Genomic DNA, 122301 nt, shown 5'->3' on the forward strand with positions numbered 1-122301 from the left:
CACCCAGGTAACCCAGCCAGGTGTGGCGACGACTTACGCACGAGCAACCCCTAGAACCATTACACGGATGTTGATGTTACTGGTTTCCTGTTTCTTTGTGTTGTTGTTCGCTGACTCTCACAGAGAGCAGATGCATATTCTTTTCTGTCCCACGTAGCTAGAAATAAACGTAGCGATGTAGCACATATTTCTTGACCTTCTGCTGTTTGGATACTCTGCATAATGGGAACGTGCCTGAAGCCTCATCAAAGGCTTAGGTCGTTAATCACTGCCGGAGCAGAGGTCATTGGATTCCAAAGATAGTATGTCATGGGGGAGAGCTGTTTCAGCTTGGTCGTAAGGAACCTCCGACAGGGAGAAAAATAGAGGAAAAGACACAGCTGACGATCAGCTGAGGGAAGGCATATGCAAACCCAGAGCTTTTTCCAGGCACGATCATCTACCCTTGCAAAGCAACTAAGTTACATCACTGGTCCTCTACTTGGCTTTGAATATTAAAATGCAAATCCCATCTCTTCTATGACCACTGTTGGAGGAAGAGGAGTGGGGGGGGAGTACACCGCCCCCAGCAGCGCAATCCTGGTGGGGTGCCATTGCGGCTGCCCCCAATCCTGTGCTGGTCACCATGCCCCCGCAGGCAGCACACCACACCCCCAGGACGCGTGCCACGCCCCTGTGGCGGCGCACCACGCCCCCAGGATGTGCGCCATGCCCCCGGGACACGTGCCAGTCCTGCCCCGCCTGTTCTCCGCCCCCCCGGTGCCGGAGCATGAAGCTCCGCCACTGTCTATGACTCGTTTTAATTGCCTAGAGAAACCCTTTCTCGGATCACTTTTCTCCACTGAAAAATGGGTATTCAAAAATCTTCTTCATAGGACTGCATGAAGGACCATTGCTAAATGTTGGGAGACATTCTGCACAGAAACATGTGTATACCTTTAAGAAGTTTCTGGGTTAATTGGTTGCAGCTGGCCGTGGCTACAAAAGGAAAAAGCAGTGTTTTGTAGCCTGCCTACAGGAATAACACCCCCCGGAGTTTCTGTTTGTTGTTTTGTAATAAAGTCTTCGTTTTAGTTTTGGTTTTACACCTATGTCTCCTGGAGTCACAGTCTGTCCTCTGCCACCAGTTGAAAATCCCCCTCCAATAGGTTATGGGCCCAGTCCTGAGTGGGCAGAGACAGAGTGTGAAAAGAAGAAGAAGAAGAGTTTGGATTTGATATCCCGCCTTTCACTCCCTTTAAGGAGTCTCAAAGCGGCTAACATTCTCCTTTCCCTTCCTCCCCCACAACAAACACTCTGTGAGGTGAGTGGGGCTGAGAGACTTCACAGAAGTGTGACTGGCCCAAGGTCCCCCAGCAGCTGCATGTGGAGGAGTGGGGAAGCGAACCCGGTTCCCCAGATTACGAGACTACCGCTCTTAACCACTACACCACACTGGCTCTCAGAACCCAGTGACTGGAAGCAACTCAGCTGGCTGTGTGAAGGCATCGGCAGGGAGTGTCTGTTTGAGACCAGGAGCCGAACATTTCTTCAAGCCACGTGTGAGTAAAGTGGAAAGCTGAAAGCTGGGTGGAGCCATGGCTGGACTTGGAACTGGAGCTCAAGGGGGAGCTTCCTATTTTCCAGTAGAGAAACTGGGAGAGTCCAATTATATGTCATGGAGTTTACAGATGCAGGCGTTTTAAAAGAAAGAACAATGTTGGACTGTTATTGTTAACCCTCCTGTAAAAGAGGAGGATGAAGAAGTAGATGAAGCAGACCAAAGGCTGGAGGACAAAGCCCATGCCAATTTAATTTTGAGTTTAGAGAAGCTTCAATTATCTCATGTGCGAGACCTTGAAACAGCAAGTGAGATTTGGAAAGCACTGAGAGCGATACATATTAGAGACACTGCTGGCAGCAAAATTACTCTAATGAGAGCTCTGTACCGAGCCAGACTAAGTGAGGGTGAATGTGTTTCAAAACACCTTCAAAGAATGTGTGATTTATTTTCACAGTTAAATGAACTTGGGGAACATTTTTCTGAACAGAGAAAGGTTTATATTGTGCTGTCTTCACTTCCTGAGTCATGGGACAATTTAGTGATGACCTTGGAGGCAATTCCAGAAAGCCAATTAACAATGCATTTCTTAATTGGGCGTTTGCTTGATGAGGAGAAAAGACGCCATGAGAGGAAGGCCACAACCCCTCACCGTAACTCCAGAAATGGGAGGCAGTCCAGTAAAAGATATGCAACCTAAAGAGGTTGTTGAGGAAGCAGCTTTCATAGTCAGAAGATGCTATCGTTGTGGGTCAACTAAGCATTTAGTACGTCAGTGCACTGTGTCTGTGGGAGAAAACACAGCGTTTGCTGGGAAGCGAGGAGACAGGAAGAATAGAGTCCAGTATGTTTCTGCATCAGTTCGAGGCACCAGTCATGACGTTGGACAGGACTGGATTTTAGACTCGGCAGCGACAAACATTTTTGTTAAGTCTGCACAAACCCTTGTAGAAAAGCAGCCTTGTAAATCTGTAAATGTAGTACTAACAGTTACAGATAGGTAGCCGTGTTGGTCTGCCATAGTCAAAACAAAAAATTCCTTCCAGTAGCACCTTAAAGACCAACTAAGTTAGTTCTAGGTATGAGCTTTCGTGTGGGAAAAAGCTCATACCTAGAACTAACTTAGTTGGTCTTTAAGGTGCTACTGGAAGGAATTTTTTGTAGTACTAACAGTGCATGAGTCAGCTGGAAAGGGTAGTGTGAATATTAACTGTTTAAGTACCAAGTTTACCAATGTTTTATGTGTACCAAGTTTAGAAAATAATTTGCTTTCAGTTACACTAGAAAAATTGGCAGTAAAGATGCACTCTGGCCAAGGGTTGCCCAAGAAGAGCCACTCACCGTAACCCCTGAAAATCCAGTCAAATGCGGATTGCTCTCCACGGCCACTGAACTCTTCGGCTTGATTCACCAGGGCCTCCTTCACAGCATCGTATCCACACAAGACCACAACACGGCGGGGCCCTAAGTGGATGGTGTAGACAGGACCATATTTCTCATGAATCTGTGAAAAGAGGGGGAGGGCATTGTGTGAAATCAGATGGACAGATGGAGCAAACAGGTTGGTTTTCAGGAAGACAAGCAAGATTAAAAACTGGCTATCCTCCCTAGCATTAGCTGACCCAGAGCTATTTTTCTAGAAAAAGAGGTGCATACCCTTCAACATTTCTCTGATGGAAATAGGGACATCCCATTCCATAATGATAATTTTACTATTTATACCCCACACATCTTACTGGGTTGCCCCAGCCACTCTGGGCAGCTTCCAACATATATAAACACATAATACATAATGTTTATCTGCTAGCCAGTGGTGGGAATATTGCTTTGTTAATTGTTTGAGTATTACTAATGTTGTTTCTTACCGTTCTAGAGGCTGGTGTGTTGTTGTTTTTCCACAAACTGTCTCTTACACGAAATGTTAGCTCATAATGTGATCCCCCCCTTCCCCTGCCATGGCATTACATATGTGCATATATATTTCTTTAATCCAAGTTGCTTGGACACTCATGCCCAAATACCTCTCTTTGGTGGGAAGTCTCCATTTTCACCTACCAGGTAGAGCAGGTTCTGCTGGGTGTGAGATTTCTAATTAATTCTTAAGAAGAGAATAGCTGGATTTCTTTGGGCAGTGCATTATTCATTTCTTGGTTAAGTTTGCCTGCAACTTTTCCTTTAAGGAGCCCAAGGCTGTAACTGAGCGTGGTGTGAACCATGTGAAATAATAAGCCAGGCTGAAAGAACTCCCAAAAGGAGGTTCAGTGCTGGGCAGTCTCCTTCCGTCAGCGGCTCCCTTGGTCTGGGCCACATGTGCCGACTTCAGAGATGATGAAAAGGAAGGGAGGTGTGCCACAGCCGGATGAAACTGCTGGTGTTGCAGTGAAGCATTTTCCTGGACATACATGTAGCTGCTGCAATAAATCTCTAAAGCCATTCATGGGGGAGAAATTAGGGTTCGGTCTGTGTGATAATGCAAACAGTCCTCATTCCCACTTTCTTCCCCGTCCTCTCCCCCATGCTTTTTAACATCTATATGAAGCCGCTGGGAGAGATCATCAGGGGGTTTGGGCTGGGTGTTCATCAGTATGCAGATGACACCCAGCTCTACCTCTTTTTCAAATCAGAACCAGTGAAGGCGGTGAAGGTCCTGTGTGAGTGCCTGGAGGCGGTTGGAGGATGGATGGCGGCTAATGGATTGAGGTTGAATCCTGACAGGGCAGAAGGACTGTTTTGGGGGGACAGGAGGCGGGCTGGTGTGGAGGACTCCCTGGTCCTGAATGGGGTAACTGTGCCCCTGAAGGACCAGGTGCGCAGCCTGGGAGTCATTTTGGACTCACAGCTGTCCATGGAGGCACAGGTCAATTCTGTATCCAGGGCAGCTGTCTACCAACTCCACCTGGTACGCAGGCTGAGACCCTACCTGCCCGCGGACTGTCTCACCAGAGTGGTGCATGCTCTAGTTTACTCCCGCTTGGACTACTGCCATGCGCTCTACGTGGGGCTCCCTTTGAAGGTGACTCGGAAACTACAACTAATCCAGAATGCAGAAGCTAGACTGGTGACTGGGAGCGGCCGCCGAGACCACATAACACCGGTCTTGAAAGACCTACACTGGCTCCCAGTACGTTTCCGAGCACAATTCAAAGTGCTGGTGTTGACCTTTAAAGCCCTAAACAGCCTCAAAGGCCCAGTATACCTGAAGGAGCGTCTCCACCCCCATCGTTCTGCACGGACGCTGAGGTCCAGCGCCGAGGGCCTTCTGGCAGTTCCCTCATTGCGAGAAGCAAAGCTACAGGGAACCAGGCAGAGGGCCTTCTCGGTAGTGGCACCCACCCTGTGGAACGCCCTCCCATCAGATGTCAAAGTGATAAATAACTACCTGACATTCAGAAGACATCTTAAGGCAGCCCTGTTCAAGGAAGTTTTTAATTGTATTTTAGTGTATTTTTGGTTTTTATGGAAGCCGCCCAGAGTGGCTGGGGAAACCCAGCCAGATGGGCCGGGTACAAATAATAAATTATTATTATTATTATTTCTTAAACAGAGCTGCCCCTTCAAAATTGAAACTACTTTGAGTCGGATGATGCAGTCCTCCCCCCCACCCCCAAGAAAATGTGAGCATAACTGCATATATTAGGGGAACGTGTGCATGGAAATGTTTATAGGATTGAAAATAACATTGGAAAATCCTCACTATCTGGAAGAATTGCTAAGGGAAAATGTTTATTTAAAAGAAATGCATACTAAAATGCTGACTAATTTTCTTGAGGACTTTCCTTAAAAAGAACCACCAACTGATGTGGAAATGAGACATGAGAAAGCCTAAGATTATGGTCAAGAAACAGTGGGATTGTCTAAATGAATATTTACAAAACCAGGGCTCAGTTACCCAAATTTGGTTGTGTTTAGACTAATCTTGTGAAAAATATAAAGAATGTACAGTGGCACCTCGGGTTACATACGCTTCAGGTTACATACGCTTCAGGTTACATACGCTTCAGGTTACACACTCCGCTAACCCAGAAATAGTGCTTCAGGTTAAGAACTTTCCTTCAGGATAAAGACAGAAATCGGGCTCCAGCAGCGTGGCGGCAGCAGGACGCCCCATTAGCTAAAGTGGTGCTTCAGGTTAAGAACAGTTTCAGATTAAGAATGGACCTCCGGAACGAATTAAGTACTTAACCTGAGGTACCACTGTAAAGTGAAAAATTAAGGAAAACCTATAGGAAGGATATGAAGAACAGAAGTTATGGTGACTGAAGTATAAAAGACGTGTGGCGTAAACAGTGGAAGTCTTTTCAAAACATTTTAATTAAGGTTGATATCTTGCAAGATGGAAATATATAGCTGTATGCAAGCATAGGTCCTTCCACTTAGGCAGAAATATAAAGAGAGAGAGAATAAGAAGCTGGATAAATTGATGGAAGGAGAATTATGAGGAGATGATGACTCAAGTGGGAGAGAGAGAGAGAGAGAGAGAGAGAGAGAGAGAGAAGGATGAGTGGGTAGGTAGATAGATGGGAGTGACCTTCATTCATCAGCAATATATAAAAATGATTTTATAATAACAATTCAGAGAATAGGAAACTGTGCTCTGACACATTGTAGAAAGTTACCTTCATGAATGAACGGTACATATCACTTGTGTTGACTTGGAGCAGGTTCCCGATGAAGGGGAGGGGAGTTGGTCCAGGCGGCATCTGGCTTTTGCGGTGCATCTGCCGCCATGTTGAGAGGACCATCAGGCAAGAGAGGCAGATGACCAGGAAAAGGGTTGCTGCTCCGAGGGGATCCATGGGGAGGTTGTGGGTGGCCTGTGGAGCTCTGCAGGTAATGTGTTGCTGACCAGCTGGGGAGAGAAAATACCTGCGCAGTCCGAGCTGAGCCTGTTACATACCTTTGGAAGAACCTCCTCCTTGAAATTGTGCAACCTGTTTACTCTCTGCTCAGGGTCTTCTTTCAAGTCAAGAGAAGACCTACCAGAGCAAAGTTCAGATGGACAGATAGTGGAGACAGGGAGTTGTCTGCCCAAGTCTGCACCCCCAAGGGAGCTTCAAGGAGTCCCAGAGTCAAACACAATTCTCTCACCACGTTTCTCAGAAGTCTGTATCTTTTGACCTGGTCTCTGCTGGTGTAAGACTAAGAGGAGTGTAGCAGAGGGAAAGGGTTGCTGCTCCGAGGGGATCCATGGGGAGGTTGCGGGTGGCCTGTGGAGCTCCGAGTAGCCGGGAAGAGAAAGTGCCCACGTAGCTGAAACTGAGGCTCTTATATAAATTTTGCTGAAGGATCACCCCCCCCCCCTTTGGAGTTATTCCATCTCTCTCTCCAGCCTCTCTATCCAGTTTGGAGGGGGGTGTAGAGTTTGTGTTCTGGGCATTGGGCAATCAGGACAGATTAGAGAATTTGCTGGCTTACCAGCTACCTCGCTGCCTGGCTACCTACCTGTCTGAGCTGAGACAGCTGGCTTGTGCTGGTCCCGGGGGGGGGGGTTACTGTGCAGTGTGGTCCAAGTCCGGTCCTGGGTTGAGGGTCTGGAGGCTGTCTGTCAAGGGCGAAGCGGGGTCCAAGGCAAGGAGTCGGGCGTGGTCAGGAACTCAGGAGAGCAGGTCAGGGTGCCAGCAGGAACAGGTTACCAACGATGTTGCTCCCGCAACCAGGGACTGGGCTGGCCGGCCTTTATCTCCTCTGAGGCATCGGGCGGCCCCGGTCCACAGGTGAATTGCCTCTCCTGGCCTGAAGGCGAGCACTCCCCCTGTGAGAATTTAGTTCCCTCCGCCTCTCTGCCCTGGGCCTCTACAGCTCAGGAGAGGCTGGAGGGTTACTGGACCCAGAGGCAACCTCACCTTCCCCTGACAGGGCTGGGAGAGGAGCACCTGCAGGCAATGGGTCCTCCATCACCTCTGGAGCCAGAGCGGATTCAGCTGGTGTCTGCGCCTGAGGATCCGGCACAGGTGCGGGCCCTTCAGGTTCAAGCCCCTGCCCCGGCTCAGCCGGCCCTGGAGGCGGGGACTCCTGTGCAGGCTGGGATTCTTCAGGTTCAGCCTCTGAATCAGATTCCCAGGCCATCACATGGCTTTGGAGGTGGGGTGGAGGACTCCCAGACTGCTTGTGTTGGAAGACTTCAACACCCATGCCAAGGCTTCAGGGCTGCCATGGCGACCATGAGAATGTGCAATGCATTCTCTCAGCAGCCCAATGCATGTGGTAGTCTACATTCTGGACCTAGTTTTCTCAACTGGGCATGAAGAGTGTGATCTGAAAGTGAGGGCTCTAGACCTCAGTCCCTTGTCATGGTCAGTTCATTTCCCATTGAGATTTCGGCTTTCATGACCCTTCATCTTCCGCAGAGGCAAGAGACCTATGAGGATGGTTCTGGGGGAGTTTCTGACTGATCTGACTGGTAGTGAAACAAGAGGAAAGATTAGTCTTGGGGCTTTCTCAATTTGAGGTGTAGCATGGAAATGACCTCTCACAGGCTATCTATTGGTTGCAAGAAAAACTTGCAATATGCTAAACCTGTGACACGAGGTTTAGCTTATTTATGACAAAAGTATTTTGAGAAGGGAGCAATGTGAAATAAGTACTACCTTGGCAGATATTTTAAAGATGCAACACTGATGGTTTTCTCAAAAACAAGGCAAAAATCAAAAACCTGGGATGAAAGATGAGTTATTTGCTTTCTATAGTCAATTTTATAATTCATAAAAAAAATCCATCTTGGGAAGATATCTTAGATTTATTGGATAATTTGAATCTTAAAGAAATATTCTCAAACAGAAATGGATCCAGTGACAGCAGAACCCATGGATTATATCTGTGCTGGCCCCGGGGGGGGGGGTTACAGAGAGGCGTGGTCAGAGTTCGGTCCTGGGTCGAGGGTCTGGAGACTGTCCACCAAGGGCGAAGCAGGGTCCAAAGTAAGAAGCTGGGCGTAGTCGGGAACTCTGGAAAAACAGGTCTGGGTGCTGGCAGAAACAGGTTTCCAACGATGTTGCTCCCGCAACCTGGGACTGGGCTGACTGGCCTTTATCTCCTCTGAGGTATAGGACAGCCCCGGCCCACAGGTGACTCGCCTCTCCTGGCCTGGAGGCGAGCAGTCCTCCTGAGAGAACATAGTTCCCTCCGCCTCTCTGCCCTGAGCCTCTGCAGCTCCGGAGAGGCTGGAGGGTTACTGGACCCAGAGGCAAACTCACCTTCCCCTGATGGGCAATGGGTCCTCCATCACCTCCGGAGCCAGAGTGGATGCATCTGGTGTCTGCTCCTGAGGATCCGGCACAGGTGCGGGCCCTTCAGATTCAAGCCCCTGCCCTGGCTCAGACGGCCCTGGAGGCGGGGACTCCTGTGCAGGGTTGGGATTCTTCAGGTTCAGCTTCTGAATCAGATTCCCAGGCCATCACAATATCCAGAAAGCTAAGAAGAATGAGTTTCCAGGAATGGAGGGCTTTTTGGATTAAGCATTCTAGGAAGAACTAGTCCCATTTTTGAAGGAGCTGTTTTATTATCTTTCACAAAAAGAAATTCCAAGTTTGAAAGAGTCAAAAATTGTCTTAGTACCAAAAGAGAGGAAGAATCGAGCAAATACAGATTCATACAGATTCTTTCGTCCTTCAGAGAGGAACGGTGCACATGTTATGAATATGTGGGATGGTGATAAAACCAGCCAGCCTGGGAAAGATGTTGATCTCTTCAGACAGGATGGGAGATTTGAAGTGGAAGTTCTGCAGGGTGTTGGTGATGAAAAGGAAGAGTTGCATCCAGGTCAGCCGCTCCCACAAACAATAGTGTTTCCCTAGGAAACAGAAGGACGCAACTGGGGCTGTGGGTTAAACCACAGAGCCTAGGACTTGCCGATTAGAAGGTCGGCGGTTCGAACCCCCACAACGGGGTGAGCTCCCATTGCTCGGTCCCTGATCCTGCCAACCTAGCAGTTCGAAAGCACATCATAGTGCAAGTAGATAAATAGGTACCGCTCTGGCAGGAAGGTAAACGGTGTTTCCGTGCGCTGCTCTGGTTCGCCAGAAGTGGCTCAGTCATACTGGCCACATGACCCGGCAGCTGTACGCCGGCTCCCTCGGCCAGTAAAGCGAGATGAGCGCCGCAAGAGTCGTCTGCGACTGGACCTAACAGTCAGGGGTCCCTTTACCTTTACCTTTAGGAAACAGGAAGAATGCCAAGATGGGCTTTAGGGTGCTGCTATAGCCTGCTTGGGTGTGCTTGGGCCAAGGCCCCTGGATACAACAAGACCGTTGGTATTTTGGTGTGCATGGCTGGCAAAGAGATTTCTCTGCGGTAGGCAAAAAAGATGACGTTTGGACAGACAGGGTAAATTGGGGGTACATCTGCAGCAGCAACACTTTCTGGCTAATTCTTAACTGCTTCCTGTTTCCAGGGGAAACTACTCTTTAGCACTCAATCAGAACAAACAGCAATGTGGGTTCCCCCTGGATTGTCTATTGCTTAACAGTGGGTTTCTCTTGGGAGCTGTCCAGAGTGGCTGGGGCAACCCAGCCAGGTGGGCAGAATACAAATAATAAAATTATTGTTCTTATTTTTCTTATTATTTCCTCTTGGAATGGAGCAGGACAAGGGGGAAATCTGTGCTGGTCCCAGGGGGGTTACTGTGCAGCGTGGTCCGAGTCCGGTCCTGGGTTGAGGGTCTGGAGGCTGTCTCTCAAGGGCAAGGCGGGGTCCAAGGCAAGGAGCCAGGCATGGTCAGGAACTCTGGAGGAGCAGGTCAGGATCCAGGCAGGAACAGGTTTCCAACAATGTTGCTCCCGCAACCTGGGACTGGGCTGACTGGCCTTTATCTCCTCTGAGGCCTGGGGTGGTCCTGGCCCACAGGTGACTCGCCTCTCCTGACCTGGAGGCGAGGAACTCCTCCTGCAGGAACTTAGTTCCCTCCGCCTCTCTGCCCTGAGCCTCTGCAGCTCAGGAGAGGCTGGAGGGTTACCAGACCCAGAGGCAACCTCACCTTCCCCTGACAGGGCTGGGAGAGGAGCACCTGCAGGCAATGGGTCCTCCATCACCCCCGGAGCCAGAGCAGATTCAGCTGGTGTCTGCACCTGAGGATCTGGCACAGGTGAGGACCCTTCAGGTTCAAGCCCCAGCCCCGGCTCAGCTGGCCCTGGAGGCGGGGACTCCTGTGCAGGCTGGGACTCCTCAGGTTCAGCCTCTGAATCGGATTCCCAGGCCGTCACAAAATCCCTCAGACCTCTGCTTTCTAGGCACAACACAAGTCTGCTTACCTTAATGGTCAGGCGATGTTGCAGCCCCGGTCATGTCCGCGATCTGGCACTGGCCTGGGGTTGGATTGCAGCCTGCTTGCAAATCAGCCAATGGCAGGCAGGTTTAGGCTCAGCCAACAGGCATCACTTGGCTCCACTCCCAGGGGGATAAACAGAGGTCTGCGAAGACTTCCTCCCCAGTTCTTCAATGGATCTCCTACTCTGCCTCCATTATTCATGTGTTTTTTGCCTTCATGTTAGACCTTGCTATGGACTTTATTGGCTGCCATATTCAGAACCAGGCCAGAATTTTTCCACTTGGCAAATTGGCTCCAGTTTTGTGGTTTTTGCCTTCCTCGTAGCAATAGTCACAACTTGGCTGGTCTTGGCTGGAGGGGAGGTTGTAGCCTCTGCCTGCCCCTCCTTGGTTATGGGTATCCTGTTAAAGGGATATGCAAGGAGTTGCTTCTGTCTGGGTGCGCAGGCAGGGAATAGGTACCCCTATTTGATGTAGGTCATACCACACCCACACACCCCAGATGTGATTTACCCTTAGATGCACTCCCAGCAAACGGTCTGGAGTGGAAAATTGGGCTACACCCAATGCCTATGCCAAACCATTCACAGCTGTAATTAATAAAGTTGTGGCCGATTTGAAGCCAATTTATGTTGCGTGGTGAGTTCCTGCCTCCCCCCCCCCCAGTGGAAATAAAGACACATGGCACAAATATTTAGGTTAATGGGCAAAAAATGGCCACAACTTTATTGGTTACAGGAATGAGCGGTATTGGCTTAGGTATTGGTCCTAACCGACTACAGTGGTGCCCCGCAAGACGAATGCCTCGCAAGACGGAAAACCCGCTAGACGAAAGGGTTTTCCGTTTTGGAGGTGCTTCGCAAAACAAATTTCCTATGGGCTTGCTTCGCAAGACGAAAATGTCTTGCGAGTTCCTGCGGGGTTTTTTCCCTTCCCCCCCTTTTTCTAAGCCGCTAAGCCGCCTATCAGCTGATCCGCTAAGCTGCTAAGCCGCTAAGCCGCTTATCAGCTGATCAGCTAAGCCGCTAAGCCGCTTATCAGCTGATCCGCTAAGCCGCTTATCAGCTGATCCGCTAAGCCGCTAAGCCGCTAATAGTGCTAATCCGCTAATCCGCTAATGGGCTTGCTTCGCAAGACGAAAAAACCGCAAGACGAAGAGACTCGCGGAATGGATTCTTTTCGTCTTGCGAGGCACCACTGTATCTGGCTTCAGCCCGATTGCTTGAAGACCGGCAAGGGTTAACCACCAGTAGGGGGAGTCCTTTTGATGCACATCAACTAGGAACTCCCCCGGGGTCACCGATTGGGGGCGTGCCTTAGGCCTTCACCTCCATAGGCTTTGGATGGGGCCATGCCCCCCGAAATCCTTTATCGGACTACCCTTCAATATACAGGTCAGGTGAGGGCGCTACCTCCCCTCTTCCATCTACAGAGCAATCCCAATGCCTAACCGCCAATGCCGAGGAAGTTGTGACGATTTGCTACGAGGTAGGCGAAAAACCCAAGTGGCTGGTGCCAATTTGCCAAGTGCAAAAAAAATCCTACCAGGCCCCTTAATGGCGACCAACCGAGGTCCATAGCAAGGTCAAAAGTAAAACCTAAAGGGTGGGAGGGTGGGAAACCCGATGAGCTGAGGCGGCAAAAGATCCCTGGCCATGCCAGTGTGATATCGTGCAAGCCATGCCCCCCCCAGGTCAGCCAATTGGCTGCATCTCCTGCAAGAAAATAATCCTCTCGAGTTCGGAAGTGGTTTTGTTGTCTTGTCTGGTTATTTATCACTTAGGCTGTGATGTAGCCACAGGGCCTTGGCACACAAGTGGAAGTGGGGGTGAGTCCCATGTTGAGCTATTATTTGCTGTAAACACACACACACAAATGGACTCACCAAAAGAGAATGGCATAAAAGCCTCATTCTTCTTGAACTGCCCGTTCTCATCCAGGAAGTGCTAAGGGTCAAATCTTTCTGATTTTGCAAAATGTTTGGGGTATCTCAGCACAGATCTCAGTGCAAGGAAGACTTCAATTCCCTGAACAAGAGAGGGAGAGGAATGAGAAGAGAAAGGGACAAATGGAAGATTCCTCTGGGTGGGAAGAAATCAGTATGAAATTTAGAGTAGCAAATTACCTTCCACTAATCCTGGTTGTCTTTGTCCATGGAGTTTTCTTGGCAGGGATACTGGAGTGGCTTGCCAGTTCCTGCTCCAGGAACCTAGATAGCATCTTAAAAAGCAGAGACATCACCTTGCCAACAAAGGTCCGTATAGTTCAAGCTCTGGTGTTCCCAGTAGTGATGTAGGGAAGTGAGAGCTGGACCATAAAGAAGGCTGATCGCCAAAGAATTGATGCTTTTGAATTATGGTGCTGGAGGAGACTCTTGAGAGTCCCATGGACTGCAAGAAGATCCAACCTCTCCATTCTGAAGGAAATCAGCCCTGAGTGCTCACTGGAAGGGCAGATCCTGAAGCTCAGGCTCCAAGACTTTGGCCACCTCATGAGAAGAGAAGACTCCCTGGAAAAGACCCTGATGTTGGGAAAGATGGAGGGCCCAAGGAGAAGGGGACGACAGAGGACGAGATGGTTGGACAGTGTTCTCAAAGCTACCAGCATGAGTTTGACCATACGACTAAAAAACAACAACAACAACAAAGAGGGGTGGATCTATACACAGGGGGGAAAACATGATACTACAAATAAGTCAGAAATTAAATAATTATAACAAAAGGGAAAAAATATTATGTAAAAAAAATGCATAGAATTTTTTTGTTTGCTCTCTGGCGCCATCTGGCGTTTCATGTTTATAACACATTCAAAGTGTTGGGGGCGGGTTGGGTTTTTTGGACTAATGTAGCCGAGTCCCAGATGTCCTCAAAGCATCTGACGTGAAGACAAGATTGGACCAGCCAAACTGTCTAGAACACTGCTTAAAATGGCAGGTGGCATTTTAATCATGGTACAGCCCAACTCCCTATTCATCCCATCCTTCCTGAGTCAGTCTCGGTGGAGCAAGACCAGGATTTACCGTATTTTCCGTGTATAACACCCCCCCATGTATAAGACGCCCCCTGTTTGGGGGACTCCAAATTAAGAAAATGTGGGGCGTCTTATACCTGTGTATAAGATGCCCCCAATTTTTAACATAATTTTAAAAGAAAAAAAATCTAGTCTTATACATGGAAAAATACAGTGGTACCTCGGGTTACAGATGCTTCAGATTACAGACTCCGCTAACCCAGAAATAGTACCTCGGGTTAAGAACTTTGCTTCAGGATGAGAACAGAAATTGCGCGGCAGTGGCGCGGCAGCAGCGGGAGGCCCCATTAGCTAAAGTGGTACATCAGGTGAAGAACGGACTTCCGAAATGAATTAAGTTCTTAACGCAAGGTACTACTGTATGGTATTTGCTTATTTTTAACAAAAGCAAAAGCAACTTCCTTGTGCATTTTGTTGGTAGATACCTGCCTTGTGGGAAACAAAGCGTCGACAACCTTGCCAGAAAAGCCCCTTTTAGTCAGCCAGAGCTTTTTATCTCCAGCCCTGTCTAGTCCCATAGGCCTCCACCAAGGAAGAGCCTGTATGGATCAGCCTTGGGCATCTAAAGATGAAGACTGTAGGTCTCAACCAATGCCCCAGGCCACCATCCCCATCTTGGTAACCACCTGGCAGAGATGAGCACCCCAAGCAAACAGACTGCAAGCTGACACCAGGGTCCGTCCCTGCAGCTTGCTCCCTCCATTAACTGGAGAGGGATGAAGGGAAATGGATATTGGAATGGAAGCAGAAGCTGCTGAGGAGACCAGGAGTGAGAACCCAGTGCAGGATTTATGTATAAGCTAAACAAGCTATAGCTTAGGGCCCCACTCTCTTGGGGGCTCCCAAAAAATTTAAAGGGGAAAAAACTGGATGTACATTTCCAAAATGTAAGATAAAAAACAAATAAAATAAAACCTACATACAGAAACAGTTTTGTGTTGTGTGGGCTCCTGTGATGTAAGTCATGGGCCCTGCCTGCTAGGCTGCCCCCTAAAATATCACTGGTTTGCTCATTTGCGTGGTGAGTCCCCCCCCCAGTGGAAATAAAGACACATGACACAATTATTAAGGTTAATGGGCTAAATAAGGCCACAACTTTATTGGTTACAGGTGATGAGTGGCATTGGCTTAGGCATTGGTCCTAACCGACTATATCTGGCTTCAGCCCTTCCACTTGACAGGTTAACCACCAGTTGGGGGAGTCCTGCTGATGCACATCAACTAGGAACTCCCCCAGGGTCACCACTAGGGGGCGTGCCTTAGGCCCTCCCCTCCCCAGGCTTCAGACAGGGCCACGCCCCCCAGAATCCTTTATCGGACTACCCTTCAATATGCAGCTCAGGTGAGGGCACTACCTCCCCTCTTCCATCTACAGAGCAATACCAATGCCTAACCGCCAATACCAAGAAAGTTGTGACGATTTGCTACGAGGTAGGCGAAAACCAAGTGGCTGGTGCCAATTTGCCAAGTGGAAAAATTCCTACCAGGCCCCTCAACGGCGACCAACCAAGGTCCATAGCAAGGTCAAGGAACGAAAACCTTAAAGGGTGGGAGGGTGGGAAAAGCAGGAACAGTTGACGGGCGGCAAAGAGGGAGATCCCTGGCTGCGTCCTGGTTTAAATAGGGCAGGCCACTCCCCCAGAGCCAGCCAATTGGCTGGCCAGGGGGTGACACGGCCGGTGATTGCCCCAGTCGCATGGGGGCTTGGCTCCAGCCTCCGCGCTTGTGGTGGGGCCGTGACGCCCGCAATCCCCCCTCCTCTGCAGGGCGGAAGTGGCTTTCTATATATAGGGTGCCTACATTCTGCATGGACTGATTGCATGGCAACATGTGCAAATGGTTTTAGATACCTGTTAGGCCCATAAATTACCATATAGCATATACCGTATTTTTCGTCCCATAGGACGCTCCGTCCCATAGGATGCACCTAGTTTTTTGGGGGGGAAATAAAGGAAATTTTTTCCCCTTTATTTCCCCCCCAAAAGCAGGTCGGGGAAACCGAACCAGGTCGAGGAACAGCGGGATGGCGGCGCTGCGCCTCCCTGCTGTCCCCCGAGCTTGTGGGGCTGGCCGATGTCTGCCCGGCGCGAGGGGCGCTCTGCTTCAGGGTGCCCTGCCCACCGGGCGGCAGGCTGCTATCCGCAGCGTGGGGAGCCCTGCGGGGAACTCCTGCAGGGCTGCCTAGGCTGCGGATGTGTTCCCGAAGCACCGGGCGCTCTGCTTTCAGCGCGCCCGGCGCTCCGGGAAGCAAACTACTATCCGCAGCCTAGAAAGCCCTGCGGGAACTCCCGCAGGGCTGCCTAGGCTGCGGATGTCTTCCTGAAGCCTGGAGAGCGAGAGGGGTTGGTGCACACCGACCCCTCTCGCTCTCCAAGCTTCAGCAAAAGCCTGCATTCGCCCCATAGGACGCACCCAGATTTCCCCTTCATTTTTGGAGGGGAAAAAGTGCGTCCTATAGGGCGAAAAATACGGTATTCAGCTCAAAGAAAACAGCGGCAATTTGTTGTTGACAAAGGACAGCTGGACATATAAAAGGCCCCATTCCCTTCAGTAGCTCCTCATCAAACCTAAATCCGGCCCTGTAAGAACCACAACCGCCAGATCAGGTTGGCACCTGACACCATCAGGCCCTATAGCCATCCTCACCTGAGGTGCCAGGATATCCCCTGTGATCGGAGGAGGAAGAGGAAGAGGAAGAATGGACGCTTGTGCATTTAGCCAAAGCTACTCCTGAACATTTTAACATCAGCCAAAGATTACTCGGTTGCATCAAGTCAAAAAACAAACTGTTTGTCCTCGTATTCAAACCGCTGGCCAAAAACCACAGAGCAGATAACATTGGAGGCGGTGTGGCTGAGGTAGAAGGTCGGATCAAATGGGTGCCCTGCGGAGGTGGAAAATGGGGACAACATCACCCAAGATGCCAGGATGCACCCTATGGTCAAAGGAGAAAGAATATGCCTAATGGACATTGGTGCATTTAGCTAAAAAGGCTCCTGAATGTTTTAACAGCAGCCAGAAATATGCAAACGAAGCTTCTCCAGCTAGATGAAGCCATATAAACTGGAATGTGTCTAGAGGAGGGCAACCAAAATGGTCCAAGGCCTGGAAACGATGCCTTATGAGGAACGGCTAAGGGAGCTGGGCATGTTTAGCCTGGAGAAGAGGAGGTGAAGGGGTGATATGATAGCCATGTTCAAATATATAAAAGGAGGTCACCTAGAGGAGGGAGAAAGGTTGTTTTCTGCTGCTCCAGAGAAGCGGACACGGAGCAATGGTTCCAAACTACAAGGAAGAAGATTCCACCTAAACATTAGGAAGAACTTCCTGACAGTAAGAGCTGTTTGACAGTGGCATTTGCTGCCAAGGAGTGTGGTGGAGTCTCCTTCTTTGGAGGTCTTTAAGCAGAGGCTTGACAACCATATGTCAGGAGTGCTCTGATGGTGTTTCCTGCTTGGCAGGGGGTTGGACTCGATGGACTTGTGGTCTCTTCCAACTCTAGGATTCTATGATTCTATGAAACCTCTGCACATGGGCAGGAACTTACCATGCCATGGGAGCCAGTGCAGAACTCCCGCCAGCCCCATATTTCTACTGTTTAAAGGGAATACTAGAAAGCTTGGGGGTTTTCTTGAAATTCTCCTCAATTCTATTTTTAAAAATTTGAGACTATTTGGGACTATTTGTCAAAGAAAGGAAAGAAGAAAAAAATAGTTTACATTTAAAGAATACACTCTTATTTAATATTAAACTGTCAAGGCGTAGGCAGAAAACACAGAGGGTTATATCCACCCTCATGTGCAAACTGTGCAAAAAATGAAACTCTATATAGTGAATTTCGAGAGATCCTTAAGACAATGACTTGGAAAGCTGTGGTAAAAGAGAGGCAGCTTTAACTTTTCAATAGCTGAGGGGAAAGTCTAAGGAAACGAGGAAAAGGAACAAGGCCATCTTGCAGTTTCACCCAGCAAGGCAATTCCAAGCCATCCTCTGAGGAACCTTCCAAATTCCTCAGGGACTTATGAGGCGTGTGAAGTAATTAATTTATTTCAGAACAAGGCGTGTGTAGTAATTAATTTATTTCAGATGGTAGCTGTTTAGAAGGGCCATCGGGAAGGGCTTACTCCAGGGGGGAGAAAGAGGGCAGGAGAACCTTTTGAATCGTCATGAAAGAAAGGAAGGAAGGAAGAGGCATGTACCTAAAGGCAGCCATTTTGAGCCTGGCATTAATTTAGCCTCTTCATGGCGGGAGAGAAGGAAAAGGCGGGAGAATGCCTCTGCTAGAGGACGGCTCCATTGCCTCTGCTCAGTTTGCTCACATCCCTTGTCTGGTCTGAGGAGAAAGAAAAATGGGTCTTATTTCTCCACAGAAACGACCCATTTGGTTCCTCACCAGATGTCTCACCCCTCAAGTCCCTGAGGGAAGAGGGAATGGAGGCAGACAAGCCGGAGGTTTCTGGGGGAAGGAGCTCAGAAAACCACAATCTGACACCCAAAACGCAGAGGTTACACTACACACATCCACAAAAACCAGACCCACTTTAAAGTTTTTGTGAAAAATCACAGGCGGCAGTGATAAACCCTTTGCAGATCTGGAACGCAAAGAGCAGGCATAGGCAAACTCAGCTCTCCAGATCTTTTGGGACTACAACTCCCATGATCCGTAGCTAACAGGACCCGTGGTCAGGGATGATGGGAATTGTAGTCCCAAAACATCTGGAGGGCCAAGTTTGCCTATGTCTGGCAAAGAGGGAGGAGATACTTTGCCACCCATGATGGGCTCTGGTTTTATGTGCCACAACCCTCCTGAGGCATCAGCACAACCACAAGCCTTGTCCTGTGTCAAACTGGTCTTGTGAATGCCCAGGCAGAGCCCCCCCCTCTTTTACACACATATACATAGCAAAATGGAGACTGGCCAACTAGGGCAGCCGTTCACCTCAGAAAGGACAGGCAGCTTGTTCTTTTCTCTCTCTGTGCGTGAAGAAAGGTGCAAAAATGGTGGCTGCACCTTGCCTGTTACCCTCCTTCTGCCTTGCCCAGCCCCATGGGTGCCTTTTGCGGTTTCCCCATACCCCCCCCAACTTTAAAACAAGTTTCCCTTCATTGGGTATGACAGAGATGGGTGCAAAAATGGCGGCCACACCTCATCCAATAGCAGCCTTCTCATGCCTGACTTGGCCTTGGGTTTGGGGGGGATTCCTGCCCTTTTGGCTGCCACCAACACATGCTCACTTGTTTTATTTCGGAGAGGCAGCGACGTGTCATTATTAGCACGGGTTAGGGTTAGAATGGCAGCCCATGTGTGCATTCGTAGCTCAATTTCTCTGCCGTTGTTTTCTCATAATCTCATAATAATAATAATAATAATAATAATAATAATAGTTGTTGTTGTTTAGTCGTGTCCGCCTCTTTGTGACCCCCTGGACCAGAGCACGCCAGGCACTCCTGTCTTCCACTGCCTCCCGCAGTTTGGTCAAACTCATGTTTGTAGCTTCGAGAACACTGTCCCACCATCTCGTCCTCTGTCGTCCCCTTCTCCTTGTGCCCTCCATCTTTCCCAGCATCAGGGTCTTTCCCAGGGAGTCTTCTCTTCTCCTGAGGTGGCCAAAGTCTTGGAGCCTCAGCTTCAGGATCTGTCCTTCCAGGGAGCACTCAGGGCTGATTTCCATCAGAATGGAGAGGTTGGATCTTCTTGCAGTCCATGGGACTCTCAAGAGTCTCCTCCAGCACCAGAATTCAAACGCATCCATTCTTCAGCAATCAGCCTTCTTTATGGTCCAGCTCTCACTTCCATACATCACTACAGTGGTGCCTCGCAAGACGAAAATAATTCGTTCCGCGAGTCTCTTCGTCTAGCGGTTTTTTCGTCTTGCGAAGCACCCCTATTAGCGGCTTAGTGGATTAGCACTATTAGCGGCTTAGCGGCTTAGCGGCTTAGAAAAAGGGGGGGAAAGGGAAAAAACTTGCAAGACTCGCAAGACGTTTTCGTCTTGCAAAGCAAGCCCATAGGGAAATTCGTCTTGTGAAGCACCTCGAAAAACGGAAAACCCTTTCGTCTAGCGAGTTTTTCGTCTTGCGAGGCATTCGTCTTGCGGGGCACCACTGTACTTGGAAAACCATAGCTTTAACTATACGGACCTTTGTTGGCAAGGTGATATCTCTGCTTTTTAAGATGCTGTCTAGGTTTGTCTCATTATTATTAGCAGCCTGAAAATGTATGTGTGTGTTGTGCAGTCCCCTGTTGACTTTGGATGTGTTGTTGTACCAGTATCGTCAGTTCTGAGGTTAGGACTGCAGCCTGTGTCTGTGCATAGCTGTCAACGTTTCCCTCTTTTAAAGGGAAATTCCCTTATACCGAATAGGATTCCTCGCAAGAAAAGGGAAGAGTTGACAGCTATCTGTCTGTGTGTGTTGCTGAATGCTTTTGTCATCTCAGCATTATCATCCTAGCAGAGCATGATCTTCATTCCACATGGTGGGAAGAAGATGGCGCACAATAAATGTGTGCGTTGCTGTTGAATGCTTCTTGTTTTCTTTGCAAAGCGGGAATACAGGGAGGGAACCAGAACAGGAGGGCATGCAGGGAAGCAACAGGGGCAGCAGGGACCAGCTTTCAGAACCAAGCTAAGACACTTTTCAGTTCAGTTAGGTACTAAATATTTGTAGAAGTGCAATTCTTAAATGTTCCTAATATATTTGCAAGGGGAAAATATGTGGCAGGGGAAGGGAGAACAGCTTGGCCATGTCCCCTTGACCCCCTTGGCCGTGCCCCTGAGACCATGTTCCCATGATCTCCTAGCTGCTCTATCAGGTCTGAGGGATACCAGACACCACGGGTTGACTCTGAATAAATGCCATGGGGTGCCTGTAAAGGTAAAGGGACCCCTGACTATTAGGTCCAGTCGTGGCCAACTCTGGCGTTGCGACGCTCATCTCGCTTTATTGGCCGAGGGAGCCGGCGTACAGCATCCAGGTCATGTGGCCAGCATGACTAAGCCACTTCTGGCGAACCGGAGCAGCGCACGGAAACGTCGTTTACCTTCCCGACGGAGTGGTACCTATTTATCTACTTGCACTTTGACATGCTTTCGAACTGCTAGGTTGGCAGGAGCAGGGACCAAGCAACGGGAGCTCACCCCATCACGGGGATTCGAACCGCCGACCTTCTGATTGGCAAGTCCTAGGCTCTGTGGTTTAACCCACAGTGCCACCCGCGTCCCACCGGGTGCCTGTGGGGGGAAATATTCTCCAGGTGACATGCCTCTTCTCCATTGCACATGTAATATAGAGAAACCCTTGCCGCTGTGAGAGATTGCTGAGCCAGCCAGGAACCATTTCTGACAGCCTGATGAGTCCCAGGGAGCCATGCATTGTGTCTCAAGTGGGGTTTCAGCCATGGTGGTTGGCAGCAGGTGGTGCAACAGCTAACACTGGACTGCAAATCTCCAAGTAATGTGCTCTTAGGGCTCTAAGGAGGCACCCCATCCTGTGCTTATCACACCCTTTGTGTTCTGCTACTTTGCATTCTTCCACTGAAACCTGTGCTGTCCATTTTACTATCCGCTATGACAAAATCTAAGGGACGTGGGTGGCGCTGTGGTCTAAATCACTAAGCCTTGGCCTGAAGGTCAGCGGTTCGAATCCCCATGACGGGGTGAGCTTCCGTTGCTCGGTCCCTGCTCCTGCCCACCTAGCAGTTCGAAAGCACGTCAAAGTGCAAGTAGATAAATAGGTAGCACTCCAGCGGGAAGGTATACCACTTGCTTCCATTTCTGGTGGAATTCTCTAACATCCCCGTTCTCCTTTAAGCTATCCAAACAAACTCAACTTGGCCAGCGCAAGATGCCTCTGGGGCAAAGTTAATTGCTTTCCAACAGAGAAGGAGTAAAATGATAATTGATTTGGACTGATTATGTAAACGAGCCAAAGGACATAGGAGGGTAATAACATTGGCACTACACTATTGTGTCTTTTAGGTCCCCCTCCCCCAAAAAGGACTGGGACTCTCTTATGCCAACACCCACACACCGTATTTGTGCTCCAGTCTGAAGGAAACATTTATAAATTAAATCCATATTCTCTTGTTGATAAAACACATTTTATTCTATGTTTAACCATCAGCAATATAGCATAAAAACAATAATGGGAAGCATTATCTAGCTTGGTATAGTATTTTTCATTCTATCTTTCTAGAACCTCTATTACAACGCAGTACGTATTTATTAACGATGGGAAAATTTAAAATTCAGAGGAAAATCAATCTGATATTTTTTTTCAAGTGGATTCAGTCTCAGAGAATTTGCTTGAGAACTTCCTCCCCCCCCCCCCCAGCCACTCACTGGTCTACACTCTAGCTTGTTTCAATTCCAATGCTTTTTGTCTAAATATGCCTTAAACACCCTTTGAACCCAGTAATTAAAAAAGACTGTCCCCACTTCTTCAAGAAGTCTTGTGTAGATCCAGTGGCGTAGCGTGGGTTATCAGCACCCGGGGCAAGGCAAGTAATTTGCGCCCCCTAACCCGTGGATTTGCGCCCCCTAACTCGTGGATTTCCCTAACCCCCAGATGTTGCGCCCGGTGCGGCCGGCCCCCCCTGCACCCCCCACGCTACGCCACTGTGTAGATCATGGATTCTAATCTCTACTAATGCTTGAGATATCAGAATCAAAGACCGGGGAGAAGAGTCGGTGGAAGAAGATTGGAAGAAATTTAAAGTTTACTTACAGAAACATTGTAAAATTAAGGAATGTTGGAAGGATGCTGGAATGAAGTTATGTGGTTTTAGCAGAAATGTTATAAAGGACTAAGTAAAAATGGATTGTTAATTGGTGAAAGAAGAGAATGTAAAATTACAGTATATTAAGATAAATTATTAGGATAAAAACAAAGATGGAAAGGATTTGCTGAAATATCTAACTGAACTAGAATACAAAAAAGGGAGGTGTGAGGAGGTCAAGGAAACAAGCAAATGAAAGATAAGTTATGGGAAGGTTTGATTTGTTTTTTTAATTCTTTGTATTTTTCTGTTTTCTTTTCTTTCTTTCTTTTGTTTGTTTTTACTTATTGTGATGTATTGTCTTGTTTTTTTGCTTAATTTGGTGTTTTCTCTTTTTTCCTTTTGTAACCTTTAAAACTTTAATAAATATTATTTTTTAAAAAGAGAGATATCAGAATCAACTGGGGTATTTATTCTTTCATTCTGGATCCCCCCTGGCATTAGAGAGCGGCTGTGTAGAACCATGAGATGGAAATGACCTCTCCTGGTTAATGACTGATTGACGGTTGCTCGTGCAAGAGAGAAAGCTTTGCAGAGGCATTTGACATGCAAGTGAACATTCTGGTCAAGGCTGTTTGTGTATTTGCTAACAGGCCTTGCCAAAGGCAACCTCAGAACCACCCCAGCAGGGATGGATGACAGAGAAACACTTTGAAACAGAAGGAGGCGGGCTCTGGTCAACGGTGACCTCTCACATATTTCTGGGTGTGTTTCCAATGAAAACAAGAGAGTCTGTGAAGATTTCAAAAGCTAGGTAAAGGGACCCCTGACCATTAGGTCCAGTCGTGGCCGACTCTGGGGTTGCAGTGCTCATCTCGCTTTATTGGCCGAGGGAGCCGGCGTATAGCTTCCGGGTCATGTGGCCAGCATGACTAAGCTGCTTCTGGCAAATCAGAGCAGCGCATGGAAACGCCGTTTACCTTCCCACCAGAGCAGGACCTATTTATCTACTTGTGCTTTGATGTACTTTCGAACTGCTAGGTTGGCAGGAGCAGGGACCAAGCAACGGGAGCTCACCCCGTTGCGGGGATTCGAACTGCCGACCTTCTGATCAGCAAGCCCTAGGCTCTGTGGTTTAACCCACAGCGCCACCTGTGTCCCTTTTTTCAAAAGCTAGGTGGCTGTTATTTAAACAGGAGATTTTGCAGCATTTGAACCAAAAAGTGTGCTCCACCATCACACAGAGCAAATCTATTCCTGACCTGGGACGCACCTTTAAGGCAAACAGGCATTTATGGACTAATTCTCAATTTTACCATCTGCGTGGTATGAGTTCTGCTGTTGTTGCCATCCACCTTAGACAAGCTGTGACCCAGTAGTAGGGACCTGTCCCACCAGTTGAAGACCAATGCCATAGAGCAGTCTTGCTCAACCTGGTGCCTTCAAGCTGTTTTGGACTATAACTCACTGTAGTCTGAAGCAGCTGGAGGGCACCAGGTTGCAGAAGGCTGCCATGTTGGGGTGCCAGGTAGCTCTTTGATTGCTTGTGACTCTTTGTGATCCAAGACCTGTCTACTTCCCTCCATTGAGTACCATCTGGAGATGTTCAGTAGGCTGACTCTGGCCACAAGGTGGCCATTAAAGACATAGAATCTAGGAGATTTGGACAGAAACAGCATTAGGACAATATTAGCATAACCTTGGGGAACGTCACTGGGCAGTTCTGGTTGCTTCACCTCAAAAACAATATGGCAGAATCGGAAAAAGGTTAGAAGAGGACAACCAAAACAATCAAGGAGCAACTTCCCTATGAAGAAAGGCTGCAGCACTTGGGACTTTGTAGTTTAGAGAAGTAAGAGGCATCATGATAAAAGTTTCTAAAATTATGCATGACAAGGACATCCATTGAAGCTGAATGTTGGAAGATTCAGGACAGAGAAAATAAAGTCCTTCTTCATGCATAGAATCATAGAATCCTAGAATCATAGAGTTGGAAGAGACCACAAGGGCCATCGAGTCCAACCCTCTGCCAAGCAGGAAACACCATCAGAGCACTCCTGACAGATGGTTGTCAAGCCTCTGCTTAAAGACCTCCAAAGAAGCCTGGCAGAATCCGAGACCAGGGAGAAGAGTTGGTGGAAGAAGATTGGAAGAAATTTAAAATCTCCTTCAGAAATATTGTAAAATTTTTGAATGTTGATGACATTGAAATGAAGGGGTTCTAGTAATAAGGTAAAATGTAAGATTGGAGTGATATTAGATGAAAACTTGAAGCTATAATATGAGGAAAAATAATTAAGGATAAACTAACAGGATATGAATTTGCTGAACCAATTTTTAAATGGAATACAAAAAAGGGAGGCGTGAGGAAGTCAGGAAAATAAGTTAACTAAAGATGAGAAATTAAAAAAGAGGGATTTTTGTTTCTTATTTTTGTTTCTTTTTTATGTTAAATGTTTGTATTTTTGTATTTTTGTGTTTTTGTATTTTTCTTGTGTCTTTTCTATTTGTTGTTTTATAACCTCGTTATTGTTAAAACTTAATAAAATATTATTTTAAAAAAATTGAAAAATTAAAGACCTCCAAAGAAGGAGACTCCACCACACTCCTTGGCAGCAAATTCCACTGTCGAACAGCTCTTACTGTCAGGAAGTTCTTCCTAATGTTTAGGTGGAATCTTCTTTCTTGTAGTTTGGATCCATTGCTCCGTGTCCGCTTCTCTGGAGCAGCAGAAAACAACCTTTCTCCCTCCTCTATGTGACATCCTTTTATATATTTGAACATGGCTATCATATCACCCCTTAACCTCCTCTTCTCCAGGCTAAACATGCCCAGCTCCCTTAGCCGTTCCGCATTTCAGAGTTAAACTATGGAACTCTCTCCCACAGGAGGAAGTGATGTCCACCAATTTACACGGCTTTAAAAGAGGATTGGACACATTAATGGAAGAGGAGAGGGCTATCAGTGACTACTAGCCATGATGTCTATGCTGTATCTCCATCGTCAGAGCATAGCTGTCAAGCGTCCCTTATTTGGTGGGACGGTCCCTTATCCCAGCGCCATGTCCCACTGCTGTCCCTTATTGATGATGTCCCTTAAATTTCCTGGGTTTCAAAGGAAGCAGCTCCTCTCCCTCCCTCCCTGCCGGCCAGGGAGGAGGGAGGCTCCAACTGTGTTGCTTGGCTGCGTTGCTCACCCAATAAGGAGTCTAAGAACGACTGGGGGGTGGAGCTTGCATGCCTTGTGCCAATCAAATCGGCCGTGTTGCCTGGGGACTCGCCTTTGCTCAGCGCTTCCCAGCGGAGAGGTGACGGTGGTTTTCCTTGCTGCGTCCCCTTTGCCGGGTTGCTGCGCTGTGGGAACCACCGCTTGAGGCTTCGTTTGGCTGCTGGTTGACTAAAATCCCTTATTTTGGCTGCTGATTCCTTATTTTCAAGGCTGCTGGTCCCTTATTTTCAAATCTGTAAGTTGACAGCTATGTGTCAGAGGCACTAATGCTTCTAAAGATGAGTTGCTGGAAATCTCAGGAGGGGAAAATACTGTTGCCCTCATGTCAAACTCCCAGGCTTCCCACAGCCATCTAGCTGGCCACTGTTAGAACAGGATGCTAGGCTAGATAGGCCGGTGACCTGATCCAGCAGCTCCTGATTGTGTACTTATGTTTTTGATTCGATTCGATAATCTTTATTGTCATTGTCCCATACAGAACAACGAAATTGAAAAATCTACATAAGACATTCAAAACACAACAAGCCTGCTATCCCAGCTATCCCAACCTGGTTAGCCCCCTAAAAACTCTGATAACCTATTTTTTGGTCAGAATTGCCCCACTGGGTCAAACTAAGCAAATCCATCTATCCCAATCTTTTGTTCCCAGAAGCTCACAACAGAGCAGGGCAGGAGACAGGAAAGTCACATAGCCCAGACAATTCACAGGCTTAAAAATATGACTAAACAATGGGGTGTGTTTCTGCCTAGTTCTAGAGCAGCTTAGGGCGAAATGAAAACGTACAAGACCCATGATGAACAGGTGAACCCAATATGCATCTTCTCCCCTCCCTCCCTCCCTCCCTCCCCACCCACCCCAGGCAATGGCTTGCCAAATTTGGGATCAACGAGGCACCAAGCACAGCTCATATGTTGGGGGGATGTTCCCAAAGCCACTCAGTTTGGGGGAGAGGTCAATGTCCTTTGCAGGCACAAGGGATTTCAGAGAGAAGCTTTGCAAGATGGTGGTGAAATAGAGGAAGAGCTCCATGCGGGCCATGGCTTCCCCCAGGCAGACGCGCTTCCCTGTGGGGAGAGAGAGAAAAAGGAACCCGAACAAGTCATAATTTGCTTGGCCAAGGGGGGCACACACAGGAATCATCCCATTGTATCTTCACAACAGTGCTGCTGGCTCGGATAAGCTATAAGGGAGCTGACTAGCCAAAGACCACTTTTAGTAAGCAGTAAAAAGCAAACAAGGACAAAGACCTACCTGAAGAAAATGGCACAAAAGCATCGTTCTTCTTAAAGCGTCCTTTCTCATCCAGGAAGTGCCCAGGGTTGAACTTCTGGGGGTTGCTGAAATATTTAGGATCCCGTAAGACTGAGCCTAATAAGGGGAAGACATCGGTGCCCTGGAAAGACATGAGACAGAGGTGCATATTGAAATGGAACTGACAGGGACAGCGAGGGCCTCATAAACAGATATGGCTCACCCCTTCATCCCCCCTTTTCTCATAGGGTTGTTCCCTTTTAACTTAGCTCCCCTCTTGTCTCACCTTGGGGAGGTGGTACCCCCGGAACCGAGTGTCTCGCATCACAGTGTGTGGCACTCCCATGGGGACAATGTCTGTCAGCCTCTGGATCTCATGGATGACGGCGTCTGTGTAGGGCATGTTCATCCTGTCTTCGCTGGCAGGGATGCGGTTGAGGCCAATGATGTGGTCAATTTCCTGGTGGACCTTCTCTGTGGAGACATCGAGAAACACCTTCTAGGACAGCAACCAGGGGAAGTGAAAACATGGCCTTCCGAACACATCAGTGTGTGAAGAAGCGCATTATGGATGCGAGTGGAACGGCCCTGGAATTAGCTGCCTTCCGGAGCTTAGAATTGGAAGCTGTTTATCATGTAGAGCCATAAAACCTTGAACTGAAAACAAGTGGACTTAGTGCGTTCAACCTTTTTTAATGCCTGACAGTTCCTCATCATTGTTCAGTTCCTATGGGCCTGGAAGAAGCTGGTATAAAACGATGCCTGGAAGATCCAGCAGTCGTAAGTTACTGCTGTCTCCCTGGGACATTGCGGCAGAGAGCACAGATGGCTCCGAAGTAGGGAGTAATTGCTTCAGTCCTCCTGAGCAGAAGAGTTAGCTAGAGGGAAGCCTTTCAGAGATGGCCACTTCCATATCCCCTCACTCATATGCAGTGGCTACTTTTTCTCTTTGTCCACAGCAGTCACGAAATTCAAAGACGCCTGCTTCTTGGGAGAAAAGCAATGACAAACCTAGACAGCATCTTAAAAAGCAGAGACATCACCTTGCCAACAAAGGTCCGTATAGTTCAAGCTATGGTTTTCCCAGTAGTGATGTATGGAAGTGAGAGCTGGACCATAAAGAAGGCTAATCGCCGAAGAATGGATGCTTTTGAATTATGGTACTCTTGAGAGTCCCATGGACTTAGGGGTTAATATGACTGCCAAGAATGTGAATCTGTTTAAGGATAATTATGAAAAATGTTGGATTGAAGTGAAAAAGGACTTAGAAATATGGTCAAATTTGAAGCTATCATTGTTAGGCAGAATTGCTGTGATAAAAATGAATGTATTGCCAAGGATGTTGTTCTTGTTTCAAACATTGCAAATCATAGACAAGACGGATTGTTTCAAGAAGTGGCAGAGAGATATTTCCAGATTTGTCTGGCAGGGCAAGAAGCCTAGAATAAAATTTAAGATATTAACTGATGCTAAAGAAAGAGGTGGATTTGCCCTGCCAGACCTTAAACTTTACTATGAATCAGCTGCTTTTTGCTGGCTGAAAGAATGGCTGCTTCTTGAAAACTCAGATGTGCTGGATTTAGAAGATTTCAACAATGTATTTGGTTGGCATGCATATTTGTGGTATGATAAGCTAAAAGCACATAAAGCATTCAAAAACCATATTGTTAGGAAAGCATTGTTTAATGTTTGGATAAGATATAAGGACTTGTTAGAAAATAAAACCCCAAGATGGTTGTCACCAATGGAAGCGAAGGCACAGAAAAAACTCAATATGGAGGCCAAATGGCCGAAATATTGGGAAATTTTGGAACAAGATGGAGACAGGGTAAAATTGCAGAGTTTTGAAAAATTAAAAAACAAAGTGAGAGATTGGCTTCATTATTACCAAATAATGGAGGCATATAATTTGGATTAAAAAGTTGGCTTCCAGGTGGAAAAATCAAAATTGGAAACAGAATTGTTAGATCCCAAAATTAAGAATTTGTCAAGAATGTATAATTTGCTGCTGAAATGGAACACTCAGGATGAAACGGTGAAATCTGCTATGATTAAATGGGCACAAGATGTTGGACATAACATAATGATGGCTGACTGGGAACAGTTATGGACCACAGGTATGAAATTTACGGCATGTAATGCCCTAAGAGAGAATTTAATGAAAATGATTTACAGGTGGTACATGAGACCAGTCAAGCTTGCAAAAATTTACCATTTGCCCGAAAATAAATGTTGGAAATGTAATGAGACTAAAGGTACATTCTTTCACCTTTGGTGGACGTGCCCAAGGATTAAGACATTCTGGGAGCTGATTTATAATGAAATGAAAAAGGTATTTAAATATACCTTTCTGAAAAACCAGAGGCCTTTCTCCTGGGCATGGTCGGCCAATTGGTGCCAAAGAAGGACAGAACTTTTTTTATGTATGCAACAACAGCAGCAAGAACACTCATCGCAAAGTATTGGAAGACACAAGATTTACCCACCCGGGAAGAATGGCAGATGAAGTTGATGGACTATATGGAATTGGCGGAAATGACTGGCAGAATCCGAGACCAGGAAGAAGAGTCGGTGGAAGAAGATTGGAAAAAATTTAAAGGTTATTTACAGAAATATTGTAAAATTAATGAGCTTTAGAAAAATGGTGGAATGAAGTTATATGGCTTTGGCAGAAATGTTATAAGGAACTAGGTACAGATAGACTGTTAATGTATTAAAGGGGAAAAACAAGGTTAGAATATGTTAAGATTAATTACAGGACAGAAAACAGAGGAAGATGGAAAGGAGTTGCTGAAACAGTTAATTGAAGTGGAATACAAAAAGGGAGGCGTGAGGAAGTCAATGAAACAAGTGAATGAAAGATAAGCTTGAAAATATTGGAAGTGTTTTTAATTGTTCTTGTTTTGTTAATTCAATGTTTTATGTAGTGTTTTTGTTTCTGTTTTTGTATTGTATTATATTGATTTGTTTAATTCTTTTTCTTTCTTTTTGTAATCTTTAAACTCTTAATAAATATTACTTTAAAAAAAAGAGAGAGTCCCATGGACTGCAAGGAGATCCAACCTCTCCATTCTGAAGGAAATCAGCCCTGAGTGCTCACTGGAAGGACAGATCCTGAAGCTGAGGCTCCAAGACTTTGGCCACCTCATGAGAAGAGAAGACTCCCTGGGAAAGACCCTGATGCTGGGAAAGATGGAGGGCACAAGGAGAAGGGGACGGCAGAGGACGAGATGGTGGGACAGTGTTCTCGAAGCTACCAGCATGAGTTTGACCAAACTGCGGGAGGCAGTGGAAGACAGGCGTGCATGGCATGCTCTGGTCCAGGGGGTCACGAAGAGTCGGACATGACTAAACAACAACTTTTTCTCCTCTCCTCTTTATGGGTCAAAACTGAGGTGAGCAGCCGTAATTGAATCACTCCTCAACTAACCATGTGAAGGGGGCAGGAATCAAGTTGTCTCCAGTTGAACTTTAATGTGGCAATCAATAAAATCAATAAATCTCTGTAGAGAAAGGAAGGAGTGTGAGCACTTCCACCCTGAAGGTCTGTAAGGATGGAAGGGGAGCTCTTTCACTACAATATGCACCTGGCCTCTTCTCCATCTCACATTCAGATATTTTTGTTTTGCCCTCCAATTCTTCTCCTCTTCTCTTTCTTAGGGCTCACTTAGATCTAATGTTAAACACGTAATTAGGAAGCCCACCTTGCTTCTTCTTTTATTTACTTTTTTCAGAGAAGGCGTGCAAAGGCCAGCTTTCATTGGGACCACAACAGAGAGAGAGAGAGAGCAGGTTTTGCCAGTGGTGTCTGGTGCCCCTTGGGATTGTTTGGGTGGAAGACAGACAACCCAACAGCAGGTGGTGCCAGAGTCAATGACAGGCAGAGCCGACTAACCCAGCCTTGCCCCCATTTTTCGTCCTCCCTGCTGAGCTCTGCAATGAGGAAAATTGAGGCTGGGGAGGAAGAGAAAGCTGGCAGGTAAGTTCCACTCATTGGACTGGACATGTGGGAGAAGGCAGGCAAGTGGGGCTGCCCAAGGGGGCACGGGATTAGCTGTTCCCTACTTCACTGTGATCCCGATGAAAGCCCCCCCCCCCACTATTAAACTCTGGAGGAAAGTCCCCATTGACAGCAGCTGAAGCTTGCCATCCATGATGAAAAGCAGAGTGAGGCAGCACTTTTCATGTGCTGCAGTCTCTCTCTCTCTCTTTCTCTCTCTCTCTCTCTCCCTCACCTGTCAGCCATCCTCATGATGCTTTTAGCACTGATGCGGGTGGCGCTGTGGGTTAAACCACAGAGCCTAGGACTTGCTGGTCAGAAGATCAGCGGTTCGAATCCCTGCGACGGGGTGAGCTCTCGTTGCTCGATCCCTGCTCCTGCCAACCTAGCAGTTCGAAAGCACATCAAAGTGCAAGTAGATAAATAGGTACTGCTCCGGCGGGAAGGTTAACGGCGTTTCCGTGCACTGCTCTGGTTCGCCAGAAGTGGCTTAGTCCTGCTGGCCACATGACCCGGAAGCTGTACACCGGCTCCCTCGGCCAATAAAGTGAGATGAGCGCCACAACCCCAGAGTCGGTCACGACTGGACCTAATGGTCAGGGGTCCCTTTACCTTTACCTTTTACTAGATGGGTGCCTCTGGTCTCCTGGTTCTTCTGATTTTGATACAGCTGCTGATGCATATTAGGTGCCATCATTAATCGTCTTATCAATGGTAAATGATAATGCTACCTAAGCTTAATGGGTCGTATTTGGCTACAGACCTGGATTGCTATACTTTCAGGTAATGATTTAACCCTAAACCAGCCTTTACCAACTTGGTGGCTCTATATATTTCGAACTACAATTGTTGTGCCGACTGGGTCTGATGGGTGTTGTAGCCAAAAATACCTGAAGAGCCCCAGGCAGATGAAAAAAGGTAAAGGACCCCTGACAGTTAAGTCCAGTCACAGACGACTCTGGGGTTGCAGCGCTCATCTCACTTTACAGGCTGAGGGAGCCGGCGTTTGTCTGCAGACAGTTTTTCCAGGTCATGTGGCCAGCAGGACTAAGCCGCTTCTGGCGCAATGGAACACCAAAACCAGAGCAGTGCTTGGAAACGCCGTTTACCTTCCTGCCACAGCGGTACCTATTTATCTACTTGCACTTTGACGTGCTTTTGAACTGCTAGGTTGGCAGGAGCTGGGACGGAGCAATGGGAGCTCATCCTATCGCGGGGATTCAAACCGCCGACCTTCTGATCGGCAAGCCCAAGAGGCTCAGTGGTTTAGACCACAGCGCCACCCACGTCTGATGGGCGTTGGTAGCCCAAAATACCTGAAGAGCCCCAGGCAGATGAAGGAAGAAGAAGAGTTTGGATTTGATATCCCGCTTTATCACTACCCGAAGGGGTCTCAAAGCAGCTAACAATCTCCTTTCCCTTCCTCTCCCACAACAAACACTCTGTGAGATGTGGGGGCTGAGAGACTTCAAAGAAGTGTGACTGGCCCAAGGTCACCCAGCAGCTGCATGTGGAGGAGCGGGGAATTGAACCCGGTTCACCAGATTACGAGTCTACTGCTCTTAACCACTACACCACACCACTACATCAGCACTTGCTTGACATCTGCCAGTCCCAGATGTCATCCTCCATACCTTCCACTTCTGGGTGTTTCATCAAGAAGAGGAATCCGTATCTCAGAGTGGAGCTGACTGTCTCTGTCCCAGCAAAGAACAGGTTGAGGGTGGTGAGGACCAGATTCTTCAGGTTGAATTCACTGGAAGGGTTCCCTTTTTCCTTTGAAGGAACAAAGAAATTAGCGTATGTGTGTGCATGTGCGTGAAGGTGCACCGTGTACGCAAGCATGGCCATTGGTGGGAAGAATGGTTTGATGGTTCAAATGTATGCTTTGACTCTGTTCAGGGCCGGATTTAGGTTTGATGAGGCCCTAAGCTACTGAAGGTAATGGGGCCCTTTATATGTCCAGCTTGTCAACAACAAATTGTTGCTGTTTTTTGTGTTGAATATACTCTATATGGTAATTTATGGACCTAATAGGTCTCTAAAGCCATTTGCACATAACAAAATACAGGTTAAGTACTTAATTTAATTGAAAATACAGGTTAAGTACCTCAGGTTAAGTACTTAATTCGTTCCCAAGGTCCGTTCTTAACCTGAAACTGTTCTTAACCTGAAGCACCACTTTAGCTAATAGGGCCTCGAGCTGCCGCTGCGCCACGATTTCTGTTCTCATCCTGCAGCAAAATTCTTAACCCGAGGTACTATTTCTGGGTTAGCGGAGTCTGTAACCTGAAGCATATGTAACCGGAAGCATATGTAACCCGAGGTACCACTGTATATATTTTATCAAAGTCATTGTTGAACTGAAATACAATTAAGGAGAAGCATATTAATAGTGAAATACAATTAAGAAGAAGTATATTAATAGTGAAATAATTATTAAGCTCTAACCGTATGTAGGTTTTTTTTTTTTTTAATCTTATATTTTGGAAATGTACATCCAGTGTTGTTTTTTCCTTTAATTTTTTTGGGGGGGGCCCAAGAGAGTGGGAAGAGAAGAGAGTGGGCCCTAAGCTATAGCTTATTTAGCTTATACGTAAATCCAGCACTGACTCTGCTAATGCCTCTTGCTTGTCTGGACAGATAGGGAGGGGTGGGGGTGTTACAGAAACTGTCATGCAAAGGTCACATTCAAATTCATTGCTCAGCCCACTTTTCCTCTGGCTCCATGCACCGCTGCCGTGGGAAAATGGCCCTAGGGTCAAAATGGCCCACCGCTCACTGGGTGTGACCTTGGGGGGCCAGTCACAGCCTCTCAGCCCAGCCTACCTCGCAGGAGTGTTGTAAAAGTAAAATGGGGAGGAGGTGAGCCCTGTGTAGCTCCTGGAGGCCTTTAGAGGAAAATGTGACAAGGAAATGTCATAAAGGATAGAGAAAGAAATAACCTTTTTGCTGCAGTCCATTTATGCCCCACACCCAAGCTCTTCCTGAGGTTTCCAGGATGGTTGCCACTTTCCTTAAAATCTCTGGTTGCCAAGCTTTCATAAGGGTAAGGGGTAAAGGGACCCCTGACCATTAGGTCCAGTCGTGGCTGACTCTGGGGTTGCGGCGCTCATCTCGCTTTATTGGCCGAGGGAGCCGGCGTACAACTTCCAGGTCATGTGGCCAGCATGACTAAGCCGCTTCTGGCGAACCAGAGAAGCACGGAAATGCTGTTTACCTTCCCGCCAGAGTGGTACCTATTTATCTACTTACACTTTGAGGTGCTTTCGAACTGCTAGGTGGGCAGGAGCAGGGACCGAGCAACGGGAGCTCACCCCGCCACAGGGATTCAAACCGCCGGCCTTCTGATTGGCAAGTCCTAGGCTCTGTGTTTTAACCAACAGCACCACCTGCGTCCCTTCTATCTTGGCATATACCACGCATAATTGGACAAATTTCTGCTATGTCTCCTCTGAGCTGTCTCCCCCCCCCCCACTGGAAAACCTGATATTGTAGCCTTTCCTCATAGGGAAAAATGCACCAAGCCACCCCCAAGCATTTCGGTTCCCTTTCAGCGCACGTTTCTGAGTGAGGAGAGCTGCACACACAACCAGGATTCCAAGTATTGCTGCCCCTATCCTGACAGGGGGTGGGGGCTTCCCTTCCAGTTTCAAATAATATGGTCCAGTTTGGTTCTCTTCCCTTCTCCCGTGGCTGCCGCTGAATGGGGGATCCATTCTGGTACCTTCTCCATCTGGATAAGGAAGCAGTCAATGAAATCCCGCGGGTTGTTGGGATCGAGTGTCGCTTGGTTCGTTTTGATTCTCTCTGCAATGAAATCCTTGAGCTCCTCAATTAGGTAGTAGATGCGGTTGTGTCTCCCGGGCAAGTATTGCATGACGCAGGAATACATGTCATAGAGCTGGAAGGGAAAAGCAGCTGTTGTTGCTGTATTCTGAGATCATGCACCCAAGGAACACAGCTTGTACATTGAGAGGAATAAAGAGCAGAGACTCTTGCCCAGAGATGGAAAGACGGTAAGATTCCCACTGAGGAGGACTGGCAGAAACTACTGGACCATGCAGAGATGGCAAGATTAACTGGGAAGATCAGAAATCAGGAGGATCAAAGCTTCAATAAAGAATGGGACAAATTTGCATTATATTTGAAAGACCACTGTAGATACTTGAACTCTTGGGCAGGTTTTAAATAACTTGCAATGACTTTGGATACAATGGAGGACAGCAAACTAAATGGACTTATTAGGTAAAAGTAAAGGGACCCCTGAACATTAGGTCCAGTTGTGACCGACTCTGGGGTTGCGGCGCTCATCTCGCTTTATTGGCTCATCTCGCTTTATTGGCCGAGGGAGCCGGCGTACAGCTTCCGGGTCATGTGGCCAGCAGGACTAAGCCGCTTCTGGCAAACCAGAGCAGCACAAGGAAACGCCGTTTACCTTCCCGCCAGAGCGGTACCTATTTATCTACTTGCACTTTGACGTGCTTTTGAACTGCTAGGTGGGCAGGAGCAGGGACCGAGCAACAGGAGCTCACCCTGTCGTGGGGATTTGAACCGCTGACCTTCTGAGCGGCAAGCCCTAGGCTCTGTGGTTTAACCCACAGCGCCACCCGCATCCATATAATGGACTTATTATATGCAGTAAAAAAAAAAATTACTTGAAGAACCCACGGAAGGGAGGGGGGAAGTTCTGAGTTTCAGAAGAATCTTGTGCTGTTTTTACCATATGTGTTCATGTTTGGGAATGGTGTTGTAAAATCAAATTTAAAAATATTATAAAAGAAATTAATACAGAGCAGAGACTCCCAGAGAAGGGGTCTGTCGCCTCTTCCCATTGTCGTCTTGAGAAGCTGAGGTTCCATTTTTTGAATGCTTCCCCCTTGCAGAAAGAGAGACAGATGGACTCCCTTCCAGATCTTTTCATTACCTGTGCCCAAGGAGTACTCATCTCGATGAAGCTCTCGTTGATCATGCGCAACAAGGAGAGAAAAACCTTGTCGTCGTATTCAAAGCGACTGCCAAAGACAACGGAACTGATGACATTGGAGACTGTGCGGCTTAGGAAGAAGGTGGGATCAAAGGGCAGTCCTGAAAAGCACAAAACCAAGGCTCATTGGTGATGGCACCCTTTCCCTATTTTCCTCTCCACAAGCCTCTGGCAGAAGCAGCACTGTGGAAGGAGTTGGGCGAGGCCAACACTAACCTTTAAAGGTAAAGGTAAAGGGACCCCTGACCATGAGGTCGTGGCCAACTCTGGGGTTGTGGCGCTCATCTCGCTTTACTGGCTTCCGGGTCATGTGGCCAGCATGACAAAGCCACTTCTGCCAAGCCAGAGCAGCGCACGGAAACGCCGTTTACCTTCCCGCCGGAGCGGTACCTATTCATCTACTTGCACTTTGACATGCTTTCGAACTGCTAGGTTGGCAGGAGCAGGGACTGAGCAACGGGAGCTCACCCCATCGCGGGGATTCGAACCACCGACCTTCTGATCAGCAAGTCCTAGGCTCTGTGGTTTAACCCACAGTGCCGCCTGCGTCCCAACACTAACCTTTAGTTTTCCTAAACTCCTCCAGCAGGTACTGGGCCTCCTCCTGGATCCGCTCCTCAATGGAGCGTTTCCCCATCCCAAAATTCCTCAGGGTGGTGAGGGAGAAGCGACGCAGCTGCCTCCACCGTTCCCCGTTGGCCAAAGCAACTCCTGGAAATGAAGGCAGTGACTTTCATTAGGGCAGCCGTGGTTGATACAAAATCTTATCTCCTGCCCTCCACATTTAGGCCTGAACAAGGCAGGCACATATTACAACTCAGCTCCTTGACTCACAAGCCCAGGAGAGGTTTTGTCTGGCAGGAAATTTAAGAAATTCTGGTCGCAATTTACATCAACGATAACCCATCTGTGCCTGCCCCCAATAAGCTCCCTCACCTTAGAGCAGACCTCACTGACTGTAGTTCAAAACAGCTTTCTCTAGTTGAGAAAGGCTGTCTCCAACTAGAGATGGGAAAATCTCTGGTTTCATATTTCCACTTTCATATTTTCCCAAACTTAAGTTTGATCCTCCACATTCCCATGCCAGTTTGAAATTCTTCTTTTTAAAGCCTTCATGAATATTAATCAACATGCAAGTGTGTTATTCTCCTAGTATATACATTTTTTTTGCAACCAATTCCCCCTAATATAAAGGATCTTTGAATCTACCCTGGTGGACGCTACCCTAGCGGACACATTTTGGTAGGCGCTGCTTGTTTGGAGAATTGCCCTACAAAATTTGGAGAGCTGCAAATTCTGAAGGATGGCCGTGTTTTGGTTTCTGTATTGTTTCAAAAAGGTCAGATACAACCAGTTCACCTTTAAATATGAATTTCTGCTCTGTTCCTACCTGCAAAACAGACTCTCCTTTACCAGTCATAAGAGTTTCTCCATGTTGTATTGGCAGAACCCACCAGATCTACTCAACTCACCAAAGCCATTGAAGTTGCGGTCAATAGAAGCCAGCTCCCCCCGGCCACTGAACTCCTCAGCTTGGTCCACCAGAGCTTCCTTCACTGCCTCATGTCCACACAGGACCACAACTCTCCGTGGCCCAAGGTACACCGTGAACACGGGACCATATTTTTTCTGCAGCTGAGGAAGAAAGCATAGTTAAGAAGACAACGAGGAAACAGGCAAAGCAGGGAATGAAAGAAGGTTGTAAAAGCCTTCGATCCGTCTAGGCTAACCTGGTGCCCTCCAGGTGTTTTGGACTACAATTCCCATCAGCCCTAGCTACCATAACCATGCTGGCTGGGGCTGATGGGAATTGTAGTCCAAAACATCTGGAGGGCACCAGGCTGGCATATATATTGCATGGGAAAAGTGGATAGACATACACACACCATGCAATTAATTCTATAACATGCTGTCATTCAAAGAGGTTCGTTAGTAAGAGATTCAGAACAGAGAGAGAGAGAAAGTCCTACTTCACACAACATAGAGTTAAGTGGTGATGGTTGTAGACCCTTATGGTGGTAGATACTTAGTTGGGTGGCTGTAAGTAGAAATAAAATAAATTCATGCCGGGTGGGTATTTGGCATAGCTGTCAACCTTACCCTTTCTTTAAGGGAAATGCCTTTATTCCGAATAGGATTCCTCGCAAGAAAAGGGAAAAGTTGACAGCTATGGTATTTGGTCAGTGGGTATCTGCTCATAAAAGGTGATATGGAGCTTCCATTTTCAGAGGCAACATATCTCTGAATTGCCTTTGTGGAGCAAAAAGTGGGGTTGATGTTGCCTGCAGGCCCCTCTGGGGTCTTTCCAGAGAGTTGTGCTCAGTCACAGATGCAGTGCTGAGCAGACCACTGGTCTCACCTGGCTGGAGTCATAAGAGCTACCTTGTGGAAGGTGGAACATGCGCTCATACCTGTTCCCTGGCTCCACTTGGGCAGTTCGAAACACAAGAATTCTTGAAAACTAAGCCTTCAGCCCCAGCCCAGCCATACTTTCTCCCCTTATTTCCTCCCAAGCTTCTGATGGCAAAGAGAGCACAACTCACCGCCAGAAAGGACTTAAAGGGCTCGCTGGTTTTGATTTGCAGCAAGTTGCCGATGAAAGGCAAAGGCGTTGGCCCAGGGGGCAACTTGCCTTCCTTGTGCATCCTCTTCCATGCTGAGATGAGGAGCAAGCAGGAGACACAGATGGCCAGGAAGATGCTCAGTGCCCCTGCAAGCTCCATGGCCAAGTGGCTGAGAATTCAGCTGAAGGCCAGCCCATTATATGCCCGTGCCCTGTAAGTGAAACCAGCTAGCCTGGCCTCCTGGACTTCCTTGCAGAGCAGGAAAACAAGATTGGGTTTCAATATAGCATTCATTGTGTGGGGAAGGTAGAGGATGGACGGATTCCTCTCTGAGTTCAAAATGAGCATTTGGGGCACGTGGAAAATTTCTTGGCTAAACTGAAGAAGGCATTTTTTAAAAAAACACTGCATAGCTTCCCACCTTTCTACTGTATCTTACAGAAGCAGGCCGATTTAGGATCAGAGTTCAAAATCTGCAGAAATCAATGACACAGCCTTGCTGCTAATATTTATCAGGAAAGTTCCTTTGAGCATCCAGGAGATCTGTTGTTGTTGTTGTTGTTTGTTGTTGTTTAGTCATTTAGTCGTGTCTGATTCTTCGTGACCCCATGGACCAGAGCACGCCAGGCACTCCTGTCTTCCACTGCCTCCCGCAGTTTGGTCAAACTCATGCTGGTAGCTTTGAGAACACTGTCCCACCATCTCGTCCTCAGTCGTCCCCTTCTCCTTGGGCCCTCCATCTTTCCCAGCATCAGGGTCTTTTCCAGGGAGTCTTCTCTTCTCGTGAGGTGGCCAAAGTCTTGGAGCCTCAGCTTCACGATCTGTCCTTCCAGTGAGCACTCAGGGCTGATTTCCTCAAGAATGGATAGGTTTAATCTTCTTGCAGTCCATGGGACTCTCAAGAGTCTCCTCCAGCACCAGAATTCAAAAGCATCCATTCTTCGGCGATCAGCCTTCTTTATGGTTCAGCTCTCACTTCCATACATCACTACTGGGAAAACCATGGCTTGAACTATACGGACCTTTGCTGGCAAGGTGATGTCTCTGCTTTTTAGGATGCTATCTAGCTTTGTCATTGCTTTTCTCCCAAGAAGCAGGTGTCTTTTAATTTCGTGACTGCTGTCACCAGGAGATCTGTATATGCTTATCATTATTATTATCTACAGCAGGAGTGCCAACTTGAATAAAATATTGGGGGGCCCAGGTAAGTCCCGCCCCACATAACTGATCACAAATGCATGCACACCATTCGAATGGAAATGCCCATCAATGTTTTTTGGGGGGAGGGCTCAAATATTTTATTGGGGGCCAAAGGGACCTTGGCCCCCTAGGAGTTAACTCCTATGATCTACAGTCTCTGCTTGTATACTGGGTTAGAGAGATCATTGCTCCACCATGTGGAGCCCATTGTGGAGCCCATTGCTAGGTCCCAGAAGCAGCCTCCAGTTAAAAGTTCTATTCTGAAAGATATTTGTTTGAGATCATGGGGAGAACTATCACCTGCCCAGGCAGGGCCATAGCTCAGTGGCAGGTCACCTGCCCCACATGCAGAAGGTGCTGGGTTCAATCTCTGATAGCATCTCATAGCCAGGCTAGGAAAGAAGGTTTCAGCTGTGATTCCTGCATTGCATAGGGTTTGGCTAGATGACCCTTGGGGTCCCTTCTGTGAGCTGCCTTGCATGCAGAAGGCCATAAGACCAGGTCCAATCCCTGGCATATCCAGATAGAGCTGTAAGAGAGTCTCTGTCTCAAACTCTGGAGAGCCATTCCCAGTCAGTGCAGACTATGACAAACTGGGTAGACCAGTGTTCTGACTCAGTGGAATACAGTTTGCTATGTTCCGGCTGGCAAACTGGGGCCGGCTCCAGAGGGTGACAAGTTGAGCATTTGCCGAAGCCACCAACGGTGTCTGACAGCGCTGCCTTTCCCCTTGTGCACAGAAAACCCCGAAACATCATAGGCACAACAGGAGGTTATTCTCTATCTGTCCTTCCCACCTCTGCATGGTTTAGAGGCCACTGCGAAGGCCCTGCCTGAAGATTCTCCACCTCATCCCATAGGGTGCAGAAACAAACTCTGGGTGGAATAAACTGTTTTGGGCCAGGTGGCCTGCCTTTGTACAAGACTTTGGAGTCTTGTCTCATCCAGGGCGATTTCAACAAGGCACTACTTAGAAAATGAGACCCATTCAAAAGTTCATGTGATGCGAGGGCTCCAGCTGCCCAAAGAACGACAAAGCACTTCCTTGGGAAGTGATTTACAGTGAGTTGGGGAAAAATGTTTAAAATTGCTTTCCCAAAAAGACCAAAGTCCTTCCTATGGGGAATAATCTAGACAGAAATCCCTAGGGGTCAGAAAAGCCTGATTATGTAGGCAGCAACAGCGACCCATGTTTTGTTAGCCCCAAATGGAAAGTGAGCGAGGTCCCTCGTAAACAAGATTGGCAACTTAAGATGTTAGAATTTGCAGAACTTGCAGGTTTAACATATAGAATAAGAGAGCAAGAAGAACGTATATTTAAAGAAGAGTGGAAAATATTCATTGAATATGTGGGGAACAAATATACGCAGCTGAAAACGCTGGCAGTGTTAAGATAAATTCAACAGTGTAAGTGATAATTGATTGTTGTAAAAGTGGAAATCTGATCTGAATGGTTAAGGTAAAATATGCAGGAACAGAGGATATGCAAAACGACCCACAGAAGGAGAAGAAGGGAAGTCAGTGGTTAGCTTAAAGTTTGTAAAATGTTTATTTCGAAATGTGAAATTGAAATCTTTAATAAAAAGCATTTTTAAAAAGGAATGACGAGGCACTTCATAGAATCCTAGAATCCTAGAATCCTAGAATTGGAAGAGAGCACAAGGGCCATCGAGTCCAACCCCCTGCCAAGCAGGAAACACCATCAGAGCACTCCTGACATATGGTTGTCAAGCCTCTGCTTAAAGACCTCCAAAGAAGGAGACTCCACCACACTCCTTGGCAGCAAATTCCACTGTCGAACAGCTCTTACTGTCAGGAAGTTCTTCCTAATGTTTAGGTGGAATCTTCTTTCTTTCCATGCTTTATCATCAGCTGGGAAAAGGTTCTGCTGCGTGGAACTCATGGCTACCTCAAAATCAATCATGGGTGTTGTCAACTCTCAACTCAATGACCTTCAGCCAACTGCCCTGGGTCAAGAATGCTTGACGATTGCTTCATTTAAAACCTTAGCAAACAGGAAAGCATTTTACAAACACCAAAATCAATGAGAGATTGGGAAGTGCTCTGCGAGCATGTGGACCAACAGGAGCAGGCGGGGAGGTGGGGGCTGAGCTTTGCATCAGCAGTTATGTAAAGCGAGATTGGGTTGCAGCTGGCGTTATGCAATCCCCTGCAAGAGAATAACTCTCCATTTGGGAGCCTGACTCTGCACTTTGAGTGCGTTTGTTTACCCACCAATCACTCAAACCCTTGTGAACAGAGGTGAGGCAGCGAGAACGCAAACTGATTCTCCATACCTCAAGCATGTATGGCCCCAGCTGACTAATATTTATCAAGGCATGAGAAGACCTGAGATGCCTCTGAGAGGCAGCGCAATGTACACAACCAGCAGCAGGTCATTCCCCCCAACACAACACACTTTTGACAGGCTTTTGTGTTACAGAAATGACAGGGACACCCACCTCTTTAAAGTTGTTACAATGTTGCAAATATTATACCTGAATGTATCCTTTTGACTTGACATCTCAGGGAAGATACAGTGGTACCTCGGGTTAAGAACTTAATTCGTTCCGGAGGTCCGTGCTTAACCTGAAACTGTTCTTAACCTGTGGTTCCACTTTAGCTAATGGGGCCTCCCGCTGCCACCGCGCCGCCGGAGCATGATTTCTGTTCTCATCCTGAAGCAAAGTTCTTAACCCGAGGTAATATTTCTGGGTTAGCGGTGTCTGTAACCTGAAGCATATGTAACCTGAAGCGTATGTAACCAAAGGTTCCACTGTACCTAGCTTTATAAATTCGTAGAAAATCCATACTTTAACCGTTTCTCCTCTTTCCAACACCATTTTAACCCTTAAAGAAAGGTGAATTTGGGCTCCACCTCCCTCCATGAACCAAGAAGCAGGAAGCAGAAACAGGGCATCCCGCCATAATTCCCCAAGCATGAGAGCACATGCATGGCCCCCCACCCAGGGAGTGACCAAGGGGGCAACACTAGACATCCGCAGAGGCAGTTGAGCAAGTCAGGTGTTCGGAAAGCCCATCTCCAGACCAGTCCCGAGGGCAAGGAGATGTCAAGAGTTTTATTGTTCTTTCGGTGATCGTCTTAGGAAAGGTGTCTGATCAAGTGACCTAATGTTGAACTTGTGTAATCTTTGTGTGCCCCTCCCCATTTGTGACATGCTAGTGCTGTAGTGATGATGTATCAATGCTGCTGCTCAAAGTGTATTCAGGGGGAAAGAGGGAAGTTTTGAAAGAGGATGTCACCCTGTGTTCAGGGTTCTTACTCCTGTGGGGACCTGTCGCACAACGATAAAGATTGTGGTCTACTGACCGCTGTTTTGCTCCAAATTACTTGGCTGGATAGTGATGTATGGAAGTGAGAGCTGGACCATAAAGAAGGCTGATCACCAAAGAATGGATGCTTTTGAATTCTGGTGCTGGAGGAGACTCTTGAGAGTCCCATGGACTGCAAGAAGATCAAACCTCTCCATTCCTAAGGAAATCAGCCCTGAGTGCTCACTGGAAGGACAGATCCTGAAGCTGAGGCTCCAAGACTTTGGCCACCTCAGGAGAAGAGAAGACTCCCTGGAAAAGACCCTGATGTTGGGAAAGATGGAGGGCACAAGGAGAAGGGGACGGCAGAGGACGAGATGGTGGGACAGTGTTATCGAAGCTACCAGCCTGAGTTTGACCAAACCGCGGGAGGCAGTGGAAGACAGGAGTGCCTGGCGTGCTCTGGTCCAGGGGGTCACAAAGAGTCGGACACGACTAAACGACTAAACAACAACTTGGCGTTATTTTACTGACTGCATGGACCTGCAGGGGACTTGCACCCCGATGAGCTGGGCTGTTGAGTAGGCTCTCACCCCAGAATTCTTTTCCCTTAACAGAGGTATTCTGTATCAGTCTTGGTACTTTACTCCCTCTCCCACCACTGCAGCAAATCCCCCACCCCCACCAATTTTGGCTCAGCATATCTGAACGATGTAAGTGCCCCACATCGTACCTCTCTGTCCGGTGTGCAAGTTCCTTAATAATTATGACCCGCAAGAAAGACCCAATGGTGTGTCCCCCCCCCCCCGTAAACGTAATATCCTTGTATTTTTTAATATTCAAAAACCACCCAATTGTACTGCTGATGGTCTGGGCCTTTGGTTCTAACCATTGTTCACACTTTCTGTTTTCAGCTGCAGAGTAATGGTGGCAGCCCAGTGCGAGTTACACAACCAGGCACCCAGTGTTTGCCAAATTCATTGTGCCTAATCATACCATGACAGTTCCCTGAGAAGCCAGAAGGAGCAAGCAAAGGAAAAAAGAGAGAGAATCTGTAAAGGACAAAAGGCTGTGAAAAGGCAGGATTAGCCTTTGGGGAATTCACCCTGAGCACCACGGGTAACGCTAAACCTCTCAAAGGGCTGGTCCAAACCAGTTCTTCATTATGTCCTTGAAAAAGGAGCTGCTTAAGCAGGTTGCGTAAGAAAAACATTCTGCGGCTTGGACAATACGTGCTGCCCAAATTGTCATGGGCTTCAGCATTGTGAGAGCAACAAAATCCATGTGTGCAAAGGCTGAAGATATCTGGCAAGGACCAGGGAACTGTTGTGCACAACTTGCCAGGAGGCTGAGGCTGGGATGTGGGGACAGAAGCCGCTTAGATTTGGCTCAGTAACATCGAAACTGGGGAAAGGAACACAGGAGGCCTTATTCTGAGCCAGACTGGCTCAGTATTCTCTGGACACAAATTGGCAGCGGTTCTCCCAGGATTTCAGGAAGGGGAAATTAACAGCCATATCTGGTGGTGCTGCCAGTATAGAACGTGGGACCTTCTGCTCTACCCCTGAGCCACAGCTTATCCCAAAAGGGAAGAAAGGGCTGTCTCAAAAATATCTGTGGCTAGGACCAATAGAGAGCACAGTCCAAGACCAAACCCTGGCTCTGGGTGGGGAAAGTGGCAGCTGTTCCAAAAGTCATAAATAAATCTTCGACACCTCCCTTTCCATGGAGGTGCAAATTGCAGCTATAACAAAGACGGCATTTTTCCATCTCCGCCAAGCTAAGCAGTTGGCTCCTTACCTCTCTCGCCCTGACCTAGCCACTGTGATCCACGCGGCGGTCACCTCCAGACTGGATTATTGTAACTCGCTCTACGTGGGGCTGCCCTTGAGACTGACCCAGAAACTCCAGCGGGTGCAGAATGCTGCAGCGAGACTCCTTACAGGGTCCTCGCTGCGAGATCACATTCACCCGGTGCTATACCAGCTGCACTGGCTCCCGGTGGAGTACAGGGTCAGGTTTAAGGTGCTGGTTTAAAGCCCTATACGGCCTAGGACCCTCGTACCTACAGGACCGCCTCTCCTGGTATGTCCTACAGAGAAACTTACGGTCTTCAAATAAAAACATCTTGAAGGTCCCAGGCCACAGAGATGTTAGGCTGGCCTCAACTAGAGCCAGGGCTTTTTCGGCTGTGGCTCCGATCTGGTGGAACACTCTGTCACAAGAGACTAGGGCCCTGCGAGACTTGACATCTTTCCGCAGGGCCTGCAAGACAGAGTTGTTCCACAATAATTTATAATAATTTATTATTATTTATTTATTTATTTATTTATTATTATTATTATTATTAATAATAATAATAATAATAATAATAATAATAATAATAATAATAATAATAATTTATTTATTTATTACTGTCCAGAGACCCAACAAATCACTATAAAGCAATACGCAATTCATATAGCCTACCTCCAGGTTAAACAAGCATTTTGTTCAAAATCACTGGTTCTTGCAACAACCGATAAAAACTTTGCCACTGCTAATGTTCTAGTGTTTGTCCGGTCTTCAAATAGGAACTCGACATATTGAGCCTCTGATTGCCCGATTCCTCAGTAGCAAACTGACAACTTTTCTAAATGAACATAATATACCATCTGAAGCCCAGGCAGCCTTTCGTGAGAACATCAGACCACTGTCTAATGCTGTCCTTCCTAGCTGAGAAGTATACCAGGCCTCTACAGGGTAAACTCTTTGTGGCTTTCATGGATCTGAAATCAGTGTTTGATTCCATCCCCAAATCTCAGCTATGGTCCAAATTAAATCTGATTTTGCAGGACAAATGACTACTCTTTCTTATAAAAGCCCTGTACAATGGAACGAAACTGCAGGTCTGATGCGGTCGGCAGGGACAGTTATTGAACAGCATCAAGGTGACTAGGGGGGTGAGACAGGGATGATAGGAATGAGAAGGACCCCCTTGTTGTTATATGTGTATGGTGCGGCCATCATCTCACATCCCAGACCAGGTTTGAAATATATGCTGAGGAAGTTTTCTGGTTACTGTTCTGGAAATGGTTTATCCATTAATTATGAAAAATCTAAAATTTTAGTATTCAAAATCATAAATAGTTCAATCTTTACTAGCAAATCCTGTCAGTATCCTCATTGGATACTGCTGGCTTTTGCCAAAAATAAATTACCGTATTTTTCGCTCTATAAGACGCACCAGACCACAAGACGCACCTAGTTTTTGGAGGAGGAAAACAAGAAAAAAAATATTCTGAATCTCAGAAGCCAGAACAGCAAGAGGGTTCGCTGCGCGTTGAAAGCAGCAATCCCTCTTGCTGTTCTGGCTTCTGGGATAGCTGCGCAGCCTGCATTTGCTCCATAAGGCGCGCACACATTTCCCCTTACTTTTTAGGAGGGAAAAAGTGAGTCTTATAGAGCAAAAAATACGGTAATTAAGGTTCAGCCTAAGCAGGAGACTTGAAAAGGCTGAAACCGGAAAAGGCAGAGCCTCTGAAATTTGGTGATGAGCCTATCTGGTCCAGAGTGAGCCAGTTCCTTTCTGAACCTCAATTAAAGTGGAGTTTTTTGGCTATTGGGGAGTGGTCAGTTCTACAGATATAGCAGAGGATCTTGTCAATGACAAGCCTCATTTTGATAAACCTTGGGCTCATCCACACTTAACCTGTTGCCCAGTGCTTTCTCCACACAGGTCCGTGCTTTTTATGCCCAGGACGCAGCAAGGGAAAGTTTGGACAAGCCCTTAGAAGTGTAAGGCAGGAGATAAAGAATAGCCTGAGCATAAGTTTACTTCGAAGCCAGTTTTCCATCTTCCTACAGGCAGAAGTGTTAGCTGACCTCAGGAAATAACAGAGAAACTCAGGATTTTGGGGTAGCAGCGACAGAAGAGTTTAGAATCAGCCCTGAAACAAAAGGTACCAACAAAAGGTACCAACTGTATTCTGCTCTGGTCAGACCCCACCTGGAGTACTGTGTCCAGTTCTGGGCACCACAGTTCAAGAAGGACACTGACAAACTGGAACGGGTCCAGAGGAGGGCAACCAAAATGGTCAAAGGCCTGGAAACGATGCCTTATGAGGAACGGCTAAGGGAGCTGGGCATGTTTAGCCTGGAGAAGAGGAGGTGAAGGGGTGATATGATAGCCATGTTCAAATATATAAAAGGATGTCACATAGAGGAGGGAGAAAGGTTGTTTTCTGCTGCTCCAGAGAAGCGGACACGGAGCAATGGTTCCAAACTACAAGAAAGAAGATTCCACCTAAACATTAGGAAGAACTTCCTGACAGGAAGAGCTGTTCGACAGTGGAATTTGCTGCCAAGGAGTGTGGTGGAGTCTCCTTCTTTGGAGGTCTTTAAGCAGAGGCTTGACAACCATATGTCAGGAGTACTCTGATGGTGTTTCCTGCTTGGCAGGGGGTTGGACTCGATGGCCCTTGTGGTCTCTTCCAACTCTATGATTCTATGATTCTATGATTCTATGATTCTAAGTTCACAATCTTTCCCAGGTCTTATTTGCTTATTTTCGGTTTGCAGACATTTTTTAAATGACACTGCGAATGCAAATAGCAATCTGGATATCTGGCATACCCAGCGTGCAGGCACCGTGTGTGTGTGTGTGTGTGTGTGTGTGTGTGTGTGTGTGTGTTTTCTTAGAGATCTGACTTATAAAGTAACCCAGTGTTGCTATAAACCCATATTGTGGTAGGTGGAGGTGGAAGAAAGATGATTACATCATAGTTGTTATTTCAATTTATTTCTCGCCCAGGGCAGCAAGCACATCAATATTTTCTTTTAAGCATTCTAAAAACAATCCCCACGACAGGGTGAGCTCCCGTTGCTCAGTCCCAGCTCCTGCCAACCTAGCAGTTCGAAAGCACTTCAAAGTGCAAGTAGATAAATAGGTACCGCTCCAGCGGGAAGGTAAACAGCGTTTCTGTGCGCTGCTCTGGCTCACCAGAAGCGGCTTAGTCATGCTGGCCACATGACCCGGAAGCTGTACGCCGGCTCCCTCGGCCAGTAAAGCAAGCTTCCTTCCAATCTGAGAAAGACATCTCTCTGCTGTGCACTTCGGGATAGGGCTGGGCAGCCGTTCGGCCTTGGAGCCAAATCTGCTGTGATTCTGACGGCTCCAACCCTGAGAGGCCAAAGAGGGCGAGCTGGGCTTGCCAGCCGGCCTCCTGGCCCCTCTGCCTGTTGACACTCCCATCATCCCTGACCACTCATCCCACTAGCTAGGGATGATGGGAGTTGTAGTCCAACAACAACCGGGGACTCAGGTTTGAGAAATATTGGTGTACTCTGATGGTCAGTGGCTGTCCAGGGTTTTAGCCTTTCCCATCTTGGCCCTACCTGGAGATGGCAGGGATGGAAGCCAAGGCCTTCTGCATGCCAAGCAGGTGCTCCAAATAACAGGGGAAGAGCCCACCGCTCCTTTGCATGGAGAAGGTCCCAGGTTCAGTCCTGGGCAATAAATCCTCTGCTTGAAACCATGGAGAGCTGCTGCTGCCAGCCAGTGTAGCCAACACTGAACTAGATGGACCAATGATCTGGCTCCATAGAGGGCAGCACCTTATAATCTTACGGTCCACTCTGCAGGTCACTGGGACTTGTGGGCCTGTCTCCCTACGTGTCCTCAATCTGCAATTCCCAGTGCAATCCCAGGCAAGCGGGAAAGGACCAAAGAGGCAGAAGTCACAGCGATGGGCAAAAAAGAAAACTCGGCCAACCCCAGCCAGCAACGTTGGGCAGGGAAGCAGTTGATAGGTTGGGAACATTGGGAAACAAATCCCTGGATCTTTGTGGCTTCGCTGCCTTGGGCTGCAACCGGGAAATGAATGGTTGGAGATCCTGAAGCTGTAAGGAATGCACTTCTGAGCATGTGCAGAGTGCTTTCTTTGGGTAACACTGGACAACCACCAGCCACTTCCACCCCTCTGGATTTAGGAGGCCCATTGAGCTTGTGCTTCCTACCAGACTTTAGCCCTGGTGGCATCTAATAATAATAATAATAATAATAATAATAATAATAATAATAAATATTTTTATTTATACCCCGCCCTCCCCAGACAGAGCCAGGCTCAGGGCGGCTAACACCAGTAAAAATACAGTAAAAACATAATAGGAAAATGTCAGGGGCTCAGGAGCAGAGGCACAGGAGAGGGAGGAAATGGAGAGCGAGGGGGAGGAATCCGAGGGGAGCGTAGGCAGTGACAGTGGTCAGAGGGATTCCATGAGCCTCTCCAGCGAATCGGAAGATTCACAGAAGGGAGCGCCGATGGCCAGGGCAAGGGGGGTGCCAAGGGGGAAACCCCAGAAGGAAGGGGCCAGCGGGGACTCCCAGAGCAGCAGCTGGAAATCAGGACCAGCTTCCCCACCAGAGCGTAGTGGGGGGGAGGAGTCCCAGGCATCGGGACCAGTCTTCTCACCACCAGCGAGAGGAGATGAGTCAGGATTGGCCACGCCTCCATCGGAGAGCGGGGAAACGGTCAAGAGGAAAGTTACTGGCTGGGCGCGCGCGCCAAGTTCAAATGTACAGGCGAGCGGCACAGCAGGTAGCCCGGATAGGGAGCCAGGTCCTAAAGCCCGCCGGAAGGAGGGGCAAGACTCAGGGGGGTCAGCGTCAGAAGAGTCCAGAAAGGAGGAAACCCCAGGGGGCAGAAGGACCCAGAGGAGGAAAGAACAATGGAAGAGGTGGAGTAAGGCTAGAGTCTTAAACTGGTGTCTAGGAGGCGGAGACTCAGATGGAGCTTCGCCGGTCTAGCTTCTAAGACGTAGAGTTGCACGCTGCGGTTTGGAAAAGGAAACAAATCTTCAATAAAGACTTTTATACGTTATTACTGGCTAGCGTTGGTCCTCTGTGAGCTGGGACCTGGAGGCAACTCTGACAGAAAAGAAAAAAAAACCACAATTTAAAATACAGGTTAAAATGCAGCTGTCTTGCAGGCCCTGTGGAAAGATGTCAAGTCCTGCAGGGCCCTGGTCTCTTGTGACAGAGCGTTCCACCATGTCGGGGCCAGTACTGAAAAGGCCCTGGCCCTTGTTGAGACCAATCTAACAACCTTGTGACCTGGGACCTCCAAAATGTTGCTATTTGTGGACCTTAAGGTCCTCCATTGGAACATACAGTGGTGCCTTGGTCCCTTTACCTAAGTCCATAAAGAATGCTGTATTATTTTACTGCTGTTAGCCACTCTGAGCCCAGCTTTGGCTGGGAGGGCAGAATATAAATTATTATTATTATTATTATTATTATTATTATTATTATTATTATTATTATTTTATTCAAAGAAGTGTCGCAACAACCAGATTTACGAATCTGAACCATTTGCTTCTCCTTCCAGATCCAGCCTACAAGAGCCTTCAATCATCTCCTGCCTCCGAACCCAGAAGCTCCCCAGACTCCCCACCATATGGAACAGGACGGTGATGATCCTCAGCGCCATCTTGCTGCTGCTGCTGCTGCTGTTCCTGGCCAGATCCTTCCACCTCATGCTCACGTACAGTGGGCCACCACCTACTTAGAAGGCAGGGAGTGCAGGTGCAGCGTGGACTCTTCATAATGCATGGAGAGAAGAAAGTTGTCTCTGGGAGTTCCACAGGCTCTTCCTCCAGCGGGTTCCAGAATCTGTTCCCGCAGTGCAGTGCCCGGCTGCATCTGCTCAGAGATGGGCTGTAGCACCTGGTGAAAGGAGAGAGGAACACCCCCCCCCCGCAAGTGTTCATTTATTAGTTGTTAACACAAATATTCACTGTTAGGCCTATGCTCCTCCGTTCATTTAACTGTTCTTAAAAATGATGGAACTTGTTTCCGACTACGCATGCCTCATACATTTGCGGCACATTCCCTTCCTCCTAAGAATCCTCCTAAGAACTACAGTTCCCAGCACCCTTGACAAACGGCTATACCCAGGATTCCTGTGTTTGGGTGTGCTTTAAATGTATGATGTTCACACCGCCTTTGTTCCACTCGGCACAGAGTCACAGAAGTCAAGGAACCTAGGTTAGCCATCCCCATTAAGTTCAGTGTGTCTGCGTACATCACCCTGAGGCTAGGAGTTCCGTAGATCGCAGGCGGCTGCATTTTGAAACGCAGGACCTTAGGTGGTAATTCTGGCAACCTCTGCTCTTTGATTGCTGTGTTCCACCAAGCCACATTCCCTCGCTAGAAGTGGCAACATCTGGAATTCCGGGTGGCCTTTTCTGCAGAACATGAACAAGAACACATTTAGAAATGGGTATTTTGAAGGAAATGATTTTGAGAGGAAAATGCACTTTAAAATATTATTAAAAGGCAGTTTTTTAAAAGATCATGGCATCACACAGAAAGGAGGCAGAACCGACTTCTAGGTGAATCCACACAAAAACTTCACGAACCATTAATATAAGGTTACCAGATTTTTTTCAATGAATCAGGGGACGCTTTTCAACTTCAATGGATTTTGTCAGGGGAGTGATTTGTAAACCCGGGGACTGTCCCCAGGAAACAGGGACACCTGGTAACCTTACATTAATAACGTTTTATCACCCATTTATTTGTTTGCAAGCAGCCTTGTACCACTTTGTAAGGGAGGTGGGGGCAAATAATTTTGCCTGCCCTAGTGTCAATGCTCCCTGTTAACGGAGAAATCTGAGGGCTCCCTTGGACAAAAAACAAGGACACCAGCTAGGAATACCAGAGCAAAGCAGCAGCCAGTAGGCTTAGTCTTTATTGAAGACTGTCGCGACAGGACTCCCACCTGCCACCAGGTGGAACAAGATGGAAGCCCCAACAAAAGAGCCCCCAAACTTTTATTAGCTGCTAATCCCCATGTTACACCCCTCCAAACTACATCACTCATACATCATGAAAGGGGAGGTCTGGTGGCAGTAATCTGAGCATCCTGGACCCTGCCCCATGGTTCCCCTTGCCCTCCACCAAACACCCATCAAGTGTAACAAAAGAGATATTTACATTTCCCTGTTTCCCAGCCAAGTTAATCACACCCTTTTGTCTTCATCTGGGTTTGTTCTTTCTGGAATGGCTACCTGTCTGGCACTCAGGTATCAGGAGGCCAGGGATTACCACTCAGGAATTTCTGAAGTTTCCCTAGTGAGCCAGTACACAGATACATTTGTTTTGCGTTTTGCGCCTTTTTTGGGGGGGGCGTTTTGCAGCCTAGTCGGGCCCGTGCCCCCCTCCCGGTGCCCCCCCCCCGCCATAAAAGCAAGCAGGCCGCGGCTTTGCTGGAGCCCTGCGCCACCCGCCTGGGTCGGAAGGAGCACTGGGCAGGCAGCGTTGGGGAGCGATGCCCCCCCCCAAATGCAAGCTTGTAATAGGAATTTTATGGTCTTAGATATATGGTAATGTTCATAAGTGTACCAACCAAGCACATACATAGATCAGCACAGGAAGGCCAACCTGGAACCGTTTTGATTCCTAAACTGGCCAAATCTTTTCTCTGCAAGGTCAAAAAACGGAAAAGCCTCCCCGTTGTCTTTTCCTTCACAAATCCTGTCTTAAGGGTATGTCAGTGTTTGAATAGGGTGTGAGCCCAGGAACTAAGTATTTATCATTACAAAAGGCTGGCCAGGCTACCCAGGAAATCCAATTAAGTAACCTGCCAGACCGGAGATAAACAAGGACAAGAGAAAAACAACATTTAATTTTCTGTGATGTATGTAGGATGTTTCTGGGGGTGGTCTTGATCTACAGGGTGGCAATTTCAAAAGCCTTTATAAGGCCTTGCACACCATTTTTCTGGGTCCTCCTCCTTTCCTGCGTGAGAGGGGAGCACCCTGTTGCAACAGATCAATAAAGATCAGGCTTACTAGCTGCTTTGCTTCTCAATATTCTCTGGTTGGCCTCTGTTATTTTTCTCCTACCAATAGGGAACCTATGTAAGGACTCTATATGGGCTCTTGGATACCCCATAAGGGAAAAGGGCAATTTTTGTTTACAACACAAGCAGCCCGCGGCTGCGGCCCAGCTGGGGCCCACGCCACCGCTGGCCATCACAAAAAGCTGGTAGGCTGACCTAGCAGCCTACTCAGGGGCCAGGATGCCCACTCAGGCTGGCAGCACCCTTGGCGAGCAGCTGCCGGTGGAGGAGCCGGCTCCCCACCCCCTGCTGCCAGGGAAAAGCTCCAAAAAGGCCGCAACATGTCTAACCAAGCATGCTAAAATGCGGCCTAGCCTGGTGGAGGGGCAAATCCCCCCCCCCCGCCCCCCGGCAAAAGGAAAGAAAGCCAGTTACTTACCTCAGTCCAGCTGCCTGGACACGATCCTGATCCTGGAAGGAAGAACGGCAAAAGAGGCTTGAGCCAGGAGTCAGCCTCTTTTCTTTCTTTTCTTTTTTAAAAAATAATATTTATTAACAATTTAAACACTACAAACAATAAAAAAATACAATACAACACAAAAACACTACACAACACCAACACATTTAAACTAACAAAACAAAAATTTAAAACACATCAAATAGTTTCAGTATCATATCTTTCATTCACTTCTTTCCGCGACCTCCGCACACCTCCCTTTTTGTATTCCACTTCTATTAACTGTTTCAGCAATTCCTTTCCATCTTTCTCTGTTTTCTATCCTATAATTATCTTAACACATTCTAACCTTATTTTTTCCTTTGATACTCTATTAATCTATTTATACTTAATTCCTTACAGCCTCCTTTCTTTTTGGCCGCCCCCGGGCCGGCCGTCCATTGTCCTCCCTGGCCGAGGGCGGGTCAAAGGCCAGTTCAAGCAGCATAGCTGTCAACTTACAGATTTGAAAATAAGGGACCGGCAGCCTTGAAAATAAGGGACCAGCAGCCTTGAAAATAATGGACCAGCAGCCTTGAAAATAAGGGACCAGCAGCCAAAATAAGGGACCTGCAGCCTCACCTGTTCCAGGCACTCCAGTGTTCCTGTCCTCCTGCAGTCTGGTCAAACTCATGCTGGTAGCTTCAAGAACACTGTTCAACCATCTTTGTAACCAGAGGTTCAACTGAATAGAATCTGAATCACATGCACCACAAGGCCTATGCAGCCTCAACTTAAGATGGCTCCCCAGCCTGGCTTTGCACTGCAAAGTTTGCAGCAGCACGTGCAACAAACTGGCGTCCATCATTCAAAAACCTCCTCAGCTTGCATTAACTAGCCACACACACACACAGCCTCCTCCCCTCGCCACGAGGTCGCCACTCATTTTAGTCAACCAGCTCCTTTCTTTCCCCCCATAAGTCAATCGAAGGAGCCTCCAAAACAAATTCAAAAGCCCCCCTCCCACGAGATCTCCTTTCCTTTCTCCCCCACCATGTGGCCCCGCTCCAGACAGACCTTTTCACCAGCAAGGGTGAGTGGGCTGTCAATGACGTATCCATCCAATTCCGATCCGAGCACTCAGCACAGGTATGTTCAACTTCTGAGCCCCTCTGAGCAAAAGGCAGAAAGCCCAGCCAGCAGCCAAACGAAGCCTCAAGCGGTGGTTCCCACAGCGCAGAAACCCAGCAAAGGGGATGCAGCAAGGAAAACCACCATCACCTCTCCGCTGGGAAGCGCTGAGCAAAGGCGAGTCCCCAGGCAACGCGGCCGATTCGATCGGCACAAGGCATGCAAGCTCCACCCCCCAGTCGTTCTTAGACTCCTTATTGGGTGAGCAATGCAGCCAAGCAACACAGCTGGAGCCTCCCTCCTCCCTGGTAGGGAGGGAGGGAGGGAGAGGAGCTGCTTCCTTTGAAACCCGGGAAATTTAAGGGACATCATCAAAAAGGGACAGCAATGGGACACAGTGCTGGGATAAAGGACTTTCCCACCAAATAAGGGACGGTTGGCAGCTATGCCAAGCAGGTGGGTGGCACCTGCCCAGGTGAGCCTCGCTCGGTGCTGCAAACCCCGCCCACCTGTGGGGAAGGGAAAACGGATATTCCTGCAACATCCCCACTGGCATTTTGCATGGCTCCTCTTCAGTTGCTACAAAGACAAGTGTCAGACAATCTGCTTCATCTGGAATCCTTCAACAGGCGATACCATCAGATGGTGAGGAGTGGGGCCATCGGTCCACAGCTCCGGCCCACGGTGCAAGAGGTCAACCAGCGCTGGGACGACCTGCAGGCTCGGACGGCTGCCATTTGCAAGAGGCTGAAGGTGGGTCCTGGTGGGCGCTGGACCTTGGAGGTCCACAGTCACCTTGAGGTCCACATTCCCTCCGGGATAACTGAAATATACTCAGAGTCGAGTGTGGATTTCATTCTCTTTATTCAGCTCATAGTGGTGAGGAGGAATGGAAGTTCCCCCAGAATGTCTGCTTTATATACATTATTTACACAATGGGCCCCACGTGATTGGCTAATTCAGGGATTCTCCTGTAGGCCAATCAGGCTGCAGATTCACTTCTACCTGGAGTTGGATTGGGCGGCTCCTGCGGACCAATCAGACTGCTGCATTCTGGATCCTATTGTTCTAGGACCAATCAGACGGCTGCATTCTGGAGCCTATTGTTCTAGGACCAATCAGACTGCTGCATTCTGGATCCTATTGTTCTAGGACCAATCAGACTGCTGCATTTTGGATCCTATTCAACTTAGTACATAACAATAACCTTTCGAGGGCCGCATGCCAGTGGTCTGTGGAGCAGCGAACCTGAATTTTAACTTTATACACTGGGCTGGTTCAGGAACACAGGAAGCTGCCAGATCTTTGCTCCATCTAACTCAGTACTGTGTACACTGACTGGCAGCGACTCTGCAGGATTTTAGGCAGCCCTGTCTGGAGACGCCACGGACTGGACCTTCCACTTACAAAGCAGACACCCAACTGCTGAGCTAAGGCTCTCCTATGCACATTCACAAACACCTGTCTCTCCTCCCTGTATTGCCAGAACTCAACGATATATTATTCCACCCAAGGAAATCAGGACCAATGAGGGCTATGTCTTGGGAAGGGTCCTGGGGGCAACATAGAGAGGTCTCGAGGGCCACATTCAAACCCTGGGATTGTGGCTCTTCAAAGGTGGCCACAGATGCGGCCTAGGACCCCCATACCTACGGGACCGCCTCTCCTGGTATGTCCCACAGATGACCTTACGGTCTTCAGATAAAAACATCTTGGAGGTCCTGGGCCACAGGGAGGTTAGGCTGGCCTCAACCAGAGCCAGGGCCTTTTCGGCTGTGGCCCCGATCTGGTGGAACGCTCTGTCACAAGAAACTAGGGCCCTGTGGGACTTGACATCTTTCCGCAGGGCCTGCAAGACAGAGCTGTTCTGCCTGCCTTTGGTATGGACTCAGTCTGACCCTTATGTTTCCCTCCCCTTATGGTTTTGATCTATGGGCTACTATTAAAATGAGGCTGCATTTTAAGTGGCATTTAAACCTGTATTTTAAATTGTGTGTGTGTGTGTCCCCCCCATTATGTTTATATTGTAATTTTACTGGTACAAGCCGCCCTGAGCACGGCTCTGGCCGGGGTGGGCGGGGTATAAATATTATTATTATTATTATTATTATTATTATTATTATTATTATTATTACCCAGTGCTGTGGATCATGCATCATACGATTCCACAGGGATAACCTAGGCCATTTTTAAATAGCTGCTTCAGGGCAGATGTTTCTCCTACAATATTGTCCAGGTATCTCTTAGCTCTGTGAATAAAGGGCGGTGTTTGATATGTTCTTTTCCTTCCTTCCCACTGCCAGCATTTTGTGAACCAGTGGGAAAAGTTTGAGCTGGAGAAAGAGACCACCCAGGTGTGCCTGGTGGAGCTGGACCTCCGACTCACGGACGTGGAGCACTTTTCCGGAGGGGCGTTGCTGGAGAAAATGATACAGCTGCAGGTAGGGAAAAAGCTGAGGAAGGGGCCCATGGGGGGGGGGGATCAAGAGTTTGCACTCTTGCACTCTTTTCCCACAAGGCTACACGTTTCTCCAGGGATTCACCGAGTGCTTCTGGAGTCTGGTATCTCAGCTCAGAACCTGGCATCTTAAGCAGGTTGGCATTTGCTGAGGAAATCGTTTCTGGACACCTCAATGTTCTTGCAAAAATAATAATACATGGATAGTGTCCAGCAAAAGCTCAGAGATTTATCTTATTTCGTAATAACTTCAGTGTTTGTTTTTTTAAGGGCTGGTACTCGCCATGGGACGCGGGTGGCGCTGTGGGTTAAACCACAGAGCCTAGGACTTGCCGATAAGAAGGTCGGCGGTTCGAATTCCCGCGACGGGGTGAGCTCCCGTTGCTCGGTCCCTGCTCCTGCCAACCTAGCAGTTCGAAAGTACGTCAAAGTGCAAGTAGATAAATAGGTACCGCTCCGGCGGGAAGGTAAACGGCGTTTCCGTGCGCTGCTCTGGTTCACCAGAAGCGGCTTAGTCCTGCTGGCCACATGACCCGGAAACTGTACGCTGGCTCCCTCGGCCAGTAAAGCGAGATGAGCGCCACAACCCCAGAGTCGTCTGCGACTGGACCTAATGTCAGGGGTCCCTTTACTAAAAACAGTTAGAAATATTTTCTCAGCCACCAATTTCAGGGTTGCCAGGAGCAGTTAAGTCAGTATTGTTACCCAGTCTCCTGGCAGCAGGTAGGTCATCTACAGGGGCAGAGGAGGGGAGTGCGGTGGGGGTGGTCCGCCCTGGGTGTTTTCGCTGAGTGGATGACATTTGGCACGCCGCCTACCTGGGACTCCCAAGCCTACCCCAAGCTGTCAGGGGAAGGGGGGGGGAGCTCTACCAATTTGCTGGCGGCATTCTCCCCTCCCCCCTTCGTTTTGACACCTGGGAAAGGCTTGGGAGTCATGGGTGGGTGGCTCGCTGAATGTCCACCATCACGCTGCTCCGTGGACCCGAGCGGCTATCTCGTGCATATCAGGGCACACGCCACCAAGCCCAGACAGGGGAGAGGGGCCATATGGGCCACTTGGAACGGGCCTCCGATTCCAAAGGGGGCTTCGGTCAGCATATTCACAATGCTAGGAAAGCGTTTTTAAATGTAAATACTTAAAATAATCCTTTCCCCTATGTATTTTTAAAAAGCACTATTGTATATCTCTTCCCAGTAGTGATGTATGGAAGTGAGAGCTGGACCATAAAGAAGGCTGATCGCCAAAGAATGGATGCTTTTGAATTCTGGTGCTGGAGGAGACTCTTGAGAGTCCCATTCTTGAGAGTCTCCATTCTGAAGGAAATCAGCCCTGAGTGCTCACTGGAAGGACAGATCCTGAAGCTGAGGCTCCAATGCTTTGGCCACCTCATGAGAAGAGAAGACTCCCTGGAAAAGACCCTGATGTTGGGAAAGATGGAGGGCACAAGGAGAAGGGGATGACAGAGGACGAGATGGTGGGACAGTGTTCTCAAAGCTACCAGCATGAGTTTGACCAAACTGCAGGAGGCAGTGGAAGACAGGAGTGCCTGGCGTGCTCTGGTCCAGGGGGTCACGAAGAGGCAGACACGACTAAACGACTAAACAACAACAACAACATTTCTTTGGGTAGGCGGGATGCTTGTGCGATTGTATCAAGCTCTATGCCCAAATAGGTCCTGGTTGTGACTGGACCCTCAGTTTTATCATTCGCCAAAGGGACACCAAGCTCCCCGGCCAAGGATGTAAATGCTTGTAGCAACGCTATGCAGTCGGGCGGGTTACTTGCCACGAGAATAATGTCATCCGAATAATGCCCCACCCCTTTGGAACCTGTTCTAAAGCAAAGGGCCCAATCCAGGAATGTGCTAAAGGTCTCAGGCTACTGAGCAACCCATGGGCATGACTTTATGAAATACGCCCCCTAGAATTTAAAACCCAGCCAATGGAAGTCTTCCAGATGAACTGGGAGGAGACGAAAGGCTGACTCAATGTCACACTTTGCTAGTAGGACTCCCCTGCCAAATCCCCAAATAAACTTTACCGCTTGATCGAAGGAGGCATACTTCACAGAACAGAGTTCCTGAGGTATTGCATCATTAATTGACACCCCCCCCCCCCAGTGTAGGACAGGTTGTGAATCATGTGGAATTCGCCCGTGGCCTTCTTGGGCACAATACCTAATGGCGAAATGTGTAAACCCTCAAAAGGAGGCTCCATGAAGGGGCCAGCTACCCTCCCAGCGGCAATTTCCTTAAATATTTTCTTTTTTGCAATTTCTGGCATGTCCTTTACTGAACTCTGATTAGGGGGGTTACCGGAGCTGGGTGTGAATGACACAGGGATTCTAAAGCCGAGGTGAAACCCGTCCCACAGATATCTGGTGGCTTTCCTGTTTAGATCAAGGAGGACTTTCAATGACTGAAGTTTAATTGGTGAGAGGGCCAGACCAAGGTTAGTATTAATACCGGTTTCCGGCCACACCCTGGGAGGGACTGGGGGCACTACGGTTACCCTGGTGGAAGTGCCCCCTGCCGCCCCGAAAGGGCTGCTTACCTTTGAAACAAGTTGAATGACTGGCAGAATCCGAGACCAGGGAGAAGAGTTGGTGGAAGAAGATTGGAAGAAATTTAAAATCTACTTACAGAAACATTGTAAAATTTTTGAATGTTGATGACATTGAAATGAAATGAAGGGGTTCTAGCAATAAGGTAAAAGATTATGTAAGAATGGATTGATATTAGATGAAAGCTCGAAGTTAATGAATTTACTGAACCAATTTTTAAGTGGAATACAAAAAAGGGAGGCGTGAGGAAGTCAGGAAAATAAGTTAACTAAAGAGAAGATAAAAAGAGGGATTTTTGTTTTTCTGTTTTTCTTTTTTTTCTATGTTAATTGTTTGTATTTTTTGTATTTCTGTATTTCTGTGTTTTTGTATTTTTTCTTGTCTTTTTTCTATTGATTGTCTTATAATCTTTTTATTGTGAAAATTTAATTTTAAAAAATATCATTGAGGGGAAAAAAAGAAACAAGTTGTGGCCGGATGGTTGCCCAGGCATTTCTCACACCCATGCAGGTACTTACAGCTTGGTCGCAAACACGTCCCTTTGTTATACTCCCAGCATTGCCGACGCCTTTTTGGCTTGACCTTCCCAGATTTATTGAATGCTTCAATGGTTGGTAGTCAGGATTGTATTCCAGACACTCCACCTAGCATTTTGGAGCAATCGGGTACATGTGCCTCCAGTCTGAGTAGTGCGAAGCTGGGCAGCAGTACAGACAGTCGCCCTAACACACGCTCCCAGTCATCATGTAACAAAAAGTCTATGCCAAGGTCCACAGGTGGTGGGACCTCTTTCACTAGACCTAATCGCTCTGCTCCACAGCGGCAGGTTATAGATGTTCCTAGTATAGTCCAGCTGTTGTATGTTGTGCTTTAGTTAGCAGGCCACATTTTTTATACCCCTGTGTTGTTCCTTGTATTAGTGAAGAAAGCTGGAAACTGCAAGCTGAAAACAAATGTTTATTTAGCTGTAGCATAGAATACGTTAACCATGAGCAACCTCAGATTCTGGCTGCTTCCCTCTCTACTCCAGCCAGGCCTCTCTCCAATCCTTGTTCCTTCCAGCCCCTCCACTCAAAGGAGGCTTTTAGTCTTGCAATCGCCCTCAAAAAATAAAGTTTCATAACAACTTTGGAAGCAATAAGCAATTCTCAGGAGAGTCCAAAGGCGGACAACGTGACTATTGCCTAGAAACCACTAGATAAAAAATTTAAAGTCGATTGGCATGGAAATTGTTTACCCACATCACGAAGAATGTGCACACAAACTCTCGTGCTCCTGGAACAAATATTCACAATCCTGATAACCAGGAAATAGATGATTAACTTTTGGCATAGGTTTATTGGGATTAAAGCTCTCAACAGGTTGGCCTTGTGGAGTTACATAATGCAGAAGGTGGGACCAAATCCAGCCTGGATTCAGTATCTAGAACCCTGTCAAAATGGGACAGTTGTCTGCACTGGGACAGACTGGTAGTGACCTCCATCATGGACCTGGCCAGCATTGTAACTCTCCTTCTTGTCATCTGCCTGACTTGGCTCCTCATTTCGGCAGCAGTGAGGAGCGTATCGAGCCATGGGAAGCTGCCCCCCGGACCCATGCCGCTCCCTGTGATTGGAAATTTCCTGCAGATCAAGTCATCAGAAACTTTGAAATCCCTCCTCAGGGTGAGTTGACGGCCTCTGGGAACCAGGGGCAGAAGGCGCAGTTAGTTTTGGTTCTCTGCTTCTCAACCTTAAATTCAGTTCTCAGTATTTCTGGAGAAATTTGCAAACTATTTTTTTTAAAAAAAGAAATCTTCATGGAAATTTACCAGCCTTTTAGTGCAAATGTCTCCTTATATACACATCCCCCCTCGCATGCCCTTTTGACTAATGTGCACATTTTTTCAAGTGATTTCCCTGAATATTTCCATTTGCATGCACCCTTTCCTGTGGTGTCTTCATTTGTCATTGTCTGGCTGGAGATCTGCATTGCAGAACCTGGATCCGTGTGCTTCAGTTTGTGCATGGTTTGGGAAAGTGAACGGTTGGTAGATTAGCTTTCCAATGAAAGCGGAACCAGATTTCTCCCCTGGCCCTTCTAGGAACAGAGCAGCAAGAGCAGCACCCAGGAGTCAAAGGGGAATTCAAATAATTGAGATGCACAGAGGCCTCAGTTTGCCTCCATCTCTCTCCTCTTCCATCTCCACCCTCTCTCTTGCACAGGAATATGCTCAAAATACAGTGCTTCCCCAACTAAGCGTTTCTGTGTCTTCTTTGTGGCTTTCTGGATATTCCTGTCTCTCTGCCTCTCACCAAAACACCTTCCTCCATCTCTCTCCTTGTATCCCTGCCTGCCTGCCTCTAGTTGGGTAGATTAGATGACGGTTGCCCTGTCCGTCCAAAAGCTTTTATAAAGAGAGACACCTTTGATGAAACCTGCCTCCCCTTCTTTTCATACACAAGGGAAGTAGATAGCAAATTTCTCCCACCCGTTTCCAAACAGATCTGTGGACAGCCTACAACGACCCATTAATGTTTTAAGATGATGTAAAATGACACTATAACCTCAATGCTATGTTTATTATTTTTTTGCAGACTGTATTATTATTTTTTTTAAAAAAAGGAGAGTTGACACACTTGGCAATCTTTTGCTTCTGTTTTCTTTGGATCCATATGTTCACCCGTTTGCCTGATGCCAATTTAGTTAAATAACACAAAAAAACCCTGTTAGGACTCACCCACTCTTACCTTTGCGCTGCCTTTTCTTGGCACAGGTCTGTTTTTGAAAGCTCCCTGTTTGAACACTTTCCCTAGTTTGCCCTGGTGCTTTCCCCATGAAAGCCTGCTCTTTACTACGGAATCGAGCAAACTGCAATCCTCAAAAGAACCCAAATTGCTGTTTGTTCCGATTCAGCGTTAAAGAGCAGGTTTTCCTGGGGAAAGTGGAGGTGCCAAAAGAGCGTTACTGCGAGTAGAAGTAACACTAGTAATTCCACTTGCCTACCTTTGCAAGGTTGTTGTGAGGACCAAATGTTGAGGTGCACTTTCAGCACTCAGCAAGCTAAGCATCATTCTTGCTAACTTCCGAAAGCATTTTTCTTTTTTTTTTAAACAACTTAACAGCAATCCTACATGTTCTCTTTCACAACTCTCCCCTTCTTTTTAAATTTTCCAACCTGTTTTGCATCCTGGTAGGCAGCATTTACCTATACAGCATTTAACTATAAGGTCCGTATAGTTAAAGCTATGGTTTTCGCAGTCGTGATATATGGAAGTGAGAGCTGGACCATCAAGAAGGCTGATCACCGAAGAATGGATGCTTTTGAATTCTGGTGCTGGAGGAGACTCTTGAGAGTCCCATGGGCTGCAAGAAGATCAAACTTCTCCATTCTGAAGGAAATCAGCCCTGAGTGCTCACTGGAAGGACAGATCCTGAAGCTGAGGCTCCAAGACTTTGGCCACCTCCTGAGAAGAGAAGACTCCCTGGAAAAGACCCTGATGTTGGGAAAGATGGAGGGGACAACAGAGGACGAGATGGTGGGACAGTGTTCTTGAAGCTACCAGCATGAGTTTGACTAAACTGCGGGAGGCAGTGGAAGACAGGAGTGCCTGGCGTGCTCTGGTCCAGGGGGTCACGAAGAGTCGGACACGACTCTTGGTTTTTTCTTTTTTCTTTTTATTCTTATATGTTAACTGCTTGTTTTTATTGTATTCTGATGTTTTTTGTACGCTTATATTACTTTGTGTTTTTCTTTATGTAACCTTTTTCTTTGATAAAATATATATATAAAAAAACAAAAAACAAAAAAACAAACAAGTGTTTCTGTCAGGGCTCCCTCTAGGTCCCAGCTCACAGAGGACCAACGCCCGGCTGATATTATGTACAAAAGTCTTTATTGAAGTATAATTTCCATTTTAAAGCCAGAGCGTGCAACCCTACGTCTAGACTCTAGATAGGCGAAGTCCCCTCTGAGTCACTCCCCCTTCCGCACCAGTTTAAGATCCTAGCCCGGCTCCACCTCCTGCGCTGTTCCTTCCTCCTCTGGGTCCTTCTGCCCCCTGGGGTTTCCTCCCTCCTGGACTCTTCTGACGCTGACCCCCCTGGGTCTTGCCCTTCCTTCCGGCGGGCTTTAGGACCTGGCTCCCTATCCGGGCTACCTGCTGTGCCGCTCGCCTGTACATTTGAACTTGGCGCGCGCGCCCAGCCGGTGACTTTCCTCCTGACCGTTTCCCCGCTCTCCAATGGAGGCGTGGCCAATCCTGACTCATCTCCTCCCTCTGGTGGTGGGAAGACTGGTCCCGATGCCTGGGATTCCTCCCCCCCACTACCCTCTGGTGGGGACGCTGGTCCTGATTTCCAACTGCTGCTCAGGGAGTCCCCGCTGGCCCCTTCCTTCTGGGGTTTCCCCCTTGCCCTGGCCATCGGCGCTCCTCTCTGTGAATCTTCCGATTCGCTGGAGAGACTCGTGGACTCTCTCTGACCACTGTCACTGCCTACACCCCCCTCGTATTCCTCCTCCTCACTCTCCATTTGCTCCTTCTCCTGTGTCTCTGCTCCTGAACCCCTGACAGTTTCTTTCTTTCCCTGCCAGCAAATGGTTAATAAACGCTAGCCTCTGATTGGCCATGGTTCCAGGAGGGAGCGTTTAAAAGGAGAGGATTTGAAGAGAGACAGGAGAGTTGAGAGGGTTGGTTGAGGTGGGTTGGAATTGAGGTTGGGAGATAGAGTAGGAGACGGGTTGAGCTTGGCTTTAACCATTAGCCTTTGAGAAAGAACTGCGCATTACAGTGGAAATTGTTAAGTAACACCCCCCCCTTTTGATTCTCAGCTATTTTTCCCTTGGTGATGAAATACTGGTGTGTCAACACAGTGAGGCATTTCCTTCAGGTGTTGCTGGCATCATATTTCATAAACATACTCATTTATTTAAATATTTGTACTCTTACTTAACTCTTTTCCAGGTCCCTTCTGCAGATCTTCTTCATATTCTTTAATGCTAGAGAGCAAATCTCAAGAAAACTCCATCCTAACAATATTTTTATTCCTTCTGGACAGTTCAGCCAAATTTCCATAGTTGAAGCTAGAGTCTATACAGTGTTTCAGGATGCATTTCAAGATTCCTCCAAATCCAAAGGCCCCCAAAACTTCAATCTTCTCCAAATCCAAGTCCATGTCCCAAAAGTCAATTAATCCCTGGATAGAGGGGTCTTTCCAACTTTCCTTCTTCAGTCCAAGCCGGAATCCAATCCTCAAAGTCTGACTTTTTCTAGATTCAATCATAAAAGGCCTCAATTTAGAGTCCTCAATTTGCTTCTGTAAAACTAAGGATCCCACTTGTGTTCTTTTAGGTTCAAAAACAACAACTTTCTCCTTTTCCTCCACCATTTGTTCTGCCAAAGTAGGTTCCTGTGCCAGGTCCTGAATTATTTCTGTGTTGGTACTCGCTTTTTGTCTCAAATTAGTCACTTTCTGTTCCAAATTATCAATTTTAAAAGTCATGTCATCCGTCATGTCATCCATCTTTTTATGAAGCTCTTCCAGCGAATGGCTTATCTTACATAATGCAGTCACAATAACTTCTCCTATCAACATTTTGAATTGTCCAAGGTCGATCTCTGGTTCTCAGAATCCTTATCTTGCAGCTGGAGATCTCCCAGTTACACTCCTATAACGGTTTCAAAAGCTCCCTCTAGAGGGAAACAGTCTCCACTTGTATCAGTTCTTTCAAGCACAACTCAAGCAATAAACATAGTTTCGATTTTCAGTTACTTTTCCTCCATTTTAAATGCAGAAGAGAACAATGGAAACAGTATCTTACTCTTATTTTAGCTGGCTGTCAAATCCATTCTGTCAATGAACTTTCCCCAAACATCATCTGGCAGCCCATTCCCAGGTTCAGAGCTGTGGTAATTTGATTTTCCCCTCACTCCTGCAGGCTTACTAAGTTCAAAATTGTCCCCCTCTTCACCTGCTTCCAAGGGGGGTTTTGTATTTTTAACCGATGGAGATTCAATCCTTTGTCAAAAGCTTTCAAAGACTTTAGCTTGTAACATCTTTGCTTCAGTCTATTTACAAAAGCGGAAAGCGGACTTCCTGTTTATGACCTTCCCGCTTCGACGCCAAATTAAAGTATTTAAAGATCCAATTTTCCGTTCTACTCACGGGTAGTTGTTTAAAATCCAATTGTCCACAGGAAAAAGTCAGCGCTCTCCAGCAACAGCAATGCGGCTTCACTCAGTGAAAGAAGCAGTCGATTCAAAGCACCGCCCCACTCACCCCACGTCACTCCGGATCCCCTAAACAGGGTTTCCCTGCGAGTAGGGGAGGCACAAAAGGTGCCAGCTGAATCCCAAGTTCACAAGCTTCTCCCGCTTGTGATTTCAATGGGTCTCCACCTTCGCGGTGGTGGTCAGACCCTGTTTTTCACGGAGTAAGTTCCTCCCGATCGGAGGAGCTCAGCCATTGCCGGAGGCGCCAACCCAGAAGTCCGGAACCCCAGGGGACATCTAGTCCAACCCCCTGCAGTGCAGAAATCGCAGCTAGAGAACCCCTGGCAGACGGCCATCAGAAGCCTGTTGGAAAATCTCCAGGGAAGGAGAGATCACCAGCTTCCAAGGGAGTCCATTCCACCGTCAAACAGCTCTGACCCTCAGAAAGTTCTTCCTAATTAAGAAAAACATTTTAACTAATGCAAATCTTGTACTAATCGATTCCTTCCTTTTCTCCCAGATTTTCAACTTTGACTCAATACCACTCCAAGTTTTTTTAAAAAATTATATTCAAATATTTTCTTCACATTTTTTGTTATCCTTACCCCTAAACATTTCACCATCTGATTTGCTATAGGAATACCCAATAATTTAGAGGCTTCTAGTTGAATTTTAGGTTTCACATTTAAACACATCATTGACGATTTATTAAAATTAACTTTTAACCCAGCCACCTGATACGGGGGGGGGGGGCATGTCTTCTTCACCTTCTTCTTCGCTACAATATATCCATTTATTTCCAATTGTCAATGTCAAAAGGGACTAAAATCTATAAAATTCATAGAAACTCAACGTGCCAATTTGCTCAATTTCTCTAGGACTCCATGACACCTCCCCTGTCCTCCATAATCCCTCAAGCAAGGTGTCAAAACCCTAATCCTGTCAAATCACTCTGCCAAGCCTTTCCTCCGGGCAATGCCAGTACATGGACCATTGTCTTCTCATCACCGGTACTCAGGATGTGCTTATCTGCGCATATCTCCAGCTCTGCATATTCCCCCCTCCCTCCTCCATATGTTAATCCTGTGTAACCCAACCTCTTCTTAATGTATTTATGATGTAATCCGTGTAACACAACCTCTCTTAATGTATTCATGATGTAACTGGGATGTATTTTGCACTGTATTCTGGGACATGGAGGGAAGTTTCAAAAGTTCATGTCACCCCTTTCTCGGGGTTCAATCTCGCCTTGAACCTGTTGCGCAATAAACTTGGATCTTCTGCTGCTTGCTCCTGTCTCCGGCTGAGCTCATTTTCCTCTGCAGGGACCCGCGGACTTATAGTCCGACGAGCTGGGTGGCAGAGCAGCCTCGCACCCAGATTTTACCATAACACGCCTGAGGGGGGGGCGGTTCACTGTTTGTGTTTTGGTGGTTGGTGGCGGAGGAAGGGGGTGCCCTCCTCTGCACGCCTTCCGGCTTGTCAAGATCCTTCTTAAACTGTGGTGCCCCAAACTGGACATAGGACTTCAGGTGGGCTCTGAACAAGGTGGAATAAAGCAGTACTATGACTTCCCTCCATCTGGACACTAAACAGCCAGGGAGGACCACCGGAGAGATACCCCTGAGTCTTGGGTAGTTGGTGGCCTTCCCGGGCGTGTTTCCAACAAATATAAGGGGGGTGGAGCCAATAGTAAGCATGCAGTCGGCTACGGAGCTTAACCCACCAAATAACTATGAGTTCCCTTGATCTGGAGGCTAAACTTCTGTGGATGAAGCCTAGAATTGCATTTTCAGCCTAGAATCACGTTTTAGAGCCTTCTGGGTCAGAGCCGTTTCAAAAGACAACATTAAAACCATTTCTGTCCACACTCCACAAGAGGGTTTAGTCAGAAATGACACTTAACCTCGCAGAACTGTCCCACGAGCATCTTGACACTTGCAGAGCCAGTCTGTGTGAGACGTACCAGTCTCAAAATTTTATCCAAACAGGAATGGAAACTTGCTTTCATGCATTTTGTCCCCTTGCTTGATAAAGTGCATTTTGGTGGCAGGTAGACGCCCTCTGAGCATGTGCCGAAAGCCTCCTGCCTGGCACCTCTCTCCTTCCCACAAAATAAGAGTCTGAGGGAATTCAGTGAACAGATTTGAACACAGAGATGAATGTATTAGGGTGTGGCGTAGCTAATTGGTATATGACCCCAATTAGCCGTAGCTTAATCAAACTGCAGCCCGGCACACTTCCCTCTAGCTGCGCCTCTTTGCTGCTCCGATCTTCCATTCGCCACGATTGCAGAGTAAAACACAGCGTGCTGTTGCTCCTCGGTGTTTAGAAGATCAAACATACCCAGACATTAGTGTGTCTATTTGTCAGTCTTTATTCAAGCAGTAAAACAATAAAACAGAACTCTCTTGGTTTTCCCGGGACTCCGAGCACTCATGGCTGCTTCTGTCTCCTTCGGAAGCAGAGACAAAACAGGCAGTGGAATCAAACCACTCCCTCTAGTCACGCCTCAGGAATGGAGAGACGTCATCCAGAACTCCTTAACCCTGTGAGTTCTGAAACCATCCACACCCCCTCTTCTATCCAGTCCTGAGGTGACTTGGGTATTTACCTTTGCAGACCTCTGTGAGATCAGTCCCTTTCCCAATGCCTTGCGCCTCTTCCTGGCATTCCTGTCAGGCACCTGTGGAACCTCCTCACAACTCCCAGGCTCGCCCTGTGCGAAACCAACCCACGCATTAGTGACCTGAAACCTCTCAGGTGGAATTCCCTTCGTGGCGCGACTGGACCGCCTGGGCACAAACTCAGGTACTTCCTCTGACTCACTGTGGTCAGCAGGTGTGTCCTCACCATCACTATCCTCCCCCTCTGACTTAACGCGTCTTCGGGCCTTTTGTACTTTGCTAACAGGAGACGAAGGCTCACTCTTGGGCTCTCTTTTAACAACCTGTGGAGATGCCCAATCCTGTTCTTGACCCTGGTCAGCGACCTGGTCCTCAACAGGTTCAGCTTCTGCCTCTCCTTCCCCCTCAGAATCAGACAGACATTCTGAGAGAACGTCACGCCTTGCAGGAGTCTTTGACCAACCATCCTGCTCACAGAACTCAGCATGTTTACTGACCAGAAGCTTGGTCTGATCACCTTCTGGATATGCAAACCTCCATCTCTTTGTAGCTGGCTCATACCCACAGAAGATCATTTTCTGGAACTTAGGTCCACCTGGCTTTTGTAGTGCCTTTGGCACTGGCACTGAGGCCTGTGACCCAAACACACGGAAGAAACGAATCTGAGGTTTCCTTCCGTGAAGCATGAAGAATGGGGTGTCACCTACCACTGAATTGTAGGACCGGTTCAAGGTGAAATTCACAGTCCGAACTCCCTCCCCCCAAAAGCTTGGAGGTAACCCAGAGTCTGACAGCAAAACCTGTGTAGCCTTAATCAGAGCTTCACTTCTGAGCTCTGCCACCCCCCTCTCTTGAGGAGAAGTCACCTTGTGATGTATCCCTTTCTGGCGAAAGAACGTCTGCAGAGCAGACCCAGTAAACTGTGCGCATCGGTCACACTTGACCCCCTGCACCTTGGTGGAGAACCTTAGTTCCACCTCCGCAACCCAATCTTTAATCAGTTGCGCTGCATCCTCCTTGCATTTCAAAACATGGGCCCAGGAATTCTGCGTATGGTCATCTGAAATTGTCAGCAGAAACCTGGCTCCTCCCAGACTTGGCTTTGCCATGGGTCCAAACAGGTCTATGTGCACAAGCTCAAAAGGTTTTGTGGTTACCCTGTCCACCCTGGGATAACTGCACCCTTTTACCTTTGCCCTTCTGCATGCCCTACAATTTAGGGATTTCCCACATTCTTCTATCCTGCAACCCTTAGTGCACTCCGGTAGCATCTGGATTTCTTCAAGAGAACCATGTGCTGTCTTCTTGTGCCACGCACACGCACATGAAACATGAGTAGGAACTGTAGCACGCATAGCTTGTGCCCTCTCAGCATTCCCCTCACCCCTCAGAGGCGTTTTAAGAACAAAGAGATCGTTCTGCCCCTTTGCAACACTGACCAGTTGCTTCCCTCCTTTGGAGATTGTACAAACATTGTTTTCAAAGCAAACCTTATACCCCTCCTGTAACAAAGAAGGAACAGATAAGAGACAACATTTCATCCCAGGTACCACGTAAACTTGTAACTCCGCCTGCAAAACAGAAAAATAAACATTTGCAACGTTAGACAAAGGTTTTTTCGTTCCATTAGCAAACTGAACAGTTTTCCCAGCTGGAACTGCCCTGCAATTCCACATCTCGACAGCAGCGGTCTCTGGAATAAGATTCCGGTTAGCTCCAGAGTCTATTACAAAACACATTTCATTGTCTCTCTTAGAGCTGTCTTCAAACATTGCGAGAGAAGCCGTCAGTTGATAAGCATCATCATTGTCTACAGCACGTACTCCTTGTGGCTTCCCACGCCTGGCCCCCTTGCCGGGCTGGTTTCCACGGAAACCTGGCTGATTCCCATGAGAAGCGACCTTGACAACATCCTGCCCCGTCTCCCTGCTTCGGTGGGGGCAAGAGCGACATAGATGTTCAGTTGAATTGCAAACAAAACAGCGTCGAATGGAAAAACACTGCCCAGGGCTCCTTTCAGCCAGCCTGGCCCCCCTTCTTCCGGAAGAGCTCTCTGTGCCAGCCCTGCCCTCTCTGAAACTGCATTCCACTCCGTCACTCACAGTGGAAAACTTTTCAAACTTGCCTTTGGAATTCTTCGCCCCCCCCGACTTGCCCATCTGGAACTGGGGCTTCAGCCATCTCTGGGCTCTTTATTACTTCTCCAGGGCTCTGGCCTCCTGCTGAGCTTTCACACAAAGCCCTCAGCACCTCCCAGGCAGCCCTTGCTGACTTGACGCCCTCCAAGTGAGGCTTCAGCGATGCGTGTACGCATGCTTTCAACATGCAAAGCTCTCTTTGCATTCTCTGCTGGCTATCTTCTGGCAACGCAGCCTGAAAGCCTGCAGCATCTGTCCCAGCAGCACCTGGATTGAGGGGTACTGGCTCCCTCTGGCTTGGATTCCATATCCCTGTAGCCAAAAACCAACCCCTCACTCTTCTGGACCAGGTTGCCCATCCTTGTAAAGTGAGCTTTTCGAACGGAATTTCCTCAAAGACCTGGCTGTCTGCCATTTTCTTCCCGGGGCCCCAGCTTACTCACGTAACCAGTCAGCTTTCCGGCACCCGGCTTTCAGCTTCTGTGCAGCTCCTGTTCAGCTGCTTCCAGCCAGCTGCTCTGCCTCAGAACGCAGACAGGACCTCAGCTTTCTGTAGCGTCTTGGCCTCCTGGCTTCAAACACACACCGGCACAACGTCGCAACAGCTTCAAAGCAGTAATTAGCGACCCATAACCTATTAGGGCGTGGCGTAGCTAATTGGTATGGAATGGAGAGACGTCATCCAGAACTCCTTAACCCTGTGAGTTCTGAAACCATCGACAGAATGTTCAAACCGCCCTGTTGGATCAGACCAAGGCCCAGCCTGTTTCCAGCATTTATGCTGTCGGCTTTTGTAAGAGTGCCAATGAATTGTAAGAAAAAGAAAGAGTGGATTAAAGACTGTTCTGTTTTTTAAATTTTAAAAAGTAGCCTTTGGCCTTTCTCCTGTACAGCTGCGTGAAAAATATGGCCCAGTGTTCACCGTCTACTTTGGAAATCGCCCGATTGTGGTCCTCTGTGGACATGAAGCTGTGAAGGAGGCCCTGATAGACAAGGCAGAAGAATTTAGCGGAAGGAAAACCAACCCCACGCTGCAAAGGACCTTTGATGGTTATGGTGAGGAGGAGGAACCCAGGGTGGTCCGACTTGCAACACAGGAGTCTTGTGTCTGCTGTTTCCTGGCTGCTATTCAATCCCTCTCCCCTTTCTCCTCCCTATACCTGCAGGGGTGGCATTTTCTGAGGGAGAGCGCTGGAAGCAGCTGCGACGCTTCTCCCTCACCGTCTTGAGGAATTTTGGCATGGGGAAAAAAACAATTGAGGATCGGATCCGAGAGGAAGCTCAGTTCCTGCTGGAGGAATTTCATAAGACCAACCGTGAGTAGGCCAAGTGAAGGGCAGGGAAGAGGAGGTCAGCCCCACCAGGCTGGGCAGAAACACGAGCTCCGAAGCCCAGAAAGGCTGGGGAAGGGAAGTCTTTTTGTCCCAAAGGCAATGACAATTTCTGGGCTCAAGAAAGATAATAGGCAGGGAGGAAAGAGCACTTACATTGCCCCCCAAATAACGGATAAGGAGAGATAAAGGGGGACACGGGTGGCGCTGTGGGTTAAACCACAGAGCCTAGGACTTGCCGATCAGAAGGTTGGCAGTTCGAATCCCCGCAACTGGATGAGCTCCCGTTGCTCTGACCCTGCTCCAGCCAACCTAGCAATTCGAAAGAACGTCAAAGTGCAAGTAGATAAATAGGTACCGCTCCGGCGGGAAGGTAAACGGCGTTTCCGTGCGCTGCTCTGGTTCACCAGAAGCTGCTTACTCCTGCTGGCCACATGACCCAGAAGCTGTACACCGGCTCCCTTGGCTGGTAAAGCGAGATGAGCGCCGCAACCCCAGAGTTGGTCACGACGTTTACCTTACCGCCGGAGCGGTACCTATTTATCTACTTGCACTTTTGACGTGCTTTCAAACTGCTAGGTTGGCAGGAGCAGGGACCGAGCAACGGGAGCTCACCCCGTCACGGGGATTCGAACCGCCAACCTTCTGATCGGCAAGTCCTAGGCTCTGTGGTTTAACCCACAGCGCCACCTGCATCCCTAACATGCATAATACTATTATCCAATAAAAGTAGAGTTCGGAATAGTCCTCTGTGGCAAATATGTAATGAAACATGGTTGGGAGGCCCAGAGCCAAAGCACAAATTGTTTAAAAGGCCTGGGTGAATAAAAAGGCGTTCACCAGATGCAGCAAAAGAGAGACCATAATGATAGCACTGAGCGAGCTCTCTGGGAAGGCTGCTCCATAGCCAGAGAAGGTCTTCATTCTAGTAGCCTGGTCAGCAATAGGTATCTTAAGTTCTGGGTAGGGACTGCAGATGATCTTTTGAGAAGAGTTTGGGAGAGGACTTTGCAGGTGTTTCACAGTTCCTCACACTTCCCAAAGTATCTTGGCCCCTTCAGCACAATGCGTCTTCCTTCTTTTCCTCTGCCCTGGCATTGCAGAGAAGCCTTTCGACCCCACCTTCACCCTCAGCCGCGCCGTCTCCAACGTTATCTGCTCCATCGTCTTTGGCGACCGCTTTGACTACAAAGACAAGGATTTCCAGTCCCTGATGCAGATGATGAATGACAGCTTCCGGGAGATGAGCACCGCCTGGTCTCAGGTACCCAGTCTCAAAGCAGACAGAGCACGAATCCATTTCCCAATCAGACACCCTCCTGATATTGTTGGAATGGAGCTCCCATCATCTTAATCATCCCTGAGCATTGGCCTTGCGGGCTGTGCTCTGTGCCTGATGGGATTTGGAGTCTAAGCTCATGTGGAGAGCAGAAGGGCACCAGGCTGGACAAGGGTCTGAAAGCCAGCCGTAGTTTATAACAGCTACTTAACATCTAGTGGGGCCTCCTTGGCTTGCAAGGATGTTCTCATGACCCTCAGGAGGCATTCCTGGTCAGCTGCCGGTGCCTTTTCTTTCTTCTTGCAGTTCTATGACATGTATGCCAGCATTCTGAAGTACTTTCCAGGGCCACACACCAAGATCTATGACCTTCTGGAAGACATGAGAGCCTACATTGCCAAGAGAGTGAAGAAGAACAAGGAGACCCTTGACCTCAATGCCCCTCGTGACTTCATTGACTGCTTCCTCATCCAGATGGAAAAGGTACCCTGTTGGCATATGACATGAGGTGGGATTTCCACAGGGAGCTGTAGGGTTCACACAAGGATCACTAAGTTGCGCATCACTTACAAAGAGATGCGCTCTCTGGTCTGCCACAGGGGCTCTGCAGATTCTGCTGCTTGCTAGCACACCTTGCTGATAATACACTCTGCAAATGCTTCATGATCAGGTGTGCCACCGTTTCAGTCGCTGGTGAACCTAGAGTGTGCAGGTGATGGTTACAGGTGATGAGTGGTATTGGCTTAGGCATTGGTCCTAACCGACTATATCTGACTTCAGCCCGTCCGCTAGAAGTCCAGGAAGGGTTAACCACCAGTTGGGGGAGTCCTTCTGAGGCACATCAACTAGGAACTCTCACGGGGTCACCGCTAGGGGGCGTGCCTTAGGCCCTCATCTCCCCAGGCTTCGGACAGGGCCACGCCCCCCGGAATCCTTTATCGGACCACCCGTCAATATGCAGGGCAGGTGATGGCGTTACCTCCCCTCTTCCATCTACAGAGCAATACCAATGCCTAACCGCCAATACCAAGAAAGTTGTGACGATTTGCTACGAGGTAGGCGAAAACCAAGTGGCTGGTGCCAATTTGCCAGGTGGAAAAATTCCTACCAGGCCACTCAATGGCGACCAACCACGGTCCATAGCAAGGTCAAAAACCTTATAGGGCGGTAGGGTGGGAAAAGCAGGAACAGCTGACGGGCGGCAAAGAGGGAGATCCCTGGCCGTGTCCTGGTTTAAATAGGGCAGGCCACACCTCCAGAGCCAGCCGATTTGGCTGGCCAGGAGGTGAAGCGGTGAGGAACACCCCCCCAATTGCGCGGGGGCTGGGTTCCAGCCACCGTGCACGTGGTGGAGCCATGGAGCCGCAACTCCAGTTCGTGTGACAGACCTCAGCAACTCAGCATTTTGGCTAATCTACTTTATTTACATATAAACACACACGGAGCACTGCAACATGACTCCCTCTCTCTCTAGCATCAGACAGGAAAGAGAAAAAGAACAAAGGACAATAGTCCCACTTCACGGAACACAGTAACACAAACATCCTGTCTCTGTCACTTCCCACCCTGTGGAGTCGAAACATATACCGTCATGTGATAGACAACAATCCCATGACTGCAATCACGGAGCAGGAATTCTAACATACAGAAGACCTTTTTGGTAGTCACACCCACCCCGTGAAAAGCCCTCCTGGAAAAGGTCAAAGAGTTCCACAGCTATATAATTTTTCACAGACATCTGGAGGCAGCCCTAGTTTGAGAAGCTTTCACTGGTTGTTGTTGGTTTTCCGTATTTTTGTTGGAAGCCACCCAGAGCGGCTGGGGCAACCCAGTCCGATGATTGGGGCATACGAAATTTATCACCATTATCATTAATGATCTGATGGGGTGACATGTGTCCAGCTTGCCTAGTTTCTCTTCACCCCCATCAGACAGAGGCAGCAGCCCTGAAGCCAACTCCCCCTTCTTCTCACCCACACGGGGGAATCCTGATGACATTGGCTTCCTGTTTGTCTTCAGGAGAAAGGCAACCCGTCCAGCGAATTCAACACCAAGAACCTAGAACTCACCACACTCAATTTGTTCTTTGCTGGGACGGAGACCGTCAGCTCCACCCTGAGATACGGGTTTCTGTTTCTGATGAAACACCCGGAAGTGCAAGGTACGGAAGTGAACCAGCACACTGCCGCCATGCTGATTAAAGCCCAACCTAGCCTGTTGGGGGGTGGGGAGTGAGTAAGTAAGGGGTGAGATACGGCAGAGGTGTGTAAAGTTAGGCTTGGTGTGGAGAAAGTGGGTAGGAACAGTTCTAACCCAACAGAGCCATCCAGTGAAGCTGAATGTTGGGAGATACACAGTAATGAACTATGGAACTCACCAACACAAGATATTCCATCTGAGTTGAATTAATTATTGAATTGAATTGAATTTTATTATTACAGTTACAGATCAGTTCCGGCTCACTTACAATATCAGGAAAATCATGAAACACAACAGGAATTCATTGAATTGCAATTGGGTATAACAGAGACAATTCATATATAGGGGCAGTTAAAAATATATATTAAATCTTGATCACTAAAATATAACCTAAAATTGTCATTTAAAACCTTAATCATTTTGGTAGTACAGCTTGTTCCCTAAGTTTTATAGCAATCGCACAGAATTTGGCCACCTTAGCTGATCTCTAGGTCCTTGTCCTCTACCAGGAGATCTAGACATTGAAGTTCAGACCCATTTGGAGATTTTTGTATACTGTAACAGGAGTGATAAATACCGAGCGTGTATCCCCGTAGAAATGGCAGCGTAACAAGACATGAGAGACAGTTTCTACCTCCATCAATCCGCAGGGGCAGACTCGTTCCACGTAAGGTTTGCCCTCGAATCTGCCCTGCAATAAGGCAAATGGCAGCACGTTGAATCTAGCGAGGGTAAATGACCGTCTGTATTTGGGTATTTGTAATTTTGACAAATAATTTGCTGGGGTAAATCCTCTCCCATTATCTTTTATTGCTGGGTGTTTATTCATCTCCCTCACGTGGCAGAATTTGTAATTTTTTTTACACCTGTCTTGTTTTAATTTGCGTAAGCTGCCTTCAGTCTGGAGAAATAAAGAAACATTTAGCTAGGTTCAAGCTGAAAACTGAACTGCGTTTTGGTGCTAGAAATCTTAAGTATAGTCATACCTGGGGTTAGATGTGCTTCAGGTTGAGTGGAGCGCGTTACTTCCGGGTTTCGCCGCTCACGCATGCGCAGATACTCCAAATGACATCACGTGCATGCGCGGAAGCAGCAAAACACGACGGGGCATCCAGAGGTACCACTGTAAACGGATAGCTCAGGCAGTGGACTATGAAACTCGGGGTCATGGATTCAAGCCTCATGTTGGGCCAAAGATTCCTGCATTACAGCGGGTTGGGCTAGATGACCCTTGTGGTCCCTTCCGACTCTGATTCTCTGACGCTTCTCTGATCTAAATTCATTGGACAGCAAAAATGCACCAGGAGATTGACCAAGTGATTGGCCAGAACCGTGCCCCCAACATTGAAGACCGGAGCCAGATGCCTTACGTGGACGCTGTCATCCACGAAGTGCAGAGGGTCAGTGACCTCATCCCCATGAACGTGGCCCACTCTGTGATGCGCGACACGGAATTCAGAGGCTACATCATCCCTAAGGTATCAGTTGTGGGGCAGAGGGAATTAAAAGTGTCTGGGACACAACAAAATGGGTTGTTGTTGTTTAAAAGAGATTAGCAACATTCACAGATGTGTGCCTTGCCACCAACATCTGCCCACAACAGTTGGGTCTTCATCCGACACAGAATCAACCTGTCGGAGGCAGGATGAGGTGATGTTGGCTCCTGTTATTGGCGGGTATTTGGCAAAGGAAAAGGACCGGACGCACTCCAGGAGAGTCTTAAAGATTTGCCAATCCGTTAAGCAGCCTTCACCAAGCTGGTGCCCTCTAGATGTCTCGCATGGCCATGCTGGCTGGGATTGACCAGAGTTGCATTTCAAAACATCTAGAGGGAACCAGGTTGGCAAAAGCTGCAAACATAGCACTTAAAAACAACAACAACACAACAGCCAATCCTCAAAGGATGACCAGGGCCCAGCTGGTAAAGTCTCAGCTAGTTTATAGGGTGCATGGGGACTATAGCGGTCAACTTACAGATTTGAAAATAAGGGACCAGCAGCCTCAAAAATAAGGGATCAGCAGCCAAAATAAGGGATTTTCAGAGCACAGCTATGTTCAACTTCTGAGCCCCTCCCAGCCAAAGGCAGAAAGCCCAGCCAGCAGCCAAGCAACACAGTTGGAGCCTCCCTCCTCCCTGGTCAGCAGGGAGGGAGAGAGGGAGAGGAGCTGCTTCCTTTGAATCCCGGGAAATTTAAGGGACATCATCAATAAGGGACAGCAGTGGGACACTGCGCTGGGATAAGAGACTTTCCTGCCAAATAAGGGACGGTTGACAGCTATGATGGGGACACATCTGTCCTCCAACACCTGGCCTCACCCTCCAGACATGCCGCTTGAAGCAGCTGGCTCACTCTGCCTAATGGCAAGACTGAACCTCCTCTTGGCTTAAACTACCGCCAGAGGTGGAATGCCTCCCTGACCCCAGACGGATGCCCACAGTGATGCTTCTGTAGAGTGGGGGGACGTGGACCTGTAGATCAACTGACCGTTTGACCAGATTGCATGAGATTTCTGTGGGTCAGTTACGCATGTGGTGCCTTCACATTCAGGCAGGGCACTCTGTAGACGTCACAGGGAGGAGTTGGCCGGTGGTCGAATGTGGCTGGCAATCCACCAGTTGAGAGAAGGGGTGGAGAGCTTCTCTCTCTCGACTTTGCTGAATCTTTGCAATTCTGACCTCAATATTCTCTCCCTCTTTTTCCCAGGGGACAGAAATCTACCCTATGCTCCACACTGTCCTGTTCGACCCCAAGAAGTTTAAAAGCCCATTTGCTTTCAACCCAGAGAACTTCCTGGATGAGAATGGGCGCTTCAAGAAGAACGACGCTTTCATGCCATTCTCCTCAGGTAGATGATGATGATGATGATGATGATGATGATGATAAATTTATTATTTATACCCCGCCCATCTGGCTGGGTTTCCCCAGCCACTCTGGGTGGCTTCCAACAGAATATTAAAATATCTATTAAACATTAAAAGCTTCTCTAAAGAGGGCTGCCTTCAAATGTCTTCTAAAAGTCTGGTAGTTGTTTTCCTCTTTGACATCTGGTGGGAGGGTGTTCCACAGGGCAGGTGCCACTACCGAAAATGCCCTCTGCCTGGTTCCCTGTAACTTGGCTTCTCGCAGCGAGGGAACCGCCAGAAGGCCCTCTCCATTCACATGGATTTCAGCTGTTCCATTAACACCCCAAGGACGCTGGACTTGCCCTAAACCTGGCCTCTAACCCCAAAGCCCATGTCTACCCTCCCTGCTGATTCCTCTCCCTTTCGCCTTGCAGGGAAACGGGTGTGTCTGGGTGAAACGCTGGCCCGAATGGAGCTCTTCCTTTTTTTCACCACCACCCTGCAGAGATTCCGGCTGAAGCCCCTTGTGGACCCCAAGGACATTGACACAACCCCCCAGGAGTGCGGCTTTGCCACCATCCCGCCCTTCTACAAGCTTTGCATCGTCCCGCATTGAGTGGAGACCAAATCTTTCCTCCCCTGCCTCTGTGCTCTTGCACAAGCTGGTCTCTCTGGCTGCTCAGGGAGAGGGGAGCGGTCTTCTTCCCCTTCCTGGCCCTCGCCCAAGGGCTTTTGTAAGGGGCGGCTTCAAGATTTTGCTCTCATTCCTACCTGTGGACTGGGCTTCCTTCGGCTGGGTCTATGCCTCTCTGCGTTTATCATTCTTCTTTCCCCATTGCTGCCCTTCCCATCCTCTCCTCTGCTGAGCCCAAAGAACTTTGGTGCCTCTTGAATTCCCATCTCCTTGCAAATTGTGTTTAAGCCTTACGCCTGAAAAGAAAAGAAAAACTTGCCGCATTTGCTTCTGGACTTGTTGCTTGTTATACGCTTCAGACCTTGTGGGGGGCCGGACTATATTTTGGGGGGAAATATGAACGAGTTCCTATGCCCCACAAATACCACAGAGATGCATTTTAAATAAAAACACACATTCTACTCATATAAATACATGCTGATTCCCGGACTGTCCACAGGCCGGATTTAAAAGGCGATTGGGCCGCATCCGCCCCCCGGGGCTTACTTTGCCTACCCATGGCTTAGAACATCTAGATGGGAAAGGGTTTGCTGGAAATTTTCTTGCATTGCTTTGCTGTGTGATGGATTTATTATGACATTTTGTTGTGTTATCTTGAGTTTGGAGCCTGCAGGGGAAGTAATGAATATCAGAGCCTAGAGCAACATTCCATGATTGTTGTTTTTGTTGTTGATGTTTTCTGTCTGGGCTAGAAGATGCCAGGCAAATGAGAATTCCCTCTGGTGAGTTTCTGAGCCGCACTAGTCTCTCAGAATCCTGTTCTTAACTCCATGGTTGCCAACTCCACTTTCCACCTCCCTCTCCTCAGCCCCCAGTACCCAAAGAGAGAATGCAAAGCACAGCATGCAAGGAAAGAATAATCTTTTGTGATCTAAGAGTGCTAGAGAAATGTTTCCATACATCTTGGTGACACATACTTTTTCCACAGTTCTGTCGTGGTCAGAGATATAGATGGCATCTAAAAGGTAAGATTGACCAGAAGCATACATAAATTAAAAAATATACAGTGGTACCTCGGGTTAAGTACTTAATTCGTTCTGGAGGTGTGTTCTTAACCTGAAACTGTTCTTAACCTGAAGCACCACTTGAGCTAATGGGGCCTCCCATTGCTACCGCTCTGCCGGAGCACGATTTCTGTTCTCATCCTGAAGCAAAGTTCTTAACCCGAGGTATTATTTCTGGGTTAGCGGAGTCTGTAACCTGAAGCATATGTAACCTGAGGTACCACTGTAGTAAGTAATTTCCACGCATAATAAAATGAAGGACCGATTATGCAAATGAGTCAGAGGTTACTTCGTTAGAGCAAGAGTGAGATTCTATGTACTTTTACTCAAAAATAAGTTCCGCCTTTGACCAGAGGAGCTTCTTTCTCAGAAGGTGGACACAGGTGGCACCTTAGACTTTTTACAGGATGGGATGGTCATTTGAATTTAGCCTTGGAGGGATCAATAAATATTTGCATGCAATGAGTTTAAATCAAAACAAAACAACCCAATAGTCCAACAATTTGTTCCTTTGTTATGAAGAGGCAGTTTGAAGTGGAAAGGCAGCACAGGGCTTGAGTGAACACCTACCGTATTTTTCGCTCTATAAGACGCACCAGACCACAAGACGCACCTAGTTTTTGGAGGAGGAAAACAAGAAAAAAAATATTCTGAATCTCAGAAGCCAGAACAGCAAGAGGGATTGCTGCGCAGTGAAAGCAGCAATCCCTCTTGCTGTTCTGGTTTCTGGGATAGCTGCGCAGCCTGCATTCACTCCATAAGAAGCACACACATTTCCCCTTACTTTTCAGGAGGGAAAAAGTGAGTCTTATAGAGCAAAAAATACGGTACATAGCCACTTGGCAGCCCTCGATGCAAGTTATATAATCAGCAAATGGTCCACAATTTAGTCCGCTTGGAAAATGGCAGCCTGAGCAGGGAACGCCACCAAAACCATCATCTGCTTTGTGTAATCTGTGCACATTGCTTAGACAGTGAAATACTCCACCCCCTTTCCAGCCAATCAGCCTTGAATGGAGAAGCACACCAAATCATTTCCCGCAGAGCTAGGCTGGCAGGCCTGGGATGTTCTCTGACACTTTTTGATCCTTCCCCAAATTGTTGGAGAATTTCAGCCCCCACTGAGGAATATTCATCTGCAGAGCAGCTGGTGGAATAAAGGCATAAACCCAGCCCAGAATATTTAAGAAGAGTTGAAGTGGGACACGAAGGAGGAGGAGGAGTTTGGATTTGATATCCCGCTTTATCACTACCCGAAGGAGTCTCAAAGCGGCTAACATTCTCCTTTCCCTTCCTCCCCCACAACAAACACTCTGTGAGGTGAGTGGGGCTGAGAGACTTCAGAGAAGTGTGACTGGCCCAAGGTCACCCAGCAGCTGCATGTGGAGGAGTGGAGACACGAACCCGGTTCACCAGATTACGAGTCTACCGCTCTTAACCACCACACCACACTGGCTCTCCCCTTCCACCAGGGGTGACACTAGGCTTTATTTCACCTGGGTCAAAGACCCCGTTTGGCAGCACCACTACCCATTTGTGTACACACACACACAGGCTGGGAGCCTCAATGGTGCCTCTCTGGAGGCTTCAACTGGGGCAAAAAACGTGGCTAGTCCCCACCCCCCAATTGATGCTTTTGAAATAGGGTGCTGGAGGAGAATCTTGAGAGTCCCATGTACTGCAAGAAGATCCAACCTCTCCATTCTAAGTTGCCTGATGCCAATTTAGTTAAATAACACAAAAAACCCTGTTAGGACTTACCCATTCTTACCTTTGTGCTGCCTTTTCTTGGCACAGGTCTGTTTTTGAAAGCTCCCTGTTTGAACACTTTCCCTATTTTGCCCTGGTGCTTTCCCCATGAAAGCCCGCTCTTTACTACGGAATCGAGCAAACTGCAATCCTCAAAAAAAACCAAATTGCTGTTTGTTCCGATTCAGCATTAAAGAGCAGGTTTTCCTGGGGAAAGTGGGGGTGCCAAAAGAGCGTTACTGCGAGTAGAAGTAACACTAGTAATTCCACTTGCCTACCTTTGCAAGGTTGTTGTGAGGACCAAATGTTGAGGTGCGCTTTCAGCACTCAGCAAGCTAAGCATCATTCTTGCTAACTTCCGAAAGCATTTTTCTTTTTTTTTAAAACAACTTAACAGCAATCCTACATGTTCTCTTTCACAACCCTCCCCTTCTTTTTAAACTTTCCAACCTGTTTTGCATCCTGGTAGGCAGCATTTACCTATACAGCATTTAACTATAAGGTCCGTATAGTTAAAGCTATGGTTTTCCCAGTAGTGACGTATGGAAGTGAGAGCTGGACCATAGAAAAGGCTGATTGCCAAAGAATGGATGCTTTTGAATTCTGGTGCTGGAGGAGACTCTTGAGAGTCCCATGGACTGCAAGAAGATCAAACCTCCCCATTCTGAAGGAAATCAGCCCTGAGTGCTCACTGGAAGGACAGATCCTGAAGCTGAGGCTCCAAGACTTTGGCCACCTCCTGAGAAGACTCGACTCCCTGGAAAAGACCCTGATGTTGGGAAAGATGGAGGGGACAAGGAGAAGGGGACCACAGAGGACGTGATGGTGGGACAGTGTTCTCGAAGCTACCAGCATGAGTTTGACCCAACTGCGGGAGGCAGTAGAAGACAGGAGTGCCTGGCGTGCTCTGGTCCAGGGGGTCACAAAGAGTCGGACACGACTAAATGACTAAATAACAAAGTCCCCAACCCCATAGCTACAGTTCTGCCTTCCACTCTCTGCTCCCTAATCTCATTGCTTCCCCCATCCACCAGTAGGAATAAGCTACCAATGTACGTTTCTTTCAGAATTAACTAAGCCAACATTTCTCAGAACATTTCTGGGAATATTCTTTCCCCATCTGCAGGAACTGCTGAAGATCTCTGCCTCGCTATAGAATCACAGAATTGCAGAGTTGGAAGAAACCTCTAGCCCAACCCCCTGCAATGCAGGAAACTCAACTAGATCATGCGGGATCATACAGGAGAGATTTCACTCCAACCTCTGCTTAAAAATCCCAAATGAAAGGTAGTCCTCCACATCTGGTGGCAGTCAGTTCCACTGTCAATCAGCTCTTACAGTTTTAATGTTCTTCCTGATGCTTAGTCAGAATCTCTCTCTCTCTCTCTCTCTCTCTCTCTCTCTCTCTCTTTTGGTAACGTGAATCCATTGTTTTGGTCATTCCTCCAGAGCAGGGGAAAACAAGCTTGTTCCTTCTTCCCTATGACAGCCCTTAAGATATTTGAAGATGGTCATCCTCTCAGTCTCCTCTATCAGGCTAAATTGGGTATAATTCCCTCAACCATCCCTCATAAGGCTTGGCCCCTTGATCACCTTGGTTACCCTTCTCTGCACACGGCAATATCCATCTTAAATTGTGGCACACAGAACAGGACTCCAGGTGCGGTCTGACCAAGGCAGAATAGAGTAGGACTATACGATACGATAATCTTTATTGTCATTGTCCCATACAGAACAACGAAGTTGAAAAAATCTACATCAGTTACAGATATCTACAGATATCTGTGGGGGAAAATCTACATCAGCTACATCAGTTACAGATCGTCTAACATTGTGTATGCCATCAAATGCCAACAGTGTCCTTCAGCTCTCTATATTGGACAAACAGGCCAAACCTTACGCCAAAGGATAAACGGACATAAATCTGACATCAGGAATCACAAGACAGAGAAACCAGTAGGAGAACACTTCAATCTCCCAGGACATTCTATACAAGATCTCAAAGTAGCTGTTCTATTACAAAGGAATTTCAGAAATAGACTGGAAAGAGAAGCTGCTGAATTGCAACTTATTACCAAACTTAAAACCATGGAGAGACCTGGTCTGAACAAAGACATTGGATTCTTATCTCATTATACATGACAAAGCCATTTTTCACCTCCTCACCCCTTGCTTTTTCCTGTAAGACCTATTGCAGTCGTCAAGAGTCGTCAACAGGCTCATCACAGCTATCTGCCAATCACCCATTCCCACCACCCTTCTGAGTAATACCCCTCCCCACCTTCTCACTATATAGAAGGGTCTGATGACTTCTGTTTCAGTATATCTGAAGAAGTGTGCATGCACACGAAAGCTCATACCTAGAACTAACTTAGTTGGTCTTTAAGGTGCTACTGGAAGGATTTTTTTTATTTTGTTAAATCTACATCAGACATTCAAAAACCAACAAGCCTGCTATCCCAACTATCCCAGCTTGGTTAGCCCCCTAAAAACTCTGCTACCCCATAATTAAATACAATATACTGTATTTTTCGCTCTATAACACGCACCTGACCATAACACGCACGTAGTTTTTAGAGGAGGAAAACAAGAAAAAAAATATTCTAAACGAAACAGTGGGTGTATGATTTTTGTGGTTCATGCTGTGGCCACACACATGTGATCTGACGGTGAGTTTGGGGTAGCCCAATGCAAAAATCCTGAGGATCCATGTGGATCCATGCTTTGTAACCACGTTTTAAGTGGGGAGGGAAGGAAAAGCTCTCAAGGGACAAGGAGCACGCGTGGGGTGTGTGGAGAAGGATGCTGCTGTCAGTATATGGAAACATCACCGCTGCAGAGAGCCAGATTGTTGACACCACATGATGCGCTTATCTGTGGGAAAGAAGATTTTCCCAGGACGTTCACAGGCTGGATAAGTCTTTGTGAAGAGTGTAACTTGAAACCTTCTGTTTGCGCATGTTCAGGAAGTTTGTCAGACCTGCTGGAAGAACTGAACTGAAAGGACGTGTTTTTCTCTAGTACTGTAATGTCAGAAATAAACATCATGTAAATAGATTTCTGACTTATTTTCTTTCCCCTGTGGAAGCAGGAGGGAGGGGGTTGTGCATTTTGCCCATGCTTGGGAAAATGTTGCCTATCAAAATCTCCCTGGTCTGTCTGGATATCAGCCAGAGGAGGTTACCGGTAAGCAAGCTCCGAGGACAGTGAGAGGGGCCAGCCTCTATGGAGGGGGCTTGCAAACCAACAGCTGCTAATAATGCAGGAGAGGCTCCTCTCCTCTCCCTCTTTGCTCCTTTAAAACAAGCAGGCTCTGCTTCTCTCCCTCCTCCCCGGCTCGGCAGCTGCCGAAACGCTCACACTCACACTTAAAGATAATTAAAAGCAACGCGCTAAGACAAATAAAGGAAACCACGATAGTAACCACTCTGAGACAAATCAAGAAAAATTGTGAACAACACTCTCCCCCAACAAGCGCTCATGTAAGCGGCTCCTCTCCTCTCCCGCTCTGCTTATCTCCCTCCTCCCTGGCTGGGCTTGCTGACAGGAGCCGCTTACACCCGCTTTGCTGTTTCAAAGCAAGCCACGGACTGTTCACGACTGCCGCAGATTCCCCCGCCATCCGTAGGCACTCGCTCCATAACACACACAGACATTTCCCCTTACTTTCTAGGAGGAAAAAACTGTGTGTTATGGAGAAAAATTACGGTACTCCCACAGAAACTATCTTAAAGGTAAAGGGACCCCTGACCATTAGGTCCAGTCGTGGCCGACTCTGGGGTTGTGGCGCTCATCTCGCTTTATTGGCTGAGGGAGCCGGTGTACAGCTTCCGGGTCATGTGGGCAGCAGGACTAAGCCACTTCTGGCAAACCAGAGCAGCGCATGGAAATGCCATTTACCTTCCCGCCAGAGTGGTACCTATTTATCTACTTGCACTAGCGTGCTTTCAAACTGCTAGGTTGGCAGGAGCAGAGACCGAGCAACGGGAGCTCACCCCGTTGCGGGGATTCGAACCGCCGACCTTCTGATTGGCAAGTCCTAGGCTCTGTGGTTTAACCCACAGTGCCACCCATGTCCCATAGACACTACCTTACACTTCGTTTAAAACCAAAATCGCATTTGGATAGTAACTGTTTCTCAGGCGGCTAGTCCTGGTCTTTATAACCCTGGACCTTCTTCCAGAAGGCAGAAGCTGAAAGAGATCATTTCCGGGGTGCACACTATCCTGCGCTATCTCTGCAGCTTTCTTATGGTACCTGGAAGCGTAGATTTGATCCAAGGTGGGAAGAGTGCACCCAATTATTCTCTCCGCAGTCTTTACAACCTTGGACAGCATTGTTTTTTCCCTGACCGTGCAGCTCCCAAACCACACACACAGACCATAAGTTAATACACTCTCCGCAGTACAATGGTAAAATGCCATCAACAGGTCCTTTGAGAGATTGTTTTTCCGGAGGATTCTCAGAAAATATAGCCTCTGCTGTGCTCTCTTTGTTGTGACGTGGGGTTTGTGATTTCAGCTCTCTTGACATAATATGCTGGAGACAGTTCTCTAGTAACACTTCTTTATTAAAGCAACAAGACTGAGACCTGAGGAGGGGAGAGCTACATTTATAGGGACAGGGAACTAGCTAGAAAGGATACATTTTGGAGGGAACAATATCAGGCAATCACAGTCCTGCCTTTTGGAGGAAACCAATAAGACAGAGGATCCAAATACAGCAGCTTAAATGAACCAATAGTAGCTGTACCCTCTGGAACCAAAAGGCAGTTACTTTACCCTAATGCAAATACAGACAATAATAATACAGATATAAAATCCTTTGACTCAATACACAACACTCTTCATCAGGTCTTCACTGTTTTCTCCCCAGGTTAGGTCATCTTCCCTTGATCTGGATACTAGTCTTAGAATCAACGAGTCGTAGAATGGTAGAGTTGAAAGAGACCCCCAGGGGTCATCCAGTCCAACCCCCTGCAATTCAGGAATCTCAGCTAAAGCATCCATGACAGATGGCCAGCCAGCCTTTGCTTACAAAAGAAGGAGAGTCCACCACCTCCCAAGGGAGACCCTTCCACTGTCAAACAGCTCTTACTTGTGCTGATGCAGAATATCATTAGATTTTTTTGCTGCTGCATCATACTGTTGACTGACATCTGTTTAGGGACATTTTTAATGATTGATGTTTTATCATATTTTTAATACAGTGGTACCTCGGGTTACGAACACTTCAACTTACACTTTTTTGGGTTACGAATGATTGTAACCAGGAATTAAGTTGTCCAAGCTCTCAGAAGCCTTGCTGCTGCCTGGATCCAAGCCCCAACATCCGCGGGACCTGCAGAGGCTCCACGACTGGGCTCCAGCCCCGGGAGTTCTCTGAGGCCTCCGCGAATGCCGGGAGCGAAGCCCATTGTGATTGTGGAAGAGGACCCTGAGCCCCCATCCAAACAATGACTATCATCAGCGCAGGTAAGAAAAAAAAAATCACATTTTCATTTTGTACTGTTTTATTTATTTCATGCTATGGATCAATGAACTCGTTAGTAAAATTCATGTAAAATTGCTGTTTTAGGGGTCGCTTTTCACCGTCTGGTTCCTTTTTGTGTTTAGGTTTGTGCGGCTTTTTCAGTTTTTTGACTGTGACTTGTTCTTCATTTTATGGGAATGTTATTTTTTTTCATCTAAAATACTGTCTTACTTATTTTATAGTACAGTACATTGATTATTGCCTTAATTTTATGGATCAATGGTCTCGTTAGACAATAAAATTTGTGTTAAATTGCTGTTTTAGGTGGGTGTTTTTCATCATCTGGAACGGATCAATCCACTTTCCATTACTTTCAATGGGAAAGTCCGCTTCAGGTTAAGAACAGACTTCCGGAACCAATTAAGTACTTAACCTGAGGTACCACTGTATTCTGTTGGGAGCCGCCCAGAGTTGCTTGGGCAACCCAGTTTGATGGCCCATGGATGGCATACAAATAATAAAGTTGTTGTTGTTGTTCTCATGTTCAGCTTGTGGTCTACTAAGACCCCTAGATCCATGAAAGTTAAGTACACTTCAGGTTTGCAGCTGCGTGTGACTAAATCAGGTAAGAAAAAACAACTCATTAAAAAAAAACAACCCAAGTAAAAGTACAGTTACTGTATAAATATAAACTACACCTGCAAATAAGCCGCACCTTTAAAATTCAAGGGAGGGGAAGTAGGAAAAAAGACAATACCTGAAGATAAGCCACTCCCTTAAAATTCTGCAGGCACTCCCACCTATAAATGGCAAATGTAGAAGAAAATCCCACGGGTACCATTCTCCCATTCTCTTGGGGGGGGGGAGCCGCGTCACTTTGATGGCCTTCCCCCATTCCCCTTTCTTTCCAGAGGTTTCGGGGAGGCTTGGGAGCTGCGGTTGGGACAGCTGCTGTTGCCCTGCACCCCCAATGCCCCCCGTGGGCAGCTGTTTCAGCAGTGATATTGTAAAGTCACGAATATAAGCCACACGTTAACTTTTCACGGCTGCAATTGGGGGAGGGGGAGTGCGGCTTATATTTGGGCCGATACGGTATATAATAAAATATAGTTTGATTGCAAACAGAAACAAAAACCTTTTCCGTAATAGTTGATGATGCCACTATATTATGAGAGTCATGTTGGGTGCTGAAGAACAGAAAGGGGGTGAATAAGAGGTAGGAGCAAAGCTGAGCTTAGACCTTTTCACCAAAGGAAGCCTGCAGGTGAATTACCGTATTTTTCGCTCTATAAGACGCACTTATCCCTTCCTAAAAAGTAAGGGGAAATGTGTGTGCGTCTTATGGAGTGAATGCAGGCGGGAGGCTCTGCTCAGCGCTCCCTTTAAAGAGCCGCGTAGAGCGTGTGTGTAGCAGAGGGGCTGCTCTTCTCTCTCCTCGGGAAAAGCCCCCAAGAGCACACACACTCCGCTCTTTAAAGGGAGTGCGGCTCTTGGGGGAGCCTTAGCTGTGCGCAGCCTCTCGCCGGCAGGGGATGAAGGCTCCCCTTGCCCGGGAGAGGCTGTGCACGGCCAAGCAAGAAGCCAGGACACCCAGCGGGATCACAGCGATCCGCTCGCAGCCTCCACAGGGCAGCGAGGAGCCTTCATCCCACTGCCCTGCAGAGGCTTCGCACAGCTATCCCTGGCTTTTGCAGGAGATGGGGGAAGGGACAGAGCACGTGGCTCTTGCAGGAGGTGCGGGGGAAAGCCAGTAGGCTTTCTTTCATTGAAGCCAGGAGGGCAAGAGGAATCAGTGCGCATTGATCCCGCTTGCTCTCCTGGCTTCAGGGATAGCCCCGCAAAGCCTCCTGAGCGAAGATAGAGGAAAAAGAAGAAGAAGAAGAGTTTGGATTTGATATCCCACCTTTCACTCCCTTTAAGGAGTCTCAAAGCGGCTAGCATTCTCCTTTCCCTTCCTCCCCCACAACAGTTACAGATAGGTAGCCGTGTTGGTCTGCCATGGTCAAAACAAAATAAAAAAATTCCTTCCAGTAGCACCTTAAAGACCAACTGAGTTAGTTATAGGTATGAGCTTTCGTGTGCATGCACACTTCTTCAGATACACTCTTGATGGACTTCCATTTCATGCGGCTCAATGTGGTGCCTTCCATAGTTCCAGTTACAGATAGGTAGCCGTGTTGGTCTGCCATGGTCAAAACAAAATAAAAAAATTCCTTCCAGTAGCACCTTAAAGACCAACTGAGTTAGTTATAGGTATGAGCTTTCGTGTGCATGCACACTTCTTCAGATACACCTCTGTGAGGTGAAAACACTCTGTGAGGTGAGTGGGGCTGAGAGAATTCAGAGAAGTGTGACTGGCCCAAGGTCACCCAGCAGCTGCATGTGGAGGAGCGGGGAAGCGAACCTGGTTCCCCAGATTACGAGACTACCGCTCTTAACCACTACACCACACTGGCTCTCCGCTCCCTCTTAGCTCAGGATGCTTTGCGTTGCTTTCTTATTTCTTGTTTTCCTCCCCTAAAAACTACCGCATTTTTCGCTCTATAGGATGCACTTTCCCCCCTCCAAAAATTAAGGGGAAATGTGTGTGCGTCCTACGGAGTGAATGCAGGTTCCTTGGCTTCAGTGATAGCAAGGCGAAGCCTCCGAAGCGCCGAGGGAGCCCTCCCTCCGCACTCCGGAGGCTTCGCGTTGCTTTCGCTGAAGCATGGAGAGCGAGAGGGGTCAGTGTGCACCGACCCCTCTCACTCTCCAGGCTTCAGGGATAGCCGCCTGAAGCCAGGAGAGCAAGACTCTCCTGGCTTCAGCAGAGAGGGAGAGCTGCGCAGCGCCCCTTCAGCCAAGCAGGAGGAGAAATGGAAGGGGCTCCGTTTCTCCTGCCGCTTCGCTGATGGGGTGCTGAGCAGAGGGAGAGATTTCCCCCCTCCCTTGTTCTCCCCCTCTAAAACAAGGTGCGTCGTATGGTCCAGTGCATCCTATAGAGCAAAAAATACGGTAGGTGTGTCCTATGATCCAGTGCGTCTAATAGAGTGAAAAATGTGGTATTTCCTTTGCTTGTCTCGTGTGAACGCCACATAACAGGGACACCTGGCTTTACGCCCACTTTCCATCATGTTTTATTTGAAAGTCCACAACAACAGGGCAAGAGCCATGGTTGGGGGTCTACTATGTCGATTCTTGGGACCTGCCAGCATATAACAACCAACAAGTCCAGAAGCAAATGCGGCAAGTTTTTCTTTTCTTTTCAGGCGTAAGGTCAAAGCTTAAAGACACGTTGCAAGGAGATGGAAATTCAAGAGGCACCAAAGTTCTTTGGGCTCAGCAGAGGAGAGGATGGGAAGGGCAGCAATGGGGAAAGAAGAATGATAAACGCAGAGAGGCATAGACCCAGCCGAAGGAAGCCCAGTCCACAGGTGGGAACGAGGCCTAATTTGAGAACAAAATCATGAAGCCACCCGTTTCAAAAGCCCTTGGACGAGGGCCAGGAAAGGGAAGAAGACCGCTCCCCTCTCCCTGAGCAGCCAGAGAGACCAGCTTGTTCAAGAGCACAGAGGCAGGGGAGGAAAGATTTGGTCTCCACTCAACGCGGGACGATGCAGAGCTTGTAGAAGGGCGGGATGGTGGCAAAGCCGCACTCCTGGGGGGTTGTGTCAATGTCCTTGGGGTCCACAAGGGGCTTCAGCCGGAATCTCTGCAGGGTGGTGGTGAAAAAAAGGAAGAGCTCCATTCGGGCCAGCGTTTCACCCAGACACACCCGTTTCCCTGCAAGGCGAAAGGGAGAGGAATCAGCAGGGAGGGTAGACATGGGCTTTGGGGTTAGAGGCCAGGTTTAGGGCAAGTCCAGCGTCCTTGGGGTGTTAATGGAACAGCTGAAATCCATGTGAATGGAGAGAGGGGAGTTTCCCTCTCTTATAGGACTAAAACCCTGTTGTTGTTTTGGCAGATCTCTTTGTGTGAGCGTGTGTGTCATCCAGTGAAACTTAGGGACAAGAGATCTAGGATGGCAAAAGGAAGTATTTCTTCAGACTGTGTCTGTAAAATGGGCTTATAGATTCATAGAATCATAGAGCTGGAAGGGAACCAATCGTCTCCCCCACCCCAACCCCAAACTTGTCCCTTACTTTGACCGACCAAAGTTGGCAGCCCCACCTACAACCAATACTTTTTGCCCATATATTTGTTATTAACATCTCCCCATTCCGTTGCACATTTATTTATTATGGTGCGTGTTAGGGAGTAGGGTATGTGTAAACACTACCAACGACCAAGTAACAGCCACAGTGCAATGAAGGTTTGTTTTCTGTAGGAGACCCAGGTTCACTGTTAGTTTCTCTTTGTTGCCACTGTGCAGTTCTTGGAGTCGCAAGACTCTGTTTACATTCCAGAGATTCCATACTGTTGGAAGTCTCACGGGAGACGGATGTGACGTTACTGGTTTCGTGTTCCTTAGTTCTTTGGTTGCTCTCTGCTCTCACAGAGAGAGGATGTATTTCTCTTCTGTCTGCGTAGCTTAGTAATAAAACTCTTAGCATGTAGCTCATGCTATCTCAGCTCCTTCCCTGTGCTGGATACTCTGCGGAATGGGGAATGTGCTTGGAGCCTTATCAGAGGCTCAGGTCATTAATTACATCGGATAAGGGCGATTCCGGAAGAGTCACCAGATCGAACGCAAGTCCGACATTCACACCTTGAAGGAGGAGGGGATGGGGAAGGTTCTTATTTGTTTAAGACAGGCTTCCTCAACCTCGGCCCTCCAGATGTTTTTGGCCTACAACTCCCATGATCCCTAGCTAGCAGAACCAGTAGTCAGGGATGATGCGAATTGTAGTCCCAAAACATCTGGAGGGCCAAGGTTGAGGAAGCCTGGTTTAAGAGGAGACCTCGATCCAGTATACCTGAAGGAGCGTCTCCACCCCCATTTTTATGCCCGGACACTGAGGTCCAGCGCCGAGGGCCTTCTGGCGGTTCCCTTGCTGCGAGAAGCCAAGTTACAGGGAACCAGGCAGAGGGCCTTCTCGGTAGTGGCACCCGCCCTGTGGAACGCCCTCCCAACAGATGTCAAAGAGGAAAAAATCTACGAGAGTTTTAGAAGACATCTGAAGGCAGCCCTGTTTAGGGAAGCTTTTAATGTTTAATAGGTTATTGTATTTTAGTGTTCTGTCCCCAGAGTGGCTGGGGAAACCCAGCCAGATGGGCGGGGTATAAATATTAAATCTATTATCATCATCATCATCATCATCATCATCATCTACCTGAGGAGAATGGCATGAAAGCGTCGTTCTTCTTGAAGCGCCCATTCTCATCCAGGAAGTTCTCTGGGTTGAAAGCAAATGGGCTTTTAAACTTCATGGGGTCGAACAGGACAGTGTGGAGCATAGGGTAGATTTCTGTCCCCTGGGAAAAAGAGGGAGAGAATATTGAGGTCAGAATTGCAAAGATTCAGGGAAAGTCGAGAGAGAGAAGCTCTCCAGCCCTTCTCTCAACTGGTGGATTGCCAGCCACATTCGACCACCGGCCAACTCCTCCCTGTGACGTCTACAGAGTGCCCTGCCTGAATGTGAAGGCACCATGTGGGTAGCTGGCCCACAGAAATCTCATGCAATCTGGTCAAACGGTCAGTTGATCTACAGGTCCACGTCCCCCCACTCTACAGAAGCATCACTGTGGGCATCCGTCTGGGGTCAGGGAGGCATTCCACCTCTGGCGGTAGTTCAGCTTAAGCCAAGAGGAGGTCCAGTCTTGCCATCAGGCAGAGTGAGCCAGCTGCTTCAAGCGGCATGACTGGAGGGTGAGGACTGGAGGCCAGGTGTTGGAGGACAGATGTGTCCCCATCATAGCTGTCAACTGTCCCTTATTTGGCGGAAAAGTCCCTTATCCCAGCGCCGTGTCCCACTGCTGTCCCTTACTGATGATGTCCCATAAATTTCCCGGGTTTCTTAAGGCTTTCTGGGAAATGATATATAATGAAATGAAAAAGGTATTTAAATATACCTTCCTGAAGAAACCAGAGGCCTTTCTCCTGGGTATGGTTAGCCATGTGGTGTTAAAGAAGGATAGAACTTTTTTTATGTATGCTACTACAGCAGCAAGGATTCTTATTGCAAAGTATTGGAAGACACCAGATCTACCCACCCTGGAAGAATGGCAGATGAAGATGACAGACTACATGGGACTGGCAGAGATGACAGGCAGAATCCGAGACCAGGACAAAGAGACAGTGGAAGAAGTGGAATGCCTCCCTGACCCCAGACGGATGCCCACAGTGGGAGGAGGGAGGAGGGAAGCTCCAACTGTGTTGCTTGGCTGCGTTGCTCACCCAAAAAGGAGTCTAAGAACGACTGGGGGGTGGAGCTTGCATGCCTTGTGCTGATCAAATCGGCCACGTTTCCTGGGGACTTGCCTTTGCTCAGCGCTTCCCAGCAGAGAGGTGACGGTGGTTTTCATTCCTGCATCCCCTTTGCCAGGTTGCTGCGCTGTGGGAACCACCGCTTGAGGCTTCGTTTGGCTGCTGGCTGGGCTTTCTGCCTTTGGCTCGGAGGAGCTCAGAAGTTGAACATACCTGTGCTCTGAAAACCCCTTATTTTGGCGGCTGATCCGTTATTTTCAAATCTGTAAGTTGACAGCTATGGTCCCCATGCGTCCTGTAAACTAGCTGCAGCGTGAGACTATACCAGCTGGGCCCTGGTCATCCTTTGAGGATTGGCTGTTGTGTTGTTGTTGTTTTTAAGTGCTATGTTTGCAGCTTTTGCCAACCTGGTTCCCTCTAGATGTTTTGAAATGCAACTCTGGTCAATCCCAGCCAGCATGGCCATGTGAGACACCTAGAGGGCACCAGCTTGGTGAAGGCTGCTTAACGGATTGGCAAATCTTTAAGACTCTCCTGGAGTGCGTCCGGTCCTTTTCCTTTGCCAAATACCCGCCAATAACAGGAGCCAACATCACCTCATCCTGCCTCCGACAGGTTGATTCTGTGCCGGATGAAGACCCAACTGTTGTGGGCAGATGTTGGTGGCAAGGCACACATCTGTGAATGTTGCTAATCTCTTTTAAACAACAACAACCACCCATTTTCTTGTGTCCCAGACACTTTTAATTCCCTCTGCCCCACAACTGATACCTTAGGGATGATGTAGCCTCTGAATTCCGTGTCGCGCATCACAGAGTGGGCCACGTTCATGGGGATGAGGTCACTGACCCTCTGCACTTCGTGGATGACAGCGTCCACATAAGGCATCTGGCTCCGGTCTTCAATGTTGGGGGCACGGTTCTGGCCAATCACTTGGTCAATCTCCTGGTGCATTTTTGCTGTCCAATGAATTTAGATCAGAGAAGGGTCAGAAAATCAGAGTCGGAAGGGACCACAAGGGTCATCTAGCCCAACCCGCTGTAATGCAAGAATCTTTGGCCCAACATGGGGCTTGAATCCATGACCCGAGTCTCATAGTCCACTGCCTGAGCTATCCGTTTACAGTGGTACCTCTGGATGCGAACGGAATCCGTTCCGGAGCCCCGTTCGGAGATGCGACGGCGCATCTGCGCATGTGTGGGCCGTGTTTTGCCGCTGCTGCGCATGCGCGTGACGTCATTTTGAGCATCTGCGCGTGCGCAAGCGGTGAAACCCAGAAGTAACGTGCTCCGTCTTATTCATCATGGGTTGGTCTAGTCCTCACAACATCTTGTGTCGGTGAGTTCCATAGTTCATCACTGTGTTATCTCCCAACATTCAGCTTCACTGGATGGCTCTGTTGGGTTAGAACTGTTCCTACCCACTTTCTCCACACCAAGCCTAACTTTACACACCTCTGTGGTATCTCCCCCTTACTTACTCGCTCCCCAGCCCCCAGCAGGCTAGGTTGGGCTTTAATCAGCATGGCGGCAGTGTGCTGGTTCCCTTCCTTACCTTGCACTTCGGGGTATTTCATCAGAAACAGAAACCCGTATCTCAGGGTGGAGCTGACGGTCTCCGTCCCAGCAAAGAACAAATTGAGTGTGGTGAGTTCTAGGTTCTTGGTGTTGAATTCGCTGGAGGGCTTGCCTTTCTCCTGAAGACAGACAGGAAGCCAATGTCACCAGGATTCCCCCATGTGGGTGAGACGTAGGGGGAGTTGGTTCCAGGGCTGCTGTCTCTGGTATAGTCCTTTTATGGAAGAAGGACGTCACTTGTCTGGTGGGGGTGAAGAGAAACTAGGCAAGCTGGACACATGTCACCCCATCAGATCATTAATCATAATGCTGATAAATTTCTTATGCCCCAATCATCGGACTGGGTTGCCCCAGCCGCTCTGGGTGGCTTCCAACAAAAAAACAGGAAAAACAACAACAACCATTGAAAGCTTCTCATACTAGGGCTGCCTCCAGATGTCTGTGAAAAATTATATAGCTGTGGAACTCTGACCTTTCCCAGGAGGGCTTTCCATGGGGTGGGTGTGACTACCGAAAAGGTCTTCTGTATGTTAGAATTCCTGCTCCGTGATTGCAGTCATGGGATTGTTGTCTATCCCATGACGGTGGATGGTTCGACTCCACAGAGTGGGAAGTGAGGGAGACAGGATGTTTGTGTTCTGTGAAGTGGGACTATTGTCCTTTGTTCTTTTCCTCTTTGCTGTCTGATGCTAGAGAGGGAGCCATGTTGGAGTGCTCCATGTGTGTTTATATGTAAATAAAGTAGATTAGCCAAAATGCTGAGTTGCTGAGGTCTGTCACGCAAGCTGCGCAAACTCTGTGGATCCCTAAGTGTGCCAGTGTCTGTTGGCATCGGTCGCTGTGATGTTCGGGCTGAAGAAAGCTTTTGAAGCTCCCGAACAAACAACCAGGAGGGAGAGAACATGCCAGTCAGGCATGTGTCTCTGCCTGGGTCCTACTCGAGTGTAGGACGAGCTCCTGGTTCCCTGTAGTTTCACTTCTCACAGTGAGGGGACTGCCAGAAGGCTTTCTAATGTATATTGGAGAAGCAAAGCAGCTATATAAATGTATGAGGTTTTGTTGAACCAACTTTTGGTCCCTCTAGAGATCCTTTTTATTGTGTATTCACAATGTACACAATTCAGCTTTCAATACTCTTTGCACCTGCAAAAGTTTTGGGGTGGTCACACTACTTCATTTCAAAGCAGTGCGTACCCTGTAACTTCTTACTGAAATCAATCCATAACTTTTCATACAAGAAACATTCTGGTTTATTTTTGTGTACCGCTTTTGTAGCACTCCAGCCTCTCCGGACAGCATGGTAGCATTGGGGAAGCATTACAGAACAATTAGGAGAGCAAAACACACCCACCATTAATGCACTATTACGGTGTCAGGAACACATTGCAGAAAGCCACTTCTGCCCTTCGGAGGAGGTGGAGTTGCGGGCTTCACGGCCCCAGCCCTCACGCAATTGGGGGGATTCCCAGCTGCTTCACCTCCTGGCCAGCCAAATCAGCTGGCTCTGGGGGAGTGGCCTGCCCTATTTAAACCAGGACGCGGCCAGGGATCTCCCTCTTTGCCGCCCGTCAACTGTTCCTGCTTTTCCCACCCTCCCACCCTTTAAGGTTTTTGTTCCTTGACCTTGCTATGGACCTTGGTTGGTCGCTGTTGAGGGGCCTGGTAGGAATTTTTCCACTTGGCAAATTGGCACCAGCCACTTGGTTTTCGCCTACCTTGTAGCAAATCGTCACAACCTTTTTGGTATTGGCAGTTAGGCATTGGTATTGTTCTGTAGATGGAAGAGGGGAGGTAGCGCCATCACCTGCCCCACATATTGAAGGGCAGTTCGATAAAGGATTCCGGGGGGTGTGGCCCTGACCGAAGCCTGAGGTGGTTAGGGCCTAAGGCACGCCCCCTATTGGTGACCCCATGAGAGTTCCTAGTTGATGTGCCTCAGAAGGACTCCCCCAACTGGTGGTTAACCCTTCCTGGACTTCTAGCGGACGGGCTGAAGTCAGATATAGTCGGTTAGGACCAATGCCTAAGCCAATACCTCTCTTCACCTGTAACCATCACCTGCACACTCTAGGTTCACCAGTGACTGAAACGGTGGCACACCTGATCATGAAGCATTTGCAGAGTGTATTATCAGCAAGGTGTGTTAGCAAGCAGCAGAATCTGCAGAGCCCCTGTGGCAGTCCAGAGAGCGCATCTCTTTGTAAGTGATGTGCGACTTAGTGAGCCTTGTGTGAACCCTACAGCTCCCTGTGGAAATCCCACCTCATGTCATAGGCCAACAGGGTACCTTTTCCATCTGGATGAGGAAGCAGTCAATGAAGTCACGAGGGGCATTGAGGTCAAGGGTCTCCTTGTTCTTCTTCACTCTCTTGGCAATGTAGGCTCTCATGTCTTCCAGAAGGTCATAGATCTTGGTGTGTGGCCCTGGAAAGTACTTCAGAATGCTGGCATACATGTCATAGAACTGCAAGAAGAAAGAAAAGGCACCGGCAGCTGACCAGGAATGCCTCCTGAGGGTCAGGAGAACATCCTTGCAAGCCAAGGAGGCCCCACTAGATGTTAAGTAGCTGTTATAAACTACGGCTGGCTTTCAGACCCTTGTCCAGCCTGGTGCCCTTCTGCTCTCCACATGAGCTTAGACTCCAAATCCCATCAGGCACAGAGCACAGCCCGCAAGGCCAATGCTCAGGGATGATTAAGATGATGGGAGCTCCATTCCAACAATATCAGGAGGGTGTCTGATTGGGAAATGGATTCATGCTCTGTCTGCTTTGAGACTGGGTACCTGAGACCAGGCGGTGCTCATCTCCCGGAAGCTGTCATTCATCATCTGCATCAGGGACTGGAAATCCTTGTCTTTGTAGTCAAAGCGGTCGCCAAAGACGATGGAGCAGATAACATTGGAGACGGCGCGGCTGAGGGTGAAGGTGGGGTCGAAAGGCTTCTCTGCAATGCCAGGGCAGAGGAAAAGAAGGAAGACGCATTGTGCTGAAGGGGCCAAGATACTTTGGGAAGTGTGAGGAACTGTGAAACACCTGCAAAGTCCTCTCCCAAACTCTTCTCAAAAGATCATCTGCAGTCCCTACCCAGAACTTAAGATACCTATTGCTGACCAGGCTACTAGAATGAAGACCTTCTCTGGCTATGGAGCAGCCTTCCCAGAGAGCTCACTCACTGCTATCATTATGGCCTCTCTTTTGCTGCATCTGGTGAACGCCTTTTTACTCACCCAGGCCTTTTAAACAATTTGTGCTTTGGCTCTGAGCCTCCCAACCATGTTTCATTACATATTTGCCACAGAGGACTATTCCGAACTCTACTTTTATTTGTTAATAGTTTTATGTATGTTAGGGACGTGGGTGGCGCTGTCGGTTAAACCACAGAGCCTAGGACTTGCCGATCTGAAGGTCAGCGGTTCGAGTCCCCGTGACGGGGTGAGCTCCTGTTGCTCGGACCCCTGACAATTAGGTCCAGTCGTGGCCGACTCTGGGGTTGTGGTGCTCATCTCGCTGTATTGGCCGAGGGAGCTGGCGTACAGCTTCCGGCCAGCATGACTAAGCTGCTTCTGGAGAACCAGAGCAGCTCACAGAAATGCTGTTTACCTTACGCTTACCTTACGCCGGAGCGGTACCTATTTAGCTACCTGCACTTTGATTTGATTTTGAACTGCTAGGTTGGCAGGAGCAGGGACCGAGCAATGGGAGCTCACCCTGTCGCGGGGATTTGAACTGCCGACCTTCTGATTGGCAAGTCCTAGGCTCTGTGGTTTAACCCACAGCGCCACCCGCGTCCCCCTTTATCTCTCCTTATCCGTTATTTGGGGGGCAATGTATTTGCTCTTTCCTCCCTGCCTATTATCTTTCTTGAGCCCAGAAATTGTCATTGCCTTTGGGACAAAAAGACTTCCCTTCCCCAGCCTTTCTGGGCTTCGGAGCTCGTGTTTCTGCCCAGCCTGGTGGGGCTGACCTCCTCTTCCCTGCCTTTCACTTGGCCTACTCACGGTTGGTCTTATGAAATTCCTCCAGCAGGAACTGAGCTTCCTCTCGGATCCGATCCTCAATTGTTTTTTTCCCCATGCCAAAATTCCTCAAGACGGTGAGGGAGAAGCGTCGCAGCTGCTTCCAGCGCTCTCCCTCAGAAAATACCACCCCTGCAGGTATAGGGAGGAGAAAGGGGAGAGGGATTGAATAGCAGCCAGGAAACAGCAGACACAAGACTCCTGTGTTGCAAGTCGGACCACCCTGGGTTCCTCCTCCTCACCATAACCATCAAAGGTCCTTTGCAGCGTGGGGTTGGTTTTCCTTCCGCTAAATTCTTCTGCCTTGTCTATCAGGGCCTCCTTCACAGCTTCATGTCCACAGAGGACCACAATCGGGCGATTTCCAAAGTAGACGGTGAACACTGGGCCGTATTTGTCGCGCAGCTGCATAGGAGAAAGGCCAAAGGCTACTTTTTAAAATTTAAAAAACAGAACAATCTTTAATCCACTCTTTCTTTTTCTTACAATTCATTGGCACTCTTACAAAAGCCGACAGCATAAATGCTGGAAACAGGCTGGGCCTTGGTCTGATCCAACAGGGCGGTTTGAACATTCATCTCTGTGTTCAAATCTGTTCACTGAATTCCCTCAGACTCTTATTTTGTGGGAAGGAGAGAGATGCCAGGCAGGAGGCTTTCGGCACATGCTCAGAGGCCTCTACCTGCCACCAAAATGCACTTTATCAAGCAAGGGGACAAAATGCATGAAAGCAAGTTTCCATTCCTGTTTTGATAAAATTTTGAGACTGGTACGTCTCACACAGACCGGCTCTGCAAGTGTCAAGATGCTCGTGGGACAGTTCTGCGAGGTTAAGTGTCATTTCTGACTAAACCCTCTTGTGGAGTGTGGACAGAAATGGTTTTAATGTTGTCTTTTGAAACGGCTCTGACCCAGAAGGCTCTAAAACGTAACTCTAGGCTGAAAATGCAATTCTAGGCTTCATCCACAGAAGTTTAGCCTCCAGATCAAGGGAACTCATAGTTATTTGGTGGGTTAAGCTCCGTAGCCGACTGCATGCTTACTATTGGCTCCACCCCCCTTATATTTGTTGGAAACACGCCCGGGAAGGCCACCAACTACCCAAGACTCAGGGGTATCTCTCCGGTGGTCCTCCCTGGCTGTTTAGTGTCCAGATGGAGGGAGGTCATAGTACTGCTTTATTCCACCTTGTTCAGAGCCCACCTGGAGTCCTATGTCCAGCTTGGGGCACCACAGTTGAAGAAGGATCTTGACAAGCCGGAAGGCGTGCAGAGGAGGGCAACTAAGATGATCAAGAGCCTGGAAGACAAGCCTTATTTATGAGGAATGGTTGAGGGGCATGTTTAGCCTGGAGAAAAGAGCAGCAGGAGATGAGATGATAGCTTTCTTCAGACACAGCTATCACATGGAAGATGCAACAAGCTTGTTTATGCTGCTCTTGGAGGGCTAGGGTTTGGACTGATTGATTCAGACTGCAAGAAAGGATATTCCAACTCACAATTGCATGCCCAGGAGGAGACCCCCGACTCCCAAGAGACCACCAGAAGGAATGAATAACTCATGACAACGTGTTATGGGATTAAAATTGGCCACAACTTTATCAACCCTTTCAGATGTTGGAAAACCTTAGCTCAGGTGGGTATCCCTCCCAGCCCCCTGGTCAGTGGACTGAAGCACATCGGGGTTAATGAGATCCAGGGAGTGCACAACACAAGACGTCTGTTTGTGCAGCCAGCCAGCCAGCCAGCCCCTTTTCCGCACAACGCAGGGGAGTTCACTGACAACCTTTCAGCGTATGTCCAGTGACTCCGTTTTCAAAAAAAAGCCTTTAACGGGGAACCCTGGAATTGCCGCCATGTGGTGGGTTGAGTCACCACTTCACACACACACACACACACACACACCCATTTAGGGAAGATAGACTAAAGGATTCTGCCCAAGGCATAAAACCGCCAAAGTTGTGACAATTGCTACGGGGAAGGCGAAACCTGCCAATGCTGGAAAAATTCCTTCCCAGTCCTTTAACAGCAACCAGCATATGACCATAGCAATGCCCGCTGATCTGGAAGGAAAATGGTTAACCTGCAATGAAGCATTAGACAAATGGAGGGTTTGGGTGGGTGAAGCTCTGGAGCCGACTGCACGCTTACTATTGGCTCCGCCCCCCTTATATTTGTTGGAAACACACCCGGGAAGGCCACCAACTTCCCAAGACTCAGGGGTATCTCTCCGGTGGTCCTCCCTGGCCGTAAACCTCCCTCAGTCCAGAGAGACCGGTGATAAGCCACGCCTTCCTCCTGAGAGGAGCACACTTGTCTTCTGGCATCTCATAGCAGAAGAAAGAGTCAATCGTAGTTCTACAACTACTTTATTTACAGTCATGTATATACACAGAATCCATCAGCATGTCTGTGCTCTTTGAGCACCAGTACAGAAACAGAAGAGAAGACTCCCTGGAAAAGACCCTGATGTTGGGAAAGATGGAGGGCAGAAGGAGAAGGGGAGGACAGAGGATGAGATGGTGGGACAGTGTTCTTGGAGCTACCAGCATGAGTTTGACCCAACTGCGGGAGGCAGTGGAAGACAGGAGTGCCTGGCGTGCTCTGGTCCAGGGGGTCACGAAGAGGCGGACATGACTAAATAACAACAACACAGAAACAGCATCACAAACAGAAGTGAAACTAACTTCCAACAGTACTCCAACAGTACTGAGACTTCCTGTCTCACACACTCTCAGACACTCACGTGATCTACAAAACATAGTGCTACTACTGGAGCAGCAAGGATGGATAAAAATCCTAACAATATTCACCTCAAGCGGACTGGAGTGAAGCCTGCTCACTCGTGGTCCACTCAGCCAGCCCTACCTCCACCCAAGCCGCTGATTGGATTATTTGAACTAGGGTTTGGCAGGGTTAGGGTTAGGGTTAGACTGGCATTCCCAGACACTTAATCCTTTCTTCGTGGACCATTTTGCTGCTCAAAATCCTCCTCACAGCGTGACGAACTGTTTCAAAAGGACTGGAACAAGTTTATATTTTACATGAAAGAAAATTGTAAACATTTGAAAACCTTTGTAGGCCTGAATTGAAATGTTTGGTAATGTAAATATAAGGAACTGAGTTACCGATAACAAGGTGAAATACTGTAATAAGATCGAAGGTAAATAAGTGATTATAGAAATGCGAAGAATATAGAAAGATGTGTGGATGTCAGAAAAAGGGAGAGAAGGAGGTTGATGCTCTTATAATGTAGTAAGCTGTAGAATTATGTAACAAAATGTTAATATGATAAAAGTGGAAAATTCAATAAATATCACTGGGGGGGGGGGACAAAATCCTCCCCACTGCCTGATCCATTTCTATTTGCAGGGGAAAATAAACCACAAGGCCTCCAACGAGCTGCCGTGAGGATCTTGCTATTGAACAAAAAAGTAAGAGTACAAATATTTAAATAAATGGAGACATTTATGAAATATGATGCCAACAACACCTGAACAAAAAGCCTCACTATGTTGACACACCAGTATTTCATCACCAGGGGAAACATAGCTGAGTGTTGAGGGGTGTGTGTGTGTGTGTGTTGCTTAACAATTTCCACTGTAATGCGCAGTTCTTTCTCAAAGGCAAATGGTTAAAGCCAAGCTCAACCCATCTCCTACTCTATCTCCCAACCTCAATTCCAACCCACCTCAACCAACCCTCTCAACTCTCCTGTCTCTCTTCAAATCCTCTCCTTTTAAACACTCCCTCCTGGAACCACGGCCAATCGGAGGCTGCCGTTCATTAACCATTTGCTGGCAGGGAAAGAAAGAAACGCTTATTGATCCAACCTTATTGATCTAGTAAAACCCAAGCTTTTTGTCACACATGGTTTCGAGTCCCATGTTGGGCAAAAGATCCCTGCATTGCCAGGGGTTGGAGTGGATGTCCCTGGTGGTCCCCCTTCCAACTTTACAATTCTAGGATTCTATCCAAATTTAGAGTCTCCAAAATGCTGCCTGTTGTTTTTTAGTCGTTTAGTCGTGTCCGACTCTTCATGACCCCCTGGACCAGAGCACGCCAGGCACTCCTGTCTTCTACTGCCTCCCGCAGTTTAGTCAAACTCATGCTGGTAGCTTCAAGAACACTGTCCCACCATCTCGTCCTCTGTCATCCCCTTCTCCTTGTGCCCTCCATCTTTCCCAACATCAGGGTCTTTTCCAGGGAGTCTTCTCTTCTCATGAGGTGGCCAAAGTCTTGGAGCCTCAGCTTCAGGATCTGTCCTTCCAGTGAGCACTCAGGGCTGATTTCCTTCAGAATGGAGAGGTTTGATCTTCTTGCAGTCCATGGGACTCTCAAGAGTCTCCTCCAGCACCAGAATTCAAAAGCATCCATTCTTCGGCAATCAGCCTTCTTTATGGTCCAGCTCTCACTTCCATATATCACGACTGCGAAAACCATAGCTTTAACTATACGGACCTTATAGTTAAATGCTGTAACCTCTGGAGGCTAAGGCCCTAAAAAGACCCAATATGGAGGCCAAATGGCCAAAATATTGGGAAATATTAGAAAAAGATGGAGACAATTGGAAATTGCAGAGTTTGGAGAAAATGAAGGATAAGGTGCGAGACTGGTTACATTATGCTCAGATTAAAGAAGTTTTTAAAAATGATAAAAAGTTAGGTTCCAGGTGGAGAAATCGAAATTAGAAACTGAATTGTTAGAACCAAAGACTAAGGTTCTATCTAGAATGTATAACTTGCTGTTAAAATGGAATACACAAGACGAAATGGTTAAATCGGCTATGATAAAATGGGCACAGGACATTGGGCATAACATTATGTTTGAGGACTGGGAAAGGTTGTGGACCACTGGGCTGAACTTCACCGCATGTAATGCTCTGAAGGAAAATGTTATGAAAATGATATATAGATGGTACATGACCCCAGTTAAACTTGCTAAAATATACCATTCGTCTGATAATAAATGTTGGAAATGTAAAGAAAATGAAGGAACATTCTTTCACCTCTGGTGGACATGCCCTAGGGTGAAGGTCTTCTGGGAAATGATATATAATGAACTGAAAAAGGTATTTAAGTATACCTTTACAAAGAAACCAGAGGCCTTCCTCCTGGGTATTGTCGGCCAGAAGGTGTTAAAGAAGGATCGAACATTTTTCATGTATGCAACAACGGCAGCAAGGATTCTTATCGCAAAAAACTGGAAAACTCAAGATCTACCCACACTGGAAGAGTGGCAGATGCAGCTGATGGACTATATGCAACTGGCCGAGATGACCGGCAGAATCCGTGACCTGGGAGAAGAGAAGATGGAGGAAGACTGGGAGAAATTCAAAATGTACTTACAAAAACATTGTAATTTGGTTGAATCTTAAGAAGGATGCTGGATTGTAAAAAACTGCTTACCACTAAATTAGATCTAAATTTGATGATAAGTGAGACTAAAGAAAATATAAAATTTTTTGGGAAGAAGTGCTAGATTATATTTGAATGAATGGACATGAGATTGAAAACAAGTTGATAATTTGTGTGGAAAAATTTTTAACAATGCAAATGGGAGCGGGAGACGTGAGGGAGTCCAAAGAAGTGATGAAATTGTTATGACAGAAATAAGATTGTTTATTATGTGTGCATTTATATTTTAAAATCTTAATAAATATTTATTTAAAAAAAAAATATAGTTAAATGCTGTATAGGTAAATGCTGCCTACCAGGATGCAAAACAGGTTGGAAAGTTTAAAAAGAAGGGGAGAGTTGTGAAAGATAACATGTAGGATTGCTGTTGAGTTGTTTTTTAAAAAAAGAAAAATGCTTTCGGTTAGCAAGAATCATGCTTAGCTTGCTGAGTGCTGAAAGCGCACCTCAACATTTGGTCCTCACAACAACCTTGCAAAGGTAGGCAAGTGGTTTTACTAGTGTTACTTCTACTCGCAGTAACGCTCTTTTGGCACCTCCACTTTCCCCAGGAAAACCTGCTCTTTAACGCTGAATCGGAACAAACAGCAATTTGGGTTCTTTTGAGGATAGCAGTTTGCTCGATTCCGTAGTAAAGAGCAGGCTTTCATGGGGAAAGCACCAGGGCAAAATAGGGAAAGTGTTCAAACAGGGAGCTTTCAAAAACAGACCTGTGCCAAGAAAAGGCAGCACAAAGGTAAGAGTGGGTGAGTCCTAACAGGGTTTTTTGTGTTATTTAACTAAGTTGGCATCAGGCAAACATCAGGCAAACGGGTGAACATATGGATCCTAAGAAAACAGAAGCAAAAGATTACCAAGTGTGTCAACTCTCCTTTTTTTAAAAAAAAAAAAATTAATACAGTCTGCGAAAAAATTATAAACATAGCATTGAGGTTATAGTGTCATTTTACATCATCTTAAAACATTAATGGGTCATTGTAGGCTGTCCACAGATCTGTTTGGAAACGGGTGGGAGAAATTTGCTATCTACTTCCCTTGTGTATGAAAAGAAGGGGAGGCAGGTTTCATCAAAGGTGTCTCTCTTTATAAAAGCTTTTGGACGGACAGGGCAACCGTCATCTAATCTACCCAACTAGAGGCAGGCAGGCAGGGATACAAGGAGAGAGATGGAGGAAGGTGTTTTGGTGAGAGGCAGAGAGACAGGAATATCCAGAAAGCCACAAAGAAGACACAGAAACGCTTAGTTGGGGAAGCACTGTATTTTGAGCATATTCCTGTGCAAGAGAGAGGGTGGAGATGGAAGAGGAGAGAGATGGAGGCAAACTGAGGCCTCTGTGCATCTCAATTATTTGAATTTCCCTTTGACTCCTGGGTGCTGCTCTTGCTGCTCTGTTCTTAGAAGGGCCGGGGGAGAAATCTGGTTCCGCTTTCATTGGAAGGCTAATCTACCAACCTTTCACTTTCCAAAACCATGCACAAACTGAAGCACACGGATCCAGGTTCTGCAATGCAGATCTCCAGCCAGACAATGACAAATGAAGACACCACAGGAAAGAGTGCATGCAAATGAAAATATTCAGGGAAATCACTTGAAAAAATGTGCACATTAGTCAAAAGGGCATGCGAGGGGGAATGTGTTTATAAGGAGACATTTGCACTAAAACGCTGGTAAATTTCCATGAGGATTTCTTTTTTTCTGCAAATAATATTTATTATTTTCAGTAGATAAACATAGTAAAGAAAGAAAAGATTAACAATAATAAAAGCAAACAAAAAATAGGAGAGAAAGAGAAAAAAGATACATACAACATATTACCACTTAATTAAAATTAAGTACCATCCATCTTCATAAACATAGTATTTGATTTCCTCAAATCTCTTCCATCCGAATTTCTTAGTAATTATATGTAGCAGTTTCCAATATCAGAGTTTCAAAAGACCATATCACAGTCCTAATCATATGACATAGCTTTCCCTTTCGTACATTTTCTTATTTATAAATTTGATTCCATTTTAATCCTAGGCCTAATTGTTTCTTTCAAGTGGTTACGTATCTTTAATATTACAATACTTATTCAAATAGTCTTTAAATTTCTTCCAGTCTTCCATGAAGATTTCTTTTTTTTAAAAAAAAATAGTTTGCAAATTTCTCCAGAAATACTGAGAACTGAATTTAAGGTTGGAAAACTGAGAAGCAGAGAACCAAAACTGACTGCTCCTTCTGCCCCTGGTTCCCAGAGGCCATCAACTCACCCTGAGGAGGGATTTCAAAGTTTCTGATGACTTGATCTGCAGGAAATTTCCAATCACAGGGAGCGGCATGGGTCCGGGGGGCAGCTTCCCATGGCTCGATACGCTCCTCACTGCTGCCGAAATGAGGAGCCAAGTCAGGCAGATGACAAGAAGGAGAGTTACAATGCTGGCCAGGTCCATGATGGAGGTCACTACCAGTCTGTCCCAGTGCAGACAACTGTCCCGTTTTGACAGGGTTCTAGATACTGAATCAAGACTGGATTTGGCCCCACCTTCTGCATTATGTAACTGCACAAGGCCAACCTGTTGAGAGCTTTAATCCCAATAAACCTATGCCAAAAGTTAATCATCTATTTCCTGGTTATCAGGATTGTGAATATTTGTTCCAGGAGCACGAGAGTTTGTGTTCAAATTCTTCGTGATGTGGGTAAACAATTTCCATGCCAATCAACTTTAAACTTTTTAATCTTGTGGTTTCTAGTCAAATGTCACGTTGTCCGCCTTTGGACTCTCCTGATAATTGCTTATTGCATCCAAAGTTGTTATGAAATTTTATTTTTTGAGGGTGATTGCAAGACTAAAAGCCTCCTTTGAGTGGAGGGGCTGGAAGGAACAAGGATTGGAGAGAGGCCTGGCTGGAGTAGAGAGGGAAGCAGCCAGAATCTGAGGAAGGTTGCTCATGGTTAACGTATTCTATGTTACAGCTAAATAAACATTTGTTTTCGGCTTGCAGTTTCCAGCTTTCTTCACTAATACAAGGAACAACACAGGGGTATCAAAAATGTGGCCTGCTAACTAAAGCACAACATACAACAGCTGGATCTCCCAGCAGGGATTTAATGGCAAAAGATTTCTGCATTGCAGGGGGTTGGCCTAGATGCCCTTAAGAGTCCCTACAATTCTATGATTCTGTGTGCATAGGCCTGGGCTGCAAAACTGCATTTGAAGAAAAACAACTAATGTAGCCATTGGCAAGAAAGTCAAGTGAATCCCACAGAAGTTAAACAATTCTGGAACTAGCAGTAAGATTTATTTGTAGGAGTCCAAATATCCAGGTGGGATTACTATGAGGAATTATAAAATATGCATCAAGCCATTGTGTCCACAATGAATACATTGTGTTGACTGGGTTTGATACATTGACAATAATTTCTGATCAAATCCCACAAGCCTCTGCATGTCTGGCCATTTCCTCTACAGCCCATTTTTCTTGCTTGTCAAGTCGCGTACACAGCCCAGTTGCTTTGCCAGACAGGAGTCCTGGGCCATAAAGATATTGGGCAAGCTTCTTTGGCATAGCTTTTCTGATATGTTAATCTCAGCATGTTGATCTTAGGGCTTGGAAATCGTTTCACAGGAAGGTAATAATGATCACTGTCTTCCTTGCCATCCTTCCTTCCTCTCCTGTTTACTCCTGTTTATGATCTCCGGAGTTTCTCTAGTCCTCTTTTATTTACTCTCAGATTATGTATGCATGCTCAGAGTAGTAGTCTTTGTAGTTAAAAGAATTTCTTTTGATCTAACTTTGTCCCCACATGGGGTTTGTTGAAATGCTCAGAAGAAATCTGATTGGTTCTTACGAACACTCTGTAAAAAGTTCTTTTGTGAATAAAACGACCTGGGCCGAGGAGTGGAGAGACGCAGAGATTATTATACGCACCCTTCCCAGAGACTTGCTGGTTCAAGCCTCTGTGTGTATTCTTATTAATCAGAGTTCAATCCTTCCTTTACTTTGGGAATATCTAATTTATTTATGAAAATATTTATATACCATTACACCATTAAAATCTTCAAAGCAGATTACAGCAACAAAACATAAATAACCATACAATAAAACTATAAAAATTAGAACTTGGCTCAACATCAAAGCACTACAAGCACAATTTGCAATGATAATTAATAAAGAAGTGGAATGTAATATCAAAAGAATGAGACAAAGGAATTTCGAATTTGCAAACAAATCGGGAAAATTGCTTGCTGGGCAGATAAAAAAAAGGAAAGAACAAAATACCATACATAGAATAATCGTGGAAGACAAAGAGATTGATGATCCGAAAGGTATAAGAAAAGGATTTGTGGACTTTTATTGACATTTATACAAGAGGAAAGATAAGGTCAACATAAAAAAAATAGAGGAATACTTAATAGAGAAAGGGGTGCAGAAGATTCCGACAAAAGAAAGAGATAACCTAAATGAGAAGATTGAATTTGAGGAGATTAGAAACGCAATAAAAGATATAAAAATTGGAAAGATGCCGGGACCAGATGGACTTAGTGCAAGATATTACAAAGAATTAAGGGACATCCTACTTGTGCCTTTGAAAGAAGTTATGAATAACATTCTATCAAACAGAGAAATACCAGAGACTTGGAAAGAAGCCTACATTACAGTGGTGCCCCGCAAGACGAATGCCTCGCAAGACGGAAAACCCGCTAGACGAAAGGGTTTTCCATTTTGGAGGTGCTTCGCAAAACGAATTTCCTATGGGCTTGCGGGGTTTTTTTCCTCTCCCCCCCTTTCTAAGCCACTAAGCCGCTTATCAGCTGATCCGCTAAGCGGCTTATCAGCTGATCCGCTAAGCCGCTAATAGCGCTAAACTGCTAATGGGCTTGCTTCACAAGACGAAAAAACCGCAAGACGAAGATACTCACGGAACGGATTCTTTTCGTCTTGCGAGGCACCACTGTACTTTAATCCCCAAGCAAGACTCTGATTTAAGTCAAGTTAAAAATTTCAGACCGATTTCGCTTTTGAACAATGATTATAAACTGTTTGCAAACATATTAGCAAACAGGCTGAAGAAAGTTTTGAAGGAGTTAATACATAAAGACCAGGCGGGTTTTCTGCCAGGCAGACAAATGAAAGATAACATTAGAAACATAATTAACGTAATGGAATACCTGAATGCTAAAAATGACAAACAAGCTATGGTAATATTTGTTGATGCAGAGAAGGCTTTTGATAATATTTCTTGGGAATTTATGTTAAAAAAACTTTGAAATGATGGGAGTAGGTCAAATGTTTCTAAATGGTATCAAGGCTATATATATGGACCAAAGAGCTAAACTGATAGTTAATAATGTGACAACAGAGAATATAAAGATAACCAAGGGCACAAGACAAGGATGCCCTTTATCACCATTGTTGTTCATTGCAGTCTTAGAAGTGTTTCTTTCTTTCTTTTTAAGAATAATTTTTATTAACCGACCAATCACATCAAAACAAACCAAATTACATAAATTCCAAATTACACAGCCAAATTTTAAATTTTTGTTGAGGGTACCCATATTTCAAGTTCTGAAGGGATCCAATCAACTTCTTGCTTCTTACTGCTGTTTTAATGTCCACAAATCTAACCTTATGATGTTCACAGTACTATCCAGTCCTTTCTTATTATTTTTCCACATCTCTTGTTGTTATTTTCATATATTTTTCCTTTCTCTTTGTGACCTCTGACAGTCTCCGCAAGCTGGTTAGAACAGTTTGTAATCCTGCATGGTTATTATTATTTTTTTATCCAGTAGCCATATCCAGACGTTTTCCATATAACATCACTTCCATACATCAAAACAGTCTTAGCGTCATTAATCTTCACCGATCTGCCTCCTTTCTCAAAACCTCTGAGGAGATTCACTTAGGACTGCAGTCTGAAAACCAAGTCCATTCTTCCTCCCGGCCATAAATCCTTTGGCAAGATGGTGACTCCGAATTAATTACTGCGCCATTTCCAAAAGCTCTTATTGCTTCTCGGTCTCCATAAAGCATACTTTTGGTTAAAGTTTATCCCTACACAGACCTTAATCATCCTGCTTGGGTCAATTCAACCGACGGTTCTAATGAGGAGGGGTTCTTGCAAATCACATAGAAGGAAAGTAAAAAAGGCCCCCCCCCCTTTCAGCCCCATTGTCAACATACCCCGCCTTTGGTGTATCTTCATCGTAAAATATTCCTTTTTCTCCAGCCCGTCGTCTTCTTTCGCAGAGGTCACTTAAATTAGCAGACTTCACTCCCCTTCTTCACTTGAAATATGTGCATTTGCTTCTTTTGTAATTAATTACTCCAAATTGCTGCAACTAGTGCGCGATCAGAGACAGCGTCCAGGAGAGCCGAGGTCCACACGGGGGCATTCTGCCTAGGGCCCTCACCCCCTTCTTTCGAATTAGGGGGTGATTTATTGGCACAGCAGGCAAGGGCAGTGTTCCCCATTTCCCTGGGGCAACAAGGGAGGCTGCCTACTCCCATAACAGCCTCTTAATTACCCTGTGTGGGTCAGAGAGATGGTATTGTCGGCCATCTTCCAATGCGCCCCCTAGTGGTTCCTGTCTTAGAAGTGTTTCTAAGGGCAATTAGGAGCAATGATCAAATTAAAGGGGTAAAGGTGGGCAGAAAAGAATATAAGGTCAAAGCTTTTGCAGACGATTTGGTATTAACCCTGGAGGATCCTATGTGTACAGTACCAGAAGTATTGAAAGAAATTGATAGGTATGGTCAGTTGGCAGGATTTATGTTGAATAAGAAAAAAACTAAAGCAATTACTAAAAATATAGATCAAGAGCTAGTCAATAGACTACAGCAGCAAACTGAGATTGAAGTGGTTAAGAAAGTTAAATACCTAGGGGTTGTCAGTATATGGAAACATCACCGCTGCAGACAGCCAGTTTGTTGACACCACATGATGCGCTTATCTCTGGGAAAGAATTTCCCAGGACGTTCACAGGCTGGATAAGTCTTTGTGAAGAGTGTAACTTGAAACCTTCCGCTTGCGTTTGTACAGGAAGTTTGTCAGACTTGCTGGAAGAACTGAACTGAAAGGAAGTGTTTTTCTCTAGTGCTCTAATGTCAGAAATAAACATCATGTAAATAGATTTCTGACTTATTTTCTTTCCCCTGCGGAAGCAGGAGGGAGGGGTTGTGCATTTTGCCCATGCTTGGGAAAATGTCGCCTATCAAAATCTCCCTGGTCTGTCTGGATATCAGCCAGAGGAGGTTACCAGTAAGCAAGCTTCGAGGACAGTGAGAGGGGCCAGCCTCTATGGAGGGGGCTTGAAAACTAACAGGAGTTTGGTTAACCCCCAGAAGTATTCACTTGTTTCAGAATAATTATGTTCCAACATGGAATAAGATTAAAAGGGACCTGGAGGTATGGGGAAGAATGAAATTGTCTTTTTGGGGAAGAATTACAACGATAAAAATGAATGTGCTACCGAAGATGTTATTTTTATTCCAAACAGTTCCAGTAATCAAGGGGGCAGCAATCTTTAAAAATTGGCAAAGAGAAATTTCAAGGTATATCTGGCAGGGTAAGAAGCCGAAGATAAAATTTAAGATATTAACAGATGCAAAAGAAAGAGGAGGCTTCGCCCTGCCAGACTTGAAATTATACTACGAAGCATCTTGCCTCTGTTGGTTAAAGGAATGGATGAAATTGGAAGATACGGATGTGATAGATTTAGAAGGTTTTGATAACAGATTTGGGTGGCATGCGTATTTGTGGTATGGCAAGAAACGAGTTCATAAAGGATTTGAAAATCATATTATAAGAGGGTCCTTGATTGAAGTATGGGAAAGATATAAAAAGATATAAAAATCTGTTGGAACAAAAAACCCCATATTGGTTATCACCGCTGGAAGCGATGAGTGTGAAGAAAGTCAATATGACAGGGGGTTGGGTAACATATGAGAAATTAATATGTAAAAGTGAAGGAAAATGAGAACATTTGAAGAAGTTAAGAATTATGTGAATGATTGGCTGCATTACTTTCAAGTTAATGAGATGTTTAGAAAAGATTTAAACCAAAGGGGTTTTGCTGATAAAGAATCCAATTTTCAGACAGACATATTAAACAATGATTATAAGATCTTAGCAAAAATGTATAAAATATTGCTGGAATGGTATACGAAGGATGAGGAGGTAAAATTAGTGATGATTGATTGGGCCAAAGATATAGGACATAACATACAAATGGAGGATTGGGAAAGACTCTGGAAAGATGGTTTAAGATTCACTGCATGTACTGCTTTAAAAGAAAATGTTATGAAAATGATGTATTGATGGTATATAACCCCCGTAAAGTTAGCAAAAATGTATAAGACAAGTAACAAATGTTGGAAATGTAAAGAAAAGGAAGGTACTTTCTTTCATATGTGGTGGGAGTGTAAGAAGGTCAAATGCTTCTGGGAAATGATTTATAATGAATTGAAGAAAATGTTGAAATATACTAAGAAACCAGAAGCATTTTTACTAGGCATTACAGGGAATGAGATAAATAAGAAAGAGAAGAAGTTGTTTTTATATGCAGTGACAGCAGCAAGAATATTGATGGCTCAGAAATGGAAGCAAGAGGAGCTGCCTATGATAGAAGAATGGAGAACTAAAATGATGGACTATGCGGAATTGGACAGAATGACAGGAAGGATCCGGAATCGACGAGATCAAAGATTTACAGAAGATTGGGAGAAGTTTATTCAATATCTGCAAAAACTAAGTGATAACCAGATTGCGTTTGTAAGTTTTAAAGAAGCTCTGTGATGTGAAAATGTAACAATAAGTAAAAATAATGAATTGAATCTAATCGTTTTAATAACAAGGAAGGGGTAGGAATGTGTTAAAAGTGATAAAATGAAGGAAGCTCAGACAAATTGAGGGAAGTCAAAAATGGAATTAAGATGTAATTAAGAAGCTGAAATGTACAATTTTGTTTTTTGTATTTGTAAACCAATAAAAATATAATAATAATAATAATAATAATAATAATAATAATAATAATAATAAATAATAATAATAATAATAAACTTGGCACAGAAGATGCCTGCTTAATCTCTGTTGGCAGTGTTCCACAGAAATGGGCCGAGGATACCCACGTCTCGGTTTCTTGCTCTCCAGTGAGCCTCACCAAATCAGGGAATGATCAGTGATGCTCCTGCAGATAATCTCAGATGTATCTGGCATTCAAAGGTCACCCAAGTTGAGACCAGGAAAACTTCTCCCGGGTGAGGAAGATTGCTGCTGCCGCTTTGCCGTGAGTTTGTGGGGAGGGCTCTTCCCCCTGCAAGCCCATTCTCCATCTTGGGCCTGGGGACGGGCCCCATACCTCAGCATAAAAGACTCCAAGGAGGTCTCGGGATATTGCTGCTGCCGCTTTGCTGGTGAGTCTTGGGGAGGACCGCTCCCCCTGCAAGCCCATTCTCCATCTTGGGCCTGGGGGCGGGGCCCACACTCACCACTGCCACAACTTTAAGGACACTGGTGCTGCAGCAGCAAATGTTTAAAATGTTTTTATATATTTTAAAGTGTTTTAAAAGTGTTTTTATTTTTACTTTGTTGCACCACCATAAACGGTGGTTTTTATCCATGTATTTTTATTTTGTTTTGGCTTATTTTGGGTTGGGTTGGGGTGGTTGTTGAGTGGGGTGGGGATTGGTTTTGTTTTGGTGTAATTGTTTTCTGTTTGTTTGCTTTTATATTCTGTAAATGGAGGCGAGTATGAGGCTTGGGATTCCTACTGTGGAGGGGCGAGGGAGGTATGGCGGTGGGGGCAGATGTCATAGGCAAAGGGGATCGAGATACGGATATGCTCATACCCCTTCCAATCTGCGCCCCATCCCGAGAGACGAGGGTAGGGTGAGCAAGGATTACTCACCTCCGTCACTGGTGTTGTGCAATGCCAGGTCTATAGGCAACAAAACCGCCACCCTGCGAGATTTCTTCACCTCGCAGGGGGTTGACCTGGCATGTGTGACTGAGACCTGGGTGCGCGAAGGGGATACTGTTACCTTACGAGAGATGGCGCCCCCGGGTTTCTCCGTCCTCCACCAGTTGTGGATTGTGGGCCGGGGGGGAGGGGTGGCGTTATTAATCCGGGAAGATTGTTCTTTCAGGGCTCTACCATCGCCATCGATCCCCGGGATTGAATGTGTTGGCCTAGTGTGGGGCTCCCAGGAGAGCTTGGCTGTCTGGCTGGTGTACCGGCCACCTAGCGCACCAGCAGCCACCCTGTCAGGCCTTCTGGAGGCGGTGGCCGGCTGGGCCTTGGCGTTCCCTAACCTATTGGTATTGGGGGACTTCAACATCCATGCTGATGCCACTCCCTCCTCACAGGCTCTGGACCTGGTGTCTTCCATGGCGACACTAGGGCTCTCCCAGTTTGTTTCGGGCCCCACACATCAAGCAGGCCACACGCTGGATTTGATCTTTGGCGTCGGTATAGATGTGATCATGTTTCCTTCGATGAAGGTGCCATGGTCTGATCACTATGCTCTGAAAGCCAGGATTGACGTTCCACCCCCACCCTGCTTAGGTGGCGAGCTGATTTGGGCTCGCCCGCAGAGGCTGATGGACCCTGATAGATTCCGTCAAGCCTTGTGGGACCTTTCTCCCCCTGGCGACTCATTGACTGAGCTTGTTGAGGGCTGGAATACCCAGCTCCTGGCAGCCATCAATGAGATCGCACCTAAGCGCCCTCTGCGACCCCGCAGAAACCGGGCTCCCTGGTTTACCGAGGAGACCTCAGACGGCTAGAGCGAGTATGGCGGGGTGCCAGTGACGGAGCTTCAAGAACATTTTATAGGGTTTTTATGAAAACCTACGAGATGGCAGTGAAGGCCGCTAAGAGGTCCTACTTCTCGGCCTCCATTGCATCCGCGAGCTCTTGCCCGGCACAATTATTTAGTATAATTCGGTCTTTAACGTCCCTCGAAGGACAGCCAAATTTAAATAACAATTTGACACACAGCTGTGAGGCATTTGTGAGCTTTTTTGCGGAGAAGGTCCTGTTGCTCCGCCATGCCCTCCCTGCCAATTTGGATACAATAAAGGAACTGGAGGCTCCTCGACTGTCCTTGGGTTCAGTATTGGACCACTTTGACCAGATATCCCCAGCCAATGTGGACAGAATCCTCCGAGCTGGAAAGCCCACCACTTGTCCTCTCGACCCGTGCCCGTCCTGGCTGATTAGAGCATGTCCAGACGAGGTGCGGGCCCCCCTGGGGGATATCATCAATTTGTCCCTTGGCACCAGGACATTCCAAGGGGAACTGTAGGAGGCAGTGGTGCGCCCGCTTTTAAAGAAAACATCATTAAATCCCTTAGATCTATCCAATTACCGCCCGGTTTCGAATCTTCCATTCCTGGGTAAGGTGATTGAGAGAGCGGTTGCTGAACAGCTTGGTAGGTTTCTGGATGAAACATCGGCTCTGGATCCATTCCAGTCCGGCTTCCGCGCTGGTCATGGGACCGAGACGGCTCTGGTTGCCGTAACAGATGATCTCCGCAGGCAGCTGGATCGAGGTGGGTCGGGGCTGATGATTCTTCTAGATCTGTCAGCAGCCTTCGACATGGTCGATCATGAACTCCTGGACCACCGCCTTGCCGACGTGGGGATCCAGGGCACAGTCCTTCAATGGCTGCGCTCGTTTCTCTCTGGTCGGGGACAGAGGGTGGCGCTTGGGGGGAAATTGTCATCCCGCCACTCCTTGGTGTGTGGAGTGCCCCAGGGTGTGATACTCTCCCCGATGCTTTTTAACATCTTTATGCGCCCCCTCGCCCAGCTTGTCCGGAGTTTTGGGCTGGGTTGCCATCAGTATGCTGATGACACCCAACTCTATCTGTTGATGGATGGCCATCCTGACTCGGCCCCAGACACACTGGCGAGATGTCTGGAAGCTGTGGCTGGATGGTTACGTGGGAGCCGGTTGAAGTTAAATCCTTCGAAGACAGAGGTCCTCTGGCTGGGACAGGACGATATGGGACTGAGGGGGCAACTCCCATCTCTTGCGGGTGTGCAATTAGTGCCAGCACCGTCCGTTAAGAGTTTGGGTGTAATCTTCAATACCTCCCTCTCCATGGAGGCGCAGATTGCAGCTGTAACAAAGGCGGCATTTTTTCATCTCCGCCAAGCTAAGCAGTTGGCTCCTTACCTCTCTCGCCCTGACCTAGCCACCGTGATCCATGCGACTGTCACCTCCAAACTGGATTATTGTAACTCGCTCTACGTGGGGCTGCCCTTGAGACTGACCCAGAAACTCCAGCGGGTGCAGAATGCCGCGGCGAAACTCCTTAAGGGGGCCTCGCCGCGGGATCACATTCACCCGGTGCTATACCAGCTGCACTGACTCCCGGTGGAGTACAGGATCAGGTTTAAGGTGCTGGTTTTAACCTTCAAAGCCCTATACGGCCTAGGACCCTCGTACCTACGGGACCGCCTCTCCTGGTATGCCCCACAGAGGAACTTACAGTCTTCAAATAAAAACATCTTGAAGGTCCCAGGCCACAGAGAGGTTAGGCTGGCCTCAACTAGAGCCAGGGCTTTTTCGGCTGCGGCTCAACCTGGTGGAACGCTCTGTCACAAGAGACTAGGGCCCTGCAGGACTTGACATCTTTCCACAGGGCCTGCAAGACAGAGCTGTTCCACCAGGCCTTTGGTCAGGGTGCAGCCTGACTCCCTCCTTTGGCAATCTTTACAAAACTTTAGTTTATGGTTGCCATCAATTTTGATTTTAATTAATTTTTATAATGTTTTTATAATGTTGCACTGTTTTAGTGTTGTTAGCCGCCCTGAGCCCGGCTTCGGCTGGGGAGGGCGAGATATAAATAAATTTTTTTATTATTATTTCTTATTTGCACGGCTGAAAAGACCACCTTCCTGCTGTGATAGGAATTTTATGGTCTTAGATATATGGTAATGTTCATAAGTGTACCAACCAAGCACATACATGGATCAGCACAGGAAGGCCAACCTGGAACCATTTTGATTCCTAAACTGAGCAAATCTTTTCTCTGCAAGGTCAAACTGGAAAAGCCTCCCCATTATCTTTTCCTTCACAAATCCTGTCTTACGGGTATGTCTGTGTTTTGAATAGGGTGTGAGCCCGTGACCTGGCCCAGGAACTAAGTATTTATCACCACAAAAGACTGGCCAGGATCCCCAGGAAATCCAATCAAGCAACCTGCCAGACAGGAGATAAACAACAACAGGAGAAAAACAATATTAAAATTTCTGTGATGTAGGTGTGATGTATCTGAGGGGTGGTCTTAGGTTACACCCCTTCTGTGATGTATGCATGATGTTTCTGGGGGTGGTCTTGATCTACAGGGTGGCAATTTCAAAAGTCTTTATAAGGCCTTGCACACCATTTTTCTGGGTCCTCCTCTTTTCCTGCATGTGAAGGGGGCACCCTGTTGCAACAGATCAATAAAGATCAAGCTTACTAGCTGCTTTGCTTCTCAATATTCTCTGGTTGGCCTCTGTTATTTTCTCCTACCAATAGGGAACCTATGTAAGGACTCTATATGGGCTCTTGGATACCCCATAAGGGAAAAAGGGCAATTTTTGTTTACAACACTGCCAATACCTCCCTGAGTTCACACCACAAGCCAGTGGTTAGAGCTGGGCTGTCCAACACATGGCCCAAGGGCCAGTCCTCAGCAACACTGGACATACACTAACTGCCGCAGTCTTCGCGTTGCATTCCCAAACTTGGGTAAGTGAGGAGCAGGGCTTTGGGAAGGAGGCATGAGGGATCTGGCTGTTAGGGATACATTCTTCACAAAACAGATTAATAGTTCCTGGAAAATTTAAAGAAGCACTCCAGAAGTTTCTTCGGCATTTGTGGCATTGTCGGTTAGGACATTCAAATTTTTGCAGCATAGCAAAAGTACCTGAATTGAGTAAAGGAGTAAAAATGAAAAATTGTTCAGTTTTCCTTGATTGCAGTGCATGCAAAGAATCAAAGAGTAAACATGGGTCTTATCCTAAAAGCAAGAGAGTCAGCAACAGCCAGTGTGGTGTAGTGGTTAAGAGCGGAGGAAGGACCGCAAGCGCTTCTCCCATAGATTTGTAGTGGTAGACTAGCATAGATGGTCTGATCTGTGGGTTTACTTCGGGCACTATTCCCCCCCCCTTCCTCCCGCCCCGCCTGATGGAATTGAGAGCTGCAGATGGAGCACGAGAGAAAAGATACAGAACTGCAGCAGCATCTTTGTAGCTTGGACTTCGTTTTGTGCGAAAAGTGGTGGCTGCTTGTAGTTATTTAATTGCAGTGTTTCATCGGCTGGTGTCTGGAGCAGCAACCTCTGGAAACGAAGGGCTAAAAACCGGCACTGCTCTCCAAAATTATCTGGTCCCTTTTAACTTCGCATTTCAGCTGGTTGGCTAAAATCCCTTATTTTGGCTGCCGATCCCTTACTTTCAAATCTGTAAGTTGACAGCTATGCACAGATGATGTACAAATGTCTGATTGACTTGGGATGGAAATACCTGCTCCTTTGCACCTGCCACCAGCAACAGGGCATTTGGCTGGGACTTGGGGATGGGCCTTTTCCATGATGGCTCCCCACTTCATTGGGCCTCTCTCCCACTGGAAATCTAGTTAGCACTTACACACTGCTGGCTTTCAGATGCCACATTAAAACCTGGCTGTTGATTCTGGCCATTAGGCAGCTCCTGCCTCTGTCATTGGATACTGGCTGAGGAGTTCTTTCTGTTGCAAATTTAGTGCATTATTATTTTTTGGTTTTGTGGGATTTTACAGTTTGTTGTTGTTGTTGTTTAGTCGTTTAGTCGTGTCCGGCTCTTCGTGACCCCCTGGACCAGAGCACGCCAGGCCCTCCTGTCTTCCACGGCCTCCCGCAGTTTGGTCAAACTCATGCAGGTAGCTTCGACAACACTGTCCCACCATCTCGTCCTCTGTCGTCCCCTTCTCCTTGTGTCCTCCATCTTTCCCAACATCAGCGTCCTTTCCAGGGAGTCTTCTCTTCTCATGAGGTGGCCAAAGTCTTGGAGCCTCAGCTTCACGATCTGTCCTTCCAGTGAGCACTCAGGGCTGATTTCCTTCAGTATGGAGAGGTTTGATCTTCTTGCAGTCCATGGGACTCTCAAGAGTCTCCTCCAGCACCAGAATTCAAAAGCATCCATTCTTCGGCGATCAGCCTTCTTTATGGTCCAGCTCTCACTTCCATACATCACTAGTGGGAAAACCATAGCTTTAACTATACGGACCTTTGTTGGCAAGGTGATATCTCTGCTATTTAAGATGCTGTCTAGGTTTGTCATTGCTTTTCTCCCAAGAAGCAGGTGTCTTTTAATTTCCTGGCTGCTGTCACCATCTGCAGTGATCATGGAGCCCAAGAAAGTAAAATCTCTCACTGCCTCCATTTCTATTTTACAGTTAACCACCCCAAAATTTGCAAGTGTGGGGTGGCATATAAATGGGCTGGGGTGATGGTGGAAAGCAGGCTATTCTGATAATCCCAAGAGGTTCTGGACTTTCTGTGTAGAATTGATCCCATTTGTCTTGCTGTTCTCCAGCTGATTATTTGCTCTCAAGCTGCCGTGATCTGAGTCGCTTCTCCTTTGCCCTGCTTACCTTTCATGGCACACTCTGTTTACCTTTAGCCCTTTCTAGCAAGCAGATGGGTTGCATAAAACCTCTGAATGTTAATCAGTTGTGATAAGCGAATTAAGTTCAGATTTGAGCTGATCTGGCCAGCTGGCACAAAAAGGAGGGGACTTTAAGCGGCTCGTTCTTAGCCTCCATTTCCTATTTGAGAAGTAGGGCCAGAAAAGGGCAGGGGGATTCTAGCAGGGGTCTGCACTGATTGAAATGAAGCAAAAATGTAAAATCGTAGAGGTGGAAGGAACCATGAGGGACATCTAAGTCCAAGTTCCTCCAAGGCAGGAATCTTTTGCCCAGTGTGAGGCTTGAACCCCTGACCCAGACAATAAAAAGTCTCATGCTCTAAAGACTGAGCTTCCCCAGCTGGCCAGCCCTTTGCAGGAACAAACAGGATTAAAAGTGGCCCTGTGCATTTGTTGTTGTTTAGTCGTGTCCGACTCTTCGTGACCCCCTGGACCAGAGCACGCCAGGCCCTCCTGTCTTCCACTGCCTCGCGCAGTTTGGTCAAACTCATGATTGTAGCTTCAAGAACACTGTCCCACCATCTCGTCCTCTGTCGTCCCCTTCTCCTTGTGCCCTCCATCTTTCCCAACATCAGGGTCTTTTCCAGGGAGTCTTCTCTTCTCATGAGGTGGCCAAAGTCTTGGAGCCTCAGCTTCAGGATCTGTCCTTCCAGTGAGCACTCAGGGCTGATTTCCTTCAGAATGGAGAGGTTTGCTCTTCTTGCAGTCCATGGGACTCTCAAGAGTCTCCTCCAGCACCAGAATTCAAAAGCATCCATTCTTCGGCGATCAGCCTTCTTTAGGGTCCAGCTCTCACTTCCATACATCACTACTGGGAACACCATAGCTTTAACTATCCATCGCTTACCCCTCCACTTTATGGGTATTCTGGTAAAGGAATCCGGCGGTCGTGGATCCTGTCCAACGCCCTTGCTGGTGGCTATGGCCATGGCACGACCCCCGGTGACATCAGGGGGAGCTTCCAGTTGTATTTGCATCAACAGGCTCCTCCCACTGGCGGTTAACCCTTGTTAGACTCACCCCTCCCTGAGGGGATGGAGTGATGCTCTGTTTTTTTATCCAATGCTTAAGCCAATACCTCTCACATGCTGTAATCAATAAAGTTGTGGCCTTTTTTTAGCCCATTAACCTAACATACTGTGCCCATGTGTCTTTCTTATCCCTAAGGGGGTGCCGGGTCCTTGAATCACAAAGCTTCACTTGCAGAAAGAGAATTTCACACTCCAAGTCTGGCGTGGTAAAATGAGAAATGTTTGCAAAATAGGTAAGGAAATCCAGCTGAGCTTTGGGTCTGTCAATCAGCAGCCTTTGGCCTCTTTTGCCAGCTCTTTTCTCACAGTTCTCGTTTCAGCGTCTCTCACACCTCCTGGCAACCCAGGAATGCCCTTAGCGTGCCAAATGCCATGAAGGGAGGGTTTGTTTGTACAGTTCTCTACTCCAGTTCCACCCAAGGCTGGATAAACCTGCCTTGTTTTTATCCTCTCCCCGGTCCACTTCCCTCCTTTGAGACCATCCTCCTTATCAGCAAGTCTGGTCAAGAAGAGCCAACAGGCCTGTAGAGCACAGCCAACTTTTTTCTTTTCTCTTTTCTTTGTCTGAGAGGGCCGCATACACCCTCTGGGGGCCACACGTCGCTGTGTGCATTTGTTGTTGTTTAGTCGTTTAGTTGTGTCTGACTCTTCGTGACCCCCTGGACCAGAGCACGCCAGGCCCTCCTGTCTTCCACTGCCTCCCGCAGTTTGGTCAAACTCATGCAGGTAGCTTCGAGAACACTGTCCCACCATCTCGTCCTCTGTCGTCCCCTTCTCCTTGTGCCCTCCATCTTTCCCAGCATCAGGGTCTTTTCCAGGGAGTCTTCTCTTCTCCTGAGGTGGCCAAAGTCTTGGAGCCTCAGCTTCAGGATCTGTCCTTCCAGTGTGCACTCAGGGCCGATTTCCTTCAGAATGGAGAGGTTTGATCTTCTTGCAGTCCATGGGACTCTCAAGAGTCTCCTCCAGCACCACAAAACACACACACACACATCACAAATGTGTGGATCAGCTAAGGAGGAAGGCTGTGGCCACCTCATGCTCACTAAATGATCCCTCTGGTGATTTAAAAGTTCGTTTTGTTTTGTTAGTGAATTTTTTATTGAATTAATATGCAAATACAAACAAAGCAAAACATACAAACATATAAAACAAAAGACAAGGGGGGAAAAGAAAAAAAGAAAAACGAAAACTAAGCAAAAACAGAGCATAAGCAAAAATTAAGAACATAAAGGTAATAAAAAATAACT

At 47.3% G+C, this 122301-nt stretch overlaps 5 protein-coding genes and 2 long non-coding RNA genes across 10 annotated transcripts in view; 3 read left to right on the plus strand and 4 right to left on the minus strand.

The window, feature by feature from the left end:
- The window catches only part of LOC309345778 (cytochrome P450 2A13-like), a 43403-nt gene extending 30686 nt beyond the window's left edge, over window positions 1-12717 (minus strand). For 2 of the 3 annotated variants that reach the window (XM_081869163.1, XM_081869164.1), the window contains exons 1-3: window positions 12687-12717; window positions 6157-6389; window positions 2882-3044 (exon numbers count right to left, since the gene is read on the minus strand). In XM_081869163.1, coding sequence (XP_081725289.1) covers window positions 2882-3044; window positions 6157-6389; window positions 12687-12702 — 412 coding nt within the window. In that variant the 5' untranslated portion in view covers window positions 12703-12717. The remainder of the gene's footprint in view (window positions 1-2881; window positions 3045-6156; window positions 6390-12686) is intronic. The other variant, XM_081869162.1, reaches the window with a different exon arrangement.
- LOC309345798 (cytochrome P450 2G1-like) overlaps window positions 1-39293 on the minus strand; it is a 46623-nt gene extending 7330 nt beyond the window's left edge. Inside the window, exons 1-9 of one of the 2 annotated variants that reach the window (XM_081869195.1) lie at window positions 38561-39293; window positions 37490-37652; window positions 36579-36728; window positions 35958-36118; window positions 34758-34934; window positions 32665-32806; window positions 27317-27504; window positions 27031-27172; window positions 26635-26843 (exon numbers count right to left, since the gene is read on the minus strand). In XM_081869195.1, the coding sequence (XP_081725321.1) occupies window positions 26662-26843; window positions 27031-27172; window positions 27317-27504; window positions 32665-32806; window positions 34758-34934; window positions 35958-36118; window positions 36579-36728; window positions 37490-37652; window positions 38561-38740 (1485 nt within the window). In that variant the 5' untranslated portion in view covers window positions 38741-39293 and the 3' untranslated portion in view covers window positions 26635-26661. Of the gene's footprint in view, window positions 1-26634; window positions 26844-27030; window positions 27173-27316; window positions 27505-32664; window positions 32807-34757; window positions 34935-35957; window positions 36119-36578; window positions 36729-37489; window positions 37653-38560 lie in introns of those variants that run through there. The other variant, XR_014158365.1, reaches the window with a different exon arrangement.
- Window positions 17894-19175, minus strand: LOC309346248. Its single transcript, XR_014158524.1, has 2 exons — window positions 18771-19175; window positions 17894-18164 (listed from the first exon to the last, which is right to left on the minus strand). It is a non-coding gene; the product is annotated as an uncharacterized lncRNA (long non-coding RNA).
- A 2347-nt stretch (window positions 39294-41640) lies between the features above and the next one.
- Window positions 41641-49145, plus strand: LOC309346278. The gene is made up of 3 exons (XR_014158559.1): window positions 41641-42215; window positions 43969-44173; window positions 48677-49145. It is a non-coding gene; the product is annotated as an uncharacterized lncRNA (long non-coding RNA).
- A 5696-nt stretch (window positions 49146-54841) lies between these two features.
- Window positions 54842-57070, plus strand: LOC309346141 (nesprin-2-like). Its single transcript, XM_081869859.1, has 3 exons — window positions 54842-55198; window positions 56749-56886; window positions 56981-57070. The coding sequence occupies exons 1-3, from the start codon at window positions 55007-55009 to the stop codon at window positions 57053-57055; spliced, it is 405 nt and encodes a 134-aa protein (XP_081725985.1). The 5' UTR covers window positions 54842-55006; the 3' UTR covers window positions 57056-57070.
- Window positions 57071-60894: 3824 nt separating this feature from the next.
- LOC309345795 (cytochrome P450 2G1-like) lies at window positions 60895-80050 on the plus strand. Its single transcript, XM_081869192.1, has 9 exons — window positions 60895-61132; window positions 71318-71480; window positions 71591-71740; window positions 72859-73019; window positions 73341-73517; window positions 75054-75195; window positions 76524-76711; window positions 77939-78080; window positions 78513-80050. Exons 1-9 carry the CDS (start codon window positions 60953-60955, stop codon window positions 78692-78694), a joined length of 1485 nt encoding a protein of 494 aa, XP_081725318.1. The 5' UTR covers window positions 60895-60952; the 3' UTR covers window positions 78695-80050.
- Window positions 80051-90089: 10039 nt separating this feature from the next.
- Window positions 90090-106841, minus strand: LOC309345794 (cytochrome P450 2G1-like). The gene is made up of 9 exons (XM_081869191.1): window positions 106608-106841; window positions 99181-99343; window positions 98921-99070; window positions 97706-97866; window positions 97208-97384; window positions 94898-95039; window positions 94115-94302; window positions 92250-92391; window positions 90090-90759 (listed from the first exon to the last, which is right to left on the minus strand). Exons 1-9 carry the CDS (start codon window positions 106785-106787, stop codon window positions 90578-90580), a joined length of 1485 nt encoding a protein of 494 aa, XP_081725317.1. The 5' UTR covers window positions 106788-106841; the 3' UTR covers window positions 90090-90577.
- Between the last annotated feature and the right edge of the window lie 15460 nt (window positions 106842-122301).

This window comes from Podarcis erhardii (assembly GCF_964252035.2).
Source record: "Podarcis erhardii genome assembly, chromosome: 7".
NCBI classification, from domain to species: domain Eukaryota; kingdom Metazoa; phylum Chordata; class Lepidosauria; order Squamata; family Lacertidae; genus Podarcis; species Podarcis erhardii.

What these genes read in the sequence shown, in the direction of transcription:
- LOC309345795 (XM_081869192.1), top strand. Translation starts at nt 60,953, where the DNA reads ATGGACCTGGCCAGCATTGTAACTCTCCTTCTTGTCATCTGCCTGACT. An exon ending in AAGGACCTTTGATGGTTATG is followed by an intron (nt 71,481 to 71,590) that starts GTGAGGAGGAGG and finishes CTATACCTGCAG; the next exon opens with GGGTGGCATTTTCTGAGGGA. An exon ending in TCCTCATCCAGATGGAAAAG is followed by an intron (nt 73,518 to 75,053) that starts GTACCCTGTTGG and finishes GTTTGTCTTCAG; the next exon opens with GAGAAAGGCAACCCGTCCAG.
- LOC309345794 (XM_081869191.1), bottom strand. Translation starts at nt 106,787, where the DNA reads ATGGACCTGGCCAGCATTGTAACTCTCCTTCTTGTCATCTGCCTGACT. An exon ending in TGAGCACCGCCTGGTCTCAG is followed by an intron (nt 97,385 to 97,705) that starts GTACCCAGTCTC and finishes TTCTTCTTGCAG; the next exon opens with TTCTATGACATGTATGCCAG. An exon ending in GAAATACCCCGAAGTGCAAG is followed by an intron (nt 94,303 to 94,897) that starts GTAAGGAAGGGA and finishes TTCATTGGACAG; the next exon opens with CAAAAATGCACCAGGAGATT.
- LOC309346141 (XM_081869859.1), top strand. Translation starts at nt 55,007, where the DNA reads ATGGCTCCTCTTCAGTTGCTACAAAGACAAGTGTCAGACAATCTGCTT. An exon ending in CCATTTGCAAGAGGCTGAAG is followed by an intron (nt 55,199 to 56,748) that starts GTGGGTCCTGGT and finishes TCCCACTGCCAG; the next exon opens with CATTTTGTGAACCAGTGGGA. An exon ending in AGAAAATGATACAGCTGCAG is followed by an intron (nt 56,887 to 56,980) that starts GTAGGGAAAAAG and finishes ACGTTTCTCCAG; the next exon opens with GGATTCACCGAGTGCTTCTG.